Below are 131,582 nucleotides of genomic sequence, written 5' to 3'. Positions count from 1 at the left end.
TGTGAGTCCTTCCCATGGGCTACAGTTCTTCACAGACTGCTCCAGAGTGGGCCCCCCGCAGGGTTACCAGTCCTGCAGCAAACCTGCTCTTCTCTCCATGGGGCCACAGGCTCCAGCACAGGATTCCCATGGGGACACAGCCTCCTTCAGGCATCCCTGTGCTCCAGCATGGACCTCCACGGGCTGCAGGGGAATCTCGGCTCCAGCGCCTGGATCATCTCCTCCCCTCCTTCTGCACTGACCTTGGTGTGTGCAGAGCTGTTTCTCTCACATATTCTCACTCCTCTCTTTGGCTGCAATTGCTCCTGTGCAGTAACACTCCTCTACTCAAATACTTTATCCCAGAGGCACTACCACCATTGCTGATGGGCTTGATCTTCGCCAGCAGCAGGCCCATCCTGGAGCTGTCTGGCATTGGCTCTATTGGACACAGGGATAGCTTCTGGCAGCTTCTCACAGAAGCTGCCATTCCTGTTGCACCCCCGCTACCAAAACCTTGCCATGCAAACCCAGTGAAGCCTGTTGTCTCTTACCTCACCTATAGGGAGGATAGCACAGTATCCTCAAGCAAACAGACCCCCTTAACATGGTTTAGGTTTTAGTTTAAAAAAACAGGAGTATCAGCAAGCTCAGGCTTCAGGGAGCTCAGGAGCAGTGGGTGATGTTCTGACTAAGAAAAGGCAGCAGGTCAAGGAAAACATGTGGGCTACGATGCATTCACTGATCCCAGGGTCAAGATGACTCACTATGGGACCGTGTGAGGACAGACCTGCAGAGGGCTAATGTACCTGTTAGGTAAGCAGGGAGCACCTGAAAATAGAGTTTTCACTAAACTGCTTCAGAGAGGCAGCTTCCAGCAATCACACACAAAGGAAATAGCGACACAGACGAGTAACTGCCATTGACAAGAGTCAGCTCTTCTACACCCTGGGTCTCTCCAGCTTTACCTGGTGATCTCTGGAGTCAAATATCACAAGCCTTACTGAAGCAGGAAGCTTTGCACCAAATTTCCACCTCTGTCTGCGTTCCAGGAGGTAAACAAGCTCATGTGTTTGTACCCTGTGGAACACCCCTTGCTGGAGACGCATCAGCCAGACACTGAGTATGAACAAGTGTTGGCAGCATCACTTGATGTGTTGAAATTGTGCGTGGTGGAAGACTTTTAGGTACAGTGAAAGCACACCCGACAAATGCTCAGGCTGAACAGCTGTAGTCTATCCCCTGGTATTTAACAGAGGGGTTCACTTTGGCATGAAATAGCCTCACGGTTTCTCCTGCATGGGAGCAGCATTAGCAAGGCACTCAGAAAAATTGGGGTTTAGTGGAATTTTATCATTTGAGCAACGCTGGTCCTTGTGACAACTGAAGGGTGGGCAGAGCAGGGTGCATGACTGCAGAAGGTGCTAATGGGGACATGGGATTGAGTGTAAGGTATCACCTAACTAACTGCTACCTCTGATACTGAGTGATGTATACTATTTCCCTATATCTTAGAGCACCCCAGAGAAGTGGCAAAAGCTATAGCAGAGTTAGAGATAAGCCTCAGCAGAGCAAGCGAAGGCCTGAGGGAGGCAGGGAAATTGGTTTTTATGCCTATGTGAGTACTGTTTCTGGTATTCTTTCCATGATCATATGACATTAAAACAACAAATTAAGAAAGATTCTTCTTTTGCTATGGCAGAATATGGTGACATAAAATTCAGGCCCACTGGCTTTGGCTTTGCAGCCAAGGGGATGCATTTATGCAGACTGGAAAGAAAATAAATCCCTCCAAAGAATAAGCTTCAGAAAATACCTCCCTGGTAATTCGCCCGTCACTTCTAATAAACTGGTGATGCAGTATCAGGTGTTGTCTTCCTCTGGAAAAAATATTCCTCCAACAAAGCATAACACTGGAGGGAAGCAAAAGAACTTGTCTGAGTTTCACTACAGGAGGTCACACACCCCAGACCTTGGAACCCAGGGCTTACTTTTGTCTATGTTACACATGTGTTTTAGATATATATGGGGCAAACCTCTCCTGTGTCCTGCTGGCCTCTCAGTCCTTGATCCTATTTCCCATCTCCATATATTGCCTGCTCTTTCTGCTTAGACAAGACACACTTAGAAAATCCCATGGACAAGCTCAGCAGGCACAGCTTTTGGCACAGGCAAAGCTGCAAGCAGCCGAGCAGCTGCAGCCCAGGTCCTACCGAATGGTGCTGTTGCAAGAACCAGGATTTTCCTCTTGTCCTCTGGACAACAGAATTCAGTGTTGCTCATGCTGTGAGGGCTCTGAGTTGCCTTTGTGTTTTATATTAGCAGCATCCTTTCCACCCTGGCTGCTGCAGAGTGGGTTTAGGAGCAGGAGAGGTGAGCCCAAGATAACTTTCCCTCTCTGGCAATGACTCACGTAGGTGGGAGATGTCTTTTCCTCCACTGAGAAGTCTGGATGAAGGTTTTTCAGGCAAAATATTTCCATTTTCAGAAAACAAAAAAAAAGAGTCCCTCAGAGGTGTCAGTGGAAAAATCAGACAAGCCCAAAACCCATGTGTTATCTTCAGAGAACAAAAGTTCTGTTATCAAAAACCTTAACCTCCACCAGCACTGATGCTGACATGGAAATGTTTCTTCTTTCCTTTTTGGTCCTGTCCTTTTATCCTTTAACTCAGAAAAATGAGGTACAGGATGTCTCTTGCACTCTGAAGGCCTGAATAAATTCAACCAGACAGATGTATAATGAGGTTTATTTAACAGACCCTTTTACACTTCATATGTTTCCACAGATAAGTGTGCATGTGGAATCATGCGTTTCACAGGAAGCCCATAATACCCACTTGAGTTTAAAATACACACTAAAGAAAAAATTGCACTGTATCTTAACAACTGCAGGGGACTTTGGAGATCATGAACATGGGGAGGCAAGTGGATGTATTATCATCAGGCATTAATTCCCTTTCACAACGTCTAGCAGCACATGGTAGTCCTTGGCTTGTCACAGTGCAGTGCTGATGTTCCAGTCCTGAGTGGGCCTTTTGTGACCAGAAACCAGCAATTGTAAAAAACTGCATTGCAATTTTATTAATGACACAAACACCCATTGGAGGCTGCTGCTGTCATTAACAACTCGCTAACACCTTTGGTTAAGTCCCATGCATAGCACCAGCAGGCATTTAAACGGTAATTGAAAGTTCGAGCCAAGGCTCATTTGTGCACTATAAGGGTTACCTTACAGCTACCAAGTTTCACATCAGAGTGAAGAACAGAGAGAAAAGCAGCAGCCAGCACAAGGTAAGACATCCATGAATTGCTTTGGTTTTCCTGATGGCATCCTTTTATTTACAAAACTACTGATTTTATTTCCTCAATGCTGATAATGGAATGGCAGGACACAGAGCTTCCAGGCACAAAAGCAGCCAGTGGTGTCCATGTTGCTCAGGTCCCTCCTTAGGCTGAGGGTTGCTGCAGCCATGTGTCTTGGTACTGCCTGAAAACCTGTTTGCAGCCTTCAGGAACTTTCCCCAGTCACGTTTCCAGGCTGCTGCCAGAGAGCATTTCAGGCTCAGAAAGGCTTTAGGGGGCTTGCTGACTTTCATTTATGCATGTAATTTGTCAGAAATAATAGACTTGTAGGAAATCAGGATAACCTTGACTGGATATTGCCTCCTATTTCAGGTTTGAGTAGGGCAGCAATTTATACCTGCATGTCACCACATGCAAAAAACCCACCCAAACCCAAAAGATACCACAAGGATCTATTAGCTCCCTGTGAGAGGAGGCCAGCATTTTACACCAGTTTACTGCCTTAGTGGCTGCCTGTAGCCAGTCAGAGTTGAAGGGGAATGAGCTTCACCTCGACACAAGCAGCCCAAATCTACAGATGCTGTGAGAACTCGCCTGGTATCAGTTTCTCTGCAGCATGCTGCCTTCACGCATGGCTCAGTCTGTCGGTGTTGCTTGACACTGGATCCTGTAGCAGACTGCTGACATGAGCCAACAGAAAGCAGCAGCGTCAGGAGAGCACACATTCATCTGTTTGGGTTTGCTGGCCTTCCTTGTCTCAAGAGAAAGGATTCTTGAAAATCCATGATGTGCTCTTGGGGTTCAGTGTGATTGCAGACACCAGTAGGAGGTCTCTGAAAATTAAAAATATCATCATTTTAGCAGGACAGAGGACTAATATGGTGGTTGAAGGAAGGGGGGGACCTTCTATCTTGCTAAATTACAGTGGTTACAAACATGAGACTCCTGTGTCTTTAAATTACTGCTTACTGAGGCACTTCAGCGAATCAATCTCTGCAAATGGCTATCCCATTTTAACTCCTCGCTAGGTATCCACTAACTCAGCCTTCTGCTCTGACTCTGAATGCAAGAAGTGGCTGCCACTGAATTATAGTCTCTGGCACCATCGCAGTGACATTTTATAACAAACAAAAATTAGCCGCAGTTTAAAATGGAGGGGAAAAAAATGGCAGGAGAAAGCATCTGAGGGGAGAAAGATGTTTTTTTCCGTCCAAACGCTGTACATGCCACAGGATGGCATCCTCTAAGACAACATGAGTAGGACTTGGTGCCAACACACTAAGAACGAGCCACCTACCACTTCTCATGAAACTGCAGGCGAGAAGGATCCCCTCCAATTGTCTAGCAACATCGCTAGGCCAGTTACTGAAGTCCAAGTGTAATTTTAGCAGCTGCTGGCACTCGGGAGATGCGGGCAGTTGTGTGTTGCGCATGCTGAAATCTTGTAACAGTGTTGGCTGATCCTTCATTTCTCTATAAAAATAGCACTTGCAGTAAACTGACAAAGGAAGATTTTAGGGATCAGTGCTAGGAGCACCTTGCAGCATCAGCCCTGTGCCACCTCTCATCCCAGGGGCATAGCTGCCAGTGCCTGAGCAGGGGATGGCCCTTGTCACATGCAGGTACATGCTTCTATGCCTGTGCAGTCTTCTCTGTTGAGTCCATACATCAGCTTACAGGGACTCCTCAGCGACAGCATCACTGAACTGATCCAGCTGAAAAATAACACTGGCAGAACAGGCTGCTGGAGGTTGAAGGGCTGTGCCCATGCACTTTGCAAGGGCCTTGTCTTGCTCAGGAAGCGGTTCTCCACTGGCCAGCCAGGCCAGGGGTGTCTCTTCTGCTGTGTGAGCTGCAGCCACAGAGTAGTCCCTTGCTTCTAGCGCCACTTCCCATTCCTTGGTTCTAAAACATTAAGAAGTTGTACAATAGTGTAGCAGAAAGGATTTTTTAATAAAAAAGGCCCCACTTTTGAAGCCAGAGGTAAAAAGATCATAAATCCTTAGAAACAGCTCATTAAAAAGCTGGAATTATGCAGAAGTGAGTAGGAATGTTAAAGATTATGTTCTAATTTTTTCATTCAAATTATTGATACTGCAGTTGTCTATTAATTTCCCTATAATTTGTGTACGCACTTAAGAGAATATATACCCTCCATCCATCTTGTCAGGCACAAACACCCAGGATTTTACCAGCAGGAGACTGAGAGAACAAGCCAAGGTTGTTAGAGAGAAAGCTGCAGCAACACCCACTGTCACAGGGAAACCAGAGTGCCTCTCCAGCAGCTACATCGAGTCCTGTTAAATAGGAGGCACGCAGGGCCCATCGCTTCACACCTTTTCTTCCCCCCCCTTCTGCACTGCTTCAGTTGAACTTCTTCAAGCATGCTACCGAAAATGTCAGAGAACAAATCAATATCATTGAGAGGAGCGTGTTGTTGATGTAATCACCATATCACGTGAAGAGAGGGACAGCACTCTGTCTGTCTGCAGTGGTTTTGCTGGTACAATGCTACTGCCTGACATACTGTCCCTAGGGAAGGGAGAGGTGTTGAGATTTTAGTCCTATTTTGGGAACCACCCTCACTCTAATTCATCTCAAAGCTCAGACACCATGACAAACCATCTGCAGGGTGTGTCATAGCAGACAGCCAAAGTGCTGCTTTAGAAAGGATGGGAGTAATTTTTGTATGTGTGGAAAAAGCCTGGGTTGAAAATAACCATTTTGCAGCTGATTCATTGCATTTGCTACCTGCTGCCTCAGAGGACACATCTCACCGGCAGAGGGGAAGGCAAAAGCTCTGTGCTGACAGCCAGCAGCAGAAGGTGGTGGTGGGGAGGACGAGAGATGTTCATGCACCCTGGGGAGGGGCACCCCAATCAGCAGCTTCAGAAGGGCAAAGGTGCAGCTGCAGCAAATGTGACAAAGTGGTGTGAAGCAGCATCAAGCAAACCTAGTGAAAACAAGCGGTTCATACCTTTCAGTGCAGTTCTGCCAGAACCTGCAAATTCAGGCCAGGAGCCCTGAGAGTGCTTTGTCACTGCAGCCCCCATCTCCTTGATGTTGTTTAGGCACCCAGTTAGGGGATTAACCAATGCAAACATCTTCCTCACTGGGAAAAAAAGGAGGCTATCTTCACAGAGAATTTTGCCATGTGACATGGTCTTATTTTGGTAACATAAGAGAGAGTTTTGACAAAAGTTATGGAAGATGAAGGGTTTTTTCCCCTTTTTTAAAACATCCTGCTACTTGCCATTACTTGGCAATCTTCTGTTATGCTTACCTCACTTGCTAAGCCTACCCATTTTGAATTGTTTCCTTGCTTTTGACTTTATAAATCTTTTCCACTTGCTTTCCTTTTCTTTTTTTTTATGCTCCTTTGTGCATTTGCACATAATCTTCCTAGATTTTTCCGGGCTTTGTTCTGATGTGAAATACAACCAAGTTACATGCAAATCCTTGGAGCGTATTCATCAGTACTTGCTTTCTGGATTCAATTTCCCCACACCCTTGACAGCATTATTCATGTGTTTCTTGGCTGGAGATAGTGGACTTGGGATACAAGTGCCTGATGACTCTACTGAGATCTGAACAAGAAGAAACTTCCCCTGCCAAGCTGCCAAGCACCAGCGGCAATCACAAGCTGCCCCTCCTGTTCCTTACAGGAAGGACGTTGCCCGGCTGCTGGGTGACAGAATCTCTACCCAGCCCCAGGCTTGAAGTGGTGAGGGCCAGGCTGCCACACGGCGCTGTGAGCGAGGGCAGAGCCCCAGGTGGTGGCCGCATCACCCTGGGAATGCCCCAGGCCATTTCCCTTGGCCAGGCTGCAGCTGCAGAGTGACACTGTGGGCTCAGCTGGCCCCTGGTGCCCACGCTGAGCCTTCAGCTCCACCAAGTGTGTTAATACATCTCCTTCCTACTCCCCCAGAATGAGTGTCCTCTCTGTTCAGGAGCATCATTTGATTGTATGAAGAGTGCTGTTTTTTTTTTATCTGGTGTGCTTGAATTCGTTGTCAGAGTGACATCAGCTGGGAAAAGCTGGTACTGGAGCAAAACTTCATTTTAAAGAAGTTTCTGGCCATCCGGTAGCAAGTTTGCCCCATGTTGTGCAGGAGAACACCTCAGTTCTTCTGAAATCCAAGAATCCTGGCCAAATTGTAACTTCCCATAATCTGGAAGCCACTAATGACCTCCCTCTTCAAGAGCATTACCCAGTTAAAATAAAACAAAGTTGTACTTTAATTAGTTACTGTGAATTCTGCATACATGAAACAAGGAAGAGGAAACTGGAGTGTGATGATGCAGCCAGCCTTGCTGAAGGACAGAGTTGCATGCAGTGGGGAGTTCTCTTTCAGTTATACAGGACTGAAGCTTTAGTATCAGCTGTTGTGGGGGCCAGAGGTGGCCATTACCATACTGAAGGGCTGGCTGCTTGATATGTTTGGGGATTTTTTGTCCTTCTGGTGGCAGCAATTGTACTTTAGAATCACAGAATGGTTTGGGTTGGAAGGGACCTTAAAGACCATTTAGTTCCACCCCCCTGCCATGGGCAGGGGCACCTTCCACCAGACCAGTGGAACCCCATCCAACCTGGCCTTGAACACTGACAGGGATGGTGTAGCCACCGCTTCTCTGGGCAACCTGTGCCAGTGCCTCAACAGCCTCATAGTGAAAAATTTCTTCCTGATATCTCACCTAAATCTCCCCTTTATAAAGCCATTCCCCCTTGTCCTGTCACTTCATGCCCTTGTAAAAAGCCCCTCTCCAGATTTCTTGTAGGCCCTTTTTAGTCACTGGAAGCTGCTCTAAAGTCTCCCTGGAGCTTTCTCTTCTCCAGGCTGCACAAGGCCAGCTCTCTCAGCCTGTCTTCATAGGAGAAGTGCTCCAGCCGTTGGAGAATCTTTTGTGGCCTCCTCTGGACTCGCTCCAACAGATCCGCATCCCTCTTGTGCTGGAGGTCCAGAGCTGAACGCAGCACTGCAGGTGGGGTCTTACGAGAGTAGAGGGGCAGGATCACCTCTTTCAACCTGTTGGTCATGCTTCTTTTGATGCAGCCCAGCACACAGCTGGCTTTCTGAGCTGCAAGTGCACACTTCCCACTCATGTTGAGGTTCTCGTCAATCAACACCCCCAAATCCTCCTCAGGGCTGCTCCCAATTCAGTCTCTGTTATATTAAGAATACAGGCTTCTCATTAAAAGGCAAGGCAGTTGCAACACAATACTGTGATTCAACACACATTCATAATCATTTCTTCTTCTGACTGGCAACGCATATTACTACTCAAGAACCTAATATGATCCCAGCATAAATCAGGATTGTCTTTCCTTCTGAAAGGTATCAACAATTGCTGTAAAGTACTTTGGACAACTCTGGTATACATGGATGATCAGGAAATACATCAAGATTTCGTTTCTTTGGCAAGAAAGCATGCATATTTTATTTCTGAATATGTGATAGGTGAGGTGGGAGAAATCTTCCTCAAAGTAATCCTTGGAAATTCAGGCCAGCTTTGAAAAAAGATGGCTTTTTCTTGGGGCAGGATCCTAATATTAACTGGATTTTCTCAGCCTAAAATCTGATGAGCTGAGCTCATCTTTTAAGAAAAGAAGCTGTATGAGCTTTTACTCAGTAATACCTGTGTTGTTTGCTGCTCTCAAATCTGTTATTGATTTGCTGAACTACCACAACCTTGACAGCTTAGTGACTGTAGTTTTTTTGTTCCAGACATTTTTCACTAAAGTAAGCCTTGAAAAGGGAAGTTGGCCCTTTTTCATATGGAAAACTGGTTGCCCTGAAGGTCACTGGAAAAAAAAAACAACTTTCTAGACACAGCTAATTTAAGAGACAAAAATATCCTGTGAAAACCAGTCCACACACAGCATGCCCTTTGAGAGAGGGAAAAAGCTGAGTGTCCTGGGAGAACATTACTCCTGGGCTTGTTCTAGTACCAATGCCCTTTGATACAAAGACAGGTGCTGAGCTAGCACACTCTCTGCAACTGCTGTCAGGAAAAAGGAATACTTTTGCCTTTATTTATGCCGTTTCATGGAAGAGTTTCCAAGGTGATACAAGGAAAGCGAAGGAGCACAGTGCTTGCCAGAATAAATAGCTCCACTAATTCCCAAATCAGTTATGAAAGTCAGGTTGATTTGGTATGAAGTCTCTGACTTTCTCTGCAGTGAACAGCACCTGGCCAAACTTTAATTTGCTGCTGGTGAAAAGAGAATGGTAATCAGTAGCTCAAGCAATGGAACACTGCAAGAAGTGCAGAGCATTACAGCAGTTTCTCTCGAGCAAGAGCCCCTCTACCACCACAGAGCCAAATACCATTTAAAAAGGTGAAATACAAGATTGCCTGGTATGTAGAGGCCTTAGGATTGAAGCCTTTAAATGGGTCATTTAAAATGCCTCACTGAATAACACTGTAATGCAGCAGCCTGTCGGAAGATGCCTGCTCCCTGGGATCACTGCTCTCCGGACATATCTGTTAGCTGATAGTGAAAATAATTCTGCACAGAATGCCTGAAGTGTCATTAGAGCAGGTTTTTCCAAACCCTTCACTGGAACCCAGATAGATAGCGAGAGGAGAACTGTTTCCAGGTGTACACTGCTGAAAATGAAAGATGAAAACCTGCCTTTTATCTGTTTACAGTTCCTGGCCCCAGGGGATGATCAATGCCAGTTGCTTTGGTCAGCAGCTAGTGAGGATGTAATCAAGGACTACCTTAACACCATCTGGTTTAGTTACAGAGGCTCTCTGAGATATGGGGCCAGCAGGAGACAGTCCCTTGGCATTCAGTACCAGGCTGCTCCCTGCCAGCGAGCAGCAGCTATGGCTGTCACAGCCTTTCAGAGCTGTTTCGGCTGAGTCAGGAGTTTCTTTGCTTCCCTGCGCTTTTGATCTTCCATGATGGCTCTGTTTCCCTCCCCTCTGGCTTGCCTGCCCCTTCAGCCAACACCACTGCTTTACCTGCACTTATATTCAGTCTATTAAGTAACACATCCAGCCTCCCAGCTGATATTTCTGAGCAGCTTTGCACCTCTAAGGAAGAAGTCTTGTTCCTTCCCTCCATTTGTCTCTTCAGTCTGCCTTAAAAATAAAAGCACTTACCTGTTTCAGTTTTGTCTACTGCATAGTGCAGTCAAAGGGCACAATACTATCTGACCAAGCAAAGCTAGAGGGACACCCACCCCCCATATATACATATATATATATATAATAAATGTATATACATTTATGAGCTTGCACAGCACTTTTCTGTCAGGACATGTTCAGTCTCTCAACCAGTTTTACTCCAGTCCTGTGCAAAGCCCCTTTGATTACCTCGGCAGAACATCCACGAGAAGACCATCTCTGTACTTGACACCATGGTCTAGCCACCCTTCAGCTCCAGAGAAAAACATCTCTATTGCCACTTGTCTGGTTTTATAGGCTTTATGCAACTGCTTTCAGAAATTAATTAATATTGCTGTTTTTCAGTTTAGGGTCCTAAAGCAGCCATCACCATGGTGCTGTGCTCTAGGTCATTACTGCCTCTCCTTGAAGAAATAGCCTCCTTTTGACAAAATATTTCAGGAATAACACTTAAACTAGTTATTGAACCCTGTTTCCCCAAGTCACTGAGGTCTTTCCATCCCAACACACGCATGCCCATGAACCGCAGCTCTGATTTTTTTCCTGCTTTTCCAGCTGGGCAAAATTCAGCAAGTGGCCAGTGGACAGAACATAGCTGATTGCAGAAAGTCTGAATCATGCTTTATTTTCCTACCTAGGCACAGTAATTTGAGCATGATCACACTTACTTAGCTCTTCCTTTATCGTTTGCAGTTTAGATGTAACTGGCCCATCGGTTGAAAAGTTGGTAGAGCAGGAAAGACAAACTCTTCTCCATAAAACCCCTGCTACACTAAAAGCATTCCAGAGGTGACTTTCTCCCCATGTTCTTAGAGCTCACTTCAGGCCTGGTGAATTATTCCTGAGGACAAGTTCAAGCTCCCATTACAGCTCTAGTTCCTTGCTGGGTACAGCTCAGGTCATCTTACTAATTCATGATTGTTAGCCAAACTGCTTGCCCATCAGCTCTGCCTCCCTCAGCTGCTTTTAGCACACGAGAGCCAGAAGAGGCTCCAGTTGCAGAGTGAGTTTTGCATGTTCACGGGCTCAACCCCTCTTCTCTTTCTCAATGGGGAAATGGAAGTCGCAAGGTTGGTATCGTGGGCTCCTTCCATGGGGCATAAGGCAGTTTCTGTGAAGCCAAGCACATCGGCATGCCTTAGGAGGCAGGGTGTGTGCTCCATTTTGGGAATAACACTGCTTTGAGTTCCTGCAATAATACATTCCCTTCATGGGGGAGAAAAATACTTCATACCTATTCTGTCCTAAGCATGAAGTTTAAAGCACTGCACCCTGCAGGTGTCTTTCCTCCTAGTTAATCTCATTAAATCTCATCTCTTGTATTCTTACCTTTGCAGGCTCGTTTTTTCCATGCACACTCTTTGCAGCTTTCACTCTTACAAGTTTATTTTTAAACATACTGGTTTCTCATCATCATCTGCAGCTGAAGTTTTCTGCAAACTCAGGTACTATGAAGCTGCTTCTGCAGAGCCCTTGAAACCGAGACTCTTGAAAACCCTAAGCTTACTGGGATGAACGGGTAAGCAGCTAACTAACATTTTTCATCCCAAAATACCTTTCCCTAACTGGGCGGAACGTCAAATAAACAACAAATCTTCTAATTTCTAAGAAACAGTTTGCTTAGTGCTATCCATGTTTGCTTCAATTATAATGTATAATTGATATATTACACAGTCTTGCATTACAATATATTTAACTTTAGTGATTTGTTGATGGGGGTATTTACTTTGACTAGTGAATTCCGATACACAGCCCACCCAGGACTCCTAAATGCTAATTTCTTCCATTTAGGTAGGTCACAAGGGAGGTTGCAAAGGAAAGGAAAAAAAAAAAAAAAAAGGTGCCTTAAGATATCAGATGTATTACAGACAACGGTGTTTTTTAATACTAAAGACTCCCCACTCATTTAGGTCATTTGTAGTAAATACTTGAAGCAGTTCAGTAACAGTATGTTTCCACACTCGCCAAAGCTCTGCTAAACTAAACAAGCATTTTTCCTGCTTGTTGTGGAACAATCACTTCAACCTGAAAATGTCTATGAACTGGATTTTTCTTCCTACCTGGTGTCCAGCCATTCTGTAAGTCATGATCTGTCAGACAATTGAAAAGTAGTGCACTGCAAGTAGTTTTAGGCTGTTTCTGGTAACATGAGACAACCATTTACACGAGGATTCCAAGTGCTTCTGAATGCTACCTCTCCTTTTAAAGTGACTTTATTACTGCATTAAGTTGCTTACAATTACGATCAATAATTATCTTTGTATTCTTTCTTTCCCATCATAGCCAAAGAACTTACTTGGATGTTGTGTGTCATGAATCACAAACGATGAGAACTGTTTCACAGGTTACAGACGTATCTTCTGATGCCACTCACATTAGCACCATTTAATTCTGGTTTCCAGCAGAACAGTTCCATGAGTAAAGAACAATTAATTAAAGGTGGACACTCTATATTTGTTTCTTCCTCCTCAGCATTTTTTAACCTTTGTTTCCAATTATTAATGGCTGAGATGTCAATACTCTAAAATTAGAAGAAGTTAAAATTTCAGTTTGGTGCCGGGTTTGATGCTGTGGGCTCTAATCCTGAAATAATGATGCAAAATGTAATTGAGTCATGTCTGATGTATTGGGTTCCACATTACAACTCTCAAAACCTCTCAAAACAACTCATCTCCTTTAATTACTAAGTAATCTTCTCTTTACCATCAACCATATTAAGAATTGCTTTTCTAAAAGAAAAACATATTTATACAGTATCAAACCAAACATATTGTGAAGTCCTGATACAGCTATATTAAACCCACAACCTTTAAGAGTACGTATCATCTTGAAAAACATTCCCCATAAACTCGCACAAACGCACCTTGTATCATCCTGCTTTGGTTATCAGGCAATGGAGTCCCAAGTCAGATTGTTTTGCTTCAAATTGCTAATTGCAAGCTGTTAGTTTGCAATTCCCTGTATTGTTCCAATAAAAATTTCAGTCTGAGAATAGGAATCCCAAAATAAACTCACACTGGCATAAATATACTAATAACCATAAACACAAATAAAAGGTCCTCCATTAATAAGCTACTGAATGGTTGCAAGTGCACTTTAAATGAAGGCCAACAAATTACTGAAGTGTTCTAAAAAATTATTTTCAGTCCATTACATCTTGTTGCTGCTAAGCTAAACATAAACATTTTGAAATCAAGTGATCTGGTAGGTCTAAAGATGACAAAATATTTCAGTCTTGAATTTGGCAGTCCAGATGGAGGAGTTCAGAGTTATAATGAGAATACTTCTATTGAGACTTGATTTCAATAAAAGGTAGTTAACAGTATAATCAGAATTTTATCTTCTTTTTAACAAGGCAAGTACCAGCAACTGAGTTACTTGGCCACATGATGTAAGTGGAGCTGTTTGCAAGAATGAAACAAAGTCCAAATTTTACAGCTCAATGTGAACCTTTCCAATTTAAACACTGCTAAAAGCATAAACCTATTTTACAGGGCACCATTTGGGCCTGCTGTTAAGTCTTCATCATTAGTTTTATCAAAGCACCATTCTGAGATTTACAATTAAGATGTTCAAGAAAGCTGTCACAGTAATGAAGGACAGAGAGTCCCAGTTTAAAAGTAGAAACACAGAGGCAAGTATTATGTCAAAGAAGATGCATCTCCAGAAAAGTCTGCCTTCATCCTCCAAGTAGCTTATGATCTTAAGTGTAATGAGAATGAAGTGCATGTATTCATCATCCTCCAAGTAGCTTATGATCTTAAGTGTAATGAGAATGAAGTGCATGTATTCATCCTGAAACTGCTTACACCTGAACAACACTGCTAATGGCTTTCTGAAAAATTAAGTCAATAGGCATTAACTGTATAACATTTTTATTTTACTATATTGACATTTTATGCACAAATATTTTATCAGAGTAAAAATAGAAAATAATTGTTTCATGTAAAATTACCAAAAAAAATGCAAAACACAAAAGAAATACATAATTATTAGCAGAGTATAACTGTCTTTATTTAAAGAGTAAAAATTATGCAAAAACCCTTCTGTTTTACAAAAAATTGGGAATATTCTTTCTATGTTTTCCTTCTGGCAGCAACAGAACCACCTTTGACAATATATTCTACATCTTTTATTTTATTGAAGACATCAAGTTAGTCACAGATTTCTCCCTCGGATACAGAGAATGTGACAGTGATTTTACACCATTTGAAAGATTCCTTCTTTGCTAATTAGAACACGGTGGAAAAGGAGGTGATCCCACAATGAAGAACCCAAAGAACTGTCACACCTACTGAAAAGCTGCAAAATAATCCGGTGTATTTACAAAGAAAATGTGGTATACCAGACGTTTCCCCTAGAGGGCTTACCATGTAACAAGTCTATTCAGGGGAATAAAGTATTGATAACCAGCTTTCAATTTTGCTGCTAGTTAATCCTCCCATAGCCCAGTTTGATCCAGATAGCTGATATTTTAAGCTTCTCTTCTTTTTATACTGTATTTTAAATAAAAAGGCCTCCATGAACTCTGCTAAACAAAACTAGTGACTTGTATCAAACTTGTAACAGAGCAGTGTTACACACATCATTGCTGCCACTGAACTATTGGCTTCATTTTAAATCTTTGATTCAAGTGAACCTGCATCTACTTGCGTAAGTCAAACACTTGCCAACTGGTGGAATCAGGCTACTGTATCAGTAATGAATGGATTGATGGCTGACTTCTTGTGACAGACGCATTTACTGTTTTGCTCAGGGCTTAAGATTTTTTTCAAACACAAAATAAACCCAGCATACTCCGTAGGTGAAGTGCTTTAAGAGCTCAGAAATGAAAATGATATCAAGAGTTACTGAAAGAACCTGGCAAAAAAAAAAAATTCAGAATCATGGTGATGATGATAATAAAAGTAGGCCAGACCTACATGCAAGATTTCTTGTTAAACAAAAACTATCTGCAGGTGAATATCCACCTATAAACAGTTTTGCCCTCAATGCATCTTTAAAATACACAAGTCTTCTGTGTACTTTGACCTCTGCCTGCAAGCATGACCACTCCTTTCCAGATCAAGAGCAACAGCCCAGTGCTCTCACTACTCAGTATAAACACATTTTGTTTAGAACGTCACTGTACAAACACTTTTCATGTAAGGTGTAAGAGCAGCTTGATCCCCCACAGAATTAAAAGGTTTCCCTTATACATTTGCATTTTAATTGTTACCAGAGGGGGATTACTTAGAGAAAAGTGGAAAAAATGCATTGGTGACATAATACTTACACTGTTTAACAACATGAAGAGGCAAAACCAAACCTAAAATCGCATAATTTTCAGCCACCAAAAGAAACAGTCTGATAGGCATCAGTACAGAAGCTCAAAAGCTGCAGCCTACTTTTTACTGCATGTGAAAGTTTGCACAAAGTACTCTCCGTAGTGCAGAATTCACGATACATTCCAACTATTTCTATTCATCATCCAGACTTCAAATTGCACCCAGCTCTGAAGCATGCATTTGGCTTGTGAAGCTTCCAAAAACACCACTTGAAGTTCAGAAAGAAACTGATTTTAAATAAAACACACATCTTTCTATTTCAATATATGTCAGACTGTACAATAATTTGGAAATCAAACTTCAGTTCTCTGTAAAACTATTTTCAACTTGCATTTTGTTTCTAAACAGGGACTACTGACTGTGATTAACGTAAGTCTTCAGTTAGTAAGGCTGACTACCGAGCAGGTATAAGCACCTTGCAGAACAGAGTATTTACTGCCCCCTCCCCCTCCCCCCCCCCAAACTACTCTTTGGGTGAGGGCAACATTCTCAAGTTTTAAAATCACTTGATGGGGGTGGCAGTGGGGTAGATATTTGTCTTCACTTTTTTCTAAATGGCTAGCCTTAACAGTGTTTTTCAAAACAGGGAAGTATTTGCCCGCATATATGCATGTTATCTACATATTACAATGAAATACTCATAATTGGCTTTTCACCTAAGCCAGATCTAAACCCGGATTTCCTTCAGCACTGATCTCCAGTTCTCTCTACTCTTAGTTTCCCTTGCTTATAAACACAGAAGCTATTTTAAGAACCTGATGCTTTGTAACGTTTAATGAGCCTCTTGGTTCTGCTTGATTAAATGCAAATAATGAACATATTTAACTCTGAAAGTATCGAACGCCATTTGGTAGTTCAGCAGAGAACAAAAGACTGGAAAGGACTGAGTTCACGCAACTGATCAGCCTGCTTTCTGCAGGGACTCCATTTTTGTAAAAAGTGCTGCAAGAATTACTTTGTACAGCTGTGGACACAGAGCGCTGACTAGTTCCACCTTCCTCGCCGATTTCAGATGGCATACCACAGAGGCCCTGGCTTAAAGCTGCAGAAGCTGTGGTGATCCCTTAACTTATATTGAAATAAATGCTGTTAAAGGATCCAAATTTATGCAAGTCCCAGTTCTTTATAGAAAATCATGCTCTATTTTTTTTGTATTGTCAAGAAACAAAAGTAGTTTCTAATTCTGACAAAGGTAAGAGCAGCACCTGCTCTGGTTATATAGGAAAGGCCTCAGGTTTCCACTTTCAGTTCCTAGTGCTTAATTATCTTTCTCTGTTTGCAGGGATGCTGTAGCTAGTGCCACCGCTGTAACTGGCTGTGCAATGCCATGGAGCTGCATCTTGGCGAGTTTCTTCTGCTCACATTCCGTGACCAACCGATTCAACTCCCCTGCGCTGTATCCAATGAGAGTTTTCAAGTCGCAGACGAATTTGTACACAAACCTCTTGCCTTGCACTTTGCAGATCATGTCTCCATCATAGTAATACCTGCAACAAATATATAATAAAATCAGTGTACATTTTCAACATCTGTAACTTCCATACACATTGCCTAGTTACTTAGGGTCATACAGAAGTCAAAATATGAAACTTATTAAGATTACCATATAATTTCGTACACCAAGGTACTATTTAGGCATTTTCTTACATGAGAAAAGGGAAGAGGGTTGAAAATTGTCCCTGCAACTTGACACATTAAAGAGAAGCAAAATATAGTAATTATTCTATAGGTAGTCTGGACGCACCAGAAATGAAGGTCTTAGAGCAGTTTAAAAACAGACTGGGGGGAGAACAAGTTTTATTTAGAGTTTGCCTTAATAACAAAATGTCGCCTCTCTCCCTCATTAGTCCTTTGCTTTCTTTATTCTTGTCTTTGCTTTTCTGAAGAAAAAATTCATGTTGGAAACAGTTTGAGAATTAGCACTGTAGTACCTATGATACTGAAGCTGGTCTCTCCCTACTGTTTTCAATGATGGAAGTTAAACTATAAAAGCATGTTTGTTTATTTATTTGTTTATAGCTCATATACTGGCAAAACTACATCCTTCATCTTTATTTACAACTAAAAGTAACTTCTCTAACTATGTGTACTTTTTACATTGTGCCACAAAAGAATCATCAGACTAGGCAGAAATGAAGAAAAGACAACAGTCTGTATGACCCACTGCATTCCAGAGACATTATAAAACTTTAGGTGATACTAATAAGACAGAAGTTCGAATTTTACAGTTTTGTTGCTGTTCTTGTCTCACTGCAGGCAGTAATAGAATGCATGTCACGTATCTCATTAAGAAAGCCTAAGTGCCTGGCACATTACTTGGACTTGATGAGCTTAACAAGCTTGTGATAAATTTGGAAAAAAATCAAAACCAACCAATACCCCCCCCCCAATTTAATTTCCTCAAAACCATCACCCAAATGTAGTACAAATCAGCCCAGATTCCTTGACTGTCTAAACTCAGTCCCCTGAATGCCATGCTTACAAAGGAAAGATGGTCATTCACCAGCAAAATAACTCAATTAAAAGACTAACTTCTGTCTCCCAGCTCTAGCGGAAAAGGTAAGTTACTAAAGAATGCAACCAAATTTCCTCAGACACCTCAAATTCTGGAAAAACAAAACCACAAACCAAACAAACAAAAAAAAAAAGCCGGAAAAAAAAAGCCTTTCAACTTCTTACTTTTGGGGGTCAGGATCCAAGCAACAGGACCAAAGCAAAGACAGGATGAGAGAGGCTATATAGAAAAAATACTGAGAAACCTGCTGGTTGCTGATGTCATACAAGAAGCCACAGAGGTCTGTTAGAGAGTACAGGAACTGTCAAATCAGCTCTGCTATTGCTCTGCAGGTAAAGTTTGGTCTGTTTGTCAAAGCTCACCTTCACCTTCCTCCTGAATGACACATAGTTATATAAAAGCTTCCTCTTTGGTCCTCCTCACTTAACCTCCCCCAGGCTACCACCTGTGCCTCCCTCAACTCCTCTCTGTTCTCTTCTCCATATAATTATGCTTGCTCTTAACTGCTACTGCACTCCCACTCAGCACTTCTCCACACCAGCCCCAGCCCGCAAAGCACCCTCTTTGCACCACTTGAAGGACCTGTTGTTATATGGGGTCCACCACATCCAGCCTCCTAGCAAGGCAATGAGGATTAGTTGTAATGGGTTAGATGAACCCTGCAACCTCAAGGGTGTGAGGATGACTTATGCTCAGTGTTGAAGTACAGTCTTGCAGTATTGTGCAGAACTGAGGAAGGATGTGTGATATCCTGGTGTATCCCTTGTGTGTGAAATAACAGTATAGCTTAGAGCGTGGGAACACTGGGCATTCATGTTCAATGTGATAGGTACTGGGCACCAAGAAATTGGGGAACTGGGAGCTGTGCTCACCATGTCAATACAAAGAAAAGCTGAGTTCGCAAAATGTGGCCACGGCACATTTGCACATATGCCAAGTGCCACTGGATAATTTTAAGCTATTTGACGCTGTACATTCACATTTACATTGTATTATAACACCTGTGCCAAAATAGTGCTGTAGAAAAAATGCTTTACATAACTGAATGTCTTCAAATGATCAAGTCTGCATTACTGATATGACCAGAAGCAAAAAGGACAACAAGAAATTAGTCTGCCCAAAACCATGCAAAATTCCCACGTCTTGTGCTAGAAACATTCAAGCTAAAATTGAGGCAATGTAGCCAGAGCAATTTTTCAATATTAATTTGAATGGATTTCTGATTACAGCATTTGCTTATTCAAAAGTCTAGAAAGAATAATACCCATGTTTACAAAACCTTAGTTATTGGAATGTTCTGAGTCACATGAAAAATTTGTTTCAGAGTAATAGAGCGGATGAAGTATTTTTCTTCAAGTCTCACTTCCCTACTGGATAACTAAACAAATGGTGATTTTAGAAAATTTACCAAGGTGTATGTAACAAAAAGAGCTTCTCTTCCATTGTCTTACCCTGCTCAGGTTTCCATACTGCCTGGTTTTCCTACAGCTGAGCAGAAGAACAAGCATATTTCTCAATAATATCAACATCATTTTCTGTATTAATCAACAATTGACAGAGTAATTTCAGTACATTAGGAAACTAAATATATTAACATTTAAGAAAACTTTAGCTTGGCAACAGTCTTTATCATGTGAGTAGCAAGAGACGTTAAATATCCCTTCAGACATTCAAGTGGTTAGAGAACACGTCAATATTGATGCAGCTGCCAAAATGGAAACATTCTGAGGAATGATTTCTGTAATTCTGTGACTAAAATATAAATGCAAAACTTCTCTAATACTGATTTATGCAAATTACTGTGCAGACATCTGGTTAATATCCCAGTGATAACATTATTCTAAAGTTCTTCAGCTGCCTTTGAGATCTTCTGCATAGTTTACTGACACCCCTCCCCCCCCGAAATTAGCATAATTTACACCATTCTTATGTTCGAGGAAATTTTCACATATATCTTCAGAACACAAAGGCATACATTCACAAAATCAGGTTGGAAATCTGGGAATGGTATTACAACAATACAGGCTGGGGAGCAGCTCCACTGGAAAGGCCCTGCTTTGGGCCAGACTCTCCTTGAGGCCCTTCTCACCCATGGGATTCTGTGATCCTCCAAAAAATTTAACAGCCTAATATATAAATAATGCAAGAGCAGCCATACAAGACCAGACTAAAGATCTATCTAGAACAGGACAGACTCCAACAGACCAAAAGAGAACACGTAAGAAAAAGCATGAAACTAGAGTAGGCATCTATTGATGCTCTTCCTTGCTCTCAGTGATTTGGGGCTCAGGAACTCATGGAAGTTGCATCTTTCTTTTGTTAATTTGTCCACTTACCTCTCAAACTTACAAAATAATTTGGGCATCCACAATACTCTGTCTAAAGAAGTTAGGAGACAAACAAAAGGATGTAATTTAGTTGTGTATTTGGTGCCTGCCAGTTTCTTCTGATGCCTCCTGTTCATGTACGGGCAGCCATTCTTCACTGACTCTATGCCATTCATGGTTTTCCAGACCTGGGTCCTCCCCAGTGAAAGTACTCATTCACCCTTGTGCATATTGATTTTATTTAAAACCTTCCCAAAAGCCTAAAGGAAGCCAGATTATGGTAGCTTTACCATAATTTCTCACACAGTTAGTCTTAAACAGAAGTCAGATTTTTATTTTTTAAACAGTGCTAGATGTGTATACTTCCTTTAAAAAAAAAATGTAGCCGAATGTGAAAATGCTGAACAGTAAATCTTAGATCTCAGACTAACTTCACTCATATAAAAAGAGTTCCTAAAACTGCTTAAGTAATTTGCAAGATTAGGCAATATGTATCTTTCTTTAAAAGTAAGTCAGTAATTCTGCGTATTCAGATATCTTCTTCTTTAAGGGAAAAAAACAAAACCAAAACCCAACAGAAAAACCCAACAACTCAAACAAATACCTCACCCCTAAGACTAGTACAATCTGATGGGAAGGAATAGCTTCAGAGGATCTGAGAAGATCTGTTTATGCCTTTATTAAAAAAGCTGCAAGTCTTGCATTACGATAGTTAAAATTGCAAAGTGGAAGCAGTCCACTTCATACCTGAGCAGTTCCTAAAGTTTCTTACCTCAAAGCTCGACTAAGCTTCTCATAGTTCATAGTGGGTTTGTTTTTGCGCTGTCCCCATTTTTGTGCAACCAGTTCTGGTTGATTCAGTTTAAACTCTCCTTCATCACCAACCCAAGAAATACAGTCCCGAGCATCTTTGTCAGTGAGAAGTTCTAACAAAAACTGCCACAACTGGATCTGGCCATTGTTTCCTGTTGAAATGCAAATAACAAGATCCATTTAAATTAGTCCTTTTTATAGTCCCTTCATATCTAAAATTTTCAACCAACATAGTAAAGCAGACCAGCATAGACTGTATGATGGAAAAAATACTTGCACTTAGTTAATTTCTTCTAATTATTCTCTTGTACAAATTTCAAATTTTCTTGCAAAGTCATCAGAATTAATCTATTAAAGAGAAACTGAGGAATACAGAAAAAATAAATACATAAAGATTTCTTACAAATCTGCTCCTACGACTTCAGGAAAAAAAACCAACCCATTATGTAACACTAAACAGAATCATTTAGACATATATCTGTCCCTAAAACAAAACAGATGTAGAGCTGCTTGTTCCTCTTCAGGCACTCACATACACATACAAAATAGAAGTTGCTTTTTGAAAAAATAGTTTAGTCTCCAATTTCCCCACTGATGTCAGCTGATAAATCTTGGCCTAAGAATCCTAAATGACATCAGAACAGGCTTTTATGGAGAGTTTAAAACAAATAAAAATTCAAGGGCAAGGAGAGTATTAAACAGAAAAAATCAGAACAGTGAGAGAACCAAAGCAAAATTGTCCACAGGAAGGCCATGAAGATGCTCAGAGGGCTGGAGCACCTTTCCATGAAGACAGGCTGAGAGAGTGGGGCTCGTGCAGACTGGAGAAGACTCAGGGGAGATGTTACAGCAGCTTCCAGTGCCTAAAGGGAGCTGGAGAGGGACTTTTTACAGGGGCATGTAGTGACAGCACAAGGTTAAACTGAAAGACAGGAGATTTAGATGAGATATTAAAAAGAAGTTATTTACTATGAGGGTGGTGAGGCACTGGCATTGGTTGCCCAGAGAAGCTGTGGCTGTCCCATCCCTGGCAGTGTTCAAGGCCAGGTTGGATGGGACTCTGAGCAACCTGGTCTAGTGGAAGGTATCCATTATCATGGCAGGGCAAGATCTTTAATGTTCCTTCCAACCCATTCTGTGATTCTATGAAAAATCACAGCAAGAAAAAGTAAGATAAATTGAGCTATCAATAATCAAAGAGAAATATGTGCGAATAACAGTAATCCCAAAAATAAACTGCAGATTCAGTGTGTAGTTTTCCTGAAGGTGCATTCATTTAAAAAAACAAGAAATCTGAGACTTGTTAAATTCTAAAGTCACTAACAGAGCGGTGTGGAAACATGTATAGGCTAGGATTCCACAACATGTAGCTTATTTTCTCCCCTTTCTGCAAATGGAAAGTGGAAAGAAGTTAAGAGCCTGAATAAATGCTATGCATGGTTTGAGAGGACAGTTATAGAAACAATCTTGGGCATTTTATTTGCTGCAGGACTCAAAAGCTGCAGCACCACACAGTGCCTCCACGAGGTAACCAACCTGCCAGTTGCTGGTATTATATTTTGTAGTTCCAGTCCTCTTCATACCACACGGACTTCTACAAACACCACATGCAGAATGACAAAGATGTGTTCTACAAAACTGTAATTCAAATTAATGAGTGTTTACTGCACTTGCATTTAAAAATAATGTAGACAATACCTGTTCTGTTCCCAGGGGAACTTCTGTCTTCCCCAGAGATCCTTGGAGCTCTCTGTACTTTAGCTGCCTTTGCACTGCTGTTTATTACTTTAATGGTGGTTGGGGTAGCAGGCTGAACAGATGCTGGAATAATCTGCACAGCTGTAAAGCAGAGAACATTGCAGAACATCAACTGTAAATTGTTGGCACAGAAATAGACATATTATTTCTTATCTGCATTATCATATCATCTATGAGCTAGTTTTTTCCTTTGCTAAAAAGATATACTGTATAAGTCACATTGCTAAGAATAATTTACAGACTTTTTACCTCTTACAGTGGAAATTGTTGTTTTAGACGCATAGTAGAGATGCCACAATACAGATGAAACATCAGCTTTAATTTACTATCATCTGTATTATATGTTTCCATAAAAAAAAACCAAACAACAAAACAGACCCTCTCATGCCTTCGTTTTCATCTTTATGTTGTTCTCTGTATGATCTACCCTAATGCATTTTTCTCAGTGGTCACTGTACAGCACTAAATACCTGCTGTTTCAAACAGCAATTAAACACCCTTCTACTGCAATGGTGTAAGAAGATGCAAATGCTCCACTGTAGGTGGCTTTAACTAGACACAAACCCAGGATGTAATGCATGGTCTATTTAAGCTGCTTAGAAGTATGCTGAAAACTGATTAATTTCAATAATTCATGACACTGCTTCAGCTGGAAGAATGAATGTCAGATAACTGCAGTTACTTTATTATTTCTAATATTGGTTTCTAAGGAAGACCTCTTTTCCACATCTCCTTTCAGTTTTTAGAGACACTTTCTTTTGAAATCATAATATTTTAATACATCCATTCATTAATTCAATATATCATAGAATCACAGAATAGTTAGGGTTGGAAAAGACCTTAAGATCATCTAGGCTGGAACCAGAGGAGGGATTCCAACCCTCCTGCCATGGGCAGGGACACCACACACTAGACCATGTCAACCAAAACTCTGTCCACCTGGCCCTGAACACTGACAGGGATAGAGCATTCATCACTTCTTTGGGCAATCTGTTCCAGTACCCCACCACCCTCACAGTAAAGAACTTCCTTATATCTAAGCCAAACTTCCCCTGTTTAAGTTTGAACCTGTAAACTTATAATATAAAATATAACCTAAAAACCCAGAACTACTCAAGACCTCAAATATGTATCCTAGACAGTTTATTTCAAGAGAGTGGAAAACTGACCATCCAAAAGTAAAAGTGAAAACTCTCATAGTTCAGGTCACACACCACCTTTCTGATAGTAACAAGATTTCGAGAAACCCAACATTTTGCTCTGAAGTTTAAAATATGCTCTCCTCCCCCCACCAAGTAATGTGCCACCCCTCCCCTCCCCTCTCTCTCTCTTTTTTAAGAGAGTGATTTTTTAAATGTTGCACTATTATAGTGCTGAACCAAAGTGCTAAACGTGCAAACAGTTAATTGTGCAAATTAACTGCTGACACAAGTACTTACGCTGATCAATAGTAACAGTTGCTATTTCTCCGGAGTGTTCTTGGCTAGCCAACACATCTGCAAATTAAGAAAGAAACCCAAGGTTTTATTTAATCACAAACTGCAAATCACCTGAAGATCAAGAATTTTCAGATTTCATATTAGAAAAATTCAAAATATGATAACAGTTTTAAAGAGACATGCATAGCTCATGGTCTTATGAGCAGAGACATTTAATGTCTGCCATTCAATTTATAGAAATAAGGACGTACATTTCAAGGTGAATTTCAAGGTACATATGCATTCTCCATCACCTAAAAGCCTTAGCTAATTCATGCAAATGAAGATGAAAATAGTTTTTAGTCTGCAAAGTTACATTCAAGCATGGTAAATCTGAAATGAACATATGTATCATTGCATCATGAGTATAAACACATCACTTTATCAGTTGTGTACTAAGGATTTCATTGCCTACGCTTAATAATCTTCACTTCTATATGACACAGAGATGTACATTAAATAACTCACAATCAATATTTAATTATAAAACTATCAAATTTGGAAGATGCACAAACTAAGAATTTTTATTAAAAACAAAGGAGGAATTACCAGTCATTACTTCCTATTAGTTAGGAAGTTTAATAAAAGATGGGCAAAAAGTGTTCAGTGGGCAGACATTTTTCATAACAGCAGACACTTTCAATAATACCTCCTGTCATCCTGTATTGATACCCTCATTTTTACTGCCAATATTAGAATCATAGAATCATAGAATAGTTAGGGTTGGAAAAGACGCCTCACACTAAACCATGTCACCCAGAGCTCTGTCCAACCTGGCCTTGAAAAACACCAGGGATGGAGCATTCACAACTTCCCTGGGCAGCCCATTCCACTGCCTCACCACCCTCACAGTAAAGAACTTCTTCCTTATATCCAATCTAAACTTCCCCTGTTTAAGTTTTAAACTGTTATCACTTGTCCTATCACTAGAGTTCCTAATGAATAGTCCCTCCCCAACATCCTTATAGGCCCCCTTCAGATACTGGGAGGCTGCTATGAGGTATCCACGCAGCCTTCTCTTCTCCAGGCTGAACAGCCCCAACTTTCTCAGCCTATCTTCACATGGGAGGTGCTCCAGTCCCCTGATCATCCTCGTGGCCCTCCTCTGGACTTGTTCCAACAGTTCCATGTCCTTTTTATGTTGAGGACACCAGAACTGCACACAATACTCCAAGTGAGGTCTCTCAAGAGCAGAGTACAGGGGCAGGATCACCTCCTTCGACCTGCTGGTCACACTCGATGCAGCCCAGGATGCGGTTGGCTTTCTGGGCTGTGAGCGTACACTGCTGGCTCATGTTAAGTTTCCCATCGACCAACACCCCCAAGTCCTTCACTGCAGGGCTGCTCTGAATCTCTTCTCTGCCCAGCCTGTAGCTGTGCCTGGGATTGAACTTAGCATAGTTAAACTTCATAAGGTTGGCATCAGCCCATATTAAGTAGAAGGAAAACAACTGCTCACAATTGTTTTCATCTTGAAAGAAAGAAAGGAAGAATGAAAAGAAAAAAGGAAGAGGAGAATAAGTAAAATCAGTTACAGAAACATCTCCCATACACTTTCGAAGAAGCTCCAAATGGCTCCACAGGATCTCTCCCCGTGGGACACGCTGGAAGAAGTCTTCCTGACTGAGGCTACATAGCTCCCGCCCAGGAATGCTGAGTGCACTGAGGTCGATGTCGGTCATACTGAACTCCTTCATCACCCACACCACCCAGTGGAGCACCTGGTCTGTTGACCACTGCACAGGGTCTGGAAAAAGAGAGAAAAAATTGTAAATAATATTATCTATTGCAAGATTCCTCCTCAATTGCATAATAACTTCTATAAAAGTAAATACAGAATATCAAGAAGCACATTGTCGTGGTTTAAGCCCAGCCGGTAACTCGGAACCATGCAGCTGCTCACTCACTCCCCCGTGCTCCCAGAGGAGAATCAAAAGAATGTAAATCCCATGGGTTGAAATAAGAGCAGTCCAGTAACTAAGGTATAACACAAATCCACTACTGGTACCATCAATAATAATAACAATAAGGGAAATAACAAGGGGAGAGAGTATAAAACTAAAAGTGGAAAAGAAAATAAAACAATAAACACAAGTGATGCACAATACAATTGCTCACCACCTGCCAGCTGATACCCAGCCTGACCTGAGCAGCAATCTGGGCCTTCCGGGTAACTCCCCCCAGTTTACAGACTGGGCATGATGTGCTGAGGTATGGAATACCCCTCTGGCTAGTCTGGGTCAGGTGTCCTGTCTCTGCTTTCTCCCAGCTTCTTATGACCCTCCTCACTGGAAGAGAATGAGACCGAAAAGTCTTTGATTGGAGTAAGCATTACTTAGCAACAGCTAAAAACACTGGTGTGTTATCCACACAGTTCTCAGCTGGTGCTCAACGTGACCCTGCAGGTAAAACCACTGGGTGGCCCGTGGTGTGCACCTCCTATATCTTCTCTCTCGGGCAACAGGGTACCTTCTGTTAATATCTGAGATGCAGGTTAGTACAGGTGGGGAGCTGGACAGATCATCTATCAATTGCCTGAACTCCTGGGTCAGGAGTTTTCCCACAGCTGAAATGATGGAAGGGTTGAGATTGTCTTTGAACTCTCAGAGTTGACAACTCACTTCATCCACTGTTGCTGGTGCTGCCTCACTCCAGGCCATTGATGCCAATAAGTGGGCATATGATGATGGTACACTCTGTGTAAGTTTCCACCACATGGGTCATGTACATTCAACTTCATGTGGATCTACAGGTGCATTCCCAGCATCTGGCCTACGATAGATCATCTCTAGAATGGCTGATTCCCTCTAAGGACTGGATGCCTTTCTCTATTGTGGTCCAATTGGCTGAGTGACACATAACACCACCCTTGTAGGTAAACCTTTCCTTCACAGCTGCCAAGAGCTGCCTCCAAAGGCTGAGTGCTTGTTTCTCTTCTGCAATTGCTTTGTCAATCCCCCCTTCTCTAGCAAGTGATCCCAGGTGCTTGGCTTCCCTACCTTCCAGTTCATGACCGTTGGCCCCACTGTCCCAGCACTGGAGCAACCAGGTAATGATGTGCTCACCTGGAAGATGGATGAAATCTTTTTGTGTATTCCACAGCTCGGTTGAGGTCTGGGATTGAGAAGTTACCTCTTCCTCTTAACTCCTGTAGTAACTCCTGTTCAGATGCTGTCTCTTCTAGTACATGGATTGCTTCTTCATCTTTCTTCACTGCATGGGTTGCTTTTTGCGGCTATTGTTTGCTTTTCCCCTTGTTTATAGGGGCAACTGATATTGGTATGGATTGGCCATTTGGTTCAGCTGCAGTGTCTGTTGTCGGGGTTGGCGTAGCTGCTGTGTTTGCGGGTTGAGTGGCTGCATTGTCTGTTGCTTTGTCATCAGATCCAGAGACATCTTTTTCCAGATGCTCTGTAGGCATAGGTCAAGCCCCAGCACGTTGCCATGATTTGTCCCTCTCTGGTATGACCAGAATGACAACACACCTCATTTAAGTTGTTTTACTTTTTTTTTCAGATTTTGCACTGGTTCGGGGGTGAAGTTCCAAAGCGCTGGAGGGGCCCACTGGCCTAGACAGTTGCCAGTACTGTCCCACACATCCTGCCACTCATGACTATCCAGCCTCGGGGAGAATCTCTTGGTGGTCCTTGTAGATCATAATTTAACCTTAGACAAGACCTGAGCCTGACCCTCCTTAACTTTTGAGATCAGATGAAATAGAGCATTCTCAAGGTGGTATGGCCGTGGGTATATCGCATCCCCTACTATGCACCAGCCTCTGGGAAAATAGAACAGTACAATGAGCTGTTAAAAACTACTGAGAGCAACGGGTGGTGGGACTTTCAAACACTGGGATACACTTAGCAAAGGCCACCTGCTTGCTCAACACCAGAGGATCTGCCAACAGGGCTGACCCAGCCCAATTACAAATTTTACATACCATAGAGGGGGACAAAGTTCCGGTGGTGCACATAAACAATTTGCTGGGGAAGACAGTCTGGGTTATTCCTGCTTCAGGTAAAGGCAAACCCACTCGTGGGATTGCTTTCGCTCAGGGAGCCTGACATCATGGACTGAATGAATTCAGAGAACTTTATAGGGATGGTCCATGGACTAAGGAATGGTACCTCTCTCTTTGTGCATGTATATATACACATACATATATAAGAGACAAAAAGTGATGGTATATTAAAAAATATGGGATCTGAGCATGACATGAACGGTATGGAATAAGGGGTGGATACTGTCCTGGGTTCAGCTGCAGCAGTCATTTTTATTCTTTCCTAGTAGCTGGTGCAGTGCAGTGTTTCTGACTTTAGCCTGAGAACAGCGCTGATAAGATGCCGATATTCTTAGCTGTTGCAAAGTAATGCTTACTAAGATCAAGGACTTTTCAGTCTCTCATGCTCTGCCAGTGAGGAGGGACACAAGAAGCCAGGAGAAAGCAGAGACAAAGGACATGCAACCCAAACTAGCCAAAAGGATATTCTGTACCACAACACATCATGCCAGTATATAAACTGGGGGAAGCTACTGGGAAGGCCGGGATAGCTGCTCGGGTCAGGCTGGATATCAGTCAGTGGGTGGTGAGCAATTGTATTGTGCATCACTTGTGTTTATTATTTTCCTTTTCCCCTTTTAGTGTTATATTCTCTCCCCTTGTTATTTCCCCTTATTACTGATGGTAGCAGCAGTGGTTTGTGTTATACCTTAGTTACTGGACTGTTCTTATCTCAACCCGTGGAAGTTACATTCTTTCAATTCTTCCATCATTTGATGGGGGAAGGAGACTGAGAGAGCAGCTGCATGGTTCTGAGTTACCAGCTGGGCTTAAACCATGACACACAGTTACCATAACCAAATCTGACTGGATGGAAAGTTGACTGCTCTTGAAAATGACTATCTCAACAAAAAGGAGACTGGAGGGTGGCCTTTATTTTAGATAAACAGCTATCAACAGTTGAGTGAATCAGCTGCTGGTGGTAATGTCTTCCCCAGTCAGACAGAGAATTAATGTGTGGCTCAGCCCAAAATAAAGTACACGAACTAGACAAGAAGCAAAGGAGATTTGAAGAGACCAATGGCCTTGAGCTGGTTTTAACCCATGTATTCCTTCCTAGCGGCTAGGGACACACAACATCATGATGGTGATTGCATTATAGAGACAAATAACGGGAATCACACTGATACTAGGATTGAACAATATATTGCAACTGTTGTATTTTAATAAGCGTAATTTACTCTTGTATTATGTTTTAGTGTAATTTTTATCGCTTTGATGAGTCAGAAATCCCATACAACATCAACCTTTCTTGAGTAAATTTGGTATTAAGCATTATACCCTCCACAACATGCACAGCATTTAAATTCTGTTGCCAAACACAGTACAGATTGTGTACAGTCTGTACAGACAACTCACACAGCAGAGGAACATACAGAAATGGCAATAAATAATCAACTCAAGATATGTGCAATACATGATTTGTTGACTCAACACATTTTAACATAAGAAGTCTGTTGTTTCAAGCAGAATTAGTAAGAAGATGGGCAAGTCCAAACATTATCATAAGAACTTTGGTAATGTTGTATGCAATACATTAAAACAAGAGTATGAACTGGAGATGGAAACTAAAGTAGGGATATTTAACTGTCTCAAGGGTAAAAACCAGAAGCAGAGTAATTATGTACTTTTAACTTATGAGACACCAAAGAGATGTCACCTTGACAAGTTTTTACGTTAAGAATTAAAGAAAGCAAAGTTTTCTCAGTCTATAAACATTACCTAAGAGCTACAAATTCCATTTTGCTTAATAAGAGGGAGAAACATCACATCATTTTTCACTGTTGCTACTTAAACCCATGCAATGGGAAAAGCCACAACAAAAGGGCTTTGGTTTTCAAAATTCATCAGCAGTGAATCTTCATCAGAAAGCTGCTAATTTGCTCTTATTGACATAATCTGCAAGGTAATGTAAAACATTTTCTCTAACCAGTTCCATGGTTTCCAAGCTTTCTGCTGTTTCTTTTCCTGGCTTTATTTCTCATACAAATTAGTGTTTTCCTTCTTAGGGAACTCTGCAGTGGTACTAAATTGGGGGATTCTATTAGTAGAAATAACTTTAACAGCTAAAAATCTGTGATCTTTAGTAAAACTCACTGAAACATAACACAAAGGGAAAGCACATCATTTTCAAGACCTGCTAAATGCTAATTTTCTATTTGCAGCAAAACAGAGAAACCTGTGAGGATGCAAGGATGAAGATACTGAACCCATGCCCTTGTGGATGATGATTATTTATTGACTGGACTTGACTTTTAATTTCAACATAACCCGTCTTTTGGAAAGATTCAAGGAATAATTTCATCGCAATAATTTCAGAGAACTTCACAGAACCAAGCCTCACAACTCTTTGAAGCAAACTGTCCTCTTTTTCTATGTTTTAAGATGTGTAAGTGCTGGGGGAGAGGGAAGGCTTTTTGAGGGGACTATATAAGAACCTTAAGAATATTCAATCACAGAATCAACTAGGTTGGAAAAGACCTTTAAGATAATCAACTTCAACCTCTACCTCATAACTGCCAAGCCCACCACTGAACTATGTCACTAAGAGCCTTATCTACATGTTTTTTCAACACTTCCAGGGACAGTGATTCCACCATTTCCCTGGGCAGCCTGTTCCAATGCCTGATCACCCCCTCGGTGAAGAAATTCTTCCTAATATCAAATCTAAACTTCCCCTGGTGCAGCTCGAGGCTGTTACCTCTTACAACATTCTTTATTCATTTTACATTCTTTATTCTCAGAAACTTTCGACTGTATCATAATGTAAAACATAGAGTTGTCTTATTTCAACTCAAGGCCCTGCGACATCAACTCAGGTAACACTGAAAGTTTTATTCTGGGAAGACAGTTTAGCACATTTTTCTGGTATCAAGAGAACACTATTATTAATAGAGATCTCTGCCATCATGAACTAGTATGATTTCCCTAGAAAATCTGTACTCCCATGGCACAAAAAACATCAAACTTTTAAAGTCACTGTTGTGGGTTGTCACAGCAGCATTATTCTTAAAGCAGCATTATTAAAGTTTATTAACAACATCATTCAACATAATAATAACATAGGTTTAAGTAATGCTCTTGTTATATTAATGGGAGAGGACAATGAAAGGTATTAGTCAGCTCCTGATAACACCTCACCTTCCTCCTGCCTCCTCCAAACCATTCTGCATTAAACCCCTGATTATCCAGACATAGCATGATGAAAACTAATTTCGAAGTGCTTGCTGCCAACAACAACCACCACCAAAAGGCATGAAAATGCCAATGTTTTAGTATCAAAAAATACATTTAAGATACTGACAAGCTACACATCCTGCAAAGACCTGTGATTTCACTGGAATCTTAAACACTTCCGAGTATCCCACTTGCTAGATACATTCCAGTTTTGCAGGTCTGCTTAGATACTACAGCTTTTTGTGGTGAACATGCCTTGGCAGTACGTTTCTGCATGTCAGAACAAGCAACTCAGCTGGGTAATCTCCTGAATGTGATGCAGGTCTAAAACTCAGTTTCAGTTCAATCCTAAACAGGCATTCACAAATGCTTTTTTCTAAGCTAACATTAAATTGGCAGCCTGCTGCATAAAAATATTAATTCCAAAGAGATGATAACATACCAGGATACTTATATTCAGTTCTGAAACACCTTTTTCCAGTATGCAGAAGTACGGCTTTCCATGCAACATCTGATTTAACACCGTACTCTGTACTTTACAATCTATGAACAACTTGTTTCAGTGCTTTTAAAGTCAAACCCCACCAAGTACCGAGTCTACTTCACATTCAGACACATGAGAAAAAGCTTTATCACTAACATATATAATTTTAAGGAGGGGAGGAAGAAGAAAACTGCTTTCTAAAAACTGCAATGAAAAGAAGCTTGTAGAGCATAAAGCACTATTTTAACAGAAATATCACAAGCATTGATTCTCTTTAGTCCTTTCTTATGCAGGTTATTTGATTCATACCCATGTCATAAGAAGCTTCTGAGGTATTGGAGCATTTTAATTATATCGCCAAAATCAGTCATTTATGAAAACAAACAAACAAAAAACCCCACCCCAAAACAAACCCCCAAACAATCCCCCAGATGAACAAAAGAACCCAGCCCCCTTTTAAATGCACAGTCATGTATTATTACCGTAGGGTATTCCAAGGCGCTCCTGCTCCTTGCGGTAGCCTTCCAATGCTGCAGCCCATCGTGTCACTTGTTCAGAGGTTTCGTCTGAAATTGTTGTAATATGTTTTGTTCCATCCAAGGTTATCACTTGAGCTTCTTCAACAAGGTGAGCTTCAGCCTCTCCATGATGAGCATCTGGATCAATCACTACCTCTACAGTCTCCACAGGCTTTACAATTTCAAGGATGTTTAATTTGGGCTCTAACCCTAGGTACAGAAAGAACAAACACAAAACTTAAAAGACAGCAAAGCAAATATAATTAAAAAGTTGTTTTAAAGCTTTCTGATTAACAGGTGTTAGCACACCTCAGAAAGAAACATGACACAAAAGCATCATCAATTTTCTGCAAGTGTCCTAAATTAGAATGACATATTCTACTATACAGTATATACTTCAGTAAATGCAACACAAAACTGCCACTTTATAACACAAAGAACAGAAAATTGTCCTTTTTCCCTCCCCCAGTACTAGAGCTTCCTGATCTGTTTAGGTGATCCATTTCACAAATCTTGAACAGAATGTTCAGCATGTGGCATAAAGAACAAGTTTTTGACCTGTAAGAAATATATTGAATCAAAGAGGGGGGGTAGGAAAGCAAACCCCAAAAAATCCAGAACAAGCATCCACTTCTTTCCCCCAGCCAAGAGGCATTTCTTTCTGCCTTTACAATATTTCCCTGCTATCTCTGTAATCTACACAAAGGAGTTAGTATCTTCTTTCAGTACTCTGCAAGCAGCAATGTGTTCAACAGCAAGTTAAAAGAAAACTATAAAGTTCTTTGTGTTTTACGATATCTTTGTATGAAATGCTATAAAAGAACTACAATGGACTATACTTCAGCTGGTGTTTATTCCTTTGAATTTACAGGTAGCTAATCAAAATTTTATAAGTTGCTTAAGAGTCAAGTGTCATGGCCTGAATAACAATACGGAAGATCAACTTGAAGTTATATGCAAGTATTTAATACTTGGGTGTTTCTTTCTTTTAAGGGGATGGGGATGAAAGCAACTCCTGTGCTACATGGTCACGCACCTCAGTTTTACATTCAAAAAGAAAGAAAAACAAACCAAACCTCAGGAATGAAATGGAAGGTAATAGTTAAGATATTTATCACCCGCATCCTTTTGAAACTGGAAGGCTGAGCACTGCATGCTACAAGTTACTGGGCATGAATTAAGAACAGACATTCTAGTTCCCTGAAGGGTATTTCTACTCTGTATTTAAAACCAGAAAGCTAGTCCAATCCCCATTACACATGGGGAACTGCAGATTCAACCTAGCACTAGTCACCTGACACTTAGCATTAAATACAAATCAGTTTTACTTAATCCTGTTAATACAAACCAGAAAGGTTTCCTTCTAATTACACTGAAGCCACAAGAAAACAAAATGTGCTCCCCAAATTTTGCTGATCTACTTTGATGACCTAACTGAAAACAGCAATTAAAATACAAACTACTTCAGTAGGAACTTGTCACTGTTTGTTTGACAATATGGCAACAAACATCTGTAGCTCCTCCCAGAGCACAACATGAATGTTGTCTTCAATGAGTGTTGGCACAATGTTTTACTCTTGACTTCTCATCCGAAGAAAAAACAGATAATAGAGATCCCAGCCTTGCAAACAGATTTTGACTTAACTAAATATACTCTCATAATTGAATCATTCACAAAGCACACAAGCACACCTCACAAAGATGAAGCTGTCACCTACCTAGAAATAAAAAATCTTTTGCCTGCGTAGATACTCATTCTGGTATGAGTAACTACTGACTGTTAACAAAAGCCTCATACTGTAACTGTCACTATCTGGCCCAGGTTTGCTTGAGTTTGGGGGCAGGGGCTGTTGGGTTTTTGGATTTTTTAACTTAGAAATGGATATAATGTCACTATAAAAAAACATTTCAAATAGCATCAATCTATGACATTTATTTTAATTACTACTACTTATAACCACAGCACACAATGGAAGAGACTTTCAGAAGCTATGTGACCATTCAGTGATATTTTCAGTTTTACACCAAGGAATAGTAGGGCATTCGGTTTACTCACAAGTATTCCTACAATATTAATTTGTCTGTACAACAGACAAACATAACAGCTTACCTTGCCTAGATATTACTTGCACGCTGAGTTGCACTGTTCCATCTGTTTTTACTCCTTGATCAAAAAGACTTCGATCTGGGTCCAGCTTGATAAAAGCAAAATAAACATTACAAATATGAATTAGTCTCACAGTTACAAGGAACTTACTCTTCTTTAAACTTCAGAAACACCTATTGCCTGCAGCAAATTTTCTGAAGAAGCATGCACATATTTTTAGCACTACGTAGACAAAGAATTTGATTGGAATTTGAAACTCGCCACTCTGTTCTAAGTAGTTTCACAGGGACATTTAACCTAAAAAAAGGCAATGCAATACCTGGAAGTACCTTCACTTTGTGAAAAGTATCCACAATTCCCACTGTCAGTTTTTAACACTTTCATAAATATTTTTCTCTTTAAAGCAGTATTCTCCCTGTTGTTTCTGGAGAAGCCACAGATGTCTGATTATAGCAACAAACAGAACATCCAGGTACACATGATGCAAAACAGTTATACTGTCTAACATGTGGTGATGCCTGTAATCATAGGGAGGCATTTCCTGAGTAATGTTTTGCTATCTATGCACCTGAAGAGTATAAAAACCTTCTTGCTTTATGCAGATTCAAAACAAGATTAGACTTGCAGAAGTTCAGGCAGCAACAAATTACGTGGGTGCCCTGGATTCAGTTGTAATAGTTATTTTTCTCCTTCTTAGTAGCTGGTGCAATGCAGTGGTTTCAAGTTTAGTTTGAGAACAATGTTGATAACACACTGATGGTTTTGGCTGTTGATAAGTAATGTTTACCCCGATCAAGGACTTTTCAGTCTCATGCTCTGCCAGTGAGGAGGTGCATGGGAAGCTGGGAGGAAGCAGACAGGACACCTGACCCAAACTAGCCAAAGGGGTATTTCATACCTCAGCACGTCATGCCCAGTTATATGGGCTGGGGGAGGAGTTACCCAGAAGGCCCAGATCTCTGCTCTGGTTGGTCTGGGTAGCGGTCAGCAGGTGGTGAGCAACTGTATTGTGCATCACTTGTGTTTATTGTTTTCTTTTCCTTTTCCCCTTTTAATGTCATATTCTCTCCCTTTTTTTTATCCCGATCATTACTATTATTAGTGGTAGCAGTAGCGGTTTGTGTTATACCTTAGTTTCTGGACTGCTCTTATCTCAACCCATGCGATTTACATTCGATTCTTCTCCCCATCCCTCCAGAAGCAGAGGGGAGGGAAAAAGGTGGGGGAGTGAGCGGGCAGCTGCATGGTTCAGAGTTACCGGCTGGCCTTAAACCACGACAGTGAGCTACCTCAAGAAAAGACAGTACTGTTGTTGCCCTCGTTCTTCTTTCACCTGCAAGGTGGCAACTTTTTCCTTTCTTACCCCCATGCCAGGAACCCCAGAAGTATTTTGATTTTATTCACACAGAATTAGTATGTACATATTAAATGGTCTGATGATAACAAAACTAACATAAGCTCTTAATTGTAATTATTATATCAAATAAAGCATGAATTCCTTGAACAATGGAAGGGACAAAGTATGCAAAATGCTTCTCCACTAAGAGGTTAAGTCTTTCATAGCCTTTCAGTTTACCTGGATATCTTGCAAGCAAATTTCATGTGTATCCAAGGAACACTGCAGTCTGGGTTCCAGCAACTTCCTAAGATTTCCAATTGGTTCATTGATGTCAATTGCTTGACTCACAAATTCTGCTGTGGTAAAGGTCTGCTCAACGATGCTTAAATACCAAATTAATATAACAAATAATTACTTACATGTTAATACAGTGGTATAGGAAAGCTTTATAAAAGTTAGATGTGAACTACACAAAAGGTAATACTGGCTCTGAAATCTTAATACATGCAGAAAAACTCTTAGCTTGAGTAGAGCATGAATTACTAAGTTTGGTCCCATTGATTTTACAGTCATGCAACTTTCCTTTTACACTGTTGCCATTAAAAAGTTAGGTTAAATACCAAGATTATTTTCAGATCACCATTTTCAAGAGATTGTCACAATCACTACATTAACTTGCACATAAACTGATTTTGATTTGCCTATACCACACTTAAAAGCTATTAAAGTTAAAAACAAACAGAGAAACTTAAAAGATAGGGGGGGAAAGGAAGAAAAAACATCTGCCCTCATATAGAGTAACTGTCTATGCCTTTTCACCAGTCAGCACAAGGATTAAGCTTAATGCATACAAGAGACAACCACAAATAACACCAGCAACATGGAGTCTTGAATGAAACATTAGTCATGTGCCATGGTTGTCCTGCCCTTAAAATAATGACAGCTTTGGCACAGGCATTCAGTAACATCGATGTCATATGACTCGTGTCTTAACCTTAGACATGTTACTGGTCTTTCCAGATTTGCACAGAAGGAAATCAGAAAGTGTACACAAATAGTCAGTTCATAAGTACTAAAAATTTACATGGAGCTCAGAGTAAGAAGTGTGTCGTTTTGAATCAGTTCTCCAAACCAGATTCTTAAGAAGCAGGTGATCTGCCAGCCTCAGCTATTTCTACCCAACACATTAACTGCCTCTCTGTGCTTTGAAAAACAGTTGTAAAAATTATGAGGGGAGCGTTAGGAAGAAAAAACCCCCAAAATTACAAACCCAAGGACAAGGCTGAGGTAATTAAGTCAAAGGATATCTGACTTCAGAATCTACTGTTTCAAGGGCCCTAACAACAATATAGTCAGATACGGAATGTAATTTCTGCTCTGTAAAACACAAATGACCCTGTGTAATAGTAAAGTAATGGACTGAGAGGTTCACCTCAGTTACAAGGACACACTGAAGCTGAAAGGTATGCAGCATGTACATGTAGACATATTCCTACACACATGAAAGCAGGGGAAGAGAACGACTAAGAATGTAGCAAGAGATAAACAACACAGTTTGGGATTTAAGCAATTAAGATTGAAGAACACTGATAGCACTCTACTGGTTGCAAATAGTGGCTACGGCTCCACTTCAAGAAAACCACCACTGGATAAGAAACAGAATAACTGAAGTGTGCACAAGCAAAATTAAGAACTCTCTATGCAGCAAGAAAGTTGAAAAACTGTGGAAACAATCAACAGCAGGGTTATAGAGATCATACTGAGCCAGACACTTTTGACAGTTTAAAGTTACTTCTTTTGCCTAGCTAGAAAACACTTGTACTTATTTCATAACCATGGCCATCTCTGAAGCATTACACAATACCTCACAGTAAATACATTTAGTGTGTGTAGCCACAAATCTGAAGCCAATTAAAGAAAACAAATAATTTAATCAATTGCAGCCTAAGGACCCCCAAAAGCAAACACAATACCTACCTTTCTTCAGTGCATTCTTGTTTTTCAGTTCCATCGATTTCTATTTCTATCAGCTCCTCTGCTTCTCTCTTAGTCATGGCTAAAATATCTTAAGAACAGACCTGTGAACAGAAAAGGATTGGTAAGTCATAGACCAACAAAACTAGATGATAAATTGTGTCCTATCAAACATTTTTTAAACTAAACACTAAAAATAAATATGCAGTGTCAATGAGAATGCTCTCATTGACACTGCAGATTTTCATGCCCTGTAAAATACTGGAGTCGGTTGGAACATAAGGGGGAAAGAAAGAATTAAAACATTTGGTCTGTAAAGACATAGTTTGTATATTATTATGTTTCACTAACCATCCCATACATCATAAGCATGAAATATGTATGATAAAGAACTCATCCGAATTATATTAAAAGTTCAAAATAAATAACACCACCAACTCACAGGAAAAGGAGTAGGACGCAGGAGAACAGAGTAAAAAAAAAAAAAAAATCATAGCAGAAAAAGCAAAAGATGTTACTATTTAAATACCCACAAAAGATTAGCAAGATTTCCATCCTGGAATCATTCCTTTCTAGGGTCTACTCTATGCCAAACCCAGCTGTTCATAAAAGAGTTTATTAAACACAAGTTAGTAAGGGAACCTGAAAACTTCTCAAAAGGAACAGTGACCAACTACGTTATACATAAACGGTTTAAAGAAATCCAAACCACTCATTATCTCCTTCAAAAACCATTATGTAAAATCAGTTTCAAATAAATCAAGTGCTGCCATGTGACATCAAGCTATAGGAAGCTACCACGGCTTGACAGAAGGTAAACAGCACTTCATTAATAACTTACCACTAGAAGCAGAACCCGAATTTGTTCTGCTCACAGATCTGACTCTGAAAATCCCCTAGCTGCTGGGTAGGGCCCACTGAACTGACATGGTGGTGTACACTGAAGAGGGCCCTGGGAGTTCAATTCCCAGATCACTTAAATCATCTTCATGATAAATGAGGAAGAATGAAACACCACTTCTAAAGAATGCAGGCAAGCTTAATTAAACAACTGGCACTTGCATGGCTACAAGTGATCTGGTTGACTGTTAAAAGATTTGAGCAAAGTCAATGAAAATTCCCAAAGAATCTAACTGGTATCATAGAAAAGGGAAATAATTCATTCCTGTATTAGCAATCAACTTAAAACCCCAAAACAACAAGAGTTATTATTTTTCTTGTGATGGAGTTTACCAGTGAGGTCACAAAAGGTTTTAAGCTAGGATTTCTGTTCCTTCACGTATTCACAAGTTATTTGAGAAAACTGTGCAGACCTGCCGAAAGATCATCTGCAAGTCTCATCTTTTTGAATCTTTGAATGATTTCTGGCAGAAAATTTTCAGTATTGGTAAATGCAAAACAATGCACAGTGAGTAAATATTATAACAGCATAGTAACTGTATTGAATCAGGTAAGATATTATGAAGTCCCTATGGACTGGACTTCAAATTGGCAGCTAGACTAATAACTTCACTCACTCTTCAAAGGCAGCTTGTGGCTGCATCCCACAGGCTCTACTACATCTCTGGTTACCATGCAGAGGTAGAATTGAGCACAGGCACAGACAGCAGGTATACAGAGGGAGAAAGATGGTTCCACTGAGCACAGATGTGAGAAAGGAAGATGATGAGGGGATTCAGCTTAACCATTGTGAAAACATGTAAAGTCATTAATAGTTCTGAGAAACCTAATGGGGAAAATTACTCAGTCTTTCTCATGCTAGAACAGACAGACTCCTAATGATATAAATCATTTCACACAAAGTCTGTAGAAATTTGTTGCTGATTGGAAGAGTACATAGGTTCAAATGGGACTAAGCTTCCTAAGCCTTCCCTGAAGGCTACTAAGAGACAAGCAAATTGAAACAGCTCAGCTTGCTAGGAAACTCAATATGGTAGCAATACCATACCAAATACAGCAGCGTTTGTTTGGAGGAACATAGAAAACTGTGTTTGATTTGTGGAAGGTTCAGCCTACTGATCTCTGTTTGGCTCCATTTTTCCCTCAACCTAAAAAGCCCCAAGACTTACCTGCTATCCAAGACAGTATCTGACCATAACGCCTGACACAGGCCTCCATTAACATAAAAGAAGGCACCTGTCAACAGAACTTTTTTTTTTTTTTTTTTAAATCCCTGCATGACAGCCCACTGCTACTCCAGCATCTTTTACTGTTTGGCTTTTGCAGTCAGGGGAGAAGTCCCAGTGTTCTGTTAAAAGCTATCTTTTCCCTAGAAGACAAGGAATTAAGCAAGTAACACACCCATGATAACAAGGGCACAAACTCTGCTAGCACAATTACTGTCTGCTATCCTACCAAATACCTGTGAAGTGGGGGATAACTACTGGAGCCCACCTGCATTATCATCTTACACTGAAGCCAAATCACTGGGGATATTTGTGGCTCTGAGAAACTCTGGTGTTCACGGATGATTTGGTACTATCAATCCCTATTATTAACAGAACTGTAACACCAACACGAAATAGGTAACGCAGCAAACTATCTTTTACAGATCGATCAGATTTTGCAAGTTATCAGCTGATTTGGATTTCAGACAGTGGCCCACTAAGCAGGGTGGAGGCATACCAAGTTTTAAGTGCTCTGCTTCCTCACCCTCGTCAGGAGTTAAAAAATAAACTCGATCTAGGAAAAGCGGTTGTGCAGCCCGTACCTGCCCGAACACCAGGAAACGAATTATTCAAGCCGCCAAACACTCTTTTAGGTTTTCACCCAAAGTAAGTTTTACAAACAGAGGCAAGTTTCACGCCCCGGAGAGGCCCGCGGGCCTCGGCCCGGGCTGCCCGACTTGGGACCAGAGCGGGAGAGTGGCACCCTCCTCCCGCGGGCCGGCACCGCCGCGACCCCTGAGGAGGGGTCCCTCTCCGAGCCCTGCCGCCGTCGCCTCCATTTCCCTCTCGCGCGACCCGACCGGCGGCTCCGAGGCCCCTCGGGACAGGGCACCTCAGAGCCGCCACCACGGCCCTCTCGCGGGCTGGAGGGAAGCAGGCGGCGCCACATCCATGCCACTGCATTCCAGCCTCCGCGGAAGGCCGCTCCTCCCCGCAGACCCCTGTTCTCCCACCACCCCCCCCGCCCGCTTCCCCCCTCCCCCTCCTCTCGCAGCGTCTCGTCGTTGTTTGAACCCGAAACGGAAATGAGACTCGCGGCGCCGGGGAGAAACGGAAACAAAACACGGGCCGTGCCGCCAGGCCGCGCCGCAGCTCACTCACCCACTGCCGCTGTCCGGTCGCCGAGCGGAGCGGCCGCACCACAGCTCCCGCCGGCCGCGGCTCTCGCAGCTCCCGTGGGTCCCGCCGCCGCCGCCCTGAGGAGGCCGTCGCGCGCTCGGGATTGGGCAGCGCGGCCCAACGCGGGCCCGGGCGGGGAGGGCGCGCGCCGACACCGCCACCCCCCGCGCGGGAGAGGGAACTACAGCTCCCGTCGGCCCCCTCGCGCCGCCAATCCGCGTGTGGGCGCGGGGCTGCTGGTGGCTGTTACTCCGAACCGCTTCTCCTCACCCGGAAGCGCATCGCCGGCTTCCGACGGTAACGGTGCGAATGGGGGGTTTCCGTGCTCACTCTCCCCGCACCTCGACTGGCCGCGGGGCGGGACCGTCCGGTGGGGTGCGCGCCGCCCCCTTCTGTCCGGGTACCCCGTCTGCAAGAGCGCTGGGGTCGGTGGTGTGGCGGCGGGCTGGGCCGGCTTCCCGGTGTGCATTGCGCGGAGAGGCGGGGCGGTGGTAGCTGTGGCGGCTCCTGTCCCAAGGTGACTCGAGCTGGGTCGGTGTGGTGCCGCCGAGCGCCGAACCCTTCGCCCCGCGGAGCTGGTGGGTGCTTGGGGGGTGGCTCTTCGTCCGCCGCCGTTGCCTTGTGCTTCGGGCATTCGGGCCCTGGGTGTAACGGCGATTCCCGGGTCGGGTGGTTCAGAGATCCCCATGCGGGGAGCCGTTGGGCCGCGTCCGCGGCTGGGTTGGGCTGGGTTGAAGTTACTACTTTTCCTTTAAGTGAGGCAAAAACTGACATGCTGTGTTTGTCTCGGTGCGGGCAAAGCGATCGTGATCGTGCTCCGCGGGTTCAGCGGCTGCTCGAGTTTCCTTCCCAGATTGCTGCCTGCTTTAAGTGTTCGTTATGGTTTAAAGCTCATCTCTGAACTAAATATGTTGATTTTTTTGCACATTGTGGAAAGAGCTAATTCTGTGTCCCTGTTCAGGGTTTCTGGTTTTTAGCTGAAATACTGGTGTCATCATGATTTTGAACCAGATTTTGCGACTTTCATCCATTTTTCGCTCCGCTGTCTCCACTCACTTGCGCAGAAACATAGGGCTTTCTGCTGTCGTCTTTAATAAGGCAAAAGAGCTCGATCCAGTTCAGAAGCTCTTCTTGGACAAGATCAGAGAATACAACACAAAGAGCAAGTAAGTAAAGGAAATTATTTTGAGGCTGATGGCAAAAGGGGGAATAGCGTTTCTGACAAATGCTGAAATGTGCTAGGTTTGTGGGTTAGTCTGTAAATGCTCAAGGTGTTCTTTCCTGAAACACTTGATGGTAGTGTCACAAATAAGAAGGCTTGTTCTTGCTTACCTAACAGACAATGTCCATTCTTTACCCCATTAAAAAAAAAGGTAAACCTGATGTCTGTCTGCCTGGGTAGTTAGGGCATTCAGTACATGCTACATGAACGTACCAGTATGTTAATTTTTACCCATATATGTGTTCTGTAAATAGGAAAAAAATAACACCACCACCCTGCCTTTTTTTTTTTTTTTTTGGTCGGGGTAAAGCAGCTGTTTTTCAGTCCTGTTTGCAGAAGTGGAATGCAAATAGTCTCCAAAAGCAATTGAGAATTAATGGAACTGTGAGGCTGATTCATTAAACAGCTCAAGTTAATAAGCAGTTAATTCAAATGGAATCTTAGATTCTTGTAATGCTTGAATGAACTACTTAATAGGAAATTAAAGCTCTAGCAATTCCATGTAATTTATTTTTGGGAAAGAAATTAGTCATTTCTTCATTCTGGGAATTCTGTGTGATATATTTTTGGGAAGGAAAGCAGCCATTTCTTAGGTGTATTGTTTCTTAGGTCTATTAGTTTCCACACCTACAAACTAGCCTGCTTATGAAGGTGTATTTTTGGTGGCTTTACCAATCACAAGTGTGATGGCTTAGCTGAGCACTGGTAATCTAAAGTTACTATTTTAATTGTTTTACCTTTGTATCCGAAGAAATTCCTGCCTGATTCTACATGAATGCAAGGTGTCCTGCCTTGTCTCGTGAGTCTTCGCTTGTTTAGTACTCAACACGTTCTCTTTGCAAGAACAGTTAAGCTTTACTAGCCAAGATCACTAATTCAGAAATAGCAGAGGTACAGATCACAATTTTATTAGGAAGACACACCTGGAACAACTGAAACTAAGAATTCTGAAAGCCTGGATACTCCATGTAGCTTTATGTCTCAAAAGGCTACCTCAGTCACTTGGATTTTCATCACTGATAATAGAAAGCCTGTACTTTACTCCAAGAACCCTGTTCATGTGGAAGACCAAAGGTGTCTCATATCTTGACTTTTGGAAATACTTTAAATGGCTTGCTTTAGTTGTTGTCAGAAAGGTTCTGAATTCATAAATGGCCATGAAAATGTAGAGCTTCCACATGAAACTTCAGGACTGAAGTGTTAATCAGAACTTTCAATGGTTGGTTTGTTTTTTGGTTTTTGTTTCTTTTGTAGGCAAGCTGGAGGGCCTGTTGATGCAGGCCCTGAATTTCAGAAGGAAATAAATGAATCGCTTGCTAGACTTCAACGGGCATATGGTGGGGGAGATCTAACCAAGTTTCCAGAATTTAAATTTGAGGGTGAGTTAACAATCTAACGTTATTTCTAATTGCAAGTAAGGGTATGTTCACTGACTGGTTTTCTTAAGTAATTCCCATTTAGTTTTTATTTGGTCTGTTAAGTTTCATGTAAGATGCCCTTGGTCAATCTCCTTACTTTTGTAGACTTCACATCTGATTCCATCTGGCTCCTTTTTTTGATTACTTGTCTTTTCCAGTAGAGGTGTGGACTTACTTATCCTGATGCTTAACAAAACTTAGATCTAGCTATCTTAAATTACCCTTCAAAGACCCTGTAGAAATATCCCATGTCCTATTGTTTTGGGGCTTTTTGGTGTGGCTTTTTGTTTGTTTGTTTCTTCTTCTCATCCTTCCAAAGATGTCATCAAACTAATTTCTGAACTAGTTTTCCATGTCATCCAAAGTGCAATCTGTAGAGTTTGTAAGCTCGTCCATAAAGGCAGTGATTTCAGAAAATGAACCCAGAACTTAACTTTGCTACTTATGACTACTCTGTGACTAAATTACATTAAACCTTTTTCTTTGGTTATTTGGGTATGGTTTCTGCTTAACTGCCGTAAGCTTGTCTTAGCATGTTTCCATATTACCCCAATTGATTATGACAAGAAGAATGCTTGTGACAATTGTTTATCAAGAATATAGAGAAACTGCACAGACTGTCTGCCTCAGAACATAAAGGCAACTACATTCCTGTAGTTCTTTTTCCTTTACTTGCTTATGTAGGTACAGCTCAGAGTCTTCATTGTTCACAAACGGTTTGAGCTTACCCCACAAAACCTGGCTTTAGCTGTCTTTCTAGTAAGCTGTAAGTAGGTGGGATTCCACAATGTTCTGAATATGCCAGTGTATTTGGTTTATGTGGCAAGGTTTTGGTAGCGGGGGCCTAAGGGTGACCTCTGTCAGGAGGTGTGTCTCCACACATCAGACATAGCCAGTTTCATTTGGCTTCAAAATGGACCCACTGCAATTTGCAGCTGAGGTAGTCAGTGATGCTAGTGCCACCTCTGTGACAACAGAGTATTTAAGGTGCCTTTATTTGTAACCCTCCTGGAGAACGTGGTAGGGGAAAGAGCAAGAGAGCACAAGGATGGGTATATACCTTGCAGCTAGCCAAGGTCAAGCTACCATAGGCAGACTAACTGGAAACTGATACAGACTAGGAGCACATCTAAAAACATTTTGTGTTTCTGTGGTATTTCAGTTAGATTAAAAAAGGATTTAGTGTCAGATTGTTACTGGTGCAAATAAAACAGAGCATCTGTAAAGCAGGATCTATGGCATTTATTTTCCTAAGTTTTAGGGATGCAGTTTCTTTATATTCAGCTTTATTTCTATGTACTATTTGAAACAATACATTAGTATTTCTTTGTAAGTAAACAAAATCTTTGTGACCGTAGGAACAGCACAAAGGAGGGGGGAGATTGTGCTTTTACCACTGTTGCCTATGCTTAACTGAATTCCAACAAGTTTTCAAAATTAAGTGCCTAATGGGTAGAAACATAATTTTTTGTCTTAGTGAAGATTAAGATGAGCCTTACCTCTCAGACTCTTTGTAGCAAGGAGAATAGTCCACCTGTCAAAAGCCCTAACCCTTCTGAGTTTGTACCTTTCACATCAAAAACTCCTTCATCAGTGTTTGTATGTGGAGAGTATCTTTTGCTGAGTGGAACTGGAATTGTGTGCTCCATTCTGTTAATCAGCTGTAAGACACTAATCAAGGAAAAAGAGCAGCTTGGTTACTTGTTCTTACACCAGAGCGATACTGGAAATACTAGTGTCAAGTGCAATAGGTTCTGGTTGATGACTTCATTTTCTCTGTGCCTTCTCCCCTTCCCCAGATGATGCTAAAGCTGTTTAGGCAGAAATGTTAGTAAGGTGCATGTCTGTCTTAAACTTTATGCATAACTCCTTTAAGATGGAAAAGACCTGTTGCCAGCAGTTTATTTTTTAGTGCTGCCCACATCCAGTAATATACCCTGATAAAAATTAAGTGGTGGTGTACAAGACTGCAGTGTATAAGAGCTTGCTTTAGCTTGCCGTCTTAATGTTTAGCTTTCTTTAAATAACAAATGACTTGTGCTGTTCAAGGCTGTACTAAAAAGAGGCTAATATGACTTCTCTCTCCCTTTCCTCCTCTAGAGCCCACCTTTGAGGATACTCCAAAGTGATCTCTGCAGGTTGCATGCCAAACAGCAACATACATCAGTGGAGTTGCTGAACATGGCACCAGTTGTAACTTAATAAATGCAGTGTTGCAGTTCGATTTCAGAAGCGTGAATGATTTAACTGTACTGTAAGCGCAGTTAGCTGTGATCTTCAGGTGACTGAGGCAGCTGAGTAGTATTTCTTAGTATTAACTGCAAAACTATGTTGTAGTGTTGAGAAGTTCTAACATTGTTAATGACACATCAAGAAGGAGCTACTTGTTTTTTAGAGTTGATCAGATACAGAAAGCTTCTGCAGAAAAAAATCCCATGAACCCTAAATGAATGGACCTGCAGAGCCAAAACCGTAGGCACAAGGTCTACTAATTTTACAGGTGAAGTGTTATTCTTACAGAAGCAGCTGACACCTGTTAATGAGGTTGTGAGATTTAAATTTTAATAATTTAACTATTGACACAAACACTTCAGGCTCAGAGCAACTATTTATTTGTGATGCTTCAACAACAAGGATCCAGATACTACAGCCTGAGTTATACTGGCATGATTTTTCTTCAGAATGAAATTACATATGCAGTCTACAGCGAAAGTGAGAGACTGCTTTGTGGAAGAGAAGCTGTAGGCATTTTGTATTAGACAATGAACCACTGTTTCAGACTAAATTACAGGATGCTTTATTCTGTCAGGATAGTGAGTTTAAAGTCTGAACAACTATTTACAGTCTTATAGGTGACTTTGGCAAACCTAATACAATGTCAAGGTACTAAGTTATCAGAATTGCAGGAAAGTTTGAGCCCTTGACAATGATGGAGACATAGGTAGGAGAAGCAGTGGTAGCAAGATCACCAGTGAAAGTTCCTTGAGTAGACTGTTGCAAGCTGTAAGAGGGAATCCAATATTGCTGCATGTATACATGAACAAAATGAGACTCGTAGAATGGTTTGGCAGGGAAGAGACCTTATTGATCACCTATTCCTAACCCCCTTCCACTAGACCAGGTTGCTCAAGAAGTCTTAACATATGTTGACTTGTATATTAAATTTAATTCTATCTTTAAATTAAGGGGGTTTGGTGGTCTTGGGAGTGGGAGGCTTGTGCAGTTTGGGGTTTCTTTTCGCTCCTGAAAAGCAATCACAGTTACGTTGACTGGATCTGAACATTGGCAATTTCTATTTTCAGCATGTAGTGCATGGAAACTATTTACAGAGTAGAGGTCAAAAGATCCCTTTGATACTTTTGTATAACAAGTAGTCATTTGATGTCCCTCACAGAGGCAGAAATCTTCTAAATAACAAAGGACTTGGTATGCTTGAAATCCTAAATGAAGCAAAAAAGTTAACATAAGTAATAGTTCAAGGATTTTAACCAGATTAACATTGAGTGTACATTTCAGATGAAACTATGGCATCAAGTTTCATATATATTAGGTGAAGGAATAAGCTTATGCTGTTTTGTATGTTCTGTTTTGATTAAAGAAATGGGTGTTGTTCAGTGAGCTTTTAAGGCTATTAATGTAACCTTAAATTACAGATAATAAGTTGCTCCAGTTGAAGTTTTTTATTTGGAGCTCCATTCTTGCATCAATCTGAAAAGCTGGAGCAATTAATGTGCAGTTTCTCTCAATGAGAAAGGGGTGTGTGTGGGGGGAAGTAGTAAGTTTAGCTTCCATATTCAGTCAAGCCTTAAAGCAACTAAAGCCAAACCTTCCCTTCACCGCTGATTTGGACTCCAAGTTAATTTCCTTGGTTGACTGAATGGACAAAAGCAAGGCAGAGTGGACGTTTTCACAAGAAACAGCATCAGTAACTGGGCAGCTTAGAGGTGATACTGCCAAATAATGTAAGGGTGTTTGTTACTCTTTAGTTTATCTGATAGCAGGAAAAAGGAAAATAATCCAGAACATTTGAAAGAAAAAGAATAAAAGAAGCAAATAGAACAGAGAGAGAAAAAAATTGGAAGCTATAAATGGAAATAGACGGTATCTTCATGTACTGGTAGTGTGTACAGTTTGTCAAGGGCAGGATCAGATGTGCAAACCCATCAGAAATGATTAAATTTTGAAGATGTCTAAAGTTCAGACACTAAACACAAAATACTTGCCTTTTCACTTGTAGATTGATAGTTGGTCTTCTTCCTGTTAATAGAGCAGGAAAGGAACACAGGTTAAATAGTGACTTTTCTGGTGTTAGTTTTAACCCTTTGAGAATCTTATTTATGAATAACGAGAATCTTATTTATGAACAAATCCATCAAATGCTTTTCGGTAGCTGCCACTGACTGTCAAGTTACCTTCCCTAGCTTGTCTTTTAAGGTCTTCCAGAAATGATTTTGGCTAGTTCATGGCCAGTATAAATAACAGAGTATTTTGAAGTAATGGGTTCAAACTTAATCAGGGGGGAAGTTCAGATTAGTCTGAAGAGGATACACACAACTGTAGCTGAGTTAGGGGTTTAAACTGTAACTGTAAAAAGCCACATCTCTTCACACTGATCACAGTAATAATGCTTTATTTGTTTTATGACCAACACACTGGTTCTCATAAGGGAACCAGCTGGTGTGTAGGAGCAGAGGTTTATTTCAGTGTTCAAAAAGGCCACTGTACAAGAGTTGTGTGAGAAAGGCCTTGAACAATCGTCCTGGATTACTAAATCAGAAATGTATGTGAAGTTTGCAGTGATTTGTGTACTACCTTGCATCAGGATACTTACTGGGAAGAGCTTTCCTCTGAAAAAGAAAAAAAGAAAAACAGTTAGCACAAGAGCAGTTTCCCTGGCTGATTTACAGTCCTTTGAAATAGTTATTCTGAGCTTATTCAGCTCTTCAGTTTCTAGGAGATCGTGAACCAATTGTCTCTTCTGGTGTGAGTTTAAACAGAAAAAGATTAGATTGCTTTCAAAGGTAAATAAACCTCCAGGTGAACATGAACTCTAACAGCAGCTCCGTTAGCTTGTTACTTTCAGGCAGCGGACCTTCTCAGACCCCGACACTGGGCATCCCTTCTGCACGAAGGGTAAACCCTAAGGAGGGTAACTTGGTGCCGAGCTTTTAGCAGTCAGCTTTAAAAGCAAATTTTCCACGTGCACTTTCATCACAACCCAGAAGAGGGAGCCAGTTAACTTAGTTTTCCCTTCGTCGGAACTCGGCCACTCGCATCTTCTAGTGTGAAAGTGAACTTTGTGCGGCTTCCCCTCTCAAATCTAGAGCAGAGAGGCTCCAGGACCTAGGGTTCGGCTCCTTGTTCTCCCTAGATTGCCGTATGGTACCTTATGCGACTGCACAAACGCCTCCGTGTCGTTCTTTAAGTATCTTTTACAGCAGAAGTTGGCAGAAGAAAAAATGTCAGCACCAAAAGAGTTACTGTCGTAATGCTTTTTAGTACTATGGAGTTAGAGCCTTCATGGATAGGAGAATGCATTACTGTCCACAGGAGTGCAGATGCTTTTTTTTTCTTTTTCTTTTTTCCTTTTGACATAAGAGTGATTTTATTTTACTTACTTGTAAAGTAGCCTTTTTTCTGGGCATAAAATACTCCAAGGCCACATGATGCCATTACCAGAGCCACAAATACTACTGCGGTGATGATACCACTTACATTGAGGTCATCTGTAATTACAAGACAGAAGTCCAATGTTGTAAGTTGTAAAAGTTTCCACTGGCTTTATTTGTTTCCCCCCTAATTACTACAGGCAGCATTTGTAGCAACTGGAGGTCTTTGGCCCAAGCTGCGTAAGTCAGCTGGTAACACTTGAATGTAGATAAGCAGTCCAAAAGCACTACAGTATCATAGCCACATTGACAGGAGTGCTAGACATACTTCAAGCACTTAGTTCTGGTCAAAATTAGGAAACAACTATGAGACTTCAAGGGATACATACTCCTTATTAAATCTATCCCAAATAAGCATTCAAGTAGTATGTCTCTAGGAGAAAATAACTCACAATCTTTAAAAGTCTTAAAACAAGCATTTTCCTATCGTTAACTTGCCTGAAATAACTGAAACAGCTGATGGCAAGTCCCAGTCCTGAAGAAATCTTCAGGCCAGTTATTTAGAATTCAGTGCTTTTTTTATTTTTAGACAGCAAGGCCTTTAAAATTCAGTATGCTAAAGACCAACAAATACTTTAGCCCAGATGTAACTGTCCTATGATCCTATGTCCAAAGTTGAACTCGATAGTGGGCTACCAGAACACCTAGCCATTTTTATTTTGAAGGGGATGACTCGTGCCCATTTCCTGATACAATCTCCAAGAGGTTCAGACAATCATTTGTTTTAGGAGAAAGAAGCACAAACTGGCAGAAATATTTTCACAGGTTTTTGTTATATGTCCAATTACCAATTCAGATTGTGACTTTAAGCATACATTAATGGTTGGGAATTTTATCCCCGAAGTTATCAATATTTGTTCATTGGTTGACAGCAATTTAGGACTTTTATTTCCACAGCAGAGGGATTTTATCTAGGTAGCTTGTGGGACACTTGACCAGGATAATTGACCAGGAATGCATTAAAAGCCATGATACAGTGACTTTCAGCTAAGTTCTAAGAAAGCACCGGATGATTGCTTTATGGAATACTTGGACATGAAATTCTGTGCAGTATTTGTTAGGATTTGTTACTATCTGCTTTCCTATCCCATCTGCAAGACTAGTTTTATATTTTGCCAAAACACTCTCACGTTTTGGGTTATTATAGACTACCAACTTTGCCTCTCCTGCCCTTGCTAAATTCTTCATTACCTAACCAATGTCTTACTTCACCTGCTACGCTGTGCACATAGAAAAGAAATAGGCAACATGGTTTTTTTTTGTGTTTTTTTTTTATTTGTTTGTTTGTTTTTTAAGCTACACTGACTTCTTCAGTGTTCCTCTGGCAGGTATAAATGAGTTCATTCAGTTAAATGTCTGATCTGTTACAGTAAGATACTTTAAGATGTCACATGAATGCATTTGAAAAGGGAGGCTTTTCATAAAGAAAATAACTCAGTGAACTGGCACAGCATCCTCTACTCCTTCCACAAAAGCAATCTGAATTATTAAGACTTTCACATGGGTACTGCTGTTCTGAAGTTCAGTGTTCAGCAACCTAAAGGCTGGTTATTGCAATAATTTTAAGGTACTTAGTTAGCAGCTTTTCTGTGAAATGCAGTGAGATGTGCTTGTGCTGTATGAAAGGAATGCTTTAAGTAGCTACAGTATCTACATAGAGGGAAGTCATATTATTATTCCTCCCCCAGATGCCATAATCAAACAAAAATATATAATTCTTAGCTTCTCAGTTGTACCACACAATAGAATAATTCCTATTGCAATACTGGTTTCCTCCCTTATTTTGTTTGACACATACCAACTTGCATTCGCTTCACTGAGCATTTCTGAGATAATCCAATCCCATTGGAGGCTTCACAGAAATACTCTCCAGTGTCATTCTTTGTAACTGTGTTAAACAGCTGTTAAGAAAGAGTCCAAAACCATTATCAGAATGGAGAAGAGAAAAAATAAAAATCAGACTTTCCTGTGGGATAGAAATTTTGACATGTCAACAGGGGTTTGTTTAACAAAGTATCATAATTCAGCTCCCTCATCACACTGCCTATCCTTCAGCTTCTGGCCTAAGTGAGACCTCTTGATGGACATTTTAACTAGGTGGGGTGGATCTATGAGGAGATTCTTTTTCAGTGTATCGGTAGTTTCCAATAAAGTGCATTTTCTTAGACACTCTAATTTCAGAACCCCTGAAATCAGACTATTTTGTTCATTTTCACAAACAAATGATAATCATGTACTACAAAAATGTGACCCATGAACTTCCTGTGGGAAATGCATCTGTCCCTGTCCGTGGGTGTTGTCCCTTCCTCCCGGCCCCGAATGGCACCTTCTCTCTTCTTCCAATGGAGAAATGCTTAACTGCACTATTTATCAAATACTTTTCACTGGCAAGTACTCTAACCATGCCACTCAAGTCTTGGAAGGCAAATGCAAGGACTGCAAGAATGAAGACCTTAGGTCCACTGTCGGGGAAGATCAGGTTCACCCTTAGTGCTGCACTCCCACTGAAGTGCATGAAGTTGCTATTCCAGATTTTAAGGTGCCACTACCAATAGAACTCTGTTGACATACTGAGAGATCATTCTCACCTGGCACTAGGTAGCTAACTGGCAAGGTGAAATTTGTCATAAATTTTCTATATTCTGCTCATTTTTCATTACTGCAGTCTTGTAACTCACCCAATTTGTATGTATCACTTTTTGTCTATGGCTTGTCATTAGTCCAAGGCAGAAACCACCTTCTACATTTGTTAGCACATATTTCAGCATGACATTGATCTCCAACAAAGACCTTGTGCATTTCTGGGTTAAGACTCCTGTGTGTCATTGTATTAAACAGTAAATTTGGTCTTCTTGATAGCTGGTTATGACAGAGTTGGTTATTACACTTACCAGAGTGCCAGACTTCTTATTCATGGTATAAGTTATGTTTGCTGCTCTAGCATTGCCTGTTCCTGTCTTTTCCAATAAGGCAACACCGTTCTTGTACCACTGGTACTCAGATGGAGGAGACCCCTCTGTTTCCTTACAGCTCAGTTGCACTACTGTTCCTGTCATTGCAGAGCTGGGTACCTCACACACTGGAGTAGTTGGAGCAACTGGACAATGAAATTGCACTTGTTACACAGTTTTATCAGTACTGTCTGTAAGACAACAGTTTGACAGTCCCTGGTGAGGAGGTGAGCACTTGCATGCATACTTAGAAACTAACACGTTAATGAAGTAAGGTGATGGAGACGGGGTTGAAGGCAGAGTCCTGCCACTGGAGAGCACAGCAAAATTTGGGAGTTGCTAAAAAAAGATGCCTACTCCCAGCCTCCACCACCATCTGCTGTGTCATCCTGTCTCCAACCTATACACCCTCATGCAACCCCAGAAAGTTTGTTATACCTTACTTCTTGTATGGGGTCTCTTGCTCGCACAGAGGAGGGATAATTCAGGCAATCCATAGTCAAGCATTCCCCCCTTCCCTGCCCCAGTACTTAAAAACAGAAGTGAGGAAGGTGTCTTTTTTTATTAAAAGAAGTTCTGAAAAATGTCTGTCAGAAAGAATTACCAAGATTGGCCACCACCATAGCCATTGCGTAAATACCAAGGAACAAAACTAACTGGACACTAAATTTCAGTATAAATTAAACACTCCCACATACAGATGCAGGAGAAGTGATCATTCCATCTGCCACGGAGATAAACATCTCTTTTCCAATTTTTAGTACAAGAATAGAAAAGGAACTTAGGGTTTGTTTTGGTAACAGGAATCTATGTAGAAGAAAGCTAAAACTGAAGGGGCATGCATGGAACATTAAAACCACAGGTGACGCCTTAACAAGTATTCATATTTTTTCCTTGACTGATTTTAAAATCGGAAGTGAAAATAAAACCAAGTGAAATACTAACTAATCCACATTAACTTTCAAAAAAGGTTTGTGAGCAACACACACACACACTTCTTTGGACTCTAAGATTTCAACTTTAAATTAAGAAGCCACGTTTTGTAAAGGGAAAGCTGTTGAGATAATGGAAGAAAGGAGGAATAAGTGGGGGTTTTAGTAGCTCGTTGTTGGAACTGATCAGAAGTTCAAGAATTTCTCATCCTTTATGTAGGACTTTAAGACTTTACTTTTAACTTTAAAAGATCTATTATTTTTTATAGAAAAAAAATCCAAAACTATACAACAATACCATATAGAAACTACAAAAGCAAATATTTCCTTTTCTCCTTATACAGAGAAAAGAAGAAATCCACCAATCTCTACCACTCATTTATGGGGAAAAATACCAGGAACAATATAAGAAGAATGTGTTCTCTTCCCTGCATTCCCCAATGGGGAAAGAAAACAAAGAGAAAACCCATAAAGAACAACCACCCCCCCAAGCCAGCACCATCTCTTCTGTAAATGCTCGCTGGCTGGCACTGCACAGACACTGCAGCAGTTTCTCCTTCCAAAAACAGGAGGAGACTGTAGCATATTGAAACGAACTGCTGCTGAGGAATATTTGATAAGTGTTGACAGATGCTGACTTTCCAGTGCCAAACACCATGATCATTTTATCCAGATTCTCAGCCACTGCGTGACTTCAATTTTAGTAGAAATGGAAGCTTCAGCAATACATAGATCAGCATACTTGCTAAGTTTCAAGAAGTGAAACCCACACTTACAGCAACAAAACCCTAGTTATATTTCTTTCCAATGCAAGTGTGCATTTGGCAAAGCTCTTTTGCGAGTACCTTGTAGGATGTGCATATGTACATGTGTTTATAAACCCAGCCCAAAGACCACCCAAAAACCCAGCAGCCACACACCATACAGACAACCCTACCATCAACACTCCTTGCTATCATTCAATTCAGTTACAGAAGCCCAGGTAAAAAAGTTTGTACCCAATACTGTGAGAGTAATAGTAGCCTCTCCCAGGCGTTGCCCCTCTTCGCTCTTTGCACTGATTTCACAGCGGTAGGTCCCAGAATCCCTTCTAGTCACATTTCTAATACGGATTCCTGTATTCAGCATCTCTGCTCGACCTCGAAGATCACCTTTAAGGGAGAACAGAGAGAAGTTTCTCTTCTTTGCTTATGGCAAATGTCTGTGTCTCATTGGTTTGTTCTGAAATCACATGCAATTTATAAACTCCTTTATTCAGGGTTAGCGATCTATCACCAAGGAGCAACATGTAATCCCCTTCCCAAGACAGTAAGAACCGTCCACAACTTGTCCATTTGGTCTAAAAAACAACCTCAAAAGAAACAAAAAACCTCCTACATCTGTCATATTTTCTAGTTGAAAGGTGGAATGTTTCTTTTCTGCAGATATTTCAAGAAAACATGTATAGCAGCAGTCAGGTGACAAAAAAAGACATTATCTCCCATGAGAGGGACAGCAATCAGTAACTTCACTACTTTTCAGAAAGAACTGTGAGATGACAGCAAAGTATTTGACATATTAACTTGGCAAGAAAAACAGAACGCATTTAGCAAAGATATTGCCAGACTACCTACAATGGTTTTTTTTTCATTCTATAGGCTGTTATGAAAGTAAATGTACATGCACACACAGAACCATGAGTTCCAGTGTTTCTTTAAACTAAATATATGCAGAAAAAAAAAACAAACCCCAAGTTCATCAACAGGACCAGTACATCTTGCAAGCTCTACAAACCAACAAAATCACTGTGCTTTTATTTTACTTCTCAACCTTCATTTGGTTGGTTAGAAGGTACCAGAGACTCATATGAAGCTGAGGTAAGTCCTTTTTAGAACATATAAGCAGAAATTCCACTTCTGAAAAGAATACAAATTATTTAAAATATACAGCTGAGTTTATATTTTATGTATATAAAAATTGCTGCATTATTCATACCTAAGCCTCCAGTTCTACAGGAGGCTTCAGAAACCTCTTTGTAGCATAGAAGTGCAGAGCTTGCAGTAGTTTTGGGGTGTTTAGATCCAAATGTAATTTCATTTTTGAAAAATGACAAGGAATGTCATTTTCCTTACATTTGAGTCTTACTATATTCAACTTCATTAAAAAATAACTAATCATTGATAATCATATTAAGTGCTTCCCCTCTCCACACCCCAGGGAAGAATTCTTTCCCTCAAAATGACAGCTGTTCAGTTCCTAATGTTATTCCCCAAAGAAAGAGTCGGTATCTATGCTAGAGAATGACATGTTAAACTATCAGTCTAAGTTTGTAGTACTATAAATTGTACCTGTAAATTCACTGTTGTAGTAGACAAATGAGACTCCTTGAGACTGAATTTTCTTCCATTCTATTCTTAAGTTCACACTTCTGGAAAACTTGTGCTTACAACTAAGAATAGCCTCTAGAGGGGCAAAAAAAAGAAATAAAATAATGCAAAGAGGACTTTAGCACTGTGTCTTGTACATGTTCACACTCCATGAAGTTAATATTCTCTCTTCAAAAGAATTTGAGCAGTCAGTATGGGCCATATCTACTTCTCAAGGTGATGGCATCAGGCCTTCTCCAGATTTACACAAACAATCTATTAATTTTTTTCATACTTTGGTAGCCTTCAGATCAAACTTCAGTTGCTGGGGACCATGTTGGATGGGCACAGATTCTGTATTGCTACCCTCATTTTAGGTTTAAATATTTTTATCAGTGAGTATATCACCATTAAAAAAGGACTCTGATCCTGTAAATGGTATTTTATGAATTACCATTCTGAATTCAGCATCAGTAGTTTAACTGTTTAAATGTAAACTTAATGCAGGTGGACAAAATGCTAGTAAGATGGTTAAACGTTCTCCTAAGTAATTTGTATATTTAGTTACAATTTCACATTAGTTATTGTAAGGGTATGTGGAAGGTGAGAGTCTGCTTCATGAAGGTTTCCCAGTCAAGGACCTATTCAATGCAAAAGCAGTAACAAGTAAAAAGGGCTGCAACAAACAAAACCAGACACACAGGCATGACAGATAGGGACTAACAGAGATGATGATAAAGACCATCAGTATTTATTGGGATAAACTCAGTGTTTCAGTAGTTCCATTCTCTGCAGAAAAGCATGCTGAAATATACATTCCCCCCCCCCTTCAGTAAATAATTCTTAAGGTATTAATACAAATTGTTGGGAGACAGCATCAGAGGAAAGAATTTATCCAGACCTCTGACTGGCTCCAAATCCATCAATACAGTACAATTTAGCATCTCCCAGAAACTTCTGTAAAAGAAACAAATACAATACTGACCTTGCCACCTCTAGGCTTCTTCCAACAAAGGCCAGAGTAACAAGGATCAAAAGCCTTTATAGTTTTGACAATGCTTGTCTAGCTTTTCTGGAGGCACTGCTCAAACATACAGTCAATCTGCATTAACTGGCACCCTCATTTCCAGTCTAAGCAAACAAGCTGAAGGGCAATTAAGAGCTACCAACTGATCTACCCACTCACCCTTTAGAATCTGACTTCCCAGGTCTGTTCTGTAGAGAAGCCCAACGCTTCCAAGGGGCCAGACTGGTAGCCTTGGTGATTTCTCACAGGGGAAAAAATGTCTAGACAGACTTGAAAGAAAAAGTGAGGCAGGAGGGCATTCTGTGCCAGAAACATGTTACATACACTGGCCACTCCGAAAAACATGCTGTGCACTCAGGAAGCCTGAGGTTCCTGACTTTAGGTTGAGTGGATGGGTGGAGGCTTCCTGAATCTTAAGATTTGTTAAAGTTTCCTTTCAATTTTGTTTTTGTATCCTTTTAACAAAGAAAAGCCATCATTCAAGCTCAGCTTGCTCTTGCAACTGACCTTGTGACAGTTGGCTGGTCTCATGAGCTAGTCTGTATTAGCTGACATAAAGGCAGCTCAGCTGAAGAGTTCTCAGCTGAACAAGTCACCTCTGTCTTAAATGAGTTGCCCCTTTCTTGCATAGCACATTTTTTTGTTTCAGGAAAAGCTAGCATTGATGCTCTCCCACTAATCTTATGCAGAGAAAGCGAATGGCGTGGAAGAAAGGGAGCACACACAGGCAAGACAAAACATAATAAAACCCTCCTTATATCTCCCCTCTACTACTGCCCCCATACTAACAGAGTCAGCAAGAAGTGTTTCCAGGACAGGTCTACTTGACTTGCATTATGGTAGGTCCACAGGATGCAGTGCATTAGCACAGGCTCTGCCAGACCTGGAAAAGCCATCTAGGATCTTGGACTGGTCTGGGCAATGTTTAACTTGGATTTACATCTAGTCTGAAGGCTGTCGTTTGGTTATAGAATCATAGGATATTTCAGGGTGGATGGGACCCACAGGGATCACTGAGTCCAACTCTGTGCTCCTTGCAAGAATACTTAAAACTAAACTATATGGCTAACAGTGTCATCCAGATGCTCCTTGAACCCTGACAGGTTTAGTGCTGTGACCACTTGCCTGGGGAGCCTGTTCCAGTGACCAACCACCCTCCTCTACAAGAACAGGAGTTAGAGAAGAAAAATGCATTTCAGATCAGTTGTATCGAATACCTCTGTCTATCAGCCCCCACCATTCCCTTAGTGCTGCTACACAAAAAACCTGGCATGGCACCTGACCTATGTTAAACTGATCTCACTCTAACATAAAAAGAGTGAAAGAACAAAATGCACGCTATACATCATACAAAAAGAGCCTAATCAAGCTTTAATATTACCTGAAGAGCTTCTCTCTCTTACGTGTCCTGAGCTCCAAATATATTAAGTTTTACTCCCCAAAGGTGACAAGAATACCTGACAGAAGCCCAGCTGACAGCTTTAGATACCTCCAAAATACTTGATCATTACCACAGAACAGATGAATGAAACCTAAAGCTCAGCAAACACTTCTTTCAAGTCTCAAATCCCCATCTCTCTCAATTTCAACCAAATGTAAAGAACCAAACAAACAAGAACCCCCCTCACAACCCACAGACCACACATACACATTTAGGATCCGTTTCTCACCTACCCAGAAAACATCAGGTTTTCCTCCCTGCCTCCTTAACTTCTCTAGCACATTACTGGAAATAATTTTTCATATGACATACACACATATAAATATGTAAATAGCCATTATAGTTACTGAAAATTAACTGACTTACCATTTTTCTCTCTCTAGTCCCTCACTTCTCTGTCGTGCAAAATAATTAATGCTTCTCCTTTCTATCAGTTCCCATCATTTTGGGTGGAATGAAACCAGGCAGAAGTTAGAGTGGTTGATAAAGGACTGATAAACAAGTCATAGAATCATAGAATAGATAAGTTTGAAAAGGACCTCTAGGGAGCATCTAGCCCAACCCCACATCAAGTAGGAGAAAATGGGGACAAGACCAAGTCAATGCACAGTCAATGCAGATTGTAAGAGCTGGACCACCCAGGAAAAAGATAGACAATCTTAATAGCTGCACAGCTTCTGTATATATAGTTTGCATGTATTGTATTTGTACTAAAAATATTCACAGCAATGCCCATACTGTACCCTTGAACTCCTCTGCTTTTACGTTTTTGTTATCCGTTTCAATGGAAATTCCAGACACTTTACGATCTGCAAAAAGACACAGTTCAGCAATAAGTACTTGTAATTTCATATGTGCATCAACAGCTACAAACAGTAATTTCAAGACCTCCTTACACTGGGCAAATTAGATATTGTCTGCTAAAGAAAGCACAGGACTGAGAGCTAGACCAGGGCTAGGCTTGTGGGTGGCCTTGAACAATTCATCTTTTCTTCTCCATGCCTTGGCACCTGCAAACAATGGTAATATTTCTCTCTTACAATAGCATGATAACATTTACATGTGAGAAGCTCTATATAAACAGTAGGCATTGATTTATACTGGAGTAATGTCTCAAGTCTGTTTCTAATGGGGGAGACCTGCATTAATCCATAAGTGCATTTTCCATTGTATCCCTGTTGGCAGGTGTTTACTGAAGAATACCATATACAACTCCTACAGCATAAAATGGGCGCAGTAATTGGCAGTTACCTCATTCTTGTTCAAGTGAGATGGAAAACATTAATCAGTATTTCTACAGTTTTATATCAAAAAACAATCCAAAACAAAAATTCTGTACATTTTTGGATCTCTCTTGTATCAAGAACACCAAAACTCCAGAGAACATGTGAAATAGCCACTAGCCCTACATCAATCCCCACTCAGCTACCTACTCCCTGACTGGACCTCACTATACACCCTCTCTTTAGAGCTGCTCTCCTTCCAGGAAAGGGCTCCACTTCATTCTCTCATGATTCAGAAGCATTCCTGCAAAGCCCAAGAATCAGTCAGTTATTCCTTCATCCCCCATCCAGTACTGATAACGGGGGTTGTCCTGATACAGCTGCAGGATCTTGAACTTGGCCTTTTGAACCTCATGAAGTTCTCATAGGCCCACTTCTCAAGCTTGTCCAGGTCCCTCTGGATGGCATCCTGTCCCCCAGGCAAGTCAACTGCACCACTCAGCTTGGTGTCATCTGCAAACTTGCTGAGGCTACACTCAATCTCGCTGTCCCTGTCATTTGTGAAGATACTAAACAGTACTGATCTTGCACACCATCATGGTTTTCTTCTCAATTAAGATCATTCCTTATTGTTCAAATCTGCACTACAGAGGGAATTCTTCATCCAAGAAAAACCAAAACGAAACCAACCACAGACTGTAGTTCTATCAGTATCTATGGCCGTTGCCTCTGAATCATGGAGAAAGAATCAGAACAGGTATTTGAGTACCTGGCACTGTAGCAAAAGTTCAGTGACTCATTCACTGTATCTGGTGTGGTGGGTTGACCTTGGCCAGCTGCTTCACACCCACCCAGCCACTTCCTCACTCCCCCTCCTCAGGGGAGAAAAAACTGAGAAGTTCGTGGTTCAGAAGAAGACAGGAGATGGCTTAGAAGTTACCACCAACCCCAAACTGGACTCAGCTCAGAGAAAACAAATTAGTTCTGTTTCCAGTTAAAACCAGCAGGGGCTGTGTAGTCAGTCCGTAACAGCTCCTCTGATGCTCCTTCCTCTGCAGTTTTCCCCTTCTCTCCATGGGCTGCAGTTACTGTCAGGAGCCTGCCCCAAGATGGATCCCCCATGCACTTCAGGTTCCTTCAAACCCTATCCACTTGCTCCAGCATGGGACCCTCTATTGGATGCACTGTGCATATCTGCTCCAGCACAGTCCTCCACAGGCTGCAGAGCAATACCTGCTCCACCATAGTTTCTCCACAGGCTGAAGAAGATCCTCCTTCTCTCCCCTTGGTGCTCTCAGGGCTGTTTCTGACACTTTTCCCCTCACACCCAGGCAGGGTTTTCCCCTTCCTTCCCCAGGTGCTGCCATCATGGCTGCAGGACTCAGCCGTGTCCTGCGGTGTGTCCATTGGATCTAGCTGCTCCTCACAGAGGCCTCTGCAGCCCCGTGACAGCCCCTGGGCACCTACACCCCATATTCCTGTATTAATCTTCAGAGTTGCAACTTGCTAAGTATCTCACCATCCCCTTCCAAATATATGTCCAACATCTCTTGTTTCTGAGAGAATACAGCTTCACACCTGGCAATGTAAAGTGAATTCTCCTATGTGCACATTATCAAAAGATCAAAATTAGTGTGCAACTCTCCTGTCCTTCATATGTTTTAATATTATCATCACCTTTGTGATACCTCAAAATAGTTACAACGTAAGTTTGATATGAAAATAAATAGGAAGTGAAGAAGACAGCTCCAGCAATGCCATTTATATAGCCTTAGAATACTGAAACAGAAAAAAAATATTTGTATTACAAATAGTGCTTGGAAATTTTTTCCACCCCATCAAGAAAGGAAACTTTCCTGTTGGACTTTAGAAATAAAGAAAATACACAAAATGACCCCAAACACACACCCTATTGAAACCAGAGGATGGGGAGCCACTTCTCCAGCATCTCCCAAAGTAACCATTAGTCCTGCATGTCCACTCAGAGCCCATCTCCTTGGTTTTGTCTAGAATAAAGCCTGAAGTCATTAAGTCATTTTGCTTTTTACCTATTAAACCCTTTTCAGATTTATAAAAAAAAAAAAAACAAACAAACTAGCTTTTGACTTTTACCAAACCATGTTTTTTCTAGAATAACACCACCACATATCCTATATGGCAGCAGATAACAAATCACGTTTACTAATTGAAAGAACATCTTCTTTCATGTCTTCATGAAGAGGAGAAGCCTTTTGTTCTGAGGCTCTGTGAGCAGCTAATAGGTAAGAGCATTTCTAGGCCTCCAGCGTGTGTGTAAAGTAATTTATAAATTACTTTTCATCAACCTTTGCTGGCTGAGCACAAACATCTCAAACACATGCAGTTCACCACTGTATTACATTTACCTTTTCATGGGCCTGGAAACTTTTCTCCTCCTCTAATACACATGTCACACTGCTCACTGTCATGGTTTAAGGATTCATGAGCTAGAAGCCACATAAAATATGTTTTATGAATTCTGGGGCAGGACCATGGTATTTGCTTCTCTCTATGGAAGTTATCACAACATTACCCTGTGTACTTTGTACTGGGAGCTTGCAATTGCACAAAGTCTCCGTATTTCCCCCTGCATCAAGGGATTTATAGAATATATGAATATACTATGCAACACAGTAAGTGCAAAATAGTTCAACATTCACACAGCCCTCCTTCCCACACACACAAACCACAGATATACATGACCCTTTTCAAGAAGCAGTAGAGTCCAGAACAGTAACTTAAGGTGGCGCAGATAGCTGACCAAATTAAAACCATTGTATGTTCTGATCAAGCAGAAAGATGGAAGAGCTCCTTTAAGCTACAGCATCTCTTCCTTAAAAATGTTATTTTGAGAAATGTCTCTGCCAACTACTCTGAATCCAAGATTTAAACTTTGGGTTTCAGTTCACCGTATAAAGAGCAAGAGTGAAACGATGACATATTACTGTACCAATGAACTTTTTTTTTAATAATATACTTTTATACAGACCAAAAGAAACCCCTATGATGTGTCAGCAACCTTATTTGTTCAGAAGCGAACCCCAGAAATACACACTTTCCATTTGATAATCACTCACACAGCTGTAAAATGATACTACTAGCTGGAGGAATCATTAAGGAAAAGCGTATTAGTCAAACCAAATCAAAGGAAATAGTTTGCCTGGAGGAAATTACATGAGAACAGAATCAAAACAAAGTTATAAGTACAAGAGAAGAAGCCAGCTTGCAGTATTTGTTTTGCCAAGTTCTAAATAGCAGGTGGCCTATAGCAAAGCTTAACAAAGGATTTCAGAGGATACTGTAGATTTAGGAAGTTGGATGTCCCAAGAATAAAGCAATAATGAAGCCAGTTCTCTTTCTGAAATGCTTGAAAGGAAATAGGAAAGCAGACATCTGTTTGGTGTTAGCATCTTTCAGACATGTGACCACCTCAGGATAAGCCATCAGCAACATGCCTAGATGCTGATGCAGGCTTCTCAGCTATGTAACTACTATCCTGAGGTACTCAAACAGCAGAGTTTTCTCACAATCACACAACTCAGATTTTTTCTTGGTAGTCTAAGATGCAGTTGCTACAACTGAAAGGCTACCAACCACACTCCTGGTGGTGTTGGCAGGCTAGACTATGATAACTCAGACACTTAAAAATAGACAGTCAGGGCTCAGACCCACCACTCTTCACACCCATGCTGCTGTCAGCAGTCAGTGTCTAAGCAAACTTCATCTTCCACCAGTTCTGCCTGGTGAATGCTAACATCCAGCAAACACACTGGAGAGAGATCAGGAGTATTCACAGCCTCTGCAGGGTTTTCCTGTGTTGGCCAGAGTCCTTAAGCAATCTCTGAAACTGGTGATTTAAACACCAAATGTAGCCTAAAACAGCTGGAGTAAATCCAGCTTCATTCAGTAAACAACATGAATATGTTATTAAGACTACAAATTTTGGACAAGGACTAGAAGAAGTTATCCCACATGGGGGGGGGGGGGGGGGGGCAAAAAGTTAAGAAGCTCAACTTCAGTCTTTCAGTTATCTTGGGCTACTTAATTTCTTGAATCTTAAACAATATTTATAGAACAGGATTTACTTGGGAGAGAGTTTATCCAATTCACAAAACCCCCCAGCCCTGTATATCTTCACCCACAGAAAACAAAGGAGTAAACTGAAGGGGGGGTCTGCAGGCTGGGAATAAGCATCCCATCTAAGGCCAGATGTGGAGAACAAGTTTGTATTTTAATCAGCATGGTGTGATCACATAAAGGACAGTAACTTGAGAGAAGGCACATTTTCTGGCTGAGCAGCTAAAGGGATCTAAAACAAAAAAAGGAACTTAAAGAGCTTCTTAGCCACCCCTTCACTTAGGTGGTAGCTGTCAGCAGTGCTTCTCTTGTGCTTTGCAAGCTGCCAGAATAAAACACAGCAAGTTCTAGTCATTCAGACCCCAGAGCTGCTGCAGCTCTCAGACTGGTGGTAACACACACATACAGCTCTTCAGAGTAGCTTAACATGCTGTGAAATACGTGGCGTGATTTTCAACACTCCTACTGGCTAATTAGGAAATAGACCTTGCAGATGTTTTTGATCAAGGAAGAAAACCTAGGGATCCTACACTATGCACACATGGGCTATCCCTATGTCAGTGGCAAGCAAGGGAAGTTTTTCTAGCAGCTTGAAGAAACTGCTTTTAACAAAGTTCACTTTATAGTCCTTACAACTATAAGGAAAATGGCTCCTCAATACAAGCAGATGCAGTGCTGGTTTTCTCGCACTACAAGTAAGTTCTAATATATCTGTGCTAGTAGTGTTTCAAGCATCAGAGGGTGGCTAATTATTGTATTCCTTAGACAGTACTCAAAATGCAGCATCTTGGTCTTGACTCTACGGAATGAGAGATACAGCAGAAGCAGCAGGCTTTTAGATATTCAGAAGGTTCAAAGAACAGAGGGCTACAGGGAATAAAAGCTTGCTGGTAGGGTAGCACAGCTTAACTTCTTTGTTGTAGGCAGTGCCTTTTCCATAAGAAGATTTATTAACAACCTCATTAAAAGCCTTGTAATGAACCACAATTTGAATGCACAGATACCTGTCAGCTTTCCCTCCCTTTTGATTATACAAGCCCCCTCCTAAATCCTGACATTTTTTCAATTTGTGGAGAAATGGACCATGTTTTTGGAGCAAGGAAAGAGCAGGGCAGTGGGAAGAAACAAGCCAAATCCAATATTTGGTTTGGCTTCTCCTTTGGAAGAACAGCTATTACAGAATTAAAATTCCATCTCTACAGCTGATTATCTGACACACACGAAACCCCTCACCTTCCCCTCACCTCCAGCAAAACCGAAAACATTTCCCCAAAACCCAAAGGTGTTTTCCCCCTTCCAGCCCAGGCTCAGAGCCACTGAGCAACAGAGTAACCCTCCATTCCATTTGCTCTCCTGAGCAGAGTTATACATATGAAGCCGATAAGGCCAGCATCCAGACAGTAGGTCAGTTAGATACCCCAGACATACAGTGTCTTATATAGCTATAAGAGATAAGAGTTTTGCTGGGAAGTCAGCAGATACCCTCTTCACCTTTTCTCTTTTTTATTAAAATATCTCAAGAGCAAAAGCAGTTAAATTAAAAGGAAAAAAAGAATTATCTACAGATACTCAAGCAAGAAAGCAATCAAGTTTTAAGGTATCCTGCCTGCAAGACCTCTATTGAGATAAAGCAAGGTTCACCCTAAAGCATACTTTACAGTGGTTCCTCCAGACAGAGGAACCTGACAAGTATTAAGTTGTTTCAGAAAAACAAACAAAAACCCTCAAAACTTGGACTAAAATGGTAGAGCTTAAATGAACAAGCTGCTCAGGTTCAAATAGTTTTTGTCTACTGCAACATACACTCCTTGGCAACTGGGCAAAATCTCTGTAGCACTATTTTCCCCTCTCTTTTCCCACTTAAAAAAGGTGGCTAAGAATTTGAACATGGCTGGAAAGCTAACAACAATTGTGTGTGGATTTAGTACCTGTTACATGTCCAGAAGTCTAGAGCCTAATACAAAAAAAGAGTACTATTTGACTTAGATATAGCATAAAAGTAAAAACAGTCCTTCACACTCTTCTGTTACAGAAAGGAGGGTTTAATTTGCTTCAGTAACTCTGTCTTCATAACAGAACACACTTGAGAAACAGAATGCAGAACTACATTGTCATCCCACCAGGAGTTTTTAAACAGGGGAAAAAGAAGCTTACCCAGAAAGTGAAAAAGCAGGATTTTTACCTGTATTTAAAGCTGGTATTAGATGATCTGAGGAGCTTGCAAACCCACAAAGGAAAGAAGTTTCTGTGTTAAATGCCTCAACTACAGAGCAGACTAGCAACGAGGTTTTCATTTACAATGCCAGCCTAAGAATGAGTTAATCCTCTGCTTTGTGTGTACTGTTTAGTGCAATCTGGAGGGCCAGCACACCAGTGGATGATGCCTTCATTTTTAACTTTCAAGTAAAGCAGAAAGAAAATAATCTTGAAAGTAATAAGAAACTGAAGTTTTCAGAGCCAATTATCTAAAGTTACCAGTAGTAGTCCTAAGAGTTTAAGATCATGTTAATAATTTATTTCAGGGCAGAACCCCAAGGACAGTCAGCCCTGGAAACACAAACCTGGAAGAGCCTGTAGAGGAGAAAGTAGGGAATAAAAATTAAGTGGCACAAAACAAGAATGGAAGAGTTTATTTGGGTCAGCCTTTCTAAAGGAACTGAACTCAAAGCACAACAATTCCCCATAAACTGAACAGCCTCCTAAGTGCTTTCAGCAGTCCCAACACTGAAAGATTACTATATGAGATGGTGTGGGAAAGTCAGGGAGGGAGGGAGAACATATATATAATTAATTATAAAATTTTAAAATTCAATTTTTGCTTTCTCTTTTTCTAGTTGCACAGAAGAGGGGGAATGGTTTGAATTCACAGCTTGCAGAGGTTCAATGTAGCATGAAGTTTATTCCAACAGAGAGACAATCCAGAAAGCATATGCCATTAACCAAATAAATATTTATAGATTGCAGTTTTACAAGACTCAAACCTCTGCTACGCTTCTTGTCTCCATGGCAATTCAGAGGGAGCTTCTGAAAATGGGGGATGGGGTTTTAAACTAGTCGGGCTCTCACAAAAAAGCCCATTTTCCAGCCCTCTCCCAGTCATGCCCAACATCAGTTTCCACAGCAACTCATCAGTGGCTGCAAACAGCTTGCAGGGACAGTGCAAGCCTATAGCTGCTTCAGCTGCAGCTTATTTTAAGAACATCAGGATGATGATGTCTAGTACCATCATGTCTCCAAAGACCAAAAGAATAGGCTACAGGAGTAGAAGTCCCTTGCCACTGCTGTCCTGCCCACCTCATACCACACACTGCAGCAGTGATCTGAACAGATTTCCAGTTGCACTATTAGGTGTAACAATTCAGCAAAACACTGGCCTGTGCAAACACCTAGGGAAATTGTAGAACTATTAGATTTACAAAACAATGCTAGGTACCCAGCGCAAACTGTCATGTTCCCCTGAACAACAGGCAATAGTACTAGACTGATTTATATCAACTGTAAAATCAGTCCTGAAACACAGAGAATTGGGAAACTAGAAGAAACATGACACACACCCCAAAACCCCCGCAAACATTCTGGCCCACAATTCAAGATAAAGATCTCTGAAATCTCCTATAATTTATAAGTGACTTTTGCTGTAACTGCCAATCAATTTGACTCATGTCATTTTTAAACCTACAGATATACACATTACTTATAAAAAAATCCCCTGAAAACAAATTTAGTTTACTTGCCTACTGTGTCAACCAGCATTAGTCACAGTTCCAGTAAGCACCATATGCAACTGGAGTCCCTGCTCATTCAGAAGCAGTGAAGTCATTCATTCACTGCAGGATCATGTTTCCAGATGCTAGGAAGAACATCAAGATGCTACAGTTTTAAAATGCTCTAAGTAACTACATTGTTATAGTGAAGGAATGTCTCTTCCCATTGTTAGTCTTACTCATTTAAGCTGGAACCCAATTGCCTGTGCATCCTCAGTCCCTTCTCAAGTTCACAGCAGTTTTCCCCGAGTAGGTGTTCTCAATCCTGTTTGATAAATCTAAGCATTTTACAAAGCACTTTCACTGCAGAGGATATGTATGAGTATGTATTAAATTCTGGTTTCTAAAGGTATAGGAGTAGCTAACTGTGCATGGCAAACAGATCCTAAGTAGCAGGTAAGACAGGTAATTTGACCAGCTGCACACAAATGTCTCATTTTCAGCAGCGTAATAATCAAAGCTATTTTCACCTTATGTCCCCTACTGAAGGGGGTGATACCTCTGAAATACATGAATTTTAAAAAACCTCAGAAGTCCTCTCTCAAGAAGATGTTGACCTAGAATATACTTCTATACTAATATTCAAAGGATGTAAGAAATTGTGTTTTTTAAAAAAGGGCTTTTCACAGGCTTTCTCCATTCAATTTTTGCTGCCTGTGGGACATACTGTGACTTCATTCTAGCTAGCATGTCCATGAAAAAAAGTCAGTCTTTCCAAAACCAGTAGGATTCTCTTTAAATACAAATATTCAGCAAAAGCTTTGTGCAATGCTTTGTGAATTGGGGGTTACCGAGGAGATGTTTTCACTTGAGCAAATTTCACTCAAACCTTGAATTTTAGGACTGCATCCTATGAGTGATAAGCAGCACTAAAGTTAGCTTTCTAACTTTTTTGCTCCAGAATACAGACCAGATTATTTGCTAATACAAGATGAAAACATGATGCCCACTTCTCTCCTGGCCAAAAGAATTTGGTGAATCTTTCCTAATAATCCAAACACAATTGCCAAATTAGCTCATCCCATTTTCATTCACACATGATCTCTTACACTGACAAGTTTACTCAATAGTCTCTTCTTGCCAGAAGCAGTTAACAGTAATGTTGATGACTATTACTTTTAATCAACATTGCAGTTTACAGTACAAATGCATATCTTTAGCCTTAATTCTACAGGCCTTTAATAGATAAGTTAGTCCTTTAATATCAAGTTTTATAGAAGCACCTTCTAGCGCATTTGAACAAGACTGAAGTCACTCCTTCAATTCAATCAGGGCTGATACATAGCAAGAGGACCTAGAACAGATGATGTCTGGCATGCTTAAAGGAGAAGGGTAATTAGAAGAAATCCTCCGGAAGGTAGAGGTAAGAACAATAGGTCAGTATAATAGATGCCAAGTTTTCCTCTAGAGGGATGAAGGGGACAAAAAAAACAAGAAAACCAATCAACAAACAAAAACCGCAGAAAACCCACCAAAAAAGGCCCCCAGACCAACAAACCACTATAGTCTTTATCCCATTAAAAGCTACACAAGCAAAATAACATATGGGTAGTCAGATTAGAAAACATGAGACTAACAACACTGAAAAGTTACACAGGAAACAGGAATAAACATAGAGTAACTCTGTGCTTTATTTATTTTTAAATCCAGCATAAATGGTAACTTGGCAATCACTACAGCTTTTCAACAGGAGAGATGTGTTAGAAGCCACATCCTTGAGAATATTTGGGTAAGGTTCAGTAATGAAACACACTGCTGCTTTGCGTCAGAAGAAGGGAAATCTCAGTATGGGAGCTAACATTCACAATTCACTGGTTTTCTGCTTCGTGTAATAAGATTTGATGAACTTGTCTGCAGGTGCTTAAACTAAGAAAGTAGCAGCTGTTTCACTGTTGCAAAAATGAAACAAGAAGAGATGTCAGCAATTCTGTAATGCTGTAAAACAAAAAATAATTCAGGAGACAGAATGAGTTGTATGGAAAACAAATAATCTTGTCAGAATGAGTCAATCAGGTCAGAGACAGAAGTAGTACCAGGAACATGTACAGTTGGTTTTAAAAAGAATTTAATTGCAAGATCCCCATTAGAATTGTTTATTTGTTGTTTTTTTTTTAGAATAAACCATAAGTGGTTAAGGATTCAGCGCCCTCAGTCTCCACCTTCTGAACCACAACTTAGTGCTTAAAAGTCTGGTGGTTAAAATGGCTATATCTGACATCCTCCAGAATCCAAGTGGTTAAACAGTTAAATCTGGAATGTAGAGCACACACAAGATATATCATCAAAGCCCACGTTACACTTCTAGAATACTTACTACAGTCAATAGACTGTACGTTTCATGAAACAATGACTCCCAGATAGGCATACATGCTGGTTTAAACTACTGTTTGCCATCTACTTTGTCTACTTCTGCACATATTCCCTTTATAACCGACTGTTCATGAGATACTGATGCTCTAGAAACTATTACTGCATAAACTGAATTTTCCTTTAAAAATAAGACTAAAAAATGCCACTGTGAAGGTGCTTGTGCTCCTTCAACTTAGGTCAGCTAACTTCCATTTAAGGATCTCTTTTTGAGAAAGATATTCGAAGAACAGGCCAAGGACTACACTGGCAAACAGATTACACAGGCAGACACACACTGGCGTAATCACATGGAACACAAACACACAATAAGGTCTCTAGAGTTCATCTCTGGATTTACAGAACAATACATTTTAGTAAGATGATGATCTGGGCATGTTCACATATTTATTCCCACTGTTGTTGTAGGGCTGAGGCTCTTGCTGTGAGCCTTTTTGCTACAAAGCCAGCATCAGAGCTATGAGTGGTTAAGAAATCCAGAAAGGATTAAAAAAATGGTTCAGTGAAGTCAAAACCAGTTGCGTTCAGTTTAATCAAATGCTAGTCTGATTCTAAATACTTATTACCAGCTTTCCAAAGCACAGTGTAAAACAGTCTTTTGGGTTTAGTAGATTGTTATATAGATACTTCCTCTCTCTTACATTTTCTGATGCTGTACTGCAATGCTGAGATACTGATTTTCCTCTCAGGATCCTTTCAAGTGGTTATGACATTACTGTGTACCCGTGAATTATGTTACACCAGGGAGGACCATTGTGCTTCTGAACAGAAGACATCAGCAGCATTCATTGCAAGAGACAAAGAATACTCAAATACTGACTAAATCATAGAATAGTTCGGGTTGGAAAGAACCTTAATATCATCAAGTTCCAACACCCCTGCCACCTAAGGCTCTGTTCAACCTGGCCTTGAACACTGCCAGGGACAGATTACCTGAACAACCCACTCCAGTGCCTCACCACCCTTACAGTAAAGAACTTCCTCCTTATATCCAATCTAAACTTCCCCTGTTTTAACCCGTTACCCCTTGTCCTATCACTATAGTCCCTAATGAAGAGTCCCTCCCCAGCATCATTATAGGCCCCCTTCAGATACTGGAAGGCTGCTATGAGGTCCAAAACATTTACCTTTCACATAAAAATATTTACTGAAATTCAAATGGAAAGCTACTAAATCTTCTTAGAGGATAAACATCTTTCCTGCACAAACTCTTCCAACACCTATGCATGGCTATTAATGATCTTTTAATTGGACTTCATGTGGACATTAGAGGAGGGAGAGGGAAAGAGGGAAAGAGGGAAAGAGGGAAAGAGGGAAAGAGGGAAAGAGGGAAAGAGGGAAAGAGGGAAAGAGGGAAAGAGGGAAAGAGGGAAAGAGGGAAAGAGGGAAAGAGGGAAAGAGGGAAAGAGGGAAAGAGGGAAAGAGGGAAAGAGGGAAAGAGGGAAAGAGGGAAAGAGGGAAAGAGGGAAAGAGGGAAAGAGGGAAAGAGGGAAAGAGGGAAAGAGGGAAAGAGGGAAAGAGGGAAAGAGGGAAAGAGGGAAAGAGGGAAAGAGGGAAAGAGGGAAAGAGGGAAAGAGACACACCCTTTCCCCATCTTTTAAGGAGAACCCTGCAATACTTGTTTATTCTTTAAAAAAAGGGCAGGCAGGGTGAATAGGGACACAAAGAAACCCCAGCCAGCATTAACACACAACAAAAGAACTGAACCTAGCAATATTTATCATATATTTTTGTTTAGGAACAGTGCTAAACAGATACCAGTGATGTCTTTCTTTGAAATTCTACTGCTATTTTGTTTTTAGATATAATCATCCTCTATTTAATTATTTCTACATTTATGAGTTGCAAACATCTGAAACAAGCTGATTTTAGTGCATGCAGCGTAAGTTACTGATTAGTTATAATGTAAGTCTTATAATGTAGTTATAATGTAAGTCTTGAGCAACAAAATATATGCTTTTCTCTGTTAGGAATTATTAAAATGTATACCCTTTTCCAAATCTTGACATATAACATCTTAATTGGCAAGACATCACATTAAAATTTGTTTAATTCAGCAGGAGCAGCATTTAAAGAGTCTTCACTCATGTCACATATAAAAAGTATATATTTCTGTTTAGAATTAAACTGTACACATTAAGAGTTAACTTGATAATACACATACCTTTCATACAGCATGAGTCAGCTAAATGTTTTATTCTCAGCAGGGCCTGACTTTACCCCCAATCAAAATTTTAAGTGTTCACGCTCTGGAGCAAGCTTAACACATTAACACCAGTCAATCAGACCCAATAGAGCTCTGTAGCATGAAAACTGCAGCTCGGAGCACCCTGGCTGATGCCACTGAGCAGTGCCTCAAGCCAAAACTGCTTGGGGTCCCAGCCAGCAGCCCTCCATGGGTCTTGGCACGCCAAAGCTGTCTGTTGCTTCTTTTCCCTAGCCTCTGTGCCTTCTCAGATTCTTCTGTATTTAGGCAGCCTCCCCAAATAAAGAAGGACAGCCCTTCATTATTAACAACATGGGACAGCCTACTTGAATCCCAGTTTCAGAAGTGCTCACCACCACTGTGTCAAAGCTGCAAAGCCCTATCACACTCCCCAGAATCCCAGTCAGTTGGTACAAGCATACATAGATCAAGAGCCACAAACAGCAAGCCAGGAGTTCAAGGCAGAATTTCTCGCCTTTGTTGCTGACTAGCTCAAAGACTGGAGAAGGGGCAGAAAACCCATTTAGGTGGCCCAGTAGTCCCAGGGCCAAGAATTTCCTTTTTAAGACCATTTTGTAGAAACAGAAAGGGCGCTGGAACACAAAAGCTGGCCACAACACTCAGAAAACACACCTACACATGCTACAGATATCATTCCGGATGATGTGCTTTTACTATTTTTTGCCAGTACAGCTACTAGAAGGCTTCAGTTATGAACCGGGGCCTCCCTGCAGTAAGTACTATCTGTATGTTTAGGTGGCAAACTGCTGTCTAACTCACACAATATGTATTCAAACTTTGGTTTTCTGCATATAATTCTTCCATACATTTACAAGTATTCCAAGTCCAAGCACTTCTCCAACTCTACTTCAGCTCTAGCCAACATATACAAATTCTTAGCATACTAGCCCCAGGAACTACTCTCGATTCCTACTGGGCACTTTCTGCAGACTGAGATACAATAATCAATCATTATGGTTTCTTTATTATATTAATTTGACCAAAAGTCACTCCTCAAGAATGCATGTTCCATCATTATTTCCAAGTACTATGCTAACAGTCTGTGAATGGCAAATATAGCCTCTATTGTTAACATTATCTGGTATCAAAACAACCATATCACTTTCTATTCAGATAATGCTTTGTTTCTGTTTGAGTCTGATTCAGTGGTTTGGACTGGTTTGAGAAATTAAGGGTTGAACATGCTCTCAAGAAGTTAAGAAGTTAATCCAAACAAAACCTATGTAAAGCTATAAAACTTCACACCTGTAGTGTCTGTTCTTTCCAGATCAATTCTTACCATGTCTCACATGTTTAAAAACATGGCTGTTTTTAAACAGCTAGGATCAAGCTGTAGCTACTTCAATGCAAGTTTCATCTTCCCAACTCTTACTGGAAATTGCTAAGTTTTGAGCTTGTAAAAAGTTTGCATTCAAAAAGGCTCATTACCAGATTTTTCTATCATGTTTTTCTCTGCTAATAATCCTTGAGAGAAACTGGATGCCTGCTTTAATTCCTATTAACCAGGAGGGGCTACAGACTTACAAGTTGTTCAACTAGCACTATTTTATTGCATGCTGTTGTTCAAGAATGACTATTTTCCTCTTCTTCCTTCTCCAAAAGCTCCTTCACCTCCCAGTGTATGTCAGAAACTGACAAGTGAACAGACCAGATGTTCAGCTGCCAAGATCACCTTCTGCCTGGTTTAAGAAATTTTTTATAAGCACTTGCATGCTCAATGATATACTGTGAGCACAGAGGTGACATAACTCATTGGTGCCCTCTGGAAAAAAGTGGCTTTGAAAACACAGGTGAGCACTGGCAATCATCCAAATGCTCCTCCAGCCTTATTTGCTGTCTCATTCTTTGAAATACATATTCATTCCCCTAAAACACCCCAGTGTTTAGATGAACAAAACAAATAATTTGTCATGATAACACGACACCATAATATTTGCTTTAAGCTTCCTGCAGTGGAATTACAGCACAATCACATACAGCGCTTTGAGGAAGATGAGATGGACTTTTTCTGTAGAAATGTTTTACTAAAACTGTTAGCTCTTTGAAAACTACTCCAGATGGCAAAAAGCACACCAGAAAGTAAACTGAAATAAAGCTATCTTTACAAAATTGGAGGGGGAGTGGGGGATATAACCAAAATACAATTAATTACTGGTAAATTAATTGCCTTTCAGCTTCTACATAACATTTCCCTCGGTTTCCATGTTCCATTAAAGTGCTCACCCCATTGTAATTTAGCCAGTAAACTAGAAAGTAAACTCGTAAGCTACCTATTTTGCCACCTATATGAAATAGTGCCACAAAGTTATCACAGTGGAGAAAAAAAAACCTCAACCAGCCAAACAAGAAAAAAAAGCAATATGATCATTCATTGTATACATACACTGGGACAGCATTTTATGCCATTTTTTTTCATCTGGGATCATTGTATAACCTCAAGGGAACCTTAATTTAGCCATTCCATATGGCCCTGGCAAATAGTCTACAATGACAAATACAAATGTCTACCTTGTATATCAAAACAATTGAAGCACAAGATATTTATATCATGACGTGGACATTTCTGGCTGTGTGAACATCTCTTAATAATCTTCCTTTATGTAAGCATTTATCCTGGAATCACCTCTAGCATTGCTAAGAAAAAGTACAACACTAAGCCTTACTTTGAGAAAAGTATTCCTAAAAGGGATCGCCAGCTGCAGGGAACCGATGACGAACAGACTGTCTTCAGAAGTGCTCCAACAGAAAGATGGCATTTTGAGTGCTGATGGCCTCTAAGTAGGTCATGCAATCTGTAAACTTTTAAATCCCAGTTTCAGAACTAAATCATTAATTGTTTGCGCCCCTCCAAAAGCACAACCCCACACAAAAAGACAACCCCAAACCTGTCCCCCACCAGCTCCCCAACCAGAAGGGATTGCTGGTTACTTACTGGTACCGTAGAAGATACACACGTCACTGTCAGTCTTCAGTGAAGAAGTACCACTATTACTCACTCATGTGAAATAATGAGAAAACTGGATTTATTTGTTTTTATAGTGTCAGTTGTACAAGGTCATTCTTCCATGCTTAAGATGTGACTACCAGCACCTGAGAAAAACCTAAAGCAGTTACAGCACCCTTTCAGGAAGGGCCAAAGCCTTCTCTAACAGTTTTAGCTCACTTCTTTAAAAACAGGTCTGCACACATTCCCCCCCCCCCCCCCCAGTAATGTTTGGGGTCAGTGGATGGAGACAAGTTTGGTAACTTTGGGTCACAAAAGATGATCCCACATGCTTTGTCAAGTCTGTCAGCTAAAGAGCAAAGGTGAAGTCAAAGTTACACTACTTGTGAGTTCTTACCTAATAATTTGTGATGTCCCCAGCCAGTTTCTTCAGCAGAAACTGGCAGATACTGTGTTGCTGCCAAAACAGTCTGCAGTAGGAAATATGATAATACAGGAAACAATCGTAAAAATATCTTTGTGTAATTCAGTTAAATAGACTGTGAGAAGACTTTATCCAGGCTCAATTAGGTCTGCTAATCACAGTGTAGCTTTACCTCTCATTATTAATGCCAGATGCCCTATGTTATTTGCAATTACCAGAAATATATGTCCTGTGACATGAACAAAGAATTGTTGCAATGTTAAAGCTAAGAAAAGAGGACCTCGGAGACTGAGGGGCAGCAAAAGCAAGGTCTCCACTTATACACATCCACCTTAAGTGGAAGAGAAATTGCCGTTGTCTGAATGTGACATTTCCAGGTACATTTCCTGTCTCTTGCATGCAGTAAGAGAAGACAGTCACACTCACTTTTATATTTGCACATCAAATAGTTCAGGTTACTTGTCTCACAGCCTCCTAAGAATACTGCAACGCCAGACAGGGACCAGCTCTCTCTGGCTCCTCTCTGCTAGACAGAAAGGAAAAAGACAAAGCCCTCACCACAGAACAGCAATGCTTCTGGCTGAGGCCTCAAAATTAGACAGCCCCTTTCAAGCAGCATGCCTAGGTTTAAAGGAAATAGCATAATTTGCTCAAATGCAGCAACAGCCATGGTTTCCAAGAGACATGCCAATAACTCACAGTCAAAGTTTCTTCTGAGCCCTGAGGATCTAACCAAGAGGGTGAAATGGTGAAGGTTATAACATCAGCTAAAGAGAGGAGCATGTCTCCCTTTTTAAGACAGGAAGGTCTTCCAAACAAGTCCTCAATTTTTATGCGTTCAGAAGCATTTGGGTATCTTGTGCAGTCACCACAGTCCTAAACAACACCACCAACAAAGTCAGGCTGAACATTAGAAACCAGCTTTGCTTTGATATAGTTCATTTTCATTTTTTTTGTTTGTATTTAAGAAGCTCACTTTCATCTGACAGCACATGTTATGGTGTCTAAGAGTCTGTGCAGGCTTGTAGACAACCACAAGTCTACAGCAAAGAAGTACTGTTCCTCAAATAAAACAGAAAGAGAAGGAACCTTTCTTTTATGTATCTACTCCCCACTCCCTCTCCAAACAATAGGTAGTCTGGTTTTATTATTACAATGTACAGATATTACTAAAGAAGTATGCAGTCTTACAAATTTAAGAAATAGCATCTCACCTGAATATGTACTCTGATTTAGAAATTAGAGTAAGTCATAGAATCATGGAATTATTTGAGTTGGACAGGACCTTAAAGCTCCAACCCCCTGCCATGGGAAGGGACACCTTCCACTAGACCAGGTTGCTCCAAGCCCCATCCAGCCTGGCCCTGAACACTTCCGTTGATGGGGCAGCCACAGATTTTCTGGGCAACCTGTGCTGGTGCCTCACCACCCTCATAATGAAGAATTTTTTTTCCAATATCTAACCTAAATGTAGTTTAAAGCTATTACCCTCTTCCAGTTTAAAACCATTCACCCTTCCTCATAACTTTTTATCTTCCTCGTAAAAAGTCCCTCTCAAGATTTCCTGTAGGCCCCTTTACTGGAAGGCTGCTATAAGGTCTCCCTGGAGCCTTCTCTTGTCCAGGCTGAATAACCCCATTCTCTCAGCCTGTATTCATAGGAGAGGTGCTCCAGCCCTCACATCATCTTTGTGGCCTCCTCTGGACTCGCTCAACGAGGTCCACATCCCTCTCATGTTGTGGGCCCCAGAGCTGAATGCAGCACTGAAGGTGGGGTTTCATGAGAGCAGAGCAGAGGGGCAGGATCACCTCTTTCACTGGCTGGTCAACAACTAAATTAATTCAGCAAACAGGGTTTAACAGAAGACTGGGGGGTGTCAATCTAAATTTTGAGTACATCAGTTGCACAGCACAGGCAATCAGGAAAGCACAGTTTAAAGGCTTCCACTGTCATTCCTACAGCCAGTGCAGTCATGCTTTATGATTTCTTGTTGGGGGTGGGGAAGAAACACAAAAGGCTTTTTTTGGTCTAAAACCTCTGCATCTAGCTGAAAGATTCCTGAGCAAGGAGGAGTGTTTGCTTTAGAGCCAGAAACAAACCCTTACTTTATTTATTGCTCAAACTATCCCAGTGAGCTCCATTAAATATTTATGTAAGACTACTATTTATCGCCTCTGCATTGTCCGCACACAGACATATCCGTGTCTCTGCATAATCTGGTGCAGCACCACCAGATTAACTTTTAACGTAAACTAATGCAGGAAAAAAAAAAAAAAAAAAAAAAAAAAATCACACCTAGAAACTTTCCCAAAAGGCCACTTCATCTGTACGTACTATCTCATCCACAATAGCCATGATAATTAACAACAATCATTTCTGTATATTTTGTAAGCATCTGGCCAACAGATCTTACAAAGTGCTACTTTGTGGCACCATTTAAAACTTCCCAGATAGCATCAGTTTCAGGAGCTCATAGTGACAGAGAACATTATTGAACACCTCTAACTCCCTTATTTTTCCCTAAATTTAAGTAAAAAAAAAAAAATTTTTCTCAGAAATCACTGTTTCTGTTTGTTGTTAATATTTCTTATTAGGTTCTCACTGAAAAGTAATCCAAACCTGATCTTAGTACTGTTTGCGGCTATGCTGACATCCTATGAGCAATTTACACAGTCTTAACTCTGCAGCTGAGCTACCAAGCAAGTTCTCTACGTCTGCTCCACAACATAGTGCTCACACAGTCCATGTACCAACCACTGCTTTCTCTTTTTCATTAGTTTCTGCTCATTCCCCTTCATCTCCAGGGCACACGAGCCCCATGTTAAGAACCATCCAAGCACCACAACTGACTTGGATATCAGTATTAGTTTTATTGTTCTTGTGAACATACTTGAGCCACAGGAAGAGCAGCAGCAGACTCCTGATTGCCTGGATTTCCCCTGGCTCACACAAACAAGCAGCATTTGCACAACCAACTACAGTCACTTTCTCCATGTAATGACTTCTTATCGGTGCCTTGCTGGTAAACTTTCTCCCCACCTGGTTCTTCTTGGGCATTGGGACAGGAAGAGGAAAAAAAAAAAAACACAACAGAAAAAAAGGAGGCAAGCGTGACAACAATGCAGGCACTTTGATCCACTGCACTGCTTCCAAACCACCCTCTGTATCATTTCCTCACTGGTCAAAGCCAGCACTGCCAGCAAGCACAACTAACCACAAGGCTGAGCTGCCTGAAGACCCTGAAACAATTATTATTTGTATATTAGTATATGGAAGAGAAAGTCTGTGCTAGCTGCTCATCTAACATCCCAAATTTTCCATAAGGTATCTTAGAAGCAAAGAATGGTGGCGGTGAGGAAAACCCTCCACCAAATGCATCATTTGATGCACAGACATAGACCATTTCAAGCCTCTCCTCAACTGAACCCATTCCTCCTTGGTAAAAAAGGACTTTCCGCGCACACAGCCTTCTGTGAGGAGGAATGAAAGGTAACCTACAAAACACACCCAGTCCCATCATCGTGGATGCCCCCCGCTCACAACGCATTGAAAACCCATCCCAGGCTAGTCCCAGTTGGTCACTTCATTGTCAGACTGTGCTACCAAACTCTGTACAAAGCACTGTTTCCACATGCAGCCTCTTTCCCCAAAATACCAGCAAAATAAAAGCAGCATAAAACAGGAACACAGCAAGACGGGATCTGGAAGTGACAGCCTTATCACACAACTGGCACTGTGAATGCTGTGTATTAATCCACTGCTTCTTCACAGGTATGTGATCTGGTTTTCAATTATTTCCATGCGCTTTCCGGGCAGGGCAGCTTTTGCCAACTTAACTTACCATGCCTGCTCCCCCCCCCCCATCTTCCCGTTGTGCTTTTAAGGAGTTAGACAATAGGATCATAAAAACACTGGAAACACAAAGCTGTTCTGGAGCTTGCAGCATCCAGCGCTGGCAACAGAACACACGCTCCCGTCACTCGCTCATCCATCTCGTAAAGGCCATCAGAAAAGCAAACTACGCAGCCCGCATCCTAAAGTTCGCACCACTGCAGAAAGCCACTGGCTTGCCCTGAAACAGGCCCGGCTTAAAACAGGTTACATCTGTGCGAGAGCAACAGACACATGGAAACAATCACCGCGCCGTCCCCCGCCTGCCGCGAAGGACTCTCTCGCTCCTATTTTGCTGTTGGAAACGCCACTTGGCTCCTCTCGCTCCGGGGGCGAGGAAGAAGAAATGACCTCCTGCTTCTCTTCTCCCTGCTTCTCTTCTCCCTGCCGCGCGGCTCCTCTGGGCGGGCAGTGGTGCCGCAGGAGCGGCTCCCGGCGGGGCGCGGCAGGGCAGGGCCCGGGCGGCGGCCGGGGAAGGGACTGGGCACCCTCAGGTCGAGCCCCCCCCTCATCCTCCCGAGACACTTCGGCCACTTTGGGGGTCCGTTCCCCCGCGGCCAGGGAGTCCAGCGGCCGGGGCGCTCCCAGAGGGAGCGGTACGCGGTAGCCCCCGCACCCGCCCCGCGGGGAAGGGACGCGGCCACTTACAGCTCAGGACCCCCAAGTAACCTATGAGCAGCAGGCGGAGGCTGCGGCTCGCCATCTTCCCGGCAGCGCAGCTCCCCGCCGGCGGCAGCGGTTAATAGACACCGGGCGACGCCGGCGGCGGGGCGTGAGGCGCGGCAGGGAAGGAGGGGGGCTCGGCCTGGTGTCGGCCCGGGAGAACGGGGAGGTGCCTGGCGGGCCGTGGGGTAGGTGCTGCCGTGGGGCTCTGCCTCCGCGCCAGCGGAGCGTTCCCGCCGCCACCCCCCCCAAAACTTATAACGTGTCCGAGGGGTCTCCCCGCCCCGGGCTAGCTCCGAGCCCAGGGATTGCGCGCCGGGTGCCGCTCCGCCCTTCCCTGGGGCGTCCGGAGTGGGGACCTGTGGCCGGCAGCAGCTCCCGGCTCATCCCACTCCTCCTGCTTTTCTGCCTCCCCATCCAGCGCGGTGCTCCGCGCCTCCCGGGGCTGTGTTGTGTGGTATTCAGCAGCTGCTCCCTCCGATTTATTTTATTTTCGAGCTACGAGATCTTCACAAGCTCAAGGACATTTGTTGCAACAAAATAAACTTTTCATTCAGAAAAGCTTAAACTTCTCAAAGAAGACCACGGTCCCTGTCGGTGCGTTTCCCGAAGTTAAGCCCACCTTGGAGGGGAAATACGAACAAGAGTTAACTCAAGAAACGAGAATTCAGATGTTCGCGTTGAAAAGAGAGCGACGCGGCACTGATTTGAGTTGCGGACTGTAAGCTATGTCGCACCGAGTCTTTGTGCCTGTACAGCTGGACCGGACAGAATCCCACCTGCTGTCGAGCGCCTCAGCGCACCAGCAGAAGATGGACCGCACGGTGACCTTCAAAGCCTTTTTTTTTTTTTTTCCTTAGTTATACCACTTTATACCAGTCTGAGAGAGTCTGGATTAAAAATACAGGAGGTGTAATGGCCCTTTAAATTTATGAATCAGGGAAAATTACTCATCGTGACAGTCAATACTGCATCTGAGTAGTTTCCAACAACATCTTAAAAATACATCAACACTGATGTAACACGGTTCTAAACCAAGCAAAGTGTAATAAGTATTTCTTCGATAATCAGAACAGCAATGTTGGCTATATTTTGTTAGACTGTAGCAAAATGAGGAAAGATTATTTATAAATAAAATCCCTAACAGCTATTTGGATGAAGACTGAAGGAGTAGGATGCCATGATGCTCTTCGTGTCAAAATCTTGGTTTTTTTTACATGCAAAAATGTATATAGAATACAAGTAACATTTCTGAAAAAAATTTGTGTCTGTATATATATATATGTCCAGTATATATTACCAGTATAGTGGTGACCTACATTTAATAAAATAAAAACTGTTCCATTGGCAACAGAAAAATTCTTTATTTGGAGTGGCCCAGCACATGGTAACTTTTAGCATATACAAAGTTTCATTGATTTCAGTAGGACTGCTGTTTAAAGCCACATGTGATAGAAATAATGTGTTGACAGAAAATTTAAATATATGGGAGGTGCCTGGTGGAAAAAAGTATAGAGGTGGGGAATGTGAGGAAATGGCAGTGTGGAATTAAATTAAGGGATAGCTCATAAAATGATGAATAAAGCTGATATAATGACAATGAATCAATGAAGGTAATGAAGAGATGAACTGTGAGGAGAAGGTATCCTATTAGACAACAAAATAAAGTGTAGGCTAGCTACAGAAGCCTTCCCACTACAGTAAACACTCAGTTCTAATTGCCCAATGCAGACTCATGTATACATACATACAGTTTCATTTGCATTTCATTAACATGACCCTTGCACCATAGTAAATCCACTTAAATGCTAAGGGTTTATATGAACATGAGATTGACGGTTTGGGGCTTTTTTCTGCTCACTCTTCTGCTTCTCTTGCAAGTGAACACAGAGTGCACAGTCCACACATTTCTCTGACCCGTTCTAGGATGGCTTCACAGTACTTCCACAGTTTCTTCACGTTTCCCTCTTTTATTTCAGCAGCTACAAACTCACCATTTCTTTGCTTGCTTTGTACAACTGCAGGAAACAACAGCAATCAAATATGAGCATTCTGAATGCAGTTAGAGGATCACTGGAAAAGTGGTTGTAAATAATAGAGTTAATTCTATATATACACTTTTTCTTTCTGTATGTTGTTGAACAATGTTAATCCTAAAAATACCCTTAAGTATTTTATTAGAAGAGCACAAGACTGCTATCCATATTTTTAATCTTTTTAAGTTAAATGTAGCAAAAAATATTTTCATTAACCAACCCATAGAGCCCAATATGGAAAATTTGTACTAGATGCTCAGTTTGACAGTTATTCTTGGAGAGCTTTCCATACAGACTCCTTTTTAGAATAATAAAAATAGTCTATAATTAACATCTGCACACAGCATGCCGGTCAAGAATAGCTATCTTATTTTGTAATAAATATTCTAGTAATTTTCTTTGTATAGAAAAGCCTTTAAGGGTTGTGTGGAAGTGCAACATGATTTCAAGACTTGGATTCTTCTTAATGATCTCAGTAATTCATAAACTAAAAGATCATAATCATTTTACTAGATGGCATCTCAGATAAATCTACATTCTTACATTACAATGGAATTCTTTTTAATTTTAATGAAAATTTCTGTTGCAAATGTGGGGTGCTGATGACAATCTGTCATAATAGTACAAGTTCGCCCCTTTTACTTTCTGATAAAGAGTTCTGTGAAAAAACAATTTTGAAAAATATTTTGCAAAAATCCTGTGAAACACTATAATCTCAAACTCTGTCTCTTTTATTTGAGAACATTTCACTTTTATTTGCTATAGAATGATATAAATGAATACAGAGAAATTAACTTGTATTGAGAAAATACTCCTTTTGGTGATTTCTCCGCTCAAAATAGGTTTTATTTTGAAAGGAGAAATTAACCAAATCACCATATATTTATTTTTCTGCATCTTGCATGCTCATTTCTAGAATAACTTTGAGGCATAATTATAAAAAAAATAACCAGTATAACAAATTAGAACTGCAAAACTAGGTTACAAAGGTGTTGTGCTGTAAGTCCTTGAATACATTACAGATAGGTATGAGGAAGGCAATTATGATTAAAACATGCATAGGATAGGGGGAAAAGTAGTGTATTACAAGAAGAGAACTGGCTGCTTAATTAATACCTAAAAGAGTAAGATGTTAATTCTTATGTAGTCAAGACTCATCTGTCTTGGCTTACACACACTGAACTAGAAGACAGTGATGGGGAGAGCTAATGAATGTTCATCCTCATACTGTCATTCAAAAAAAGAGAAATGTCACAAAAGGCCATGCTTCTCTTTTATAGTCCATCCAGGCATAAACTTGACATATCTCAAGTTTATTTGTTGAATTTAGTTTGATCAAGTAGTGTAACCCTAACTTTGTGTAAGCAAGTACACATCTTTTATTCTGTTGATAAGCAGGTAGTATGAATGTGTGATGATCTGTGAGTAGCTCATCTCTTGTTTGCAGAGTGAAATACCAGTGAAAGTATCAAAGATTACAGTTCTGCACTGCTTTTCCTTTTTCTTCCTGTGTTTTCTTAAGTTAATTGTCCTTTAAACTTTTTAGCATCTCTTAGCTGAGCTGTAATAGCAGGTTATAGCCCAGCAAGGTTGCTGTTAACTGTGCCTGGTTATGATGAGATGAACAGGGGGTAAGATTTAGAATCTCGAGTGACTGAGGGAGAAAGTATACATAGCTTACCTATATTCCTATTTATATGGAAAGTTGGAGGGCTGATTCTTATTGGAATTTACGTTGTTTAGGTTTTGGTCAGGAAAACATTTTTGAATATTTTTCCATATTTAGAGGAGAAGAAGAAACAGATGTTTTAATATTTCCAAAAAGATAAATGTTATGTTTGAGGTGGTAAGAGATACCATTTGAGACCTGATGCCACAGCCTGTGGGTTAAATCTCTGTAAACATGTTTTTTCCAAGCACACTAAACTGTTGTCATACAATTGTTCCACTAAGTGGTGAAGATGGGAGCTCTACATAGCTGTAGGGTGACTGTTCTGGTGTGATTCTGGGCATGGCAACGGGACAAGTTGATGGAAGACTATTTTGTAAAACTGCTAAAACAAATTCAATTTAATTAACTAGTTTAATCACCAAAATGCATATTCCATGCTCTGTGTCACAAATCTTTTTTTCTGAAACTCACTGATTGATGTGCTATGTATTCTTTATTGTGCCCAGGCTACCAGCCTGCAGCACCTTGAATCTGTCAGCTTCAAAGCCTTGCCCTTTAGGGTGAAGAATTATCAGCAGCCTCATGTCAGTGTGTGGAGAGACTGATATTTACAGTTTAAGGGATATTTGCTTTCTTTTGCAATTTTAACTAGCCTTTTATGATGTTCTGAAGTACTGCTTCAACGGCTATCCACTCCTCTAGTTGCAGTAGGCCTTGTCTCCTTTCTTCTGTGGCATCTTGTTATTTTGCTTTGCTGCTTCATGTTAATTGCTTTAACTACTGCCTGTGAAAAAAAAAAAAACAAAAACCAAACCCCAAACTGATTTAGTTGGCAGATTATCTCCTTATTTTGTACTTTGAAACTGAAAACTGTGAGCAAGTATAGCTTTGAGAAAAGGAGCAACTAAAAATTCAGATGTTCTTTTTTTCCAGCAAGCTGTTTTTTATGGCTCTTTAGAGTATGCCATAGATCAGTTGCCTGGTGATAAAAGACTAGAGCATGTGATAGAACACTATATCTCTATTTGTTGAAATATTTCATATCCAATGTGCCAGCCAAACTTGAACCAGGAAAGCCACAAAATCTGAGTGTAGAACAAGATAACAGCAATACAAATTACTTGTTCTCAGTAGCTTTTTTCTGCGACCCTCCCCTCCCACCTCCATTTTCTTGAATGTCTTGTGTAATATTCTCTTTGACTTGCAAAGTACAGTATTAATGCCATTTTTTTGTCAACTGAATTTGCAAGATTACTGCCACTGAGTAGACAGCTCAGTAGCAATCATAGAATGGTTTGGGCTGGAAAGAACCTTAAAGATCATCTAGTTTCATCCCCCCTGCCTCAGGCAGGGACACTTCCCACTAGACTAATCAAAGGTAAACTTCTAAAAAACCCACCAAATTACATGCCCCAATTCAACCTAAGCAATAGTGGACAATGTGTTAGCCACAATACTGGTAGTGGTATATACAGAATTATGTTACCACAAGTGTTTACAATGCTTTTCTGCTTCATGGTGGCATGAAGAACATGGCTCTTAGGGTGTAGTTTCACACCAAGTTGTCTTCCAGGGAATTGCTGTCTCTGGCCATGGATTACTGCTACCACTTCACTTGTGCTCAGAAATGAGTGTACAAAGCTGTATGTTAAGCCAGGTCACTGAAATAATGTGAATAAAACAATCTTTCACCAATACTAATCCTGCAATTTGTATCACTTCAGTGACCTTGTGTTCAGTGCCTTGGGACAGTGCTGCTACACTTGTCTACCTAGAGAGTAAGCAGCGAGAAACAGCCAAGAGTGGCAGAGGGAGGGGCAGGAATTTTTAAGCCAGTTTTGCTTTTGAATAAAGATGTGAGCTCAGACCCAGCTTTGGGACCATGTGGGTGATTGAATGTCACAGTTTGTCACTTATGTGTTACTGTTGGGTCACATACTATGGTATAAGAGTGATTATGGAGTTTCTGTTCCCTCCTACGACAACCTCTTATTTTCTGCCCATTATGAGATAACATCCATAGTTTTCCTGAAAGTCAAATGGCCTTATGAAGTCTCATACCTTGTAATTAATCTTGGGCAGTTTTGTTTCCCATCTCTTCTCTGTACCACAAATGTGCTCAGTGTTGTGACAGCTAAAAGTCACGGGACTTCAGCCAAACCCTTCCCAGAGTATTTCTCAGTTGGAAGGCTTTTCTCTTTTGGCATTGAGAGATCAATAGCTGGGGGATTGCAGAAGGCCTGTATGTCCTCCCTGGCTGCTGACAGGGCCATGATGGGCAGCTGAGAGTATCCCCCAGCTGGCCCTTGACTCAGTCCATGGGATTTGAGTAGACCCAGGTGCTTTTACTTTCTCACAGAAGCCTCAAATAGATGTTTACTGCGGTAAACAAAGAAATGATGTTGCAGTTGTGAGCCAGCAGGAGTCAAAAATAAGCTTGGAGACTGAATTTTTTTAATTAATCCCATATCTATGCTAATATTGTTTCTCTTCTCTGCCTCTGTGCAGGGGCTGTAGAGAGTCCAGCTGAACCCTGCGTGAATTTCCCAGGAGCTTTGGTTGTCTTTTCATTTCCAGTGAGGGGTAAAGCTTTGCACTGTCACTCTGTCAGCTCAGGATTACCAAAAGACAGAGGGCTATAACAATGCTCCTCCTGTAGCCTTCAGGGTGTTACAAATCCCAGATGGCTTTTTATGTGCATTGTGCTTCCAGAGCAATACCAAACAAGTAGGAGGAACCAGATAATCTTCAGAAAAATGGTGGTAGGGTAAGATAAATAAAAAGTTGCAAAAACTTGCACAAAAGAAGATTTAGAGATTAGAAAGCGGCAATTTAAAACAGAGCCATATCATAAAGTGTGCAGTATCAAATAGGATTTTACTCCTGTTTCTCAAGATTTCCTCAGAGTTACAGAGTAGGGTTTGTTTCTGTTTTTCATTCTCCAAATATATTGAAATTGTCACCTCATAGAGTAAAATGTTGTTTTTATACCCTAAATTGTAAACTTTCTTTGTGTTTTTCTGTTTGGTTTTTTGTTTGGTTTTTTTTTTTCCTATTTAAACCAAAATGATTATGTGATGTGGTGTGATCATTGACCACACATTGATCTCAAGCCATAGAATAAAAAGTTAACAGAAGAAATGGTGTAGTTGACTTATAATGACAAAATATAATAAATTACAAATAATAATAGCATCTTTGTGTTTTCTCTGGACCTTTCACCTCAGGGCCATAAACTGCTTTACACCCACAGTGATGTAGCCTGCAGTAAGCCTGAAAAAATATCTTGCATTTAACTTGTTTTAAAAAACGAAGAAGCATGGTGATTGACTTGCTGAAATTCTTAATCCATCAAATAATGTAACAAAGGGCACAAATAGCTACTGTACCTGCACACCTTGTTTTCTGGATGAGAGCCCATCTGAGAAGGGAAGCCAGTGCTGGGTACTGAGCCAAGAGGAGCCAGGTGTTCCACTGCTCTGCAGATGTGTTTCCATAGTGGAAAATTCTCTGTCTATTACTGGCCCTTGCAGGTATTAACTTATTTATCTTTCCAATGCTGAGTTTAATTACATCCTTTAGTGCTGAATGGCACTAATTCAGTGTAACTGTTTAACACTGGCATTCTTGATAGCTGTTGTTATATTTTTGCCAACTGGGGATTAGGCTGAAGACCACCATCAGATAAACTGTAAAACATCTAAACAAACTCTTGAGTTATTTCACATTTTTTAACACATTCTAATGCAAAGCATGGTTTTCCTGCACATGCAGTAGCTAGTTTCTGCTTGACTTCAATTTTTTGAGGAGGAAGGGCAGTAATGAGGTACAGTGTGTTGACCTTGGCTGGATACCAGGTGCTCACCAAAGCCACCCTATCACGCCCCTTCTCAGCTGGACAGGGGAGAGAAAAATATAACAAAAGGTTTGTGGGTTGAGATAAGGACAAGGAGATCACTCAGCAATCACCATCATGGGCAAAATAGACTTGGGGAAATCAGTTTAATTTATTACCAATCGAATCAGAGTAGGGTAATGAGAGATAAAACCAAACCTTAACACCTTTTCCCCACCCCTCTTGCCTTTCCAGGCTCAACTTCACTCCTGAATTCTCCACTTCACTCCCCACAGTAGCGTAAGGGGATGGGGAATGGGGGTTGTGGTCAGTTCATCACACGTTGTCTCTGCTGCTCCTTCCTACTCACACTCTTCCCTTAGTCCAGTGTGGGGTCCCTTCCACAAGAGAGAGTCCTCCATAAACTTCTTCAATGTGAATCCTTCCCACAGGCTGCAGTTCTTCATGAACTGCTCCAGGCTGGGTCCCTTACATAGGTGCAGCCCTTCAGATTGCTCCAGCATGGGGTCATCAGTCGTGTCAGCAAATCTGTTCCTCTCTCCATGGGGCCACAGGTCCTGCCAGGAGCCTGCTCCAGTGTGGGCTTCCCATGGGGTCACAGTCTCCTTCGGGCATCCCTCTGCTCTGGAGTAGGGTCTTTCCTAAGCTGCAGGTGGATATCTGCTCCACCATGGACCTCCGTGGGCTGCAGGGGCACAGCCTGCCTCACCATGGTCTGCATCACAGGCTGCAGGGGAATCTCTGCTCTGTCACCCGTAGCACCTCCTCCCCTCCTTCTGCACTGACCTTGGTGTGTGCAGAGCTGTTTCTCTCACATATTCTCACTCCTCTCTCTGGCTGCAATTGCTCCTGTGCAGTAACACCCCCCTATTTAAATACTGTGCTACCACCATCGCTGATGGGCTCAACCTTAGCCAGCAGCAGGTCCATCTTGCAGCTGTCTGCATTAGTTCTGTTGGACACCAGGGAAGCCTCTGCAGTTTCTCACAGAAACTGCCCTGTGGCTCCCAAGTACCAAAACCTTGCCATACAAACCCAACACAGGAGGTCAGTGCAGGCAGAGGGTGAGAAGCTGGAATTAACATGGAAACTCGATAGCGTGTGCCTGGTGTGGTCCAGCCCGTGGCTCTGCCACAACAGGGAGCTGGGCACAAAAGCCCCTTTCCACACCAGACCGTTAATGCTGTGATCTCAGAACCACATATTCGTGCTCCTCAGTACGAGATGACCTTAAGGCCGTCCAAAAGGTGCAGGTTTTGGGGATGACACGCTAGTGTCATGAGGCCCGGCGAGGCAAAAGGAGAGCAGGGGGTAACGCAGTACACCCAGTATGCCGGAGCTAACACACACAGCGCGCCGCCTCTACGGACAGAGCTGGGGTCCGGGGCCGAGCCCGATGCGCTTCCAGCTCCGGGCCTGGGCCCGGGCGCGTCCCCCCGGCGCCGCCTGGCGGCCCCGTGCGGAACAGCACGAGGAACCTCGGGGCCGCCGCTGCTGTTTCCGGCGGAGGCAGGGGTGGCTGCACCGGGCGGCAGGACTCGGCCGGAGTATGGCGGCGCGCTGGGCTGGCTTTGGCCTCTGGGGCAGGCGCCAGGGGCGGCGTGAGTGGCAGCAGCTTCGGGCTTGTCCTTTTGCGGTGCTTGGATGGACCCGCGCCGTGCGGGGCGGCCCGGTTCAGGGCCGCGGGCTGAGGAGGCCACCGTGGGGACGGCGGCCGCGGGCGGGAGGCGGTGCCGGCCGGTTTCCCCGCGGCGCGGCGAGGTGGGGCGCGTCCCGCAGGGGCTGTGGGCCGGTGTGAGGGAAGGGGCTTTGCAGCCAGAGACCGTCGTTAAGGTCTCGTTGCTTCAGTTTTCTGTCGTGGCTTCCTGGAGGCATTGCAGGGACCGAGGGTGGATGGGCAGCAAGAGCTGCTGAAGTGCTCACTCTAGGCATATTGAGACAGACACATGGATGAGCAGTACAGCGGGATGTTTTCCTTTTAGAAACCAGCATCTTACAAAGAGACTTTGAAACTCCCTATCGCTTATTTTAGATCATTCCTTTTACCAGGGTTCATCTCCACATCAACTGTTTCTCGACTGACATCAGAAGAAGTGATTCAGATGCGTAACGAGCTCTTCAGCAAAGAAAAAGAAAGACAGTTGTCTCTTTATCCACGAATTGAGAAAATTGAAGTAAAATACACTGGGAAATCGCACCCGGGGAGTGTGTTTGTAATGAACAAAGCTTTGTCTACTCCGTACAATTGTGCCATGCGTAAGTGAATGGACTAACAGTGTGACACTGCTGATGAAAATTGTACTGCCAATTGAAGTACTTGTTATCTCAATTTGAAATGTTAAAATTATTGACGTTTTAATGACCAGGACAACAGACGTACATTCAGAATATTTGTGTTTGGTAAGTTTAAAATACATTTATACTAAGGTCCATCAGCAGAAACTGAGTTAATGTTTGGAGGCTCTATTAGCAACTCATCTTCGCAAGTAATTTACAAACGTGAAACTTGCAGTTTGTTGTTACAAATGCAGGGGTCTAAACTGCTGACTGAGGAATATGGTTAATAAATGTGTAATAGTTATTTTACTTTGTTTAGACTTAAGTGAATGGCATTGCAAGAGGTCCGTTCTAGCTCTTGTGGATGGTGAAGCCTGGGATATGTACAGACCTTTGACCAAATCTTGTGAAATTCAGTTCCTTACTTTCAAAGATGAAGATCCAGAAGAAGTAAACAAGGTAATCTATATTTTATCCCATAGTAGGTGACCTTTGTTGTGACCACTTGATTCTGTATACCCCTTTCAGTTCCAAGTCCATCTCCTTTCTTGGACTTTGTTGTGAAAGTTCAGACGTTTGTAATAGCTGCTTGGTGCATCATGGTTATCATTTGATGGACAAGCGTGTGGGCTAGGTGATGTGCAATCATCCCTTTCAATCTATATCGTGGTATTGTTTTGTGATTTCAGATTTAAATGTCTCCAGGGAAACATCTGGTTTGAATTTTAAGTGCAGTTTTGTTTTTTTTTTTAATTGATTCTATATGTAGAATCATTTCCAAATACAAGTTTAAATACTAAAGAAGGTACCGTTTGGGTTGACAGCTAGGTTTGTACATCATTCATTTAGATGGCGGTATTCTTTTAGAATGAATAGCTGATGTTCATCTGGTTGGTTTATTAGCTTCTAGGTAATAAATCTGTGTTTTGGAATTCTCTTTATAGGCCTACTGGCGTTCCTGTGCCATGATCATGGCATGTGTATTAAAGCGGGCATTCAAAGATGAATATTCAGTCAATCTAATTAGAGCTCCAGATGTGCCAGGTGAGACAAGTGTTTTATATTGACTGTCTTGCTTTTACTGCTTCTTAAATGAGTGTTTAATAGTCTTGCATAAAACCCCACAACAACCAGAGGCTCCAGTGATTGAAGGTACTTAGCACTGATTAGCATATTATGTGCTGTTGTTGTAGCCTTTAATTTATAGTAATCACATTGAGAGTAATTTTGTTATCAAAGTACAATTGGTCTGTGTGGCAGCTGTGTTTCAGACCACTTAGGATTTCACAGTAGTAACTTAAGAATATAACCTATTTATTGGGAAGTTATATGGGTAAGGTATTTAAGATGTGATGTGTTTTGTGAAATTTGCTCTAATAACTACATAACTGTGACTGCTAAAAACTGCTACTAAAAATTATGGTGTATACATCAAGTTGGAAGATTATTGAAGTGCACACAGGGTTAGTAACAACTTCTGCTCATCTGTGGCCTGATTGAAGATTTACAAAAGTGAGAAAGTGCACAGTAGAGGAAGTTATTTAAATAACAAACTCAGTGTAATTATGCATTTGATATAACCAGCACCCAATGTTCTTATATTTGGGGTCCTCCTACAACTGATTCCCTTTTTTAGCGATTTCAGCGTTTGTCTTGATTGGTAAGTGTAGAGTGGATATTTCAGTTCAGGATTTGGAATAATCTTGCATATACTAAGCTATATGGTATTACACTGACATTACATTAAGACTCATTTCAAAGACTCATACAGTGAAATGAAATGAAATTGGTACAGGTTTAATCTGCCAATTGTAGAATCACAGCTGAAAATTTATATTTTATAAAGGATTTCTTGACATCATTCTGTTTTTCTTATTGATTTTGATGTATTTATCAGAATATGCTATGACAGTGAAATAAGTACTTGTTACAAACGTGAATGTTTTTTCTTTGGATTTGCAGTGATCTCTGGAGCTTTCTGTTATGATATAATTTTGGACGATAGACTGAATGACTGGAAACCAACAAATGTAAGCACAATAACTTCTTGCCTGAAAGGTTGTATAGGTTGTCTAGGTTACATAGAATCATAGAATAGTTAGGGTTGGAAAGGACCCTAAGGTAATCTAGTTCAAACCCCCCTGCCGTGGGCAGGGACACCTCACACTAAACCATGTCACCCAAGGTTCTGTCCAACCTAGCCTTGAACACCACCAGGGATGGAGCATTCACAGCTTCCCTGGCCAACCCATTCCAGTGCCTCACCACCCTTACAGTAAAGAACTTCTTCCTTATATCCAATCTAAACTTCCGTTGTTTAAGTTTTAATCCGTTACCCCTTGTCCTGTCACTACAGTCCATAATGAAGAGTCCCTCCCCAGCATCCCTATAGGCCCCCTTCAGATACTGGAAGGCTGCTATGAGGTCTCCAGGCAGAGCAGCCCCAGCTTTCTCAGCCTATCTTCATATGGAAGGTGCTCTAGTCCCCTGATCATCCTCGTGGCCCTCCTCTTGACTTGTTCCAGCAGTTCCATATGCTGTTTATGTTGAGGACACCAGAACTGTACACCATACTCCAAGTGAGGTCTTATGAGAGCAGAGGAGAGGGGCAGGATCACCTCTTTTGACCTGCTGGTCACACTCCTTTTGATGCAGCCCAGGATACGGTTGGCTTTCTGGGCTGCGAGTGCACACTGAAGCCGGCTCATGTTCATTTTCTCATCGACCAACACCCCCAAGTCCTTCTCCTCAGGGCTGCTCTAAATCTCTTAAGTACAGTAGTATACATGTAGTCTTCTCTACATACTTGTTCAGTGGTTCTTTTTTGATGGTGGAGAGGGGGCAGTGAGTTTTTTTTGTTTTTGTTGGGTGTATCTATACTAGTATTTTTTTAGGTCAGGGGTACTCCCTCGCAGCTAATGTCCACATTTACCACATGATGGCTCTCATTGCAGGGTGCTCGCAGAGCACACAGCCTGGGTTCCTTTTAGGTGAAACTAAACGTTGAGCTGTCCTTCAGGTGCTTACAGGTTTTAGGTCTGTGGGGCTAGAGTAAGTTCTAATCTGAAATACCATTCCAAAACCAGTTGATATGGCTGTTGGGACCTCAGTGCCATCTTTGTTACTCTACAGATCTGCTCCTACTCAGCCATTCCCGGCTGGTAATGTCGATGTAACAATAGTCTTTGTGTAAGTAGAGCCCTCTGAAAATAAAAATGTGTTTAGTATATGTATTTCCAGCTGGTGGTTTACAGCATAATCAACTTATTGTTGTAAAAGAACTGTAAGAACATTCAGATGAAGCTCTTCTTAATACCTTGCTTATATATATCATACTCTTCAGTAAATCTAATGATCTAAAACCTAAGTTTCATAACTGTTTGGTAGCTGGTGTGATCCTAGATGTTTTACTTATCTGGTGCTTACTCATGTTCTTGTGCCCAAATATCAGTGGAGGTGTGTATGGCTAACAGCAGTATTGGTACAGTGCAGAATTTTTCTTCAGTATGGTCTTTGTAGTTGAAGTAACTTGGTTTCGTGTATTTTCTATGAAACATTATAAATGTAATTTCTCCTAATAACAGTTAATTATTTGTTAATAAATCTGAGTATGCAGAGGTTTGGATTCTGGATCAAGGTGATCAATTTCTGTTTATTAATTATTGAGTATTTTTCTTTTCCCTTTGATTCCATCACAATAGAGGTAATTTATAAGCAGAGTCATGACTGAGAAACAAGACACACAAAAGAGTGTTTAAGAGTAGCAAGTCTGTATGTGTATATATCATGGAGGGAAAACCTGAGAAGTTTGACTTCAATTAATATATATTGTTTCTGATGGAAAAGTGCTTATTGATTTGACTGGGCATTGAATCAGTCCATTTAAAACGGTGATGATTTGTAGCAATCTGTTGCTGATAAATAGTAAGAGTTACAGTCCCACAGCATTGTTCTTACATTTAGGCTTTACTATAGATGATCATTGGTGTTTTGACTAATATTTAGTGTTTCTTATGCTTTGTCTATTCATTACAGCTGTGAAACAGTGGTGGCAGTTTTATATGTATCAATTGTTTTTCTAGGACAACTTCTGTTCTCTTACAAGGGATGCTGGAAAGCTGATTCACAAAGACCTGCCGTTTGAAACACTGCATGTTGAAGCAAAAGTAGCACGTGAAATGTTTCAGCATAACAGGTGAGTGAATTTGCCTTTCTTTTGGAAGGGCAATTAGAAATTCATTTAAACCTCTACTTGGTTTTGTAAATGTAAAATAAGACAAGACAGGTGAAGAAAAAAAGTACTTCTCTCACTACCCTAAATGAGCCTGCCTTCGTTCTCTTTGTCCCACTACCTTATTTCATTTTGAATATTCTCTCCAGAGAGCACTGGGCACCTTTGGATGTAGTTTTGTGATAAATGGAAAGACTGTTGACTTCTTAGATTTCACTGCTTTTAAATTTAAGATCTCTGGTGATTAGACTTGGTGTACTAGTTACTCTCTGCCTTTGCTGAAAGGCCTGGTGAGGCCGCATGTGGAGTACTGTGTCCCATTCTGGGCTTGTCAGTACAAGAAAGACAAGGAGCTACTGGAGAGGGTCCAGCGAAGGGCCACAGGGATGGCCAGGGGTCTGGAGCATCTCTTTTAGGAGGGGAGATTGCAGGAGCTGGGCCTGTTTAGTCTAGAGAAGAGAAGACTGAGAGGGTATCTCATTAATGCATATAAATATCTCAAGGGTGGCTGCCAGGAGAATGGTGCCAGACTCTTTTCAGTGGTGCCCAGCAATAGGATGAGGACAGTGCCCATAAACTAAAACACAGGAAGTTTCACCTCAACATGAGGAAGGATTTCTTTACTTTGAGGGTGGCAGAGCACTGGAACAGGCTGCCCAGGGAGGTTGTGGAGTCTCCTTCTCTGGAAACACTCAAAACCTGCATGGACATATTCCTGTGTAACCTAGTGTAGGTGGCCGCTTCTAGGGGGTTGGACTAGATGATCTTCAGAGGTTCCTTCCTACCCTAATGATTTTGTAATTCATATTTTGCTATCTTCAAATGGGAACTTGCTGAAATGCAGGTTTTGAGCTCTGCAGGAGGAAAATGGTTAAAATACTCTGGCCTGTGCTATAAAAGAAGGCTTGTTCAGAACACTCAGTTTTTCTGAAAAATTGCTGAAAAAACACTTGGCAGTGTTTCGGGATTGGGGGTGGAGGGAATTCTGTGGTCCACAGCTTTTTGGGGGTTAGAGAGAAGTGGGGGAAAATGGTAAATAGTTAGTCTTTAGCCGCTCCTCACAGGACATGCCTCACAGCCCTTTCACCAGCTTTGTTGCCCTCCTCTGATGCAGTCAAGGACCTTCCCATCCTTCTTAAATTGTGGGGCTCAGAACTACACACCGTGCACAAGGAAAGGCCACCAACACTGGTCATTTCTGACCAGCTGGTTATGCTGTATCTGACACACCCCAGGATAGGGTTTTCACTCTTGGCTGCCAAGCTACGCTCCTGACCCTTACTGAGTCCACTGTTAGATGGCACCCCCAGATCCCTTTCTGCAGGGCTGCTTTCCAGTCACTCCTCTCCCAGTTTATACTTGTGCTTGGTGTTACTCCCTTCCAGTCCAGCATTTGGACTTGTTAAGTTTCATGCCATTGACAACTTCTCCAGAAGGATGCTGTGAGGGAAGGTATCAAAAGCCTTACTAAAATACAGAAAAACTACATCCACTGCCTGCCCTTTATCCACTAGATGGATGACCTTGTCATAGAAAGATACAGAAGTGGTTAAACAGGACTTTCCCTTTGTGAAATGTTAACTGTGCCTGATGACTGCGCTATTCTTTAAATTCCTTTCAACGGTACCCAGTATAATCTCCATATTTTTTTCCAGGAACTGAGGTTAGACTGGTCTGTTCAACTTGCTTATGACACATGTCAGTGTGTGTATAAAATTTAGAATTTAAACCTGTTTGAAAGCTCATGTAAATACCAGCATGATTTTTAAGAATGCACCTTAAGTCAATCTCTTAATTATTTTTATAAGAACTGGGTATTAAAGGTGAGGATTTTTTAAAATTTTTTTTTTGTCTTGTTCAGATACAAACTGGAGATGATTGAACGAAAAGCTTCGCAGAATATGGAAGGAATTGTAGTGTTACATAGGTGAGCAAAGCAACTCATTCTGTAATGCTTCACTAAAAGATTTGATAATGTTGCAAGTACTCCTTGCAGGTGAGAAGACTAAGTTACTTGTGATAGTTTCCAATTTAGAAATCACTTTTATTCGTTGCTCTTAAGTTGTTATTTGTTTTTTTTCTTCTTCATACAATCATTGTTTTATGATACCTAACACTTGGTGGATAAGTTAGCGGTGGTAAGTGCTAGAGAAGTCTCACTGCTTTTATATAAAATCTAAATAAATCTCTAGAGCTTGAGAGGTTAAATAAAATACAAACCAAGTACTTCTTTGAAAACAAGAGTTAGCGCTGCATAGTGGACTTTTCTTCTGAAGCTGTCAAGATCTTCCTAACTGGCAAGCTAGGGAGTGGAGCTGGCTCCTGGGATAATAGTTTTTAGGCTGGAGGCTGGAAGCTTGTGTTGTATCTCAGGCATGTAAAAGAATTTGTGACTAGCTTGGGCTAGCGTTTTATAGATGTCTAAATTGTTCTGTATTTGACTCTGGAGTCCATATTTCTCTAAACAACAGATGTCTCTGCAATTACAGTTCTGGAAATTATAGAAAGATGTTGTGTCTGTTGTTCTCTGTTATGAGAGAATGGGCTTACCTATTGAATTTTGGGAGACATTTGTTCTGAATATCCTTTTGCTGTACATATTTTTGTCTCTCACTGTTCTTAAGTGATTTGCATTTTTTCAAGACTTGAAGGGGAAGCATGTGTGCAGGTTGTGAACGTTGTATTGTGGGAAAATATGTTATCTTGGAGACAAATCTTCTGGTGAATGACAGATTTGTCCCACTTTTAAAGCCAGCATGGCTTTAAAGATTTGTTAAACCTGGGATCCTCTTTCTAGACTCAAGGTTTAAATTTCGTAAGTTCATTTTAGGCAAATTATGTAACTTGTACTTTTGTTTCAGGAAATCTAGAAATGCTGAACTGGGGATTTATTTAGATTTGGTTTGGCATTTGTGTGGATTTTCTTTCATCTGTTCTCTAGATAGGAATTTGCTAATCAAACATAAAAACAAATAGGCTTGTACTGCTCTCTCAATATATTTGACGTAAGTTTGGTTTTTTTTTCTTTATTTTTATCTCTCCCATCAGATTTGGTGACTTTGTAGATGTCAGCGAAGGTCCTCATATTCCAAGGACAAGTTTCTGTTTCCAGTATGAGATAACAGCAGCCCATAATCTTCAGACTAACCAATCTGAATTGATAAGGAGATTCCAGGGTGTGTCCCTGCCAGTCCATTTGAAGGTAATTAATCCATTTTTTACAGGTTTTCCTTTTTTACATTAGGGCACTTGGCTTACTTTCTGGTCTTCACTGTATGCTGTGCTGGTAGCTGAACATAATTCAGAGGTGAGAACAGCTGCGTAAAGGGAAGGCCCATAATGGTGACTGTGTTGGATATTTGGAATTTGTTTTCCTGGAATTACTGTGAATGTGAAACAGAACTAGAAAAGTTTGCTTCACAGGGCCCTTGATATTTTCTTTCAGTACTGAGGGTGTTGTTTTGGTTGTGCATTTTCTGCATGGAAATTTCGTTCACTTTGCCTTAGTTGTGCATGCTAATCTTCTGAAATTGCGGCTGTTGACAGTGTTTAATCAGATTTGGGAAAAGCAGAACTTTGAATTTAGATAGCGTTTCAAGGTCTTTCATGACACCAAAGTATAACAACCACAATAACAAAAAAAATCCTAGTACTAATCAGTTTCCAACAAAGGCTTTGCAGAACTATAGGTGGAGGCAGGAGTCTTTCTTCCCATTCCTGTTGACTCATACGCTTGTGACAGGTGGTCTAGCGTGTGCTGTTGTCTCACTTGGGGAAGTTTTCAAGGGACAGGTGTGCATGGGTTCCTCACCTCATGTCTGTGTCCCCTTCCTCATCATAAGATTTTAGTTCTCATTTTTACCCACCCCCTCAATGATTCCACACAACAAATAGGTGTGATCAGCAGAAATTTATTCAAGTGCTCCAAAGGAATGTGGGCAAATTGGATACTGGAATCAGGAGCTGTAACATCCGAGTTAGGGATTGTTACGGTTTTGTGTCAGCATTTCTATACATTTGTCAGAATCTATTTTAAGATTTTATTTAATGTTTTACCTGCCCTAACATAATTTAATGGCATTTAATATAGGCTCACCACATCGTGTGGCACAAACTGCTGGAAAGATCAAAGAGGCTGGTAAGTTTCATTAGTGGTGAAGTACAGTTTACCAAATACAAAGATACACTGTGATAAAGGAGAATTTGAATTATTAGGGATGGGTAATATATTCAAGAACACATCTTTAGGAATGGAAATAATCAAAGCTGAATTAAAATTTGATGCACAAGAAATCTAACTGCCGAACTGCTGTGTGGTAGGTTCGAAAGGACACATGCAGACATGTTTCTTACAAGTAAAGGCAGGGATAAAATCTAATACCACTGGGTGAACCTAGGTGGGAGTTACTGGATATATAAAGGGAATGCTGTTTCGGTAAACTGCATAAATGCACTAGTTTGAGGGGTTTTTTTTCCTGTTTAAAACCTACATTGAAAATAAGTTTCCTACAAACATTCTTCTGTTAAACAACCAGTGTTTTGAAGTTGAAATGTGCTTATCCAAGAGAAGCTTTACAGTGTCTAAGTAAATGCAGAAGACCAAGTTTTTAAGATAAGTGGAACTATAAAATATCGTAAGCTGCATATAATCAGAGACTTGCTAGCAAAGCATGCTCAGGCATTGGAAATCTTCATAAGAATTAAACAGCAGATGTTTTGGGGTCTTCAGATGAAATATTTTACTTAGTTGTGTGGTAAGAGAGAAGCGCTGCATGTCTTCTGAAACTTTTTAGCCAAGGGTGTGTTCAGACCATAGCCCATCATATTTTCCCATAAAATTAATTTGAATACGCGTGTCATTCAGGCTGTTTCATTTTGGAGTCAGTAATTGTCTTTGTAGGCTGTCCTTGTTAATGTGAACAGTACAAGGGGAGGATTTCTAGGGTCAAGGAGAATTAAATAATTAAAAAAATAAAATCTCTGTGTGCAGGTCACTGAAGAACAATATTTGGAAGCAGCAGCTGAACATCATGAGGCAAAAGATGGAACTGAAGAAGAAAAAACTGCATCAGTTTAAATTAACCTCTAAATGTACATAATAAAATGTGTATTTTTACATGGCTTATTTGTGCTGTATATAAAAATAGTAATTAATTTGAATTCTGTGGACCTAAATCATGGCTAAAGCTGTTATCAGAAATTTCAATCCACTTTAAAGTTTTCTTTTAAAGTGTGTGTGTGTGTAATATTTCAGTTGTGATAACTGATCTTGCAAGTTACCCGTGCCCTTATCTTGACAGCAATTGTATGTGTCCGAATGTTTTACTCTGTGGTTAGTATAGCTTGGCCTACAGACAGTAATTGAAGTGGCAGCTGCAAAGGCCATCCCCTTTATCTTGTTGTAACTTCAAGACCCCTTGTTTGGTCTTCCATGAAGAAAGTATTTGTTTCTCATCTTTGACCTAATGTGTTTGTTTCTTGCTGGAACTTCCTGATGGAATTCCATTGAGTTCTTTGGCTACTGCAATAGGAAGTTAAGACAAATAATATCTAAAAAAAGGAGAAAACATCCTCTCAGAAGCGCTTAAAGGGTTACAAAATACTATTATTTTACTAATTTTGGTTTCCTATTAGATATTGTTGTGTTTCCAGTTGAGAAGACTCCATTCAGTAGACAACTATGCAATTGCCATTGCTTTATTAACACAAAAGTAGCAGAATACAAAAGCTGAAAAGTTCTTTGAGTTCAGTATTTTCTGCTGTACCAGTGCAGTTAAAGATAAATTTCCAGAATAGCACCAGGAATGTAGTCCATTACTTGCATCCCCACTGTAGTAAGGTTTTATTATGCATGTTCATTCTTTGATATTTAAATATGGGGGCTTCAGTTAAATTTCACAGGGCTTTTTCTGTTAGATGATGTTTCCCAACAGCCTGTGTTTTCATCTCCAGTTCATTAGAGCTGCTCTCATTATACCAGATGAGATTTTTATTGCTTTTTAAAGTACAAATACTTTTTGTGAATTTTATCCCAATTACTGGTTTTACTGTTAACTGCATCACTTGCCTTCTAATCAACTGACACTAGTTTTGGAAGAGTAGGATAGCAGTTCAGTAAAATACATTTACGTAAGGAAATCTTGCCTACCTTAATCAAACTAAACAATAAGTAAGCAAACGCTGAATGTGTCTTACCACAGAAGAAGAAATGCAAGTGTTGAAAGTAGCTTTTTGTGAAATTGCAGAAATCCTCTTAAGGGATGTGTTAAATTACATTTGTTCCCGCGCTGAGGACAATCTTTAGCTATGCAGACTTACTGGCATGCAGTGGAGTTTGAAGTCCATCAGTATGTTAACAGTCTGTGACCTCTGGTTTAGTTTCCTGATATATACAACACTGTTAAAACATAGCTAGTGAAAGTTCAGAGTACCTGAAAACCTGATTTTATTCTTTCTTCCTCTTGATTAATGTTGCAGAGGACTTTTCATAATGGTATCAGATGCTTATTTTTTTAAATAAGATTCTTGATTCAGAGTTTGCGTGAAGAGTACACACACATTTTATACATTTCCGTAAGAATAAATGATCTTTGCACTGATCAGAATGTCAAATATTTGTGTTTTTTTTTTTTAATTCTTAACATTCCAGAGTATACATTAGTTTACCTTTTGCTCTTTTCCTACTGCAAAATTGGTTTCTGTTTTGGGGAACGATATTTGCTGGGATGTTTTGTTTTGTTTTTTTTTTTTGAGGTACTTGCCATTTGTGATTAACCCAAAACCACACTGAAATTATGCTAGTGTGATCTGATCTTGATGCTCTCTTTTGGATCACCAACCCACACAGCCTCCTGATGCCTGCTCTGTATTTTGGGAGTCCTGTTCGGAATTAATCCTGGAACCCACCACCTACAGAGCAAGGTGAGAACGCTGCTTCCCTTTAGGACGTTTATTTAACCTTAGCTGGGATTTCATGCTGCAGAACTTCTCAGTGGTCTGGCTCTGGCGGGGGAATGCACAGCAGAGCATGGGTAGCTCCCGCCGCTAGGTGGGACCAGTGTCTTAGGGAACAGAAGGTGGAAATTCAAACTTCTGATAACTGATAATAGCTCACATTTTGTCTTACGTGGGCTCCACAGGGCAGGCCTTGCCGTAGGAGAGATGGAGCTGGAGGATGTCTTTGAGAAGTGCCAGGGTTCTCGCACAGGACAGTAGCAGTTAAAAAAGAACTGGGTAATAGTTGCACTTGCAAGTTGAATTTACGCTTCTTTCTTACCACCAATACAGCGGTGACAGCATTATTGGAAGTAGGAGATGGAGATTCCGTTCCCTGTTCTGCCAGAGAGGGACTCAGAACTGCATGTGCAGGGGGAAACTTCCATGGTTTTTTGGTGGGGGCTGGATCTGAAGGTACTTTGAGTAGTCCCTGCCCAATCTGTGATGCCCCTACTAGAAAACAACCCCTGAACATTTGTTGAATGACCATAAGAACAAACGGAAACAGTGCTCAGTATTCATGGCAGGCACAGAGCAACAGGGGAAATTGGTCCCTGAGCTCAGGGCCATTTGTGTGCTTTATCACTGATTGTTGGCATATAAAATGCTGAAATAGTCTACCAAAAAGAATGTAACAGGAGCTAAGCTGGAGTAACGCTTCCTTTCTCTCTTTGTCTTACGGATTTCTGAACTTTAGCTTGAACTGCAGGGTGGTACCAGCCTGGAACTGGTACTCCTGGAACTATAGCTGTCTACCAAACCTAAACCTGTGAGGCAATATAAAATACCAAAATGAGCTTAGGTATGGCAAAGCTCTGTCTGGGTGTGGATTCTAGATGCGTGTGCGCTGTCCAGCCTACCATGGGATCTGGCCCAGTCTTCTCCACTGGAAGTAGCTAAGAGTCACCATAGGTCAGTTAAAAAAGAGACAGCAGCCCTTGAGAGAGAGCGGCTGACGTGGTGGGGGGCGTTCCCACGGTGATGGTGACCACCCCCCTGCCCCTTGTCTTGAAAGAGCCTCTGAGAGGGCAGCGCCGTGTCACTGCCCACCGGGCGCAGGGAGGAACAAGCAGGTTGTGTTGCTGACCCTGTTGCTGGTGTCCGACTGCGGACCAATATGGTCGCCTCCAGAAAGAGAGCTTGCAGTAAGAAGACTGCAGCAACTCAGAGACCCCGTCCCAAACCGTGGCTGTTCAGGTCTCTGGATGCAGGGAGTGCCAGAGCCTGCTGTTGCCGGGGGAGGGAGGACAGCATTCCACCTGCATGAGGTGTGAGCAGGTAGAAGAACTGCTTAGCTTGGTGGCAAAACTTAAGGAGGAGGTTGAGACGCTGAGGACCATCAGGGAGTGTGAAAGGGAGATCGACTGGTGGAGTAACTCCCTGGCGTGCCAGTCAGAACGGTTCCAGGGAGATACCCCCCAAAAGGGGAAGGACCCCCTGCCTTCTCACACAGAGGGGGATGGCCCGAGGCAGCCCCTGCCCTGTAGCTGTTGTGCAGAGGTAGGGGACCAAAAAGACGACGGTTGGAAGCGAGTTCCAGTTTGGCATCGTGGGAAACCCTCCCCCCGTCCTGCCCTGCTTCCCCAGGTGTCCCTCCGTAATAGGTTCGAGGCCCTGGATCTTGAAGGAGAGGCAGGTGAGGATGTGGTGCAAGGCCAGCCCACAAGGCCACATAGGAAAAGGGGGTCGACTTTGCACCTCAAGACTGCCTCTGTTAAGAAAGAAAGAAGGGTCATTGTAGTAGGTGATTCCCTTCTGAGAGGAACAGAGGGCCCGATATGCAGAGTTGACCCCCATCATAGGGAAGTGTGTAGTCTGCCTGGAGCCCGGATCAGGGATATCACCAGGGCGCTCCCCAGCCTGGTGCACCCGACAGACTACTACCCGCTGCTGATCTTCCAGACAGGTGAGGGGGAAGCTGCCTCCCGCAGTCTGAGGGGGATGAAGAAAGACTACAGGGCCTTGGGGCGGATGGTGAAAGAGTCTGGGGCTCAAGTGATCTTCTCCTGACTCCTTCCATCTTCCACTGATGATGTGGGAAGGAATGGGAAGATTCAGTCCATAAACGATTGGCTTCGAGACTGGTGCTGCAGGCAGGGCTTTGGATTCTTTGATAACGGCTGGTTTTATAGGGCACCAGTCTGGACAATGGCATGTGAGAAAGGTTTATCTCACAGGCAAAAGGATGCTGGGGCACGAATTAGCAGGGCTCATTTGGAGAGCTTTAAACTAGATTCGAAGGGGGATGGGGTTGTAGCTGGGCTTGCCCCAGTGGGGCAGCACTCCAGAATTGATGAAGACTGGGAGGCCTCCTATAATCCTAGGGTGAAATCGGTGTGCTCAGCTCGCTCCCTGGAATGTCTGTACACCAATGCGCGCAGCATGGGAAATAAGTAGGAGGAGTTGGAAACCTGTGTTAAGTCAGGAGACTATGATCTGGTGGCAATTACAGAGACGTGGTGGGACAGCTCACATGACTGGAATATAGTCATGGAGGGCTATGTCCTTTTCAGGAAAGACAGGCCAGCCAGGAGGGGTGGTGGGGTTGCTCTTTATGTGCGGGAGGAACTACAATGAACTGAGTTCTGTCCAGGGACAGATGACGAGCGAGTTGAGAGTCTGTGGGTGAGAATTAAGGGGCAGGCTGGCAGGGGGATACTGTTGTGGGTGTCTGTTACAGACCACCAGATCAGGGTGAGGAAGTTGACGAGGCCTTCTACAGGCAGCTGAGAGCGGCCTCACAGTCACAGGCCGTCGTCGTCGTGGGGGATTTTAACTTCCCTGATGTTTGCTGGAAGGACCACTCAGCAACCCAGCCGCAGTCCAGGAGGTTCCTCCAGTGTATGGATGATAACTTCCTCCTGCAAATGGTGGATGAGCCGACCAGGAGAGGAGCGCTGCTGGATCTCATCCTCACTAACAAGGAGGGTCTGGTCGAAGCAGTAAGGGTTGAGGGCTGCCTTGGTTGCAGTGACCACGAGATGGTGGAATTCAGGGTCTTGTGTGGTAGGACCAGTAGAATAGCAAGTAGAATTGCAACCCTGGACTTTAGCAGGGCAAACTTTGGCCTTTTCAAGCAATTGCTAGGGGAAATCCCATGGGCAAGGCTGTTTGAAGGTAAAGGGGCCCAAGATAGTTGGTTGGCATTCAAGGATCGCTTTTTCCGAGCTCAAGATCAGAGCATCCCGACACGTAGGAAGTCAAGGAAGAGGGCCAGGAGACCTGCGTGGCTAAATAGGGAATTGCTGGGTATGCTCAAGTGGAAGAGAAGAGTTTACAGGTCATGGAAGGAGGAGCTGGCCACTTAGGAGGAATATAAGGCTGCTGCTAGAGGATGTAGGAAGGCAGCTAGGATGACTAAGGCCTCCTTAGAATTAAACCTGGCGAGAAGGGTCAAGGACAGCAAAAAGAGCTTTTTCAAATACATGGCAGATAAAACTAACACCAGAGGCAATGTAGGCCACTGATGAACGGGATGGGTGCGCTGGTGACAGAAGATACAGAGATGGCAGAGTTACTGAATGCCTTCTTTGTCTCTGTCTACTCTGCTGCAGGCAGTCCTGAAGAGCCCTGTACCCCTGAGACCTTAGATGAAATCAGGTCAACGGAGCGGTTTGCCTTAGTCGATGAGGAATGGGTTAGAGACCAGCTGAGCAATCTGGACATCCATAAATCCATGGGTCCAGATGGGATGCACTTGCGGGTGCTGAGGGAACTGGCGGAAGTCATTGCTAGACCACTCTTCATCATCTTTACCAAGTCTTGGGAAACGGGAGAGGTGCCTGAGGACTGGAGGAAAGCAAATGTCACTCCAGTCTTCAAAACGGGCAAGAAGGAGGACCCGGGTAACTATAGACTGGTCAGCCTCACCTCCATCCCTGGGAAAGTGGTGGAACACCTTATCCTTGGTGCCATCTTAAGGCATATCAAGGATAAGAGGGTTATGAGGGGCAGTCAACATGGCTTCACCAAGGGGAAATCATGTTTGACCAATCTCTTAGCCTTTTATGAGGAAATAACACGGTGGATGGATGATGGCAGAGAGGGGGATGTGGTCTACCTTGACTTCAGCAAAGCATTTGACACAGTCTCCCACAGCATCCTCACAGCTAAATTGAGGAAGTGTGGTCTGGATGATCAGGTAGTGAGGCGGACTGTGAACTGGCTGAAGGAGAGAAGCCAGAGAGTTGTAGTTTATGGGGCGGAGTCTAGCTGGAGGCCTGTAACTAGTGGAGTGCCTCAAGGGTCAGTACTGGGACCAGTATTATTTAATATATTCATCAATGATTTAGATGAGGGAATTGAGTGTACTATCAGCAAGTTTGCTGATGACACTAAGCTGGGAGGAGTGGCTGACACGCCAGAAGGCTGTGCTGCCATCCAGCGAGACCTGGCCAGGCTGGAGAGCTGGGCAGGGAATAACTTGATGAAATATAACAAGGGAAAGTGTAGAGTCCTGCATCTGGGCAGGAACAACCCCACGTTCCAGTATAGGTTGGGGAACGACCTGTTAGAGAGCAGTGTAGGGGAGAGGGAGCTGGGGGTCCTAGTGGACGACAGGATGACCATGAGCCAACACTGTGCCCTTGTGGCCAAGAAGGCCAATGGCATCCTGGGGTGTATTAGAAGGGGGGAGGTTAGTAGGTCGAGGGAGGTCCTCCTTCCCCTCTACTCTGCCCTGGTGAGACCGCATCTGGAATATTGTGTCCAGTTCTGGGCCCCTCAGTTCAAGAAGGACAGGGACCTGCTGGAGAGAGTCCAGCGCAGGGCAACAAAGATGATTAAGGGAGTGGAGCATCTCCCTTATGAGGAAAGACTGAGGGAGCTGGGTCTCTATAGTTTAGAGAAGAGGAGGCTGAGGGGTGACCTTATTAGTGTCTATAAATATATAAAGGGGGAGTGTCATGAGGATGGAGGCAGGCTGTACTCAGTGGCAAACAATGATAGGACAAGGGGTAATGGGTACAAACTGGAACACAAGAGGTTCCACTTAAACTTGAGAAGAAACTTCTTCTCAGTGAGGGTGACGGAACACTGGAACAGGCTGCCCAGGGAGGTTGTGGAGTCCCCTTCCCTGGAGACATTCAAAACTCGCCTGGACACATTCCTGTGTAACATTATCTAGGTGTTCCTGCTCCAGCAGGGAAATTGGACTAGATGATCTTTTGAGGTCCCTTCCAATCTCTAGCATACTGTGTGTGTGTGACACCAACCATCTGAAAATGGTAATGCTATTATGCTGTGGTCTTCCACAAGATTTAACCCCAGTCATGGACAGCATTAACATTCCTTTGGAGTAAAAAGAAAACCTATTTTTTAGTATGTACTAGTATAATATCTATGACTTAATATACCTGCCTTTCAGGCGAATCAGCTATGCAGAAAAAATACATGTAAAGGTCTAATGACAGTATTTATATTTGCCACCTAATTCTTAACTTTGCAAGTTAGTCAACTTACATTCTGAGGAGATAAATTGTAAGGAAGCTTATGCTTGGTTTTTGTAACATGTATATGAATCAAAATGGTAAGTGGCAAGACCAGGTTTCTCCTTAACATGTCTTCTATTGGCGTGTGTCTATATAGAATGGAAGTCCATGCTAGGGAGTAGAAAGGTGGGGTGAAGTAAGGAAGTTGCAGCTGGCCATTGTTTCAGTACTGTGTCATTCACTGAGGGCAGTACTGTAGTCCAAGTACGCTGCTCTCATGTTAATTAAAACCTTTGAAGAAGAAAACAAAGATCTCTTGGTGGTGCAGGCTTGGGGTGCTGTAATGTAAATGAGACTTCTCAATGCAATGAGGAACCAAAGAAAATATCGTGTAACATCTTCCTTTTGTGAGCACAATTGACATAATAAATGTAATCACTTATTATTGAGCTTCAATCTATATATGCCACAGGGGAATTTAAGTGTGGAGACAAGCTCAACAGTATTTCCAGATTTCTGCCTTTCACAGGAAGCTTAGTTTTAAGATTGTCACTCTGTGTCAGTCATGTAGCTAGGTGCCCCATGAGCACTGCAACCATGTCAGGGCAGCACTGGTTCTCTGGCAACTGCACATGGAGAAGACAAACAGCAGTGACCTGTGAGACTGGGACTCCCTTGCTCAGGGACAACCCTTAGGAGCTCAGGAACCACCTTGGCTTCTGTAGGAGAACTGATGCTGCCAAACCTTGCCTCAAATGGTGAATGAAATCAAACTGCTTCAACTGTTTCACCCTAGCCACAAGAAATGAGACTTTCTATCAACTCTCCTCCTTTCTTTTGCCACAAATTCCTCCCCATTTTCAAAGACTTATCCCTCAAAATGAATAGGCGTATGCTTTTCTTTAACAAAATGTGCCTCACCACTCTCAGAGCTAAGGCTCTGACTTTGTAAGGGATAAAGCTAGCTTTTGCTTTTTGATGGTCATGGCCCCTGGCTGTATGCATCCCTGGGGAAGTAACTGAGTTTAACAGCCTGACTGGGAAAACATTTTACACCCTACAGCTGTTCTGTCTGAATGGAAAAATTGCATTCAGTGAGACTGTTCATAGGTGAGACTTTTATATATGTGAGACCATTGATTCATAAGTGCCTGCGGTCTCAAGGTGCTCCGTAATCATACCTCATGCTGGGAGTCCACAGTCAAAACACTATAAACAGAAAAGGGTATAGGTATTGATACAGCACAGATATTAACCTTATTTCTGAATTAATGGTGAGTACTTTGAGGTTTTTTGTTTCACCTTCTGCTTCCCCATCAAATTAATGTTTCATAATAAACTATCCATTAAGCAAATTTAATTAGAGTCTAAGATAGAGAGTTTTAAAGACTGGCTGTGTAACTCAGGTTTTGTGACTGTGAGTACGCAGTATCTGCGTACCTTCCACAAGATAAATATATCAATACATACCTATTTCTCTGAAATTTTCTGAGATGACTTCTAAAAGTTTAGAATGCACTGGTAATCTTAAGGTAAAACAAATATATTTTGATTTTCTCCCAGTGATCCATTGATCCATTTCTCCTAATAAACTGACAATAAAACCTCAGAGAAACCTTTTCTATAAGATTTTCTCTTACATATAATAAAATTCTATTGAAATGAATGGAATGCACAGTTACACATGCAAAGAGTTTAATTCATAATTTTTCTTTCCTAAATAAAATGAAGAAATGCAGTATTTGTGTGGGAAGTAAAGCCAGAAGAGCTGAAAAACAATAAACCGAGATAAAACCCAGGTTGTTGCATTCAAAATGTCACACGTTCTATATCCTAGTAAGGACCTACTATACACAAAGCTGCTTTTCTCCCTGTTTTTTCCAGCAACTCTAAACCTAGCAAACATTCTAGAAATCATGTCTTCATGCAGAACAACTCATCTTTTTACATTTAGAATGGACATTTTCCCAGCATAGCACTGACTGATTCACGATTTCTGCTCTCCTCCCACAGCAGCAGCTTGTTCCATGTGAATTCTGGTAAGAGGCATGATACAGTGTTAATGCTAATATGTAGGAGTCAGTCAGAGGTAAAAACCCCTATCACGATTAGCATTAACAACATACAGCCTATAGAAGAACTCCAGAGTCTGGAGTATAAGATGTAAAGAACAGAACCACTGTTTTTTCCCCTTGATATACCTAAAAGAAATAAGAAAAAAAAAAAAAAAGACTGAAATGCATATTAAAAAAAATGTCAGAGAAAGGACAGACATGAGAGGGTAAAAAGATTTTAGCTGGTTAAGTACACAGGACCCATCTGCTGTACATTAAAAAACAGTCAATCCTGCAATTGTTTTAGTTACTTTAGGACTAGAGCACATTCACTATTCTTCTTTGAAGGCTTTTCCATCATTCTGCTTATTGCATTTCTTTGTGCTGCTTTATTTGCATTGAGCAGAAGGAATACAGTTTGTAGCATGGTCTTGCCTAATTTTGTATTCTCTTAGATATCAGTTAAGGAAGACTTCTACTATCAGCCACGTTCCTCAAAATGTTAAGAATTCAAGATAAACAAAAGCAAAAATTACTTGGGTTTATTTTTACTTAAATAAGACAAAATGACTATCAGGAGAGCTGACTGTTTAACAGGATGTAAGAAACAGAGCTAAGAAATAATAACATAGTTTCATCAGTATGCAGTATTTGTGATTAAGCAACAAATATTCCTTAGGATTCTGGAATAAATACACACTGAGCAGAGAGGAAACCTGTTGGACAGACTTAGTTGCTGGTCTAGGATCCATATACAGGTGTCTTTCACTCTTGTTACAGTAGGCTAAAGTGAGATTAATGACTACAATCGTCTGTGTTGAACAGCACGTTGTTTGCTAATTGCCTCTTAATATTAACCAGTCACTGATGCTTTGACTATAATATTAATAAATGCTAAAATTTTTTGACCAGTTTAACATACTTTTTTAAAAATTTCTTTCAGCCTATTATGATCTCTATCCTGAAAAATAACAAGGAAAACATAGTTTTAGAAATCAATAATTCAATAACATATTTCAAAAATCTGCAAAGAAATCATATAATGAAGTTGCAATGCACTCAGGAGAAGAAAGGTTAGAGAATCCTCATTATCTATCCAATTATCTGAAATACTTTTGCAATTCTCAGTTACTTACATTGGTAGTAAGGATGGAATAGTTAAGACAGTCCTTCCAAGCAGTTTTAAATAGGCCTAAGTAATGCCCAGTTAGGTTTCTGCAAAGTATGTCTTGATTGAAATATTTTTTTCCTTTATCCATCATTCTAAAAGAAAGTCTCAGCTCCTGGGCAGAGTTCAGAAATGCTTGAATCTTGTTTGGTTTCTCTTTGGTCTCTCAGTAACCACTTCTTTAAAAAAGAGTTTGTTGCTTAAGCAGAAAGTTAACAAGAAAAACAGTGTGGGAAATGAGAGAAAGCATACGTAAGACGTAATTTTGGAGATCTTTTTTGTATGTAAATGTATAGAAACTTATGTACTTTTATAACTTCCCTACTCTTATTAACACATGTTTTAAGAGGAAGTTGAAATGTCATAGTTAGACTGTGATCTAATTTAGAGATTTTAGGGAAATTACCTTTCACTTTGTGCCACTCTAAATGAAACCGGCCAAGTACTTGGTTGTGATATGTAAGTGGCAAACAAAAATTCCAAGGTGAATATAAAATTTTGGTAGGCAGAAAAAAGTGGTTTAGAAATTTCCAAACCTCAAATTTAAAATGATGATTCAGAGCTTTGCTGACTGTTCAGCATAAATTCCTACTGAAGTCAGACACTCGGACCTGTGCTGTAACATTTGCATTTGTGGGCAATGAAGCAAACAGTTTCTAAACCTATATATCAGTACTCCTAAATGTTCTGTGCGCATATGTAGTATGGGTGTGGAGGGTGAGGGGTGGAGGTCATGGGAGGAGAATGAGTTACTTCTACCAACAAAAGGCTACAATCTTACCTGAATTTATTGCAGATGAACCTGCTTTGAGCGGGGATTTGTATTTGATGACCTTCAGAGATCTCTTCCAACCTGAACTATTCTCACATTCAGCTATTATGCTTTTAAAGATCCTGACTTCTTATTCACTTGCTGTCACCCAGTGGGCATGCATATTTATGAAAGGCTTGATGCAAAACCATTGTTCTTCTTGTGGGAACACTAAATTTGGTTTCATTAAGCTTTGGATAAGGGTGATACTAGGCAGTAGGAAAGAGCTTTGCTACAAGAAGCTTCTCTCACATCAGTCTGTTGCCCTCATAATATTTGTAGAACATGTTTGTAAATTTGCAGCCTTTTAGATATGTTTCAGGTGCTACTCTTCACACAATACTTCTCAAACCCTGTTTCTTCCGCATCTTTTTAAGATTTTTATCTTTGTCGGTTGCAGCAGCCATTTGTGGTTAACAGCATTTTCCTCTTCATTCTGCCTTACCTTGTGTTCAGTCTTGGATGTTTTTGAAATCCGTCACTTGAATAGGTCTAAAAGCTTTCTCTAAAGCAGCTGAATGAATGCTGTACTTGAACATGCCTGCTTCCAGCATTACTGTTGAGCAGTGAGAGAAGCAAGAGACTTGAAACAGCATTTGGTTTCAGAGCTAGCCCTTTTAAGCAAAAGAGGGTAAGTGTGCAGCCATAACCACAGATGAACTTTTGTCTTTGGTCCTTTTCTGCTCCCATGATCTTGGATTTATGTAATGGGATGGTTTTGTCTAGGCTGGCATCCTAGCATATTAATTTTGGGTTTAACAGCTGCATAGTATTTCCAATGCTGTTTTGCTGCTATGTGCTAAAGGCAAAACAAAAAAAAAAAGAATCATGCTTTATCAGGAAGTGGTGAGAAATGACACGTGTTTCCTCTTGCTGAGCCTTTGTAACAGCCTTTTACACAGCTGTCAGATTTCCATTGCATGAACAGATACCTATAATGCTGCTTGTCTTCTCACACAGCTCAAAAAAATATGGTTTAGCCATCAGTGGAAATGATGACCATCTACTCTTGCTTAAATATTATAAAATAAAATCCTCTGTTATTTCCCTTGAAACATTACAGAAGAGAAAAAGCTCTTAAGATGTGGTATGATTTCCAGTACAAATGACCAATTGGTCAACTAGGGGGGATCATTTGTTATGAATCTGGAGTAAAATTCAACCTTTTGTCTTTGGATTGCAAGGAAGGACATGCCAACTTTGACAGTACTTCCCATGTAGAGGACATGAGGTGGGTCTCACATCACCCAACTGCAACTGTAGAAAAATAAAGACTACCGTCTGTGCTGTGTATCCTCCCGTAACACTCACTGCAGAGAGAAAGGGAAGTGAGCGTGGGCCAAAGGGTAACATGCAGCACCTATCTTATATCTTTCTTGGAATGTTGCAAATTGCCCACAGGAGATGCCTATTTCCTTGTATTAGTCAAAACTAAAATTTGGCTTAGTATACAAGAGTGCCTTTTAAATCTGCCTTCCTCTGCAGTCATGACAAAATCTTTTTTTTCTTTTTTTCAGTAGAAAATAAGACCAAAATAATATGTACCAGTTTCACAGATGCTTTTACCCTTTAATAGCAGAAATCTAGTTTTGACTGAAAGAGAGTTGGGATTGGAGTACATTCTATAACTTATTTAATCTCCTACAAAAGGCTGTTACACACAGACAATACACCAGATGTCCATTTTCTGGTGCCCTATTTACATTTTCAGGAGGATTTAAAGTCCTCTTTTCTACTCTAATTTCTCAGAAAGAAAAGCTATTCTTTTTAAAACACTTAGAAAAATACGGAATTCAGGTCTCCTACTGAAGGTACTGGAAGGGCTCCAAAAATGTGTATATGGATAGAAGAGGCTTTTCCTTACTGCACTTCCCTCCAAAAATCAATGTACCTCTATGTACCTTTCACTTTATGGATCAAGTAGCTGGATTTTTTCTTTAATACTATATTTCAGCTATTTTGCTTTTTCCTTTGTGAAAAACTAATAAAAGAAATTATTAATCTTAGGGTTTGGCTGCCAAGTCTGAGTTCAGAGCAAATATTTTATGACCAAATTAAACCTTAGAGTTTTCACCAGAAAGGTCTTAATGCTGAGCATGGAGCTCCCATTTTGTCAGTCTGGATGTGCATTTCAAGAAAGCTATATGAAGCTCTTATTTGGGCATTTTAAACATCTTCATTTTTAAAATAATTAAAACAAACTGTAGCTATATGATTCAAGCCTAATGGGTACCATGTCCAAAACTACCTGTATGGCCAAAATTAAATAATTCTAACTAGTTACTTTTCCCCACCTCAAAATGTCTTTGGCAAGCTCTAAGCAAGAGAATAACTGCAGATTAGTCCTAAGTCTCTTCTAAATATATATCTGTAACACTGTAGAAATTACATTCCATATTACATGGCCTAAACTATTCATCTCAAAACAAAAGATGGAGGGGTTGTGGGAGCTAAAAAGGGTATGCATCTCCCATGTCCTCTTAGTTGTCTGCAGACACCTTTCTTGTGCACGCTATCCCACCAGAGCAGACAGCAAGGGGTTTGGGTTTGTATTCACTCGAGACTGGTTATCCATGTGTGATTCTGGATGGCTGAAGGCATATTTCCATGGGGATGCCTGCTTGAGTGTTTCTGCATGTGTGCAGAAGTGTTGAAGTCTTTCTGAGTCCTGAGGCTTGTGAACCCTGCCCGAGGGCCCCTTCCCTTGGCCTGCTCCCATCTCCTGTGACATATGAGCTTCTCATCCAAAAAAAAAAAAGCACACACACAAATAAACAAAAAAGTCAAAGACCCAAACTGAAAAACCTACCTGCTGCGAGGCAGTTTCATTACACAGAGATGAAGCAAAACCAATGCAGAAAGAAGGCCACAGACTTCCTTTGTTCCATCTCACGGGTTAACCATTATCACTGAGCTCTGGCTCCTTTTTTTGTTGTTTGCTTTTTTTTTTCTTCTAAAGAGAGAGAGTGTGAGAGAGAGAGAAAGAAAGAAGGCAAACAAAGGTGAGAAAAGGTAACTGAGGCAGGAGCAGTTGCCACAGAATGTGTTGGTCTGGCTAGTCGCCTGATATCCTTGCAGCACAAGTGAGGTGAAGAAAGCCTGCTCCAAACAACTTGAGACCCTTTATAAGTCGTGAAGGTGACTCATAAGTAACCGACTTGTCGTGCCTTTAGTAAATCCCCTGCTTTCTTTTTCTGAGAACAGAGCTTCAAAAAAAAAAAAAAAAGAAAAGAGAAAAAACAGAATGCTGAAGGAAAACAGAAAACTCCAATAAAACTGAGGAGTTTTTAAAAATACACCATGTACTTTCCTTCCCTCAGACAGTTTGGCATCAGCCTTTGTATTGAGTAATAATAATAAATGCAAGTGATTGTTTAGTAGTGGCGGTACACTTAAGTTACAGGTATGTTGTGCGAGAGAGAGTTCATGCCAATATCCTCAGAGATCTAACTGGAGAGGGAGTTTACTGTGGTGAGCTGATTACTGCTGTTCTTACTTTTCCCTCTATTACTTTTTCATCCAGAGCTGTGCTGCATGGACTTCTTGTTTTTTTAATTAACCCTGGCAGATCCAGGCAGAAAGGAAAAACACCCCAAATAATGAGAGATGGATGAAATTCTCCCTGTTCTCAGGAAATGTGAGGAGACACCTGACAACTGTAGCTGGAACAGTTGCGAACATCTAAAACCAGGGACAAGTTCTAGCCAAATTAGGGTGTACATGGCAGACTGTAAAACAGTGGATTGTGAAAGCCTGTTGTTAAAATTATATGGCATTTTTAACATTCTTGAAAGACCACTGGAGATGACTGGAAAAGCAGGTTGGCCTAAATGTAAAGGAGTTATAAATTTATACATTTCTTAGATTCTGAACATATTCCCAGAAAGATCCAGTTTGTGAATTTCCAGCAAGGAAATGTGTGGCTTCTACCTCCTGATTTTCCTCAGACACTGAGGGTTGTATGCTCTCAAAATGCTACATTTTCACTACAAATAACAGAATTTCTTTTGCCTCATGGTTTGGAAGCTCAGTGATATTTTATAAATGTATTTGAATTCCAGAACTCATTGAGATGGCCGAAAGGCAATGGTTCTGTGTGCCAACCACCCAAATATAGGGAAATTAAAAAATCTACCAAACTGCATCCTACACTCACTGTTCTTTTTGGTTTAGGTGTGCAATTCATAGAATCATAGAATAGTTAGGGTTGGAAAGGACTTTAAGATCATCAAGTTCCAATCTTCATTTTCCCCGTGGAACCCAGGTAAGTTTGAGTGCTTGTTTGCAGATCTGCACTTACATGACTATATCTGATGCTCATACCTCATTAACAATATGATGGATTTTGGCTCCTGTGGTTTATAGAGTAAAGTCTGAAGCTGTAGCTAGAGTCGTGGTGTTTCTCTGACACCTCTCATCTGAGGTGAAGCAGCTCCAACAAACACAATTAGTTTTTATCTCCAAGGTCCCCTGCTCTGGGGACATTGCTATCGCCCATGCTGCTGGGGAGAAGGAGGCAGTAAGCCTGTCTGTGCTCTAATACTCATGCGTCTGGATGGGTGGGTGGGTTATGTCAGCCACCCTTCTGTTTTCTTCCTAGACCTGTGGGTTGGAAGGAGACTGGATTTTCCTTGGGCCCTTACCCAGGAAAAGAAAAACCACTGACCTACTTGGTCCTCACCCCTACATGTCTTCTTTTGCTTGGTATTTGATGTAGAGCCAAAACTTGGGGCCAGTTTTTGTGGGGAAGAAGAGTTCAGTGAGATTAGACCCTGTGATTGTCTCCAGCCTGATTATACTACCACACAAACATCTTAATTTTTACCCCAAATACTTCTTTTAACTTGCATTTTTACTTGATTTCAGTCTGAATTGGAAACCTATATTCCTAGGGAGGTGAGACTTGTGGACTCATACTTGGCATGTGTATTTCTGTGTGTGTATCTCTTGGTCTCCTCTCTAATGGCTTGAAATCATGGATTAATTTGATTTGACAGTGACAGAGGGATATCTCAAGGATACGAAGCTCCTATTGTTCTTGTGAAAAAAAGTGAACAAATTAGGAAAGACCTTTTTAAAATTTCCACTTATGGAAAGGACCGTAATTGGAGTTTAACTTGTTAAATATTACAGAGTCCACATGGGAACTCAATTATAAATCCATGGGTAACCAAATTTTGTTCATTTTGCAACTCACAAAATGACATGGTTATTAAGGGATTATTAAGGGATTACATTAAATTCATGAAAAGACCAATTAATACATCCATCAATAGACAATTTTAGGTTAAAAAGCAAATAAAATCCTAATGTTGCTAAGAACAATATACACGGGTAATTTAGCAAGAAAGCTATCAATTAGGCATTGATGCCAGTTTGGACTAGCCTGATTAAGGTTATGTGTGCATTTGTGTTTGAAAGCTGGCAAGCAATTAGCTTCAAATGCCATTTGAAGCTGTGAAGTGGCCTCAAGTCATTGTGGTCCAGAGTGCTGCTGAGGCTGCCCCATACTTTATTCCTGCTCCTCTGTATTTCACTCCCTAAACTGGAGTTTTGCACCTTACGGCAATTATCACTGTGGTTCTGCACTAAATTATGGCACAGAACCACAGCATAATTTCCTTGGATAAGCATAAACACCTTTTGTATTTTAAAGTGTGTGAATATGATTTTAGTGGCTACATCGAGAAATGCAAAGCAGTAATGCCTTGAAAGAATGCCACAAAAAGGACCTTTAGGGTCATTAAAAAAAAAAAAAAAGCACTTCTAAAAGCATGCATATATTTTTTAAATTCCTGGAGTCTTTCTAGTTGTTCAGCATACATAGAAACATAAATTTCCTAACTGATGCAGTAAAGATGGTTAGGTTTCCTGTTGTCTATGATGCTCTATGAGATATGCCTGACCAACAGAGGGCAACACATTCATACAAGCAATAGACTGGTCCAAAACTGATGGAAATCAAAGAGAGTTTGAGCTTAATATAACACTGGTCAGACACAAAACACTCAATACTATTTTCACTTGTGTAATGGTTAAGGATCCTAATGACATCTATTAGAGAGAGAAGCAGATCACATTTTGAGTTCCATTAGAAAAGAAACAATGAAAAAGGTGGAAATGTCACATTTAATTCAAACTGTTTAATGACAGAATTTAGTGACAGAAGTACCATCTTCAAATGCAGCTTGTTTGTGAGTACCTGCAGGGCTTAAAGTATAGGTAACCAAAAAAGGTAATAATGTAGAGGCAGCAAACTTCTCTTTAAATTAACTGCAGTTTTCTTCAGACTTTACAGCCTCATCTTTTTCTTTCTGAAATAAATTGTTGTATTTTTTAATGCAGTTTTTTAGCTGAAAATTCCAAAATTGCTAAAATTAGGCTTTGCAATAAAAACTGAAATATAAAGAAAATAAGAAATTTTATTTTCAGTACAGTTTTAATATTTTATGAACATTGTGGCACTGATTAGACAAGATATTTTTGAAGTACTTTAAAAGGTAACATTTCAATTAGCCAAAAATTATCCTATATGTTTTATGAATTCTTGTCACACTGCCTAGCGAAGTGTGTAAAATATAATTTGGGATGGATGTTTGAAGCTTTTTCAAATCTTCTCTCCCTGTTCTCCTCTTTCCCTTTGCAGCAACTCTGACACTTAAACTTGTGCAGTCCAGGGTCTTAATGACAACTGAGATGCTTTTACAGGAAAACAGTTTTGTTTTGTGGGCACCAAAATTCTGCCCACTCTAAGTGCCTATCACTTTCGTGATAGTGAAAACCTCCTGGTCAGTCATAGAGAAGCCAGAACATGGTTACTCAGATCTATCTTCCTTTTCTGATTCAAAGGTCATAATAAATCCTAGATGCAGCATTAAATCCTGATGAATAGTGCCTTCTCTTTCTTTACAGTCTCTCTTGTCCATGCAATGGAGTTGTTGCTTTCTAGAGATGCCATGGAAGCAAGATGTTTTGGGGCATCTACTTTCCTGTGGAACTTGTAGCCTTGTCTGAGGAAGTAGTGCTAGAGCTGCTACCCCAGGAGCTGGGAAGGCTCAGGAAAAGCAGATGAGATTATTGTGGTCCTCCTCAATTCATGTTAAAACTGCCAGTAAGAAATCCAGAAGAATTTCTCAATAGGCTGCACAAGTATTTGAGTGCGGCTTGGAATCCTTTTCAGTGAAAAAGCTGGAGATCAGGCTTTGAACATAAATTCCAGAGCCCCTGTGTTCAAAGTCCTTGAAGGAAGGCAGCAGTGATGGAGAAAGCTTCTTTAAAAGCTACATCCTAGGGAAAAAAAGTTCCTTCTACTTCTTTAAGGAAAGGAAAAGACTGGGTTGTGGAAAACAATAAAAACTAGAACTAGTAAGGAAAACTCTAATATGAAAAGGAAATGAACATTATTGTGAACTGCTTTTGAGATTATCTTACACAGCAGAATTTTATGTTTGTAAAATAAACATTTTAATGCATCCTGCCTAAGTCTGAGTATGACTGAATAGAAAGGATTTATTGGAAATATGTTCAATAATGCCAAAATACTATGTGTAATTTCTAAATGCTTTGAGTTGTATCCAGACATCAAAGTATTATAGAATATTTTGGTTTGGGTAGAGGGAAGCATTTTCTAAATAATAAAATAATAAAAGATGCTTTTGTAGCAGAGTTCAGAAAAATTACATCTGTGTGTATTTCTTCCTGGCTTATTGAGAACTTCTTGGAGCTTTCCTGTTCAGCTGTGTAATGCAGTCTTCAATTACATTAGCAAAAAGTAGCCATTGAAAATATGGCTGAGGAAGTTAATCACCACAAAAGTGTGTTTAGTTAATGTTTAAACTAAGACAAGAATACGTATGTAACCTTATACAGGAAAGTTTTATGTTTCTATTTTTTCCCCCCTCAGTCTTTGTAGGTGTGGGCTGAAGGAACTAATATGATTCCTGCTTGGAGAAATGATCTTCACAAGTTGCTGAGGTTCCTTACTAAGCTAAACCATCCCATAGGTATGTTAGCTGGGAGCCAGCGATAAGCTTAGGCCTAAAACTAGAAGAGATTTTTTTTCTCCCATCCTAATCTAGCTATTGCACTCGTCACTTTCACAGAGAAGGGGAAAAGAAATAGGAGCTGTGCAGAAAGCTGACTGCCTTCAGTGTTGTGGAATCTCCTTCTAACCTGCAGATTATATGCTATATGCTTTCCTTAGGTGGTATTTGAAAACTACCGTATTCCTTATTGTAAGAACCCTGAATAGCCAAGGTAGTGCTTGTATGATCTTTATATAAGCTACACAGAAAAATGTGTAGATCACATAAATGCCCCTGAGTGCAGACCCGATATCTTTTTTCCTCCTGAAAAATCAGAATTACATTTTTGGGAATTAGAAGAACATTCTTACAGATTATTGATCACTTAGGCTGAAGCAAACTGCCAGCCTGTGGAATTTATTATTTCAGAAGCTTTATTGTATCTCTGAGGGTGGTAAACAATTTTTTTACATAAGCCAGGTTGATGCAGTGAAAGACGTGTTATCTCTTATTCCTGCCTTTCCCAAGATAAATAGTTTCAGATGTGAAATTGAACTAAGGGACAGCTGACTTCAACAGTAACCATTAACTGCTTGAACTTAGTGAAGAATTATAATGATACACCAAAGGTATGTGGGAGCATATCCTCAGCAAGAAAGTGGGAAGCAGAACAGCAAGAAGCTGCAGTTCAGCATTTATGAGAATATAAGACTGGATACAAAGCAAAAAAAAAGGCTAGGCAAGCCTCATGTTTCCTCACAGGAGAAGAGTTGTCAGTATTTAATCTGAATTAAAGGCTATCTGCAGGTATTTGTGAGAGCCATTTGAAGGTCAAAAATCTGTTCCCTGAAACATGACCTATTGTGCTTTCGAAGTTGATTCTCATGCTGCTGCTTTCTGAGCTGCATCTGTGTACCTGTTTGGTGATTTTGTTCTGTGGCTTTGCAGTATAGTCAAATGAAGTGAGATAAGGTGGTCTCATAGCATGGAGTTCCTTCCAGCCTGATATTATTCAGTGGTTCTGGCAGCAGTGTTCAGCTCTCTGTAGAATTTAGTACAGATAAAGGATTTTTTTTTTTTTGAGAAGAATACAAATAATCTACTAATAGTTTAGCAGACAAAAAATTCTGCTAGATGGAGTTAATGGTATATACATTTGGGGACTTGGATCTTGATTTTAAAATCCTTGCATATCTCTTGTGGTTTAAGCTAAGGACCTCTGTGTTGTCTTCTCCAGATTAGATTGCAAAGTTTTATTAATGTAAAATATTAGGATGCTTTCAGTGAGTGGGTGTTCTGATAAAACATCATCTTCAGAACTTTACGAATTATTAAGAATTCCACAAGATATCCTTAATACAGTTCCAGACTTTCTTTTTTTCCAGATATCTGGGGAAATTTATAATCTTTCCTACTCAGTCTGCACACCTCTAGCAATCGAACGGGAGGTTTCATCAAGAACTAAATCAGAAATATCTATCACACATTGAAAATTTAGAGCTGTATCCGAGCTCATGGCACAGCTCTGTTTCAGCACCATACTGGGCTGTCAAATCAAGAACAAAACAGATGTTTATTTCCTAGGATGAGAGAGTATGCTAACGTTCAGCATGAAAAAAATATTATGGGGCTGTTAGAAAGAGCAATATTATAAAGAAGGGCCATTAATGAAAACACCCACCAGTACCTTTTGTGGATAAATAAAATAATTAGTCAATGAGTAGAAAAAAGGTTCTTAAAGAAAAAAAAAACCACTCTCCCTGCAAGTGCTTCCCATTAAGACTGTTTTTATTTTTCTAAGACCTGCAAGGTTACAAGTGTGTAAATATATCATGAATTGAAAGGGTTAATGGATTTCATCTACTTCTTTTATACTCACAGGAAAACTGCTTAGGTTGATTTCCTGTAACCTAGAGAGCTGTATCACAACATGAAACACCCAGCTGACAGTTTTATGGCAAGAAATGGAAGAGGCAGCTCTATGAGAGGGTGCTTCAAAGAGAGTAATGTGGGTGGGGAATTTTTGCAAGCGATGCACAAGTCAGTTCAGAAATTTCTGAAGAAGTCAGTCTTCAATCAATGATCTTCCTTTCTGTAAAGTACATGGGATTTTGTGCCTTTTTCGGTGATGAATATTTCCCTCACAGAATCCCCTTAATGACAACACTGGCTGTTTCTACAGAGACATGGGATTAAAAAAAGACAAAAGATTGGTAACAAGTAACTTTATGTTATGGAGAGAGAGATGCTGAATGAAAAATTATGTGTTTGTATGCCTCTTCTATGCTCTTGTATGTTCCTAGGAAATGAAGTATTTTCCTAGGAAAATATTTATGAAGTTATTTATGAATAACTTCATAAATATAAATCATCTAAACATATTGTAAACATGATTACAAAATTGATTTTCTTTTTAAGTGTCGGTAATGTTTATTAATAAAAGTCAATAGGGTTTATTAATAACAGCAGCAATGGTATCACCTAATAATTTAATGCATAAGTAATTTACTTAATAACAACAATTTCTCATTACTTATAAACATTCTCATTCAAGAAATGTATGAATAGGTAAGTAAAACAAGAGCAACACATAAATAAAACAAGGCAGAGGGCTGGTTTCAGTGAGGTAACACACCTCTGAGAAAAGACTTTAGGCAGGACAGTGTCAGACTTAAAACTAAGTCGTAGCTGGGAGCAGAATCTCATTGGGAAGGGAAGATCTCACTGTAACCAATATCACTGTAACCAATATCACTATAACTGTACTTCTATTTAGCTTTTCAGAAAAAAGAAAAAATAGAATCTTCCATTTTTCAGGTTGACATCCTGAAAACTAGGGGCTGCAGGGAAGGCTACGTGTGAAGGTGTTTCAGTGCCACGAGGAGCCCTAGGGATACTACTCGTAACTTGCTGAAAGAATAATCAAGCCTCAAGGATCTGGCAGCATGTTACCAGCATCAGGTTGTCTTGAGAAACCAACTAGTAATTATGTGCCTAAAAATCATGTCATTAAGTCATGTCTAACATAGCCTTCAAAGGAGAGTCTATGGCCTTTGATAGGGCCAACAGTTTTACTTTGAGTCACAGCCTCAACTGATTTCTTCTCTGTTAGATGGAGGAATGAAGGAATATATCCATCTAATTTAAAAGAAAGCAACACAGGTCCGAGATGAATAAAAGGTTGAAGGACATGGTGACATTGAGGACTGGATACCCTGCGGTTTTGTTCAGGTGAGGAGCACTTCCTCACATGGCAGTCCTGTGTTGGGTTAAATAAGATTACACTTTTGTCTGTTAACTGTAGGATCTGGACTATCTCTTCCTCCTACATTTCCGGAACTGGAGAAAAACAAAGAAAAATACCCCAAACCAGAGCCTGACTCAACAGCAAACACATGAACAGGGAAGTAGCATTATACCTAATAATGCTGGCTGACAGTCTCACAGTGCAGCAGAGTATATCTGGATCCACATAGGTCTTGGTTCTGTGAATGACCTGTTATACTTTAAAGCTGTCAGCCTGAGCGTGGCTAGCATGGACACACATGATTTCCCCACTGCAAAGTGACGCTGGAGGTGAAATTCAGCTAGTACAATGCAGTTGGAGGCCTGGACTAACTGGGGGCTGTTTCCAGCATCTAGTAGGCTGTGGGTAGGTATTCCAGGGAGTCTCTGGCACACTGGGGTGGTTGTGTACCCTCAAGACACATCCCTGCTATGAAGTGCAAAGCCCAGGAGCCAGAGAAAGTCTGGCTTCGGGAAAAAGTCCCTACATCTTTGCGTAGCAGGAAATGCAAAAACCTTCTGAGACCAAGGTTCTTCTGCCCTCCAGAGCTGCTGGATAATTTTGCTAAGGCGTCCTAAAAGGATCCTAGAATGGGGCAGTTAGGTCCTGAGGCAGACCTAACGGTATAGGGAAGTGGTACTCAGGGGCCACAATCCTCTGTGTTTGGAGCTCACACCAGAGAGATGAGGTGGCAGGAAACCAGGGGGAATGCTACCTGCTGTATAGTGAAAGTCTTCTGAAAGAGAAATGTTTCCACAAGGCTTATGTTCATAATAAAATTGCACTATATTGCAGGATTCTTTATCAACTTTATATGAGGTCTCCAAGCGCAAAGACCTGAAGTCAGAAGCAAAATACCAGTGCATTGATTTAGAAGTGGTACAATAGGTTTTCCTGTTCTTTCATGTGTTCTGCATTTCAGGATCATGTTTTTAGTGTTTTTGTGTGCAGCTGTGAGGTTTTGCAAGCTTCCTTGGGTAAAAACTGGAAGGGTGATGTTACTGTGGAATTCTGGAATCTGAGTTTGCTAAGAAAAGCACCTAATATCCTGACACCTCAGTGCTGGGCTCAGCAAAACAACCACTGCACAACTTCTTTCTTTCAGTTTGTCCTTCCTTTCCCTGCATTCTATCCTGCAGGAAGAACAGGTGGCAGAGTAGAACAAGGAAGATTTGGTGTCATCCAAAAGATTTCCCTCTGTGACTTGAGCTCTATGCAGTAGCTGACAACTGAGCACAAAGTGAAATTTAGGAGGGAAATATTCCCTTCTAATCATTTAAAACATCAAACAACTATGTTGCTGCATATTCAGTGCTCACAAAGAGATAAGTTACTATGAATAATCAGCCATGCTTTCAATGTTCCCTCCCCCCCCCAAAAAAAAATTGTTTCTCAATGAAAGAAATTATTTTGGAATGGCGCTTTCATGTCATAGGCGAAAAAATAAAGCAAATTTATCTGACAAGTTGGAAAAGCAGGTCATATTTTTCCATTTCTTTTCAGCGTGCACAGCAAGACCCACCTGGCTAGAAAGTTTGCTGACAAAGCAGTGCTGAGGAGGTGAAAAGGGATGATCTAGGTGGAGGAGATGAGACAGACCAGTACCTGTAAAACTCCTCAACCCCTTCAAGTTTATTTGGGATGAGGAAGCTGGTTACAAATAACAGTCCATTACTTCTAGGAAGTTCATGATAAAGATGTATCTCAGTCTGCCATTGAAGGTGTGAATGAGCTCAGTGTGTGTACATGCATATGGCTACATCCTCTGCACCGGCCCATGGCAGTGCTTTCCGTAGGCCACCAGGTGACTGTGTGCCATACGGTCACTTCTCAGAATACTAGATGTATCTATGAATGATTTTCAGAAAGACAAGGCAACAGCAGCTGGAGGGTCAGTAGATCTGTAAATTAATCTATGATCCAAGGAGACACACATAGTTACACCATACACACAAACCCTTATTTCCTTAGTTCCTAAGGATCCAGTGACAACTTCTTTTCTATAGGATGTATCTACACTCTAGCATAAAATGAGAGCCTTCAAGTATCAAATATTATCTGTTTCTTTGAAATTTCATCCTTTGAGAGATGAGCATTTATAAAGCAGAGCACACAAGTATCAACAAGAAATGTATCTGGTATTTTCATGCCCATCACATACGTATCATATCCGCTTTTCTAGGTGACATAGCTTCATACGTAAAACTTTTAATTTCTGAAGTGACTCATGAAATGCATGCAAGCTCTGTTTATGCTTCCTTCACCTTCTTAACAAAGAATGCCAAACCACTGAACGTTAGGAAGCGTTCCTACTTCATTTCTTAGAAGTTTTTTCTGTTCCCCTTTCTAATGAAGGCTGCCGTTATAGTCATATATCAAGAATGATTCATGTAACACAAAATAAGTTTACATATGCCTTACTTTGTGTACTTTCACTTATTCATAAACTTACACAATCATTCTTAGTTTAGATTTTATTTAATTCCTATATAAGGATGTGTGTTCCTTTACTTACAGAAACACCATTCGCCACATTGCATAGAATTTTGTGCATAACATCTGTTGTCTGGGCACTTGGATGCTTTACTTTAGAAAAAAACAAATATTCAAAAAAGAATTCTAAAAACCAGCTTTTCAAGGCACATGTATCTCTATCTCCTGTGTGTCGTATTACAGGCGGAAGGCTTTAACTTTTGTTTTCTGCTGACCTAATTTTACTGTTTTAGTGATTGATAGTAACTTTTACAGCAATTTGCTTGCATTGCTGCCGCAGATGTCGATCTACAAGATTTCCAGATATTTGCCAACACAGGCTACTGGATATTTGAAACTCCTGGTAAGAGATGCCAGGTATAGGGCAGGATATAGCTATTTCATATGAAAACTAGAACTGAGAAGGTTCTGATGCATGGGAAAGGTCAGTCTTTGCTTGACACTTACTGCACATGCAAGTGAACAAGTCTGTTAGTGGAATCCTTTGTTGCCAGGGATGTTTCAGGGAATTGTTCTACTGGACTTTGATCTTTCTACAGGAGGAGTGCAATTCTGAAGTTCCTTTGGGCGTAAGTGCAAGCAGGTTTAAATATTTGACAGGGGATTCATCTCATGTGAGATGCACTCCTGTGGTATTGACATCTGTGTCTGTGTTAGTTACCCTGGATTCTCTGTAAGGTCTGTAAATGGCAAGAAACAGACTTTTTTGGACACAGTTTGTCTGGCCTGTTTTATATCTCTGATTTAGATTGAGGTGATTTGTACCCTGAAAGACCCATTTATGTCCATGACTATACAGAAAATCTATAATTTTATCTCAGATGCTGAGTTATACTTACATTAGACACTACATTTTTTCAGCTGAATCCTATGCACAGAGCCCAGGCCAAGTCAAAAGACAACCAGAAAAGCACATGAAGTGCAGTAACCTCAGCATCCTCCTCAAACAGGGGATTATATAGCTAGAGCGATTGAGATGCAGTACTAGTTACCAACATTACCAACATAAACACAATTGCAAATTTTTTTTTTGTGGAATTATTCTACAAGATTTATTTACTTTACAAAATTACCATTTCAATTTTTATTTGGCTTTATTTTAAACATATGGTGTTACAGATGAATAGTTGCCAGCACCTATAGTAAATGCTTGGAGCAATGCAGAGATATCCCAGCTGCCCCAGCCAATGAGCCAGCTTCAGCTGGAGCTCGGCTCAGATGCCTCTATACAAATGCCCGTAGCATGGGGAACAAATTAGAGGAATTAGAGATGTGTGCATGTCTACGGGGGTATGAGATAATAGGCATCGCAGAAACATGGTGGGATGGCTCCTATGACTGGAGTGTTGGAATGGAAGGTTACAGGCTCTTTAGGAAAGACAGGTCTGGCAGGCAGGGAGGGGGAGTTGCCCTTTATGTTAGGGATAGGCTGGAGAGTATGGAACTCTGTCTGGGGACAGGTGAGCAGTCCACAGAGAGTTTGTGGGTCAGGGTTAAAGGGAATATAGCTATGGGAGACATTACTGTGGGGATCTGTTACAGACCGCCTGATCAAGGAGAACCTGTGGATGAAGCACTCCATAGACAGATAGGAAAAGCCTCACGCTCGCAGGCCCTTGTTCTCATGGGTGACTTCAACCACCCTGACATCTGTTGGAAGGACGGTACGGCCCGGCACAAGCAATCCAGGAGGTTCCTTGATTGTGTAGAAGGCAACTTCCTTCTGGAAGTAATAGAGGAGCTGACAAGGAGAGGTGCCATGCTTGACCTCGTGCTCACCAACAGGGAAGGGCTCGTTGGAAATGTGACTCTCCAGGGGAGCCTTGGATGCAGCGATCATGAGATGCTCGAATTTGAGATCCTCAGGACAGTGAGAAGAGCATGCAGCAAGCTCACTGCCCTGGACTTCAAAAGAGCAGACTTTGGCCTCTTCAGGAACCTGCTTAGGAAGGTTCCATGGGATACAGCCCTAGAGGGCAGAGGGGCCCAAGACTGTTGGTTGATATTCAAGGATCACCTGCTGCAAGCTCAGGAGTGTTGCATCCCAACCAGAAGGAAGTGCAGCAGGAGGGCCAGGAGACCTCCTTGGATGGATAAGGAGCTGCTGAGGAAAATTCAAATGAAAAAAGAGGCTTATAATAAGTGGAAGCAAGGACAGGTGGCATGGGAAGAGTAGAGGGATGTTGTCCGGGAAGCTAGGGACCAGGTTAGGAAAGCTAAGGCTCAGTTAGAATTAAACTTAGCTAGAGGTATTAAAGATAAGAGGAAGGGATTCTACAAGTACATAGCAAATAAAAAACAGACTAGAGAGAATGTAGGCCCCCTCAGGAAGCTCTTAGGAGAACTGGCTACACAGGATTTGGAGAAGGCTGAGGTTCTGAATGACTTCTTTGCCTCGGTCTTCACTGGCAAAGGCTCTGACCAAGCCACCCAAGTCTTGGAAGGCAGATGCAGGGACTGTGAGAATGAAGACCTTGCGCCCACTGTAGGAGAGGATCTGGTTCGAGACCATCTTAAAAAAACAGAACATGCACAAGTCCATGGGACCTGAAGAAATTCATCCGTGGATCCTGAAGGAACTGGCAAATGAAGTTCAAATGTATACAGTGAAGTTGCTAAACCACTGGACATCATATTTGAAAAATCATGGCAGTCAGGTGAAGTTCCTGATGACTGGAAAAAGGGAGATATAACCCCCATTTTCAAGAAGGGGAAAATGGATGACGCAGGGAACTACAGACCAGTCAGTCTCACCTCTGTGCCTGGCAAAATCTTGGAGCAGGTTCTCCTGGGTGGCATGCTAAGGCTCATGAAAAACAGCAAGGTGGTTGGTGACAGCCAGCATGGCTTCAGTAAGGGGAAATCCTGCCTGACCAATTTGGTGGCCTTCTATGATGGGGCTACAGAACTGATGGACAGGGGTAGAGCTGTTGATGTCATCTACCTGGACTTGTGTAAAGCATTCGACACTGTCCCACACAACATTCTTGTCTCTAAATTGGAGCAACATCAATTTGATGGATGGACCACTCGGTGGATAAAGAACTGGCTGGATGGCCGCACACAAAGAGTTGTGGTCAATGGCTCAATGTCCGGCTGGAGACAGTAAAGAGTGGTGCTCCTCAGGCATCGGTGTTGGGACTGGTCTTGTTTAACATCTTTGTCACTGGCATGGACAGTGGGATTGAGTGTGCCCTCAGCTGATGACACCAAACTGTGTGGTTCAGTTGATACGCTGGAGGGAAGGAATGCCATCCAGAGGGACCTTGACATGCTTGTGAGGTGGGCTGATGCCAACCTCATGAGGTTTAACCATGCCAAGTGCAAGGTCCTACAAGGTCCTGGCTCAGAGCAATCCCAGGCACAGCTACAGGTTGGGCAGAGAAAAGATTCAAAGCAGCCCTGCGGAGAAGGACTTGGGGGTGTTGGTTGATGAGAAAATGAACATGGGCTGGCAGTATGCGCTTGCAGCCCAGAAAGCCAATGGTATCCTGGGCTGCATCAAAAGGAGCGTGACCAGCAGGTCGAAGGAGGTGATCGTGCCCCTCTACTCTGCTCTTGTGAGACCTCACCTGGAGTATTGTGTGCAGTTCTGGTGTCCTCAACATAAAAAGGACATGGAACTGTTGGAACAAGTCCAGAGAAGGGCCACGAGAATGATCAGGGGACTGGAGCACCTCCCGGATGAAGACAGGCTGAGAAAGTTGGGGCTGTTCAGCCTGGAGAAGAGAAGGCTGCTTGGGGACCTCATAGCAGCCTTCCAGTATCTGAATGGGGCCTATAGGGATGCTGGTGAGGGACTCTTCATTAGGGATTGTAGTGACAGGACAAGGGGTAACGGGTTAAAACTTAAACAGGGGAAGTTTAGATTGGATATAAGAAGGAAATTCTTTCCTGTTAGGGTGGTGAGGCAGTTGAATTGGTTGCCCAGGGAGGTTGTGAATGCTCCATCCCTGGCAGTGTTCAAGGCCAGGTTGGACGAGGCCTTGGGTGATATGATTTAGTTTAAGGTGCCCCTGCCCACGCAGGGGGCTTGGAACTAGATGATCTTAAGGTCCTTTCCAACCCTAACGATTCTATGAGTCTATGATTCTATGAATACATGAATTTACTGTGACATGATCTGAATATGGCTATAAGATTCCATGATTAAAAAATTAAGATATCAGGAGAAAATATCTGAAATCCATTAATCAAAATTACTAAACAGAATTTATAAATTTGCATTTTTGCTTACAACTGGTTCGAATGCATTACTGGGTAAACATACCTATAATGATCTCTATTTGTTGAAGACTGTAAATAAGGAGAAAGTCTGGGCATCTGGCACTGTGAGGGCATTCTCAGCAGGCAGTGATTACAGCTAACTGATGAGTTTCTATTTATGGAGTGCCATGTAAGAAAATTCATCTTGATCTAATCATCAAACCATGATGTGGCTATTTATATGCAGAAATTCAAATTTTGATAACCATATTTGAGTTCTTTAGGGCTTTTTGTCATACACAAATGATCATTTCTGTTTAAAGTTAGTAGACTGGATTTACTGCCTTCTTGTCTGTTCCCCTGATCTTTGCAAAGCCACAGAGTAAAAAGAACTGACAGGAAAGGAATCTAATCACAGCTTTGCAATAGTATACTTTATACCTTTCATTAGATGTGTATCTAAGGATCTACTGTAATGTGGAATTCCTACCTCCTGGTAAACAGATAAGGCAAGTTTTCAGTTTAGGATTCAACCAAAAGAGGGTGTTACCTGAACCTTCATAAGCATCAGCTGCAACAGCACTTCAAGTTGCTTGACCACACAAGATTTTGGCTCCCTGGATGTTTCTATTATGGCAGCAAATGAGATTCTTGAGGGAGGACTGAATTAATTTGTGAACCTGGTGATATTTATTTGAATGTCTGCATGGACATATTTGTAGTATTTTGAGTGCGAGCAATACCTTTTCTTGCATTCTGAACTGTAGACTAGAGATAGCCCATATTCTTGGCTCACAGTGCTGTGCCATGAAAGCAATTGCCTCACTTGAGTGTCACCAGCATTGCACGTTCCAGAAAAATTCTGTTGCTCCCCTTTTTCAAACAGGAAATGCCATATAATTTATCAGATTTCTCAAAACAGGACTGTGTTTCTACCACAACATTTGCAATGTGAAACAAGATTACTATATTCTGACCTCTGAGACATGCACATGCACAGGGGAAGGAAGAATAATGACTTTAAGAAAAGGTCTTACTTGGATTTCAGCAAAACCTGGGGAGTGGGGTGACCTATAAGGGCTTGGTGCAGCGAGAGGACTTTGTATTTGAGCTCAATGAAAATGAAAGTTGTTTCATTCCAGTCAATTATATTATGGCTTTACTGGAAATTTGGGATGCTCAGTTCCTCTTGGGGGGTAGGGTACTAGGTAAGTTGATTTGGCAATTAAATACTGAACAGAGGTGTAACATTTAATTTAAAACCACAACAGTAAAACTTTCTGGATGGTGGACATGCTCCTACTGATTTTTTAGAAGCAGTGAGAGTGTACCAGAGTTTTGCATTGGACCAGGTTTGCTTAGAAAATATGTAAAATAAAGTTAAATGGAAGCAAATTCTATAATACAATCTAGAAATATGATTAGATGAAACACTGATGGAGTAGGAAGCCAGTTCTCTTGCAGGAAATAATTGTTACCTCATTAATTGAACGGATTCTTAAATGCAGTCAGTTATTCAAACACTTATTAACTAATGTCTTGTGTTCTTATTACTGAAGCCCACAGTCCAATGTACCATAGCATATTTATTTCCTTTGAATATTATGTAAAATTAATAAATATTCACTGGAAAGAATTAATGAATTCATTCATACTGGTCCCATATATATATCTTAATGTTGTATCTGTGGAACATTGCCACTTGCTTCAGTGTGAATTTACCTCAGTGAAAGCTGGATCCAATTTATGAAGACAGAAAATCTGAACTATTTCTAAAAAGAAAGAAATATATATTATATACACAACATTGTAGGATATATGCACTTACACAGAGACATTGCGAAAGCATACTGCTAAATTAAATAGAAAGCCTTGTGTAACAGTTTTTCTTGCATGCAACTATAACTTATTTTCAAGTAGTCAATGACTCAACAGGTAGATGAATGATTTTCAAACAGATTTCTCTTGTTGAAGTAGAAGCTTAGCTTTTTTTTTTTTTTTTAATTAAACTTGACACTCAGGTGATATCTGTCATTCAAAACTGAAAACCAAGTCCCAGAATGACAAACTGTTTTAAGCTTCAAGGATAGATATGGAGTCTTACACAAATATCCCTTCTCCATGTTTCTGTTCAAGAGGTGAATCTGATTTTTGGTGGCCTGCAGTCATTTTAAGCTGAAAATCTCATTAAACAAATCAGTGTGGGGTTTATTTGATATATATCTTGGGAACGTTACAAGGGAAATCTAAAATATATCTCACTTTTAAACTTTTCATCCTGAAACTTCATGTACTCACATGAAATTACTCATGGTTCTTACCAGCTACAGGGTAGAGGTGACCTCCCAAACTTATCTTTTGGTCTCACAGATGGCAAAGTGAAGCTTTCCCTTCATTCGTGCTGGGACTATAGGCCTCATGATATTTTGTTGTGTTGACTTAGGGTCTTCAAAACAATGCTGATCTAAATACATACTGTGATAGCATGGGATGAGCAATGTACAGTTAGAGAAATTGTCTTTTGGATAATGTAATGGTTATACTAATATTTTACTTTATGATTCTAGCATTACACACCATCTGTCCCCACTGGGTTTCTGTGAGTGTTCACAGTGATTTAACCAAAGCAATTTTTGCCTCTTACTACTCACTGGGCTCTTTTGTGTGCAGGCAAAGGGTAAGGCATGACCAGAGACCTAAACCTTCAATGCTTCCTGGAAGAAGAGTGAATGGTTGTGCACACAGAAGTGGGAACTGATTTGTTTAATACTATGTCAAGGAGAGTGCATCTATTATCTTTTTGTGATGAATAGAGCATAGTGAAAGTAATGATACTTGTCTTTGTTGTTATGACTTT

General features: G+C 41.1%; 4 protein-coding genes across 9 annotated transcripts; 2 read left to right on the top strand and 2 right to left on the bottom strand.

The window, feature by feature from the left end:
- Nucleotides 1-14,277: 14,277 nt before the first annotated feature.
- On the bottom strand, nucleotides 14,278-41,905 carry GABPA (GA binding protein transcription factor subunit alpha). 2 transcript variants are annotated; one of them, XM_057398700.1, is made up of 10 exons: nucleotides 41,854-41,899; nucleotides 38,300-38,400; nucleotides 36,560-36,704; nucleotides 34,987-35,071; nucleotides 32,841-33,086; nucleotides 26,190-26,384; nucleotides 24,599-24,655; nucleotides 23,100-23,240; nucleotides 21,361-21,553; nucleotides 14,278-17,233 (listed from the first exon to the last, which is right to left on the bottom strand). In XM_057398700.1, exons 2-10 carry the CDS (start codon nucleotides 38,374-38,376, stop codon nucleotides 17,005-17,007), a joined length of 1,368 nt encoding a protein of 455 aa, XP_057254683.1. In that variant the 5' UTR covers nucleotides 38,377-38,400; nucleotides 41,854-41,899; the 3' UTR covers nucleotides 14,278-17,004. The 2 variants fall into 2 exon arrangements, with proteins under 2 accessions (XP_057254683.1, XP_057254684.1); XM_057398701.1 differs by lacking the exon at nucleotides 23,100-23,240 and having other exon boundaries at nucleotides 41,854-41,905.
- ATP5PF (ATP synthase peripheral stalk subunit F6) lies at nucleotides 41,822-46,447 on the top strand. Of its 4 annotated transcripts, none has more exons than XM_057398704.1 (4): nucleotides 41,822-41,886; nucleotides 42,561-42,749; nucleotides 44,060-44,184; nucleotides 46,324-46,447. In XM_057398704.1, the coding sequence occupies exons 2-4, from the start codon at nucleotides 42,580-42,582 to the stop codon at nucleotides 46,350-46,352; spliced, it is 324 nt and encodes a 107-aa protein (XP_057254687.1). In that variant the 5' UTR covers nucleotides 41,822-41,886; nucleotides 42,561-42,579; the 3' UTR covers nucleotides 46,353-46,447. The 4 variants fall into 4 exon arrangements, with proteins under 4 accessions (XP_057254687.1, XP_057254690.1, XP_057254688.1 ...); XM_057398707.1 differs by having other exon boundaries at nucleotides 41,848-41,880; XM_057398705.1 differs by lacking the exon at nucleotides 41,822-41,886 and adding an exon at nucleotides 42,035-42,100.
- A 365-nt stretch (nucleotides 46,448-46,812) lies between these two features.
- JAM2 (junctional adhesion molecule 2) lies at nucleotides 46,813-80,305 on the bottom strand. 2 transcript variants are annotated; one of them, XM_057398703.1, is made up of 10 exons: nucleotides 80,172-80,305; nucleotides 59,332-59,397; nucleotides 56,103-56,216; nucleotides 54,774-54,926; nucleotides 52,784-52,989; nucleotides 51,691-51,793; nucleotides 49,842-49,949; nucleotides 49,036-49,070; nucleotides 48,447-48,480; nucleotides 46,813-47,663 (listed from the first exon to the last, which is right to left on the bottom strand). In XM_057398703.1, the coding sequence occupies exons 1-8, from the start codon at nucleotides 80,224-80,226 to the stop codon at nucleotides 49,051-49,053; spliced, it is 825 nt and encodes a 274-aa protein (XP_057254686.1). In that variant the 5' UTR covers nucleotides 80,227-80,305; the 3' UTR covers nucleotides 46,813-47,663; nucleotides 48,447-48,480; nucleotides 49,036-49,050. The 2 variants fall into 2 exon arrangements, with proteins under 2 accessions (XP_057254686.1, XP_057254685.1); XM_057398702.1 differs by having other exon boundaries at nucleotides 49,055-49,070.
- Nucleotides 80,306-89,282: 8,977 nt separating this feature from the next.
- MRPL39 (mitochondrial ribosomal protein L39) lies at nucleotides 89,283-99,374 on the top strand. Its single transcript, XM_057398699.1, has 10 exons — nucleotides 89,283-89,351; nucleotides 89,800-90,006; nucleotides 90,347-90,486; nucleotides 90,972-91,071; nucleotides 91,990-92,057; nucleotides 94,110-94,222; nucleotides 96,120-96,185; nucleotides 97,307-97,460; nucleotides 98,349-98,396; nucleotides 99,249-99,374. The coding sequence occupies exons 1-10, from the start codon at nucleotides 89,300-89,302 to the stop codon at nucleotides 99,333-99,335; spliced, it is 1,035 nt and encodes a 344-aa protein (XP_057254682.1). The 5' UTR covers nucleotides 89,283-89,299; the 3' UTR covers nucleotides 99,336-99,374.
- Nucleotides 99,375-131,582: the final 32,208 nt, after the last annotated feature.

Source organism: Pezoporus wallicus, unplaced genomic scaffold (assembly GCF_028554395.1).
Source record: "Pezoporus wallicus isolate ANWC-B61680 ecotype Strahan unplaced genomic scaffold, APGP_CSIRO_Pwel_v1 contig_6094, whole genome shotgun sequence".
Classification (NCBI taxonomy): domain Eukaryota; kingdom Metazoa; phylum Chordata; class Aves; order Psittaciformes; family Psittacidae; genus Pezoporus; species Pezoporus wallicus.
This window is presented reverse-complemented; position numbering and strand designations above follow the sequence as displayed.

Coding starts and splice junctions, on each gene's coding strand:
- ATP5PF (XM_057398704.1), top strand. CDS start 42,580: ATGATTTTGAACCAGATTTTGCGACTTTCATCCATTTTTCGCTCCGCT. Junction 42,750..44,059: donor GAATACAACACAAAGAGCAA/GTAAGTAAAGGA, acceptor TTTCTTTTGTAG/GCAAGCTGGAGGGCCTGTTG. Junction 44,185..46,323: donor TCCAGAATTTAAATTTGAGG/GTGAGTTAACAA, acceptor TTCCTCCTCTAG/AGCCCACCTTTGAGGATACT.
- MRPL39 (XM_057398699.1), top strand. CDS start 89,300: ATGGCGGCGCGCTGGGCTGGCTTTGGCCTCTGGGGCAGGCGCCAGGGG. Junction 91,072..91,989: donor TAGAGCTCCAGATGTGCCAG/GTGAGACAAGTG, acceptor TTGGATTTGCAG/TGATCTCTGGAGCTTTCTGT. Junction 92,058..94,109: donor ATGACTGGAAACCAACAAAT/GTAAGCACAATA, acceptor TTGTTTTTCTAG/GACAACTTCTGTTCTCTTAC.
- JAM2 (XM_057398702.1), bottom strand. CDS start 80,226: ATGGCGAGCCGCAGCCTCCGCCTGCTGCTCATAGGTTACTTGGGGGTC. Junction 56,217..59,331: donor AAAAGCAGAGGAGTTCAAGG/GTACAGTATGGG, acceptor TTGCCCCTCTAG/AGGCTATTCTTAGTTGTAAG. Junction 54,927..56,102: donor CTACAACAGTGAATTTACAG/GTACAATTTATA, acceptor TCTCCCTTAAAG/GTGATCTTCGAGGTCGAGCA.
- GABPA (XM_057398700.1), bottom strand. CDS start 38,376: ATGACTAAGAGAGAAGCAGAGGAGCTGATAGAAATAGAAATCGATGGA. Junction 33,087..34,986: donor GCAAGTAATATCTAGGCAAG/GTAAGCTGTTAT, acceptor TTCTGTACCTAG/GGTTAGAGCCCAAATTAAAC. Junction 26,385..32,840: donor GCGCCTTGGAATACCCTACG/GTAATAATACAT, acceptor CTCTTTTTCCAG/ACCCTGTGCAGTGGTCAACA.